The 121,896-nt window shown below is 52.8% G+C and overlaps 5 protein-coding genes across 11 annotated transcripts; all 5 read left to right on the top strand.

Annotated features, from left to right (window-relative positions):
* Positions 1 to 13,905: 13,905 nt before the first annotated feature.
* On the top strand, positions 13,906 to 31,984 carry PDGFB (platelet derived growth factor subunit B). Of its 2 annotated transcripts, none has more exons than XM_068400946.1 (7): positions 13,906 to 14,855; positions 21,517 to 21,613; positions 25,258 to 25,341; positions 25,839 to 26,044; positions 27,775 to 27,916; positions 28,325 to 28,494; positions 29,734 to 31,984. In XM_068400946.1, the coding sequence occupies exons 1-6, from the start codon at positions 14,766 to 14,768 to the stop codon at positions 28,459 to 28,461; spliced, it is 756 nt and encodes a 251-aa protein (XP_068257047.1). In that variant the 5' UTR covers positions 13,906 to 14,765; the 3' UTR covers positions 28,462 to 28,494; positions 29,734 to 31,984. The 2 variants fall into 2 exon arrangements, with proteins under 2 accessions (XP_068257047.1, XP_068257048.1); XM_068400947.1 differs by having other exon boundaries at positions 28,325 to 28,490.
* A 24,202-nt stretch (positions 31,985 to 56,186) lies between these two features.
* Positions 56,187 to 77,010, top strand: CBX7 (chromobox 7). Of its 5 annotated transcripts, none has more exons than XR_011048213.1 (7): positions 56,189 to 56,428; positions 57,820 to 57,863; positions 61,887 to 61,952; positions 62,477 to 62,543; positions 63,155 to 63,494; positions 65,543 to 66,273; positions 76,924 to 77,010. XR_011048213.1 is itself a non-coding variant. In XM_068401198.1 (6 exons), the coding sequence occupies exons 1-6, from the start codon at positions 56,360 to 56,362 to the stop codon at positions 74,887 to 74,889; spliced, it is 636 nt and encodes a 211-aa protein (XP_068257299.1). In that variant the 5' UTR covers positions 56,187 to 56,359; the 3' UTR covers positions 74,890 to 74,932. The 5 variants fall into 5 exon arrangements, 3 of the variants coding, with proteins under 3 accessions (XP_068257299.1, XP_068257298.1, XP_068257296.1); XR_011048214.1 differs by lacking the exon at positions 76,924 to 77,010 and adding an exon at positions 74,840 to 74,879; XM_068401198.1 differs by lacking the exons at positions 65,543 to 66,273; positions 76,924 to 77,010 and adding an exon at positions 74,840 to 74,932 and having other exon boundaries at positions 56,187 to 56,428.
* A 648-nt stretch (positions 77,011 to 77,658) lies between these two features.
* CBX6 (chromobox 6) lies at positions 77,659 to 87,583 on the top strand. Its single transcript, XM_068401476.1, has 5 exons — positions 77,659 to 77,737; positions 77,914 to 77,957; positions 78,128 to 78,193; positions 78,384 to 78,450; positions 86,609 to 87,583. Exons 1-5 carry the CDS (start codon positions 77,669 to 77,671, stop codon positions 87,581 to 87,583), a joined length of 1,221 nt encoding a protein of 406 aa, XP_068257577.1. The 5' UTR covers positions 77,659 to 77,668.
* A 12,124-nt stretch (positions 87,584 to 99,707) lies between these two features.
* NPTXR (neuronal pentraxin receptor) lies at positions 99,708 to 109,047 on the top strand. Its single transcript, XM_068401477.1, has 5 exons — positions 99,708 to 100,316; positions 107,314 to 107,536; positions 107,650 to 107,894; positions 108,222 to 108,401; positions 108,823 to 109,047. The coding sequence occupies exons 1-5, from the start codon at positions 99,735 to 99,737 to the stop codon at positions 109,045 to 109,047; spliced, it is 1,455 nt and encodes a 484-aa protein (XP_068257578.1). The 5' UTR covers positions 99,708 to 99,734.
* A 7,683-nt stretch (positions 109,048 to 116,730) lies between these two features.
* Positions 116,731 to 121,655, top strand: DNAL4 (dynein axonemal light chain 4). Of its 2 annotated transcripts, none has more exons than XM_068401946.1 (4): positions 116,731 to 116,762; positions 118,165 to 118,388; positions 119,186 to 119,269; positions 120,477 to 121,655. In XM_068401946.1, exons 2-4 carry the CDS (start codon positions 118,317 to 118,319, stop codon positions 120,639 to 120,641), a joined length of 321 nt encoding a protein of 106 aa, XP_068258047.1. In that variant the 5' UTR covers positions 116,731 to 116,762; positions 118,165 to 118,316; the 3' UTR covers positions 120,642 to 121,655. The 2 variants fall into 2 exon arrangements, with proteins under 2 accessions (XP_068258047.1, XP_068258046.1); XM_068401945.1 differs by having other exon boundaries at positions 116,732 to 116,762; positions 118,168 to 118,388.
* Positions 121,656 to 121,896: the final 241 nt, after the last annotated feature.

A 121,896-nucleotide genomic window follows, 5' to 3' on the forward strand; every position in this document is an offset into this window, starting at 1 on the left:
CCTCCCTCCAAGCAGGAGGCAACCCAGACCTCCTCCAACATCCTTGCCCCTTCCATCCCCTCGGTCCCCTCTGCCCTCTGCCCCTGCTTCCCTTCCCCGTGCTCAGTTGTTCCAGCAGCAGCCTGTCTGCGTGCCTGGCTTGGGTGACCTTTCCCGGGGACAATGGCTGCTATTGAATGCGGGCAGGCATGGCTGGCGATGACACGGAGCTGCAGACGCAACTGTCCCATTGCTGCAAAGAGGGTCCTGCCCAGCACAGCTGGGAGCGGGGGAGGCTGGCCTGGGAAAAAGGCTTCAGCCACCAGCCTGCCTTTCATTGCGCTCGGTGGCTCATGCGTCACACGGATGGCTCCGTGGTTAGACACGCTTCTTAGCCGATTTAGTCCCACTGCGAGGTGCCAGAGCCTCAGCACTGAAATTTAAAGTCCATAACATGACTTCAGGAGCTCACAGTGGTGGTAAATAACTTCCCATGTGCCCACACACCATAATGGCCTTGCTAGGGAAAAAATAATCTCAAATAGTTTCGGAGAGAGGGTGACTTTGACTCACTGAGCCCTTTGTGGCCCTACCGGCAATGCTAAAAAAGCTGCTAAAAAGCAGCAACTTACCACCACCGTGACAGGGTAGTCGTCTTTTAGTGGGCACTTACCACACAGAGTCTTGTGGACACGGAACAAGAAGGCAGGGACCAATTTATCGACTAAACCCCACTACTGGCCCTCTCCACAGGGCTTGGGATGACTGCTTTCTCCACATCTGCCATGGGCTAACAATTCCTCCCTGTCTCACCAGGGAAAATAAATGAGTCAGTGCACACACGGAAATCGCAAGATGGAAATTGATATCTGAATACTGTGATGATGATGAATATTACTATTGTTGCTATTATTGCTAGTGCCAGACAGGACTAAAGGATCTGTTCTGTATAACTCACGCTCCCTCCCCCCAGCCCCTTCCAGCTTGCCCGCGATCTTACAGAAACATCAGTCCAAGTTTGGCATTTCTACCCAGCACCACCTCTAAGCAAAATCATGGGTCTTTATGATTCAGAGCCCATTGCTGCATCCCTGCTCCAAGCTAGAGCAGGACCAGAGAACACCTCGCTGCCACCAGCTCCTGACAAGCCCAGTCCCTCTGCAGAGGGAGGCCAGCATCACTCCAGTGATGCGATGCAATAAAGGTATAAATGAGGGGGAAACCTGTTACTTCAGCATGACAGCTTGAACATAAAAGCAGAGGGAAAGACTCATCTAGCCACACCACGAGCTAAGCTGCAACCCCTCAATCCAGAAGAAGAGCCAGGAAAATAAATACACAGTATTAATATACCAAAGTCTTTAGATTGGTAATTTCCATTAGGGCTAAAGGCAAAAATATGTCTCTGGAAACATGTAGAGTCAGGCAGGAACCTCAGGGCCAACCCTGAATGAGGAAAGGCACCACATTAGAAAAATACACTGATGAGTCCAGTATCAGCAGGTTTTAAAAGGTGCTCACCACCCCTGGCTGAGCTGGCAATTGGAGTGGCCCTGCACTAGCTCTGTTTCTGGGTAGAAAAGCTCCCAAGGAAAGGGAGCAACCTCTTTCCCAGTCCAGTGATTTCTTCCAAGCCACACAGACAGGACACCCTCCAGACCTCCAGCAAACCAGCCTGTCTGGGGCCAGCAAACACTGTGCCAGGCAATGCCTGAAAGCTCTGGCTCCTTTACCAGCCACTGCCCCCTTATCTGCTGGTGCCCTGGGGGGTTTCTGTGGGCTGGGTAAGAGAAATCCCAGTTACACAATCCCACCTCTCCCAGCCCCTCTTCCTACCACCCTCGGTGAGGGTGGGAGTGTGCACGTGAGCATCCCCGCGCACACATGTGTGGGGTTTAAAGGTCTGTATCAACCAGCCCTCTCCCTGCAGCCACTCCAGCCTGAGTTCCCACACATGTCCTTGGGAATGTGCCTCCTGCAGAGTGGGTAACAGATACCCGGAATTTGCTTTGCCTGCTGAGACGGTTTCCCTGAAGGGGGCGGGGAAAGGGGGGTTAATTCAGGGTTTCATTAACCTAACAGTTGATTGCAACAGAAACTTGTCCTATATAGGAAATGTGTCAGGAAATGGGCTGAGGAGGAGGGGGAGAAGACAGTGGGTTACAGCAACCCTGCTGCTTCTTCCAGCCTCGCTCCCCTCAGCCAAGGCCCAGGAGAACGGAGTGGCTCGTGTGGGTTTGGCTCCCACCTCCAGGCTCGTCAAACTCCATGCGGGCAAGGAAAAGGCAAAGAGAGAGAGCAGAGGTGGAAGGAGGAACGGGAGAAGGAAGGAAGGAGCTATTGTCACTGAAGAGGGCTTTGTGTGACCTACGAGCATTGCTGAGATTCCCGTGGTCCCAGCAGCCCTGCAGAGGCTCCTTCTGGGAACGAGCAGGGGGGAACAAGTTGACAGGAGGGACCGCACCATTCCTGGAGCTGTGTTTTCTTGAGATAAGTCTGACCTATTTGCAGTCACTCCAGAGCAGCGGCAGGAGCCGGCCTTTACGTCTGACTTGACCTTCTATTGTGGCTCAGACACTGGAGGAGATTAAGGCAGTAATCAAACAATCCCAGACTTTGAGGTGTATCTGGCGTGGGGCCGGGCCATGTGGGGAAGCCCAGATTCACCAACAACTGCCAGGTCCAAAACAGCCAGTCTGGCATCTCCTGTCTCGGAGTTATGCCAAACAGATTGACTTGGGAGGCTGGGGAATCTGGAGGTGTCTAACTCACATCATATGCATCCAGTGACCATTGATCCAAAAAACTCATAGGACACCTCTCAAAGCAAGAGCCAACCACCTAGACTGAGGGCGTGGAGTGAAGCCCAAGTCGCTGTGGCACGCAGGCGTGCCAGAAGCATCCAGCATGCTATTATTTTCTGCTTAGTTAAGACAAGTCCAGATCCAGGCCATAAATAATTGCAGGGGGAGGAGAATGAGAAGAAGAATGGCAGAAAGATTGCAGTGCTCTGAGACACAGCAAAGAAACCAGAATCCATGTTTCAAGTATCCCTGGTTGGCTGTTTCAGTGGAAAGGACAAGGTCTTGTTGCGCTTTGGAGCACGTGCCCCTTCTCAAACAGGGGAGTGGTGGTTGTCCAGGACGTGCGTGCAATGTGCTTGCAAATATCTTTTGCAAGTGTGCAAAAGTGTGCTCCTTCATCACTTCTGGACATTAGGGACCAGGGCTGTCAGCCCAGCACCTTTCCTCAAAAAAGAGGGCAGGAGAACAAAAGTAATGCCTTCAGGGAATCTCTTCAGGGGGAACATGAAGAAAGCAAAATGTTTTGCATGTTTTAATCACATTTTCATCAGAGGTGTGAACAGGAGACTGTATCCCCTTGCCGTGTCTCAGGCTGATGAACGCATGCACAGTGTTAGACAATCCTAATCCCACAGTGTGCGTGAGTGGTGCGGGCAGCCCCTTCCGGGCAGTGCAAGGCTGCAGGGAGCTCCAGGGCCCCATTCACCCTGTGTGAGGTCAGGGGAGTTGTCCTGGAGGGGCACATGGCCAGTGCATGGAGTAGGGCTAGTCTTTGGGTATAGAAGATAAAGACCTGCAGGTTGGTCTTGACTTCAAGCCCAGCAAGAGCTTGAGAGGGAAGATATTTTTGAAAAAAAACAAAGGGTTTTTTTTTAACAACAAAAAAGCATCCTTGGGTCCCAGCTGGGTCCGAGGGCCTGCAACATGTGAGGGTATATCTGTACCACACTCCCTTCCTTTATCTGGATTTTTCCATTCTCTGAGGTATCTCAACCCTCACTCTGCCCAAGATAATGGAGAGGCAGCTGAAATGGCATTTTAAACTCTTGGCTCCCTCTACCAACAATTGGACAAAGCAAAGAGGCAGGATGGGAGAAACTGGCTTTCTGGAAACTTCTGTTTGATGGAGAGGGGTCACACCCCCTTCAACAGAGATTGGAGTCTGGGGTCATTTTACATCTGCCTTTAATGAAGAATGGTGGGAAGGGAAATTTAGCTCCGATGAGCTAATTAAATACATATATAATTTCCACTCTCTTAGCAAGGGAAAAAGAAAAGCCTTGGAGCAGCTGCTAGGTCATTGTTTGTGAATTTAAAAATAAAAGTTTCTTGGCATCAATTTCAGAGATGGAGGCAGTATCTTGTGCTGTCATTCCAGAGGGAAAGGGAGAGCGAGCGAAAGAAGGATGAGGCCAGGCAAGGATAGTTCAGCTTGACTACGTGTTGCTCAGGTGTGTCTTGGCTTTCGACCTCTTTTCCCTCTGGCTGGTTTAGGTAATCAACATCCTGCCCGGATGGTGAGCCTCACCAGGGACAGATTTATGGGCCCCACGCCCTGAAGAGCTGGGAATGTCCTGCCATGGGGATGGCTAATGCTTGGCAGCACCCTGAGCGCATCGGTGGGGCTTAATGGCCCAAACCAGGCTCACTTGGGACCACCACCCTTCTGCCCAGGAGCACCATTTAAGCTCAGGTCCAGGTACCTGCTTCTGGCCTGAGCTATGTTGTAGGTGCCTGGCCTTGTCCCCAGCTGTCCTGGTTTCCCGACTGGTTGTCCCAGATGGACTCCAGACCTTAGATGGTGGTAGCTTTGTCTCCAGGATGCACCTTGGACCTATGCTGCAGTCTTGTCTCCAGCCTTGTCTCCTGCTGCTCCTGACTGGACCTTGCCTCATTTAGGGCTGTGACTGTCCCCGTTGTCTCCCTGGTGATGCTGATCACCTGTGGGACTGCGTTAGGGTTGTGTTTGGCCCTGGGCCAGTTCCCTGTGTGGGGCAGCCCTAGTCCTGCTGCTTGCTGGCCGTGAGCTGAGGTCTCCTCAGTCCTGAGCTGCGCATGATGGAGCCTGGTTCTCGGGCTGTGCAGGACCTGGCCCCATGCCTCCTCCTCGGGTACAGGCCATAGACCTTGCACGCCACTGCTTCCCCAGCAACCCTAGGGCACTACTGCACCCTTTTTCTGTCCCTGCAGCTCCTCAGCACTGGCTCTCCCATGCCACCTACCACTACCTGGCTTCTCCACAGTGGGGGCTTGACATCCCTTCCATGTCTGCCTGCCTCTGGGACCCCTTTTTCATCTCTGTGTCTCTGAAGCAGATTTTTGTCCCTAGCCTTCTTCCAAGTTTGATCCCAACCTGGCTGCATGTCCTCTGTCCCCACACTGTGACCCTGCCCTGTTTCCGTGCCACTATCCTGACCCAGCTCTATGTCCCTGCCCCAACTGTGTGTCACCCAACCAACAGCAGCCAGGGCATTTCACAGGGAGCCGTCCATCGAGCCCAAACCTCCACAAGGTGTGAGAACATACTCTGATGATTGTCAGGACCCTGAGTGCATTACTGGGCCTTATCTGTCCTGCCCAGCCTCACCTCAGACTTGCACCCAGACATCCTCATGGCCCAGGAGCTCCATTTAACCCCAGCTATGCTGTAGGTGTACCCATGCCTGGTCCTGTCTCTTGCTGTCCTGGCTTACTGGCTGGTTTTCCTGGGTGTACTCTAGACCCACTCTGTAGGTCGCTTCATCTCCAGTCCCTGTCTCTGTTCAGGTACTGAAGGACTGTACCCAAATCAGGGGGGTCACCACCTGGGCTGGGGTCACTCCTGGCTCCCAGCTTGTCCTCTCCTGTAGAGTAGCCTTGTTCTTGCTGCTCCCTCATGCTGGTGACAAGCCAGACCATGGTAGGAGGCCTCATCTCCAGTGGCCTTGATGCTGATTTTTCCCTTCCCACCCTGCTGCATCCATTAGCCTGATGCTTTCTGGCAGCGGCTGCATGTGGAATGGGAGACCTGAACTTTTCCATTCCCCAGCCTTGAGCGCTGCCAATCCCTCTGAGCTGGGAACGGGCGTTAAACTCACTCTCCACCAACAAATGGCTCCTGGCTCTCCCTTTTGCTTCTTGAGCCCCACGTGCCGTTCACTCTGGTTGAGAGGGAAGGAAGGGAGGCATTCCCATCTGCCCCAGCAGGTCCAGCCTCACTCAGTTTTGCTGCCTGCTCACACAATGCCGGCCAGGGCTACAGCAGCTCTCCCCCTCCCTGTGAGCACCTAGTGCTGTTCCTTCCCCTGTCCTGTCCCACCGACAGCTCTGGCACGCTTGGTGTGCTGTCCTTGGCGCGCACGAGCATCATTCCAAAGAGCCTGCCCCCAAACGCTTGGCAAAAGGGAAATTAATAATAATACTTTAAAAAAAAGACTCAGAATCCTCCCCTCCACTCCCCACCAGATTACACAGCCAGGGAAAGAGAGCGAAGCGTGGGAGAGCCTGGCTGGCCTCAAAGCCCTGCTCCACCTGCTCGCTGACTCAGCCACCAAGCCAGGGAGGGTCGAAGGAGGCTCTCAGGAGACACTGTTCAAAGCCAAAGGAGGGCAGGTGGAGTTTTCCTTGCTTTTGAGGCAGTCCCCCAGCCCATCTGCCTGGATCCCTCTATCAGAAAAGACCTCTGCACCTCCAGACACCCTGCAGACATGCTGGCAAGCTTGAGTTAGCTCCTGGTGTCCATCCTCGTGCAGAAAACACTGCTGGCCGACGCTCCCCTTTCCACTGGCGTTGAGCGGAGTGGTCAATACTCACAGTCTAGGCTTTTTTCCTCTCCAGGAGTAAGACAGAAAGGCTTCCCACATGAGCACTTAAGACGAGTCTGCTCGTCAAGAGGTGTTGGCTGCCTCCTCACTGTGGTTATGGGAAGGCCTTTTTGTTTAAAGAGGAAAACAAATGAATAGATTCCCCTGACACCCAGCCTTATCAGGCGCAAACCCAAGGGAGTCCCTTGTTTAAACATCAGGAGTACATTGCTGGATAACACCCCTTCTCTCCCTCCCCTCTTGGCTTTTTTTCGGTTGGGTCGGGCTTTTTTCTACCTCTGTTTGCTCTTTCTAAGCTGCTTGCTTCTTGCCAGACCTGCTCGGGGAAAGTGGGAGGATGGTGAAGTTCCTACAAGCCTGGGCTTCTGGGCTGGAGCGGCACAGGGGCAGCACTGCTCCAAGGACTTGCTGTGGCAGAGCTGGATGTGAGGATGCCACAAGCAGGTGGAAACGTGTGGACAGAGCGTTTGGGGCACGTCAAGGCCAGGAAACAAGGAGACTGAAGTGGGAGAGAAAGTTTCCTCTCTCTTGACCTTACGTTTCCCTCTCCTCTCCTCTCTGCACATCTAAGCCGGTGAGGCAAAAAACGGTGTGCTCTCCTCCTCCCTGCCCTACAAAAATAGAGACTAGAGTCAAACTTGGAATTCCCCTCTGTCTCATCACTGGGGAGACAGGGTCTTGGTGGTGATCTCACCCCATCAGAAACCTTTCTGTGAACAAGGCTAGCGAGCAATGAAGAGGGAGGCTGGGGAGGAGGAGGGGAGTCATGGCAGGAAACCAAGAATACATCAGACACTCTAAATTTAGATCTTTTTATTCAGCTCGGACAATATTCCTTGATTTCTCATTGTTCAGGAGAGGGCAGAGGGCAGGGGATCTATTGAAAGGCTTTGTCCTGAGAGATGCCACTTTGTCTGGGTATACGAGGGTGGAGGAGTTGCAGATTGGGTCGGTCCAGCGTGGGCGAGGGGTGCGTGTCCCACTGCTCCAAATGGCCTTGGGACGGGGCAGTGGGCAAGCGTCTCTGAGCAGCCCTAGTACCTGTGAGGCAGAGCTCAGGGCTCCCCTCCACCCCACTGCCATCCGTGGTCAAGGCGGTGGTAAGGACAGGCACGAGGGCCCCTCAGCGAGCACCTGCTTTGGGGCAGGTCCCCATGCCAGCGGGGCGTCAGACACAGGGCGTGTAGGATAAATACACACCCGCTCTATACGTCTCGCTGCCTTTCCGGCATCGCAGCTCAAAGTCTATTTTTAAACACCCTCCTTTATTACACAGGCCAGCAGATAGCGACGGCCCGCCTCCCGCCATGCCAGGGGTGCTGCTCTCCCGTGCACCCCGGGAGAGGTGCAGGGTGGGCTACAGGCACGAACCCCCTCCTGTCCCCCATCGCAGGCTCAGGCCACGGCGGTGCCCGGCTGCCTTCGTGCCATTGCAAAGCAGGGTGCTGGCTACGCCGGCACAAGGGTGCCGCGGGGTGTTTCATCCTGCTGTATCAACGGGATGCCAGTTTTGCTCGGGGCCCGCAGCTCACGGGAGGTAAAAGAGATGAGGGTTGGGCGCAGCGTCACCAAATCCGCCTGCCGCTGGTGTCAGCGTGACCGAATTGGCGCAGGCGGGAGGACCAGCTCTCGTGGGTGGTGCGCACGGGGCTTTCCACCTCGGCCGATGCCCTGACCCTGGCGAGTGGGATTTAGAGTGGGGTTTTGCTCTGTGACGTGAGCGGTGGTAGCAGGTGGGCGGGGGGGAGGGAGAGCCGCTTGCTTTTGGTTTTCGACCCTCATCTTCATTTCACATCATGAGTCATGTTACGTTCTGAGCTGAGTAACTGCTGGGGCTATTTTTACTCCAGCTCCGCGAGCTTCCTTCTCGCTGCTGCCACCGCCACCGCCGCTCGCTGCGGACCCAGGGGCAAAGGATGGGGAGACGGTGAGTGGCAGAGGCTGAGGGCAAGGGGAAGCGGTGTTTGGGGTGATGTCAGTGGAAAGGGGGACCGCTGCCCACCTAAAACAAAAATAGTGTATGCCTCTTGAAAAACAACAGATGACCTGCGATGTGTGGTGTATTCACACACACGTATAGGTACATATTTATTATAGTGGGAGAGGGGAAAGGGGGGGAGGGAGAGAAATTCCTTTCGAGTGCTTTTCACCAGTCTGGAAAAATAAAGAAGGAAAGCAGAACATTTTTTCCTTTCATCAAAACAGGAAAGAGAGGGGGAATGGGGTGGGGAGCAGATCCATAGACATAATGGATGGTTGCCAGAGTAAGGAAATTGTTCCCTTCTACCCTAAACTTGGGGGTTGGGGGGGGGACAGGAATATATGTCAGTGTGAGCAGGGAAGGCTGCATCCCCTCCTCCCCACCTGGTGCAGGAACGTGTATGCACACGGTAAAGCGCTGGGAAATCAGTCCCCCCAGCTTTGCCTTCTCTCTTTGAATCCTGCTCGAGCTGCACATCCACAGAGATGTGAAATGCCTTTGCCTTCTCCTTCTCCCCAAAGTGCGGGGCAGCAAACCACGGCCGGCTCGAGCCCTCTCCCTCTCTGCTGTTGTCAGGGGCCGTGCTCTGCCCTCTGCATGCGTCTGTGCGCTCGTTCCCCTTCCCCATCCTCCCCTCTCTGCCAGGTTTCTGCCAAGGAACGGGTGAGATGATGGAGGTGGTGAGGGGCAGGGGGAATCCCTCCGCCTGGGAGAGACAGGCAGAGGGAGGGCTCCCAGAGGAAGCCTGGCAGGTCCTATCGAACGTGTGCTTGCCAGGTGACTCCTTCCCTTTCCCCTGGAGCCAGTTGCCCTTCAGGGCTTTACTCATCCTTGGAAAGCATTTTCCCTGCCAACGCCAGGAGCACAAAGGGAAATTATGCAAGCCCTGGGCACCCCGAGGCTCTGCCTTTCTCCAGCACCAGATATAAACACCAGGCTCGCCGCCTGTCTCTGTCTCCTTCCTTCGGTCTCTCTTCTCCTTTCCTCCTTTCTTCCTCCGTTAGACCTAACTCAGTTGTTAGGAAGTCAGGGCAGCTCCCATGGCAGCAGCCTCTGGGGCAAATGGTGTAAACAGCGGCGTTAAGCTTCGTATGATGACTGTCCTGATCACTTGGATAGGGATAAACCTCATACAACTGGGTGACGTGGCGTAAAACTGATATGCCCACAGAACGGGCCTCCTGGTGTAAACTAGGCATAAAACTTACTCTAGGTGCTTAATTTCAGTGTCACGGCTGCTCCCCTCCATTGACGGCTGCGGTAGCCCCGCAGAGTAGGCGTAGGGATTGCTCATCGTTCTCCTGAACTTAGGGACCGGAGCGGGTGCAACACCTAAGTTAGATACCTTGAGTGGGCGGGCTGACTACATGTTGGCTGTCAACACCTCCTAATTTCTTTCCATTGATTGTTTTTCAAAATAGGACGCATCATGGAGAGGCTGAGACATCTCAGCTGTTCAGACTGAGTCTTGCTTTCCATTGTAAGCCCTGTTTTTCTTCCTGCTGTTTCACAATTCTCTCTCCCCTCTAAAAAAAAGTTAAAAAAATAAAAAAGAAGGTATCACCCCGCACATCGTGCCTCTGTGGATGGTGGCCAGTAGACCATTTTTTCCACCGACATGAGATGAGGGGAGAGCAGCCTTGCAGCAAGGAACTGTCTATTGTCCTCGGACACGTGTTGCCCTCCTCCCTAGTGATAAGAAAATAATCGAGGAGATGAGTTCAGCTGTTTGCAGGTTAGAAAGCTGTAGTGGTGGGGAAAGTGTTTTAGTAAGAAACCCTGCTACAGGCTCTTATGAAATCTCTGGTTTTGTTGCGGTTTGTCTGCGGGGCCATTGCCAGCTATCACAGTTGCGACCTGACCTTGTCAAGCCACGATGCTCTAACAGGACATTTTTATGGTTCAGCTACTTCATGTGTCCTCAAAAATATCTTCTCACCATATGTAATGGTGGTTTCAAACTCTTGTTCTGTGACATCTGGGACACCGATAGACCCACAGGCCTCCACACCCACCCCACAGGCCAAGTGAGGGGAAGATAGAGTCTCCTCTATTAGATTTTAGGGGTTCTGGGGTTGTTTAGCCCAGAGAAAAGGAGGCTGAGGGGATACCTTATCCTTCTCTACAACTACCTGAAAGGAGGTTGTAGTGATGCAGGTGCTTGTCTCTTCTCCCAGGTAACAAGTGATAGGACGAGAGGAAACGACCTCAAGTTGTGCAAGGGGAGGTTTAGACTGGATATCAGGAAAAATTTCTTCACTGAAAGGGTTGTCAAGCATTGGAACAGGCTGCCCAGAGAAGTGGTGGCGTCACCATCCCTGGAGGTATTTAAAAAATGAGTAGATGTGGTGCTTAGGGACATGGTTTAGTGGTGGACTTGGCAGTGCTGCGTTAACGGTTGGACTTGATGACCTTAAAGGTCTTTTCCAACCAAAACGATTTTATGATTCCATGATTCTATAAATTACAAGCTGATTTCACAAAAGCAAGAGAATCAAAGGAGCACCTGCCTGGCTCGGGGCACAGCAGTTTTAAGTGCATGCGCCCCTATTGAACTCAATGCCAATGAGACTGGCACAGCCTGCGTCTAAAGACCTCACTAGAGAAAAATCCGTCCCTGTCTTAAAAGCAGAAAGAGTAAGGAAAAGTGACTGAAGCCTGAGCGGCTTGAATATCATTTTGCTCTATTTCCAGGCAGGGTCATAGGTAGATGATTAGTCAAATTCCAAACATCCTCTTCCTTGCTGTCTGGAGGTTCAACGGGGATTAGCTTTTTGTTTCTGATGTTGAGCTTCTAAAAACTGCCCAACACCATCCACATGAAAATAAATAACTCTATTCCTCTCCCAGTTTGCATGTAATGTAGCCGGATATTTAAAAAAAACCCACACCATACATACCCCCCCCAAAACCAGGCCTTGCAGCAGCTCTTGTTGCTACTGAGCAAGAAATTTGCAGCAGTTCCTGCTAGATTTCTGCTGAGTCCTTCTCCTCTCCGGCGGTGATATCTCTCTCCCTGCTGGGGAGTTTAATCAACCCTCCTACACGCAGGCTGTTCTGTCCTGGCCAGGCAGCCACTACGGCGTGGGGGACCCCAACACAGCTTGAACAAGGTGGCACATAGGTGGTGGAGCCACACCAGGTTATTCAAGGGCAGAGATCTTCAAAGAGCACATCCACCTCCATTTACCCTTTATGAACTTTAAACTTGTAATGGGGTCGTGGACATTTGGGACCTAGCTGCCCTCAGCTCCCTCTGCACAGGCAGAAGGACCTCGAGAAGCTGGTTTGGCCATCCCAAATTCTCGGCTTTCCCCCCGCTGACTGCCAAGGAGCCCAGGGCTACGGCATTCCTTCAGCCGGTGCCATCTGGAGCGAGGTGAGGTGGACCCAGGCCCTTTTAAAACCTTTTTTTGGAGCCTCTTACAGACTTCAGAAGGAGTTTCAGAGCCCAGGTATACGTTAGGGTAGTAGCTCCACCCTGCTGGGGGGTTGGAGCCGAATTGTCATCACGTGAAATGTCTGGTACACTGCTGGCGGGCCAGGACGGAGAATGAGGGGAATTCTAAGAGCGTCGTGAGGAATTTGGGATGGGACAGGTCTAGAATGGCTGGAGCATCTAAGGTAAAGGCCTGTTAAGGTCTCTGGCAGTGGAAATGAGCAAAGGTATGCATTGTATTTCCACTTCCTCCCACTTGAGCTCCAAAATTGGGACCAAGACACTTCAGACTTGGTTTGAGGGACTCCCAGGACACTCCTTATCTTTGCACTCATGTACCTCAAATGGCCCAAGCTTTGGAGATGGCATGGCTCTGACGAACTCCCCACCTGTGGGGAAATCTGCTCCCTCTTCTTCTGGGTCAGTGTGGAGTGTCAGTAATCCCTTGACACTCAAGAGCATCTTGACATGCTGCCCTACTGTAGGACCTTTCATTTTGTGTTTGAGTTACCTGTCTCTGTCATGGGAGGAGCAGAGAAGCTATGCTATTTTAACAAACCTATGGAGGACCCCCAGCCCTCTTTGTGTCCCTGTGCTTCCTGACCAGCATCCACACCCGTGAAACCAAAGTCAGGTTCAGGGGTGTAGCTAGTCAAGCTGGGAGGTGTTGTCAGATACCTACAACAGAAGAGCATTTGGTAGGCTGCCAGCTGCTCAGTTCTTGCAGCTGCTCCTTGAACCCAGACACTTTGGATGGTGCATACATGAGTGCTGGTGTGAGACCATGTGTTTTTAAGAGCGGGTTGGCTGCATGAGACTCGCAGGCACCTAGATAGTCTAAGGGAGCATGTGTGATGCTGTGAGATGAGGCCACTGGTATGCCAGTGGGTGTATGTATGTGAGAAAGGAAGGGAGAGGGGGAGAGTGAAGGAGAACACATGGATGCCCAGGGATGTGAGAATGAGACAGAATTTGCACGTAGCTGTGCCTGTGAGCGGCTCGAATAGAAGCGTGTGCGTAGCATAGAAAAAGCAGGGAAGATGCTTGGGATTCAGAGGAAACGCCTGCCGAGTGGCTGCGGTGCATGACGGTGCAGGAATGTATCAGTGGATACGAGCCTGCACAAAGATGGTGCAGAAACCCCTCCTGGTCATGCCTGAAGTGTGCTTTGCAAGTGTGCAACTCCGCACCGGGAGATCACTCGTACGTACATGAGAGGGCGTGCGTACGGGTGTTTTTTCAGTAGGATATGACTCTTTCTTGAACTCACCTGTTAGCAGCTTTTCCTTCCCCATCCCTCTCCCCCCCCAGCAAATATCTGCTTGCTTAATTTCACTTCAGATGTTTATTACATCGTGGAGATAATCATGCAGCAAAATACCTCCCGGTGCCACGAGCAACACCAGATTGTCTTGTAGCAACGTTTATATTTCTCTGGCGCTTTTTTTTTTTTTGTTGCACACAAAGACATGTAAGATATTAAAGATGTCTCTCCCCCTGGAGATAGTGGTGTAGGGAAGAAGGCGAGTGGAGCTTAGAGGAATAGGCTCCAGACTGCAACAGCGAGAGCCCGGGGCCAAAAAAAAAACCAAACTACCGTGCCGGGAACTCCTTTCTTCTTATCTCTTGCTGAGGAGGAAGGAATTTCTGTCCCCGTTCCTCACGCGATATTAAAGCCACATTATACGGGTTATTACAGCATTAGTCATTTTTAATTAATTTATCATTTGAATTAACACACTTTTTATTTTGTCAGCAATGGACTGCTACTCCCTCCCTAGATTTTTCGCCTTGATACCCAGCCAAGAGGAGGATGGCAAGTTATGCTCCACCCATCTCCTCTCCTTTATAAAAGGAGCAGCCCCGGGTGCCAGTTTAGTCTCTCTTGCAGCTCGCAGACTAAAATAAAGACCCATCGGCTCGCTCGCCTCCCCTTCAATTTTACCTTTTCCGCTTTTATTTTTTTTTCTTTCTTGTTGCAACAGAGCAGGGGAGGCAGCAGCGGCTCTGCTCTGAGGCTTGTCAAGGCTCAGCGCACGCACACGCAACCCAGGGCAAAAGCATTTGCTCTCACCTGTCTCCAAACCCAAAACAAACCTCACATCCAAGCAAACCGCCAGCACTGTGAAAGAGAAGGCGCCCAAGCCAGAATCTAATGTAAGGGGAAGACATTCAATGTACCGTAGCAACTCGTCGCTAAAAAGCAAGCAGGAGTGAAGAAGAAAAGGAGCATTTTAAAAAAAAATGACACCTTAAGGAAGAAGATTTTATTTTTGGATTTCGTACCAAACTTTGGAAAAGTTTTTTTGTTTCTAATTCTTATTTTGTGCATCTTTTTCTAAGAATATTGAGCTGTTGTTACCTGCACGTAGAACCTTTTACATGTATATATTTTAAAAGGACGACAACCAAGAGGAAAAAACAGCATGTGGACCACCTAGCAAAAGGCAACACCAAAGCATCCCTTGCAGAGAGGGGGGACACAGACCCTGGATGCGTACCATTTCAAGGGACTGCATCTTTTTCCCACTGGCCTTATGAGATAGCACAGAGGTAGGCGGGTCACCGAGCATTACTTCTGTCTCCCCTCACCACCACCACCACCACCTCTTCTTCTTCCAAGGGCTCCTGCCACCACCCCACCAGCAGCCCTGCCCGGAGGGGCAATGGGAACCCGCGGCGCCCTCGATGCCTGAGGCCGGGCGGCCGCGGGGCTCTTCTGTGCGGGAAGCGCTTCCCTCCCCCGGGGCTCGCCGTCCATGTGCCCGCAGCCGGCGGGGCCTGAAGTCGGCATGAATTTCGGCGTGGTCTTCGCGTTCATCCTCTCCCTGCCCCTGGCCCGCCTGGAGGTGAGTTTCCGTCGCCGGCAGCGGGAGGTGCTGCCGAGCCGCGAGCCCAGGCGGCGGCGGGGGGGGACCGGCGGCGGCGCCTCTCGCCCCGCAGGTGCGGCGGGGTGAAGCCCGGGGGAGGCGCGGTGGGAAGCGGAGCTGCACGGCGGGGGCGAGGAGCCCGGGGCGGGCGACGGCTTTGCGGACCCCTTCTGAGGGAAGGGCTCGGCAGGGGCGCGGGCGCGCTGATGGCCCCCGGCCCTCACGGGGGAGCTACCGCTGGGGCCGGTTTCCCGGCTCGCAGCGGGGGCTGCTCTCCCCGCTCAGGAGGGGCTGCCCCCCCCTTCCCGCTCAGGACGGGCCCCTCCGGGAACGCTTCGTGTGGGAATAAACCCACCCCCGTGTATGGCCCGGGCTGGAGGGGAGACGGGGAGACCGGGCTGAAGCGGTGCCTGGTTAACGCGGGCGCCGGGGGTGCTGCTGGGGAGCGCCGGGGAGCCCCGCAACCTCCTGCCCCGCCGGCAGCTTGGCCCAGCGCTGTCAGCCTGTGGCGCGGTGCCAGCCGGCGGCTCCGCCGAGCCTCTCCTCGCCCCCTCCGGTTATTTTGGCATCGCGGCGTGTGCGAGGCAGGGACCGTGGGTTCCCCGCTCTCCACCTCCGGAATAACGCAGGGCGTGAAACCCAACGGGGCATCGCCAAGGGGCCGGTGGAGAAAGGGCGGGGGGCTTTGAAAGGGGTGAGGAAGGGGACAGCGTGGCCGGGGACGCCTACACCGGGGTGGCACGGTTGTTGGGTGAGGTGTGTGTCCAGCTGGGGCCGTGGGAAGAGGCAGGAGGTGAGTGTCTGCTGCGCTTGCACGGTCGTGCCGGCATCTTGTCCTGCAGCCCTGCACGCTCTGCTCAGGAGGCAGCCAGGCACAGGGCGGGGGGCGGGTGGTGGATTTGGCTGGTGATCGTACACCCCAACCCTCTTTGGCTTACCTATGTGGAAATCAAAGCTTCACCCTGTGCCATGGTCGAGGAAGAGGAGCCCCAGCACCCCAAATCCTTCAACTTGTGCTGCCACCTTTTATCGTCTGATCGCATGCAGACTGAGGGGATCAGAAAGCCCCTGACATTTACACACAGCGCTCGGTGCCCGCTTCAGCTCTACCCAAGGTGGCAAAACTGTGGGTTGGTTCTGCAGCTTGGGGGTTGTCAGGGCAGGAAATATCCTTCCACCAAAACTTTCCTCCCTTCGCATAATTTCTTTTCCTTCCTCATTTTCGGGCAGCCCCTCTTGTGGGCGGCAGGGAAGGGGTTGCGTGTGAAGCATCACATCACCTCCGTGTGGGCCCGTTTTGCCCTTGCCCAAGCCGCAAAGGGAAGCAGTTAGAGCTGTGGGCTGCCCAGTGGTTATGTTTGTTTTGGGCAGAGGATAGTATTTCCTCTGTGTGTGGCTCAGATCTCTTTCTGTCATGCAATATGAAACATCAGCTATGGTTGGTGCTGGGGAAGGGTGAAGATGGAAGTGTCTGATCCCAGGGGGTTGTTATTCTGCGCTGTGATCACATTAAAAGACTGCACAGCTCTATGACAGCCTAGTAGGGTTAGGCTTTGGGAATTTTGCCTCTAGGTTTCTTGGGAGGAATCGGGATATTTGTCATTTTATGACCAAAGAACCATGAAGATTTCTGCTTGGGTAGATGCTTCTGCCTGCAGCCAATCGCCACATCTACTTTGAGGGCAGTGTGTTGCACCTCTGCACCAAGCACATACAACGCGACTCCTACCCGGCTGCTGAACCATAGTCATCCTCTGAATGGGGCTTGCACCTCCTCCCCAGCCCTGCCAGAGAAAGTGCATGGGGAACAGTAGCTCCCCCTGATCAGCAGAGGCCTGAGCCAGGAGATGGAGCCTCATGAGTCCCTCTCCTTCTTCGATCACACCCATCTGGAGCTGGAGGGCCCTGGAGCGGGAGGGAGTACGAGCCTCAGCGGGAAGGTATTTGCCAGTTGGGAAGCGAGGATGCTAAACCAATTTGCATTTGCCCCGCGGGCTATAATAGTTGCTTTGCAACATTTGCAGAGATGGGCTGAACCCGTCGTGGTTGCGCTGGGGTGAAGCCCCACTGGCAGGGCTTTCTGGAATTCCCGAGGAATGGGGTGCGGCTGGGTGCTTGCTTATAACCTGGGCCCAGCTCCGTGTCGCGTCTTCCTGGTGCACGGCTCCGGGGCTCTTCCCGAGTCTTCCTAGCATGAGGCTGTGACAAGGACAAAGCGGTGGAAGGCCGGGATGGGTGACATGTCTGGGGTGAGCTCGTGGAAGGAGCCAGGAGAGTCGTCCCTGCCTCCGTCTCACCGTCAGCTGATGCGCAGCAGCAGAAGAGAATGACAGTGGTTCCTGTGCTGTTTCCATCGCTGCTGGTACACAACCGTCCCCGGGGGGTGGAAATGCCTCCAGCCCTTGCAGGGGAAGTGTGAGGGGAGCATGGAGGAGCAGGGTGGGGCAGTGGAGTCCCCCTTGAAATGGAAAAAGAATGGGTAGGTCTGGCTATATTTTAGGAACCTGGGGTAGATCAAATGTTAAGTTTGATCCTTTTAAGGGAGGAAAACGTAAGCCGCTGTCCCACATGGAAGGGGCTCGTGCAAGGAGGGTTGTGCCTGCTGCGGGGAGAGGCACTCATGATCCTCCGGCAGCTGGATGTCGGGGTCCCCCTGTAGCTGGGAGTGGTGCTGGAAGGGTGTAAGCCCCGTGCCAGGGGAGCAAGAGCCTCTGGGATTCAGCGGACCGGTGCACCTGGTCTTGCTCTCTGCCAGGGAATGCGGTGGAGTGTCCCCTTGGGGTCCCCATATCAGCTTCAGAGGGAATTAAAAAATGCTGTTTGTTTGTTATTTTTTTTTTCCTGGGTGATCACTGGAGACCCTGCTGCCAAGATCCCCTGCCACAGTCAGTGTGGGGGTGCTCAGGAAAGTCCTCCTCTCCTGGGCAGAGGAGCAGGTAGCTGGGTGCTTCCCTGCCCTGGGCTGGTGGTGCTGCTACCCTTCTGTCCTTCCCTGTGCAGTCACACGTGGGTGTGTAGACACACCACACAAAAAAAGAGAGCTGGAGGAGTCCTCACCTTGGGAGTGTCCTTGGCTGGTTTCTTTGAGCCCTGAGGGTCTGCCTTCCCTGCCAGTTGCACAATCCTTGCTCCCTCCTCCTCTGCATCTGCTGTGCTACCAAGTGAGGCACACCTTCAGGCAAGGCTCTGAAACCCTTGCCTGTGAGTAGCCGCAGGGAGGACTGGAGCACAGCCCTGCATATTCCCTGTGCCACCTCGGTGGCAGCAGCTGATCGCGGTGGGTCATTTCAGCATCCCTCATGCTCAAATCATACATTGGTGGGAAGCTCCAGGGGCGATGGATGGTGAGGTTAAGGATGAGGCTGAGTTTGGGAGAACGTGTGTGTGGGGACGGGGGAATGTCCCGTTGGCAGGGCATTGCTGCACGTGTATCGGTTTGCAGTGGCCAAACAGCCCTGCTGACGTCTGGGAGGAGGAAGGCAAAGCTGATGTGCCGAGAGGCCCTGGTGTCTCCGCCACAGTGCAGAGCGACGGCTGGGCAGGCAGGACCCCTGCCCGGGTGCTCTGCTGCCTTGTGTCAGGTGTGCCACGGCTGTCACCCCCCAAGTGCCAGCAGCCAAGAGAAGGGGAGGGAACATCCCTGCCAGGGCACTGGCAGAGCACAGGGTGCCCCTGCGGTTCAGGGGAGAGCCAGGCACTGGGGGCAGAGGGAGGAAGGGAGGGAGGGAAGAACAAACTTACTTTCTTCTAGGAATTCAGGGCCTCGCAGGAATACAAGGCCAGGCCTTGGGGCACTTGACAGCCAGCCAGGAGTCCATTGAGACAAAAGTCTTCTTTGATCTGCCGCACAGTTAAAAAAGGAGATTGTTAACCTGTGTTAGACAAATAACTCCACAGGAGCCACTAAGCAGGAAAAGCACCACCTGCTTGGGCTGGTCTGTTGGGGATCCCACTTCTTCCAATGCTTCTCTGCCTTCTGACCCCATGGAATCAGGTGGAGGTGGCTGATGGACCTCTGCTTCCCTGTGTCCCATCCCCACCAAGTGCCCCAAGCCCAGGTGTGCACAGTCCCCCAGTCTCAGAGCCTCCCAGGTACAGGGCTGGGATGGAGGGCCAGAGGCGTGGCTGTTCCCAATCACAGACCCCAAAGGGAGCAAGGCCAAGCCATGCAGCTCAGGTCTGCGTAGCTGCTCTTAGGCCAGCCTTGGACACGGTTCTGCAGCACTAGAGGAAAGTAAGCAGCTTCACAGGCTTGCAGTTGTCACTGGCAGAGCTGCCTCACAAACCCCAAGGAGGAGGACAAGATTATGAGCCGTGTGGGCTGGTGACACACCGTAGCCGTGCTGATAGTATCTGCAACAAGAAAAAATTGGCACCTGAAACTGCTGCTGTGAGCAGGGAGCGGAGCTTATTCCTACAGGCAGTCCCCAGCAATCCAGCTCCTGAGGGCCTGCATTTGCAATCCCTGGTTCGTGTCTGTTCCCCCTGCTCAGTTAGCAAGGTGACATCTCCCAGCTCACCTCCAAAGTCACCCAGTCTCGTAGCACCTGCCCACGCTCTCTCCCAGCGAGTGCCGGAGTTTAAAATAAAGTTCCATTTCCTACACGTGTTAAATGTCAGGAAGCACCAGGGGCATCCATGTGCAGCAGCGTTCGTACACAAGTGCACCCGGCTGACAGGTGCAAACATTAAAAAGCCTGCAAAAAACCCCAGCGCTGGGCTCTGGCTGCAAGTACTGGGAACTGCAGATAATCCCTTTTCCAGAAAACGCCGTGTGTGGTGCAAGGCAGGGGAGTGCTGCAGAGCCTCTCTGGTGCTGGGCTGTTGATCCCACTCTTCCTCACACGGCAGGAGTTGTCAGAAGGCATCTTCATTTCGCAGCTATTCAGTGATCCCTGAATTATACAAGTCTCTCTCTCGCTGCGCATTCATCACTGATGCTGCTTCCCTCTCCCTCGGAGACCGAGGGAGTAATGCCTGGGGATGTAAAATCTGCTTTTCACTGCAGGCGGACAGCCAGATCTGTGGTGAGATGTGACAGCGACAGGGACGGAGCGGGGCAGAGAGGCTCGATCTGACTCGAGCTCTCTGATGGATCTGGCTGCAGATGTGTAAGACACTAGCGTTGTCTGCTCTGCAGCTATCCCAGGAGGTTTCTGCCCCGTGACTTGGGCTGCAGCAGACTTCAAGCCACCGCATCCTAGTTTAAGTTATAGTATTAAAGGGTGGGCTAGCAGGGCTGAAGAGGGAGGACTCCTATTGCCACGTTAGGAGAGGCGAAGGGCAGGTGGCCAAGGGACAGGCACGTGTAGGAGGGTGCCAGTCTCAAGCAGCCATGCAAAAGTGGCCACAGGTTTGGGCTAAAGCCCTCAAGGTTTAAAAGCCCAAGTTTAACCACCTGCCGGGCGGTTTTCCTCCACCCCAAGTGGAAGGGAAATGTTCTGCACTGAAGGCAGGCGGGGAGGGAATAGCTGTACTCTAGAAGGACCACACAGGTGCCACCAACTGCCCGTAAAAACCCACATGAAAATCCCTGCGTTTCACAAGCACACGAGCCAAGTTCTCCTCTCAGTTACTGGGGCATGTGTAGGGCTGTGGCTCAGATGGCATCCCGAGCCTGGCTGAAAGAGCAGCTTTTCCGCATGAGTAGCCCTGAATGAAGAGAGCTAGGAGCTAAGCAAACACTTTGCCCAGTACTTTCCTTCGTCTCTTTTTCTAGCCTTTCGGAAGTGTGTTTTAATCAGTGCTTGCTTTCCCACACCACTCCTTTGTAGTCTCGTTAAGTGCTGTCACTGGGGCCCATTCAAGCCTGCTGCCAGAGTAAAATTCCCAAGAGATTGATGGCGTCGCACCTGCCCACACAAACCCTGAATTTGGCCCATCGTCGGACGTCTATAAACCTGCTTACTTAAGGCTTTTTGGCACTGGCGTGCAATGACATCCACACTCCCATGTGTTTCTTCATCCGAATCAGCCTCCTCATCCCACTGCCTTGAACAGCCTTTCATGTCCTCCCTGCAGCGTTTGTGGTTTCACCACGGGCTCATGCCGGAGCAGCCTCAGCTGCGAAGGTCAATCTTCCTCTCCAACCCCCACCTTTTTTTTTTTTTTTAAAAAAAAGAGTATGCAAATGATGTATATTATTGGGCCGCTGTGGTTTGGAAACACACGCGCGCGCGCACGCACATCCACACGATATCTGACAAAGCCCGCGAGGGAGTTTCATAACAGAGGGAAATATTGGGAAGTTTTTTATCTGATAGCATAAGGGAAGTCTGTTAAAACGCCTTTACTGCAGGCAGCAGGAATGAGAGGCCACCTGGAGAAGTCATACAGCACCGGAGGAAGAAGCCTTGCTGGCTCCTTGCATAGCGTTCGGGGCTCTGCTGCGCCGCCTGGGCATTTTTTGGCTTTTTCAGTCTCCCGACCACTTTGTGAGAGGCAGCGAGCAGGGCTCTCTCGCTTTTGCTCAGGTTTCAGGCTCATGCCTTCATGAGGGCATGTCTTTGCGTTTTGCTGATTCTGTCGTGCCTCCTCCATGCTCCTTCGATTCCCCCCACTCCCCGTGACGCAGTCAGTATTTGCAGATCACCTCTCTAATGCTTGTTTCTCCCCTTCTTTTCTTTTTGTCATCTGGCAGGGGGACCCCATACCTGAAGACATTTATGAGATTTTGGGTGGCAGCTCAGTGCGCTCCATCAGCGACCTCCAGCGTGCCCTGCGGATAGACTCCGTAGGTAAATCTCTTCACCGAACACTCCTCTATTTTTTCTTAACTCTTTGCCGGGGAGGGAGGGGATATTCTGTTTTCCTGCAGGCACACTATCAACAGATCTCACTAGAGAAAAGTCCTATGAGGAGCAGCCGAGGGAACTGGGGTTGTTTGGTTTGGAGAAAAGTAGGCTGAAGGGAGACCTTATCGTTCTCTACAACTACCTGAAAGGAGGTTGTAGCGAGGCAGCTGTTGGTCTCTTCTCCCCAGTAACAAGTGATAGGACGAGAGGAAAACGGCCTCAAGTTGTGCAAGGGGAGGTTTAGACTGGATATCAGGAAAAATTTCTTCACCAAAAGGGTTGTCAAGCATTAGAACAGGCTGCCCAGGGAAGTGGTGGAGTCACCATCCCTGGAGGTATTTAAAAAACGAGTAGATGTGGTGCTTAGGGACATGGTTTAGTGGTGGACTTGGCAGTGCTGGGTTAATGGTTGGACTTGATGATCTTAAAGGTCCTTTCCAACCAAAACGATTCTATGATTCCATGATTCTATAAATATAGGAACCATTCAGGAGCCAAGCCCTGGCTATTTACACACCTAGCCCCCCTGAAACCTGTGGGAGTTAGGCAACTAGATGCCTTTTTAGATCTCCTCCTAACTGCCTGGTCTACTGGGGGACACTGGCTTCCAAAAATAATAGGAGATGGGCAAGGTAAGTGCAAGGAACTGAGGTCAGCACTTTTCACCCTGGAAGATGCACACGCAGGGCTTGAATTGGCCAAGGATCAGTTTAGGAGGTGGAGAAATGGGAGGTGGAAATAGGGTGATAGGGGAGGAAAGGGCTGAGTGGGTTCTCAGGTTTAGCATCCACAAACGGCCACCAGCTCCCAGAGGCTCTTAGGATGAGAGCAGCAGGGCACGTGTCCGTGGGTGAGATACGGGGCAGGGGCTAAGTCAGGGTAGCGTCGCTTCACCTCCTGCCCGCAGATAAGAGCTCCGGGGGCTGTAGGGCTTCGGGGTCACTTGGCCAGGGCTGAGCGTGGCAAGCGGCAGGAGCGGCGAAGCGTGGAGGGGTCGGCACGTGTGGGAATTGGAGCACGCGCCACGGCGGCGGGGCTGGCCCAGGAATTTATTTATAAACGGTCTCTTCAGAGCAAATTCCTTTCTATTCTAACCCTGCTCCCGCCCGTCGTCCCCCGACCCCCCCAGCTCGCCTTCTCTCTCGTGTTTTGTCTGTTTGGAGCTTTGTAATCCTTGCCGAGACACTATCTATGGGGGAACAGAATTTCCTGCTTTTGTTTCCTATGCCAGTCCAACAACTGGCGCAGTCTCAAAAGCATTCCCGCTGCCTTTCAAAATGGCCCTGGAGGGGCAGGGGGAGGAAAAGCAAGGGGGAGGGCACCAGCTGCGTTCAGCTATTGTTTGCCTTAGAAAGAGGCGATGAGGCTCCCCACCACTGCCAGGGCCGCTCCCTGCCCTCACCAGTTCCCTCCTCCTCGTCCACGAGCCACACAATGGGGCAACTTCCAAAATTAGCTGTGCTGGATTGTCCCAGGCTGGTCCCCCCACCCCAGCCATCTTCAGTGCTGACCCAGGGTGTAGAAGGACAACCTGGGGGAGGGACTTGGTTTTCAATAGGAGATTTGTTTCGAGTCAACAGTTGTTGCTATTTTATTTTCCCTCTCTCTTCTCTCATCAACTCAACCTCTGCGCAAAAGGCAGCCCCCACCCTCGTTTGATGAAATGCCAGGCGATGCAGGATGGAGGGGTGGGGAAGGAGAGGCTGAGAAGATGCGTGCAGTCTGTCATGTCCCGGTGTCTAAGGAACAGATACATCTCTATCGCAGTTACTAACCGCCCTCACAGTTAAGAAATAAAATGGGCTTCTCTTGTTGGCTTGTAAAGCCCAGGGGTATGGGAGAAAGGGTGCAGAGCTTTGAGTCACTGGTTTCACTTCAGGTCCCGGATGGGAAAAGCTGGTCAGGGAAACAGAAAAGGGTGCTGTGAAGCTGTCTCTTTACTGTTCCCTGTGGCTCTCATCTGCTCCCAGGTAGTGACTGAGGGGCATCACCATTCACTTGCCCTGTGTGGAATTAGTGTGTCAGCAAATAAGTGTATTAGCAAAATAATCCCAAAGTGGCTGGAGCTATTCCCTGGGCTGTCCATGCACCATGTACATGTCACTGTTGCTGCTCTCCACTGACTGCATAGAGAGCCAGGATTAGGCAGCTCCAGGAGGCAGATGAGCTGAGATACTGCTCTCCTGACCTTAGACACTACTGTAGAGCCAACAACAGAGGTGTGTAGAGCGGGGTCACCTCCCTTAACTGTGGCTGCCTGCAAAGCAGGCATGCCCATCTAAGTCAGTCATCCAGACACCCTCTGTAAACCCTAGAGAGCTACATGTCCTTCTAGAGTGTGATCCACCAGATCTCATTTTGGGTGTGCGCCTCAGGGTGAGGTGTCCTAGAACTGATCACACCTCTGCAGCTACTTTAAAGGGTGTCTCTCTGTCCACCTCATGCGTAGATGTTGACTGCTCAGGCACATGATTCCTGCCTTGTGAATGCAGCGTCTGTGCACCCATCCCAAATCCTTCAGCAATTGCTTCGGAGCTGAGCAGAGAGCAAAGTCCCTCCTCTCCCTTATAAGAGGGCTGCGCTAGGGCAGGGCTGAGGAAGAGGAATGGGACATGATAGGTATGGGAAGTCTGCTCCACTGCACATCTGATAAACAGAGATCTTCCACTGGCCCCAAATTCCCTTTAAGAAAATTGCTCCCTTGATGCTGACGTCCATTCAGCTTCCTTCAGCTGCTAAAGCAGGTCAGAGAAGGAAAGAGCTGTGGCTGGGTGGGAGCTATCTCTGAGTGCAGCCATTGTCCGGAGCTCAGGAGGGGCTGCGTGTTGGAGTGCTCCATGGGGATTATGGGCATTTCTCTATTCAGCGCTTCCTATGGGAAAAAGCAGTGGGGTGGGAGGGAACTGCTCAGGGCTGGCCTGAATGCTCAGTCTTCCTCTCCCATTGCTGATTGAACTACCTCCAGATCCTGCAGCTTACCTTAGAGCAGTATAGGGGAAAAGAAATTTTAACTTTATTTTTCTGTTCTCTGTCATAAAACTGACTCTAACCTAGAGTGGCTGCAGTGGTTTAGGAGAGAGAAAGCAAGCACCCCACCTCCCACCCGTCATCCCCTTCACCTGCCCTCTCACCCCCCAACTCTCCCAGTCCCAAGCCATCCCAGCAAGGCACCTCAGTGTTATATACCAAGCTTTCTGCTGGTCCCATCTGGTCTTTGACCCTCCTTGCTGTATCCTGGTCTCAGCCAGCTGATCTGAATCCCCTGCTACTCCTTTCTGACACCAGAAAGCCCTGCCGTAGGCCTTGTCATTCTTGAGCTGGAGTTTTCCTCTCCCAGACCTGACTGGGACCCCTCTTTCACGATAGGCTTGTTGCTTTAAGCTGCCTAGTCTGAGCCAAGAGCAAACCTAGAGTGTCCATGTCCCAGTACAGCTGTGACCTTGCTGATGGATTTACACCTAGCGTGACATACTGGGGCCGTGGCTTATCCCAGGTCTCTGCACTTCGCCTGATGAGCAGAGCACAAGTGCCTGCTGTCTTCTTCTGCCTCTACCCACTGCTATTAGGTCATGTCTTTCCCTTTGCAGAGGAGGATAGCTCGAGCCTGAACCTGAATGCAACTCAGCCCGGTCAAAACCCTGTGGCCCTGTCTCGAGAGCGACGAAGCCTAGGTGAGTCGGGGGTCTTGCACCTTGTGATTGTTGGGGCACTCACCTGAGAAACTGTGGCTGGGTGCAGATGCATGTCTGAGACACATGTGTGGGGGGAGAGGTTATAGTGCACATGGATGTGTAGATGGATGAGAAGGAGGGTCTGGGCCTCATGTAGGAGCTGGGTGTTACGCTCCAGGAGGGCAGGAGAGGGAGTCTGAAGCTCTGCAAGCTGCTCTGCTTTAAATCCCCTTGGTGCTCATGTACTCTACAGAAGTGTCACCTCCTGCCTAGGAATGCTGCTGCAGTGAGAAGCATCATTTTACTGAGGGCTCCTCCACAGGGTGCAGCTCTGTCCAGGGAGGGAGGTGGAGGAGTGGGAGAAGGAGAAAGAATGTGTGTGTGTGTGTGAGAGAGAGCTGTGTGGGGTCTTTCTTTTCCAGCAGAGGTGGCTGCAGTGGGTTGGTAACAGCTGCAAAGCCCGTTTCATCCCACCTTTTTCTCTTGGCCCTCCATAGATGCTCTGGCAGCAGCAGAGCCAGCTGTCCTCGCGGAGTGCAAGACGCGGGAGGTGGTCTTTGAAATCTCACGCAACATGGTAGACAGCACCAACGCCAACTTTGTGGTGTGGCCGCCCTGCGTGGAGGTGCAGCGCTGCTCCGGGTGTTGCAACAACCGCAATGTGCAGTGTCGTCCCACGCAGATTCGCGTCCGGCACGTCCAGGTAAGGGAGACGCCTCCCGTTGCTCCCTCCTCCCACAGCCCACCTCCATCCCTACCCACCCAAAAACCAAAACCACAGCGGGTCTCAGGTGCAAGGCTCACACAGCTGTCTCTCCCCTCGCACCCCCTCTGCAGTCACGTCTTCTGCATTAGCCACACAGGGCTGCAGCTGCTGGCGCGGAGTGACGTCCATGCCAGCTACTCGGAGGGCCGGTGCTGTCCAGCAGCTGGGGACTGTCACCATAGCAGAGCTACAGGGCACCGTCCCCAGCTGCAGCTCCGCGCCGCAGCTATTTCTGTGGCTGTAGACAGCCTTTGCTGTGTTAGGGCGGGAGGAACAGGACGCTTTCATCGCGGAAACTGTTTTTGATGCAAAAAGAGGAGAGCTTGCAGTGTCAGTGCTCTATCCCCTCACTGCTGCTGCAGCTTCTTCCCAAGACATGCACTGGAGCAGCTTCTCCTCTTTCTCAGCCCCACAGTTACCTCCTGACCCACTCTGGCAGCAAGCAAACACCTGACAGCTAACGTCTTGCTCTGATCCTGCTCTCCTCACAGCTACCAGTGATCTCCTCTCAGCTTCCTCCCGGACAGCTTGTTTAAAAATAATATACGTCCCGTACTAATCCTCTGCCTGAGCCATAAGAGACACCCCCAGGCAGGCGGCAGAGGTTGGCTGGGAGAGGTTGTATTCACACAGCCCTTTTCATCAGGAAATTCCTTTCTCAGAAAAGCCAGGCTGAATGAGGGAAAAAATGGGGGGGAGCGAGAGTTGTTTTTGTGGAAAAAACAAGTGAGAGGTCAAAAGCCAGCCTGAAAAAGTGACCTGGAAATGGTTTCTTTGAGGACAGAGGTCTCTCTATTGTTTGGCTGGAAGTGTTTGTCTAGCGAGCAGTGTGTGGTCTGAAGCGTGTGGAGTGGGCTTTCAAGGAAAGATAAACAGCCTGGCTGCTTCGGTGCTGGCTGAGAGATGCTGCTGGGGGCAGTGGGTTTAGAGGAATTCAATCCCAGACGTGTGGCAGAGCAAGTATTTATAGCTTGCGGAGCACTTCAGGGACTGTGGTGTTGTTAGATAAGCTGAGTGGGGTCAGGCCCAGCGGCTCCTGGAGTGGGAGGACCCCCTAGAAAGCTCGTGCCCTGTCGTGGGATGTGGAACAGTGAGTCTTCCCTCTGAGTCAGCACTGGTGGAGAGTCCGAGGGAATTTCCAGAGCACCGCCTTTCCCGTGAAACACAGAGCTGTGGGCTTCAGCCCTGCGAGTTATTAAAGAGCTTGAGACAAATTCAGACAGGCCTCAGCAGAGCTGGTGAAGCTGTGTTTGCTTGTACTGGGCCTGAGTTTTTCTCCTTTTGCCCTTCCTGTAGGATCCTGTGGGAATTACTTCTGGTTGCCCCCCGGTCTTCAGCATCACCTCTGTCAGAAACAGGCTAGCGTGCTCTGCACGTCCCATGTTTCTGTCTGCGATCAGCCAGTCACCCTACTTAAGCAGCAGCAATGGTTAGGAATGGGGGAAACAACCAGTCACATCCAAACTTGCCTGGTCTAGGTCTGCTCTTCTGATGTGTGCAGAATTAGCTCCCATGCACACCACCCCTGAATTTGAACCGTGCTCTATAAACTGCCTTCTGACCCTTTAGGAAGAAAGCCGGTACTGAAGCTCACTGACGCTGGTTATTTTTACAGAGTGGGAGCTGCAGCTGCATTCATCTTTTGCTTCCCTCCCTCTTCCCAATAGGTGAACAAGATTGAATTTGTCCAGAGGAAGCCAAAATTCAAAAAAGTTGTTGTGCCTTTGGAGGACCACGTGCAGTGTCGGTGTGAAGCGGTGTCCCGTCAGCCACCCAGGAACAGCCGGCCAGGGCCACGTGAACAGAGACGTAAGGATCTTGGCATTAGTAGAGTGGAGGGAGGCATGAGAAGAGAGGCTGGGGAGAGAGGAAAGAGCCCTCCGCTGGTTTCAATCTGCTTAGCTCCAGGGAATCCCATGGGCCTTCGCTGTTTTACACCAGCTGAGGCACCTTTCCCAGGTTGTCTGACTGCCAGCAAGGGGCTGAAACTGAGTGAAATGAAGGAGGGGAAGGTGAGAGGTGCGAGGAAGGGCATCGTGGGAAAAGGGAGAGGGCAGAGATGGTGGAGAACGGAGGGCAAGGGATAGAAGAACAGGAGAAGGAGGCCTTGTGGCCCTCCTGTTGCAGAGCTCTTTTTTGACAATGTGTGGAGAAAGATATTTCAATGTGACCCGGCTGCCCCTCGCTGTACAGACACTCTCCCCTCTGTTTTGGCAGGCTTGTCACCGTCGTTCACCACAGCTGCTGTCTCACAGAGGCAGCGAGTACGCCGGCCGCCGGCGCAGAAGAGGAAACATAAGAAGTACAAGCATGTCAACGATAAGAAAGTGCTGAAAGAAATCCTCATAGCATAGAAGTGCTGGCAGGGGAGAGAGAGCGCAAGGCAGGTAACAGCAAGCTGCTTTTCCAGGTGGGAGAAATGCTCTCCCAGGACACGGTTCTGCCCGAGCGCCTCGGACGCTTCCCACAGCACCAGCCACTCCTTCAGTGTGGGGCTACTTGAGGGCCTGGGTGTGATAAAACCGGGGCTGAAGGAGGGGGAAGGACTAGGCTGGGACCCAACGCATGCATCCTATTTATGGCTTTATGGCTCTTTGCAGAGGTGGAAGGATCATGCTGCAACCATACATGTTCTTGGGCCCTGCCCTCCCCTTTCTCTGCCTCCCTTACAGGCAGAGAGTGAGCCTGTCTTCTCTCTGCACCTAAATCCCCTCGGGGTCCATGTAATTCATCTCTTCTGTGGAGCAACTCTTGTTCTCCTTTCTCTATTGATTCTCCGTTGAAAGCAGAGAATTAATGTTGCTCTGGGGATCCCTTTTCCTTTTATTTCATTAGTTGAGTTGGCAGAATGACTGAAAAGCAAAGCAGCAGCACTTTTGGTTCATCGCTGTGCTAGTGGGAAGCCTGTGTGCATAAGAAAGGACATACCAGGGGAAAGGAGAACTGGAATCTCTGGCAAGAGATCTGGACTTTGTCAGTCCAGGGTCAGATTCTTCTTTCCCTGACTTGTGTAAACAGGAGCAATTCCTTTGTCATCAGAAGAATTTCACTGGTACAAGGGAAAGGAGAATAAGCTCTGGTTCCCTGGGAGAGAGGGAAAGGTGCAGAAAATAAAGAGTAGCCAGGGCACGGACCTGGGGGGCTGAATTTAGAGAGAGGCAGCACAGCCTAACAGGGAAAGCCCTGGCCCGTGACTCAGCAGTTCCAGCTCTGCCACAGCCCCTTGAATGAGCCTGGACCACTCACTTCACATTCGCTTCCCCTCGCCTTGGAGACGGGATGACGGGCTTCTACTGCATGGCATTTCAGGAGCTGGGGACGAGGGGCACCAGCCAGTGTCTTGAGATTGGTATTCCCACGCTTAGCACTACGATAGCTCTGATTATCCCAGGACCCTTCAGGCCAGCCCAAGGTTCCCAGGGTACAAATGATGCAAACCCATGTAAATCTCAGCTCTGGCTCAAGCTGTGCAGGGGAAAAAATAGAGAAAGTCAAAAGCCCTCCTGGGCTTCTGATCTGGCACTTTGACACAAACATTTGCAGAGGAGAAACTGGGAGAAGAGGGGAGTCGCAGAGGCAGAGGGCTACATATGCTAATGCCGTGTCTGTTTTTGTTTCACTTCCAGGTTTATTTAATATATTTTCTGTATTGCCCCTATGGGGTCCTTGGAGTGATAACTTTTCCTCTTTGTTCGTCTGCCTCGACGTCTGATTCAGACGGCAATTGGTGCTTCCCTTTCCATCAGTGGACCTTCTCCCACCAAAGCCTCTCCCTTCTTTCATTTATTAGCATAATTTTAAAGTTTTACACACACAAAAAAGGACAAACATGACCTATATATATATATATATATGAGAAAAGAACAAAGTGCAAATAAAACCATGAACCCTGGCAGCCACAACATGCTATGAGGACAGGACAATGCCTTCCCAGCTCCAGAGGACAGGATGGAAAATGTGAAAAGGAAAGTGGGTCCAATTTCTTCCAAGGGGAGGACAAAACCAAACAGGCAGAGGGCGGAAGAGGAATATTCTCCCTTCCCCTCGTGTTTCTGGTAAGGCTGGGGGGCCCAGCTGAGATCAACACTTGCACTGGACCTACATGTTGAAAACAGGCATATCTCAGATTGCGAGCGGCGACCCACGATGGAAAAATGCACTAAGGACTTTTATCGCGCTACCTGGACAGATATATATTTTTAATGTGCATGTGTATATTTTATTTTAAAAAAGAAAAACCAAAACCACTAAGATATACAACATCTCGGGGAACAAAACAAAAAAAACAAAACAAAACAAAACAAAGAAGCCAAATGCATTCCCTCCCCTCCCTTTCCCCTCCTGCTCCTGGTGCTGACTGGAAGGTGTTTGGATCGTGGGGAAGGAGCAGACAGCGGCAGAATCATCTCCACGCCCCCGGCCCCTGCCAAGGGGAGCCGTCTTTGCACATGCTGGTGGAGAATTCAACTTTCCAGGCTCGAACTCAGATTATTTTTTAAATTCGCTCTGTATGTGTGCGCGTGTATATCTGTGTGTATATATATATATACACGTGTGCGTGTGTGTGTGTATGTGTATTTATACATACATATATAAATATATATATATATGTTCTTAAATAGATTTCATTCCCCAGTGGCAGGAAGCTCAGAGACACATGTATACATCAGCTTCGTTGGGCTGGCAGAAAAGCACAGTTACTGCAACGTGCCTGAGAGGTCTGGGACGGGACAGGACAGTCAGAGACATCATCTGATCTCTCTCTGTCTTGTTGCCCTTTTCTCTCACTCTCCACCAACCCTCCAGCACAACTTCCTTGCAAGAGGTGAAGTGGCACCATAACAAGACCAACAACAGACAAACTTAGAAGCATGACTTAATCTCATCGAGCTGTCCTTGCCTGCTCTGTGATCCTGAAAGCAGAATCATGTCATTCCCCCGAGGCTTTTAACCCCTTCTCGGTGTCCTGCACACCATGCCTTCACTGATCTCTCCCTGCCCATGTCCCCGCATCTCCCATCTTTTTTCCTCACGTTTTCTCTCTCTCAAATTCCTTCTGGATTTTGCCTGTTAGATGTTCCAAGCCCACCTAGCTTGGAAGTTGGTCCAAGATGTGGGCAGCTCTGTGTAGGTGTAGAGAGAGAAACGAGGATGGTCTTTGCAGTTGGCAGCAGCTGTCTGAGACAGAAACGAGCCCTTCTAAGTGAGGAGGACTCGGAGAACAACTGGAGGGTCAGTTATATAGTCCCTCCCAGGCCACTGCTCTGGAGGAGGGAGGAGAGGACTCTGTGGGCAGGGGCTACTTCTGCACACCCAATATTCAGTCACCATTAGCAGAAATGTTACACATGATGGGAATTTCCAGCGTCACCTCGGAGTCCCAGTCTTCGATTGTGTCGTGCTGGGCGCTGCAGAGTTACACATGAAGAAAATGCCTGCTCAGAGCTAGCGTGGGGATTGCCTCCCCTTCTCCTCCTGCCTCCTGCCCTTTCTCCCCTCATGCACACACACACACCTCTGTTGTGGGGCAAAGCCCCGGAGGGAGCTGGGGGAAGGAGACAAAGCTGCAACCTGGGAGCTGTTACAAGTTGTGAAGGGACCCAGCCCTCGCCTCCTGTAAGCCCAGAGCACTTCTCGTACCACTGCAGAGGCAGCACATTGCTCCCTCTCTCCGACCCCAAGTCCTCAAGTCTTAAGACACTTTGTTTTCCTGTTCTAAAATCTGTTTCCTTTGGTTTGCAAAGATGGTGAGGTTTTATTTTATTTTAATTTTTTTTGCCTTTTTTTTTTAAATGTAAGATTAATTTATACTCAGTACTGTATTTAAAGTTGTAAAAAAAAAAAAAAGGAAACAATGAAACCAAACCTCTCAAACAACATTTTCTCTTTCTTTTGTGAACTGAATGAAATGCAGAGGCCAAACCAGCTCACCGCTGGGCAGAGAGGGATTACCAGGGCCTCCAGTTTCGTTTTCAGGACACTTATTCTGAGATTGCAGAGAGAAGCGACCCAAGCTGGGAAAGTCCTGGGAGCCCACGCACAGCCCTGCCCGTGGCCGGCGGTGCTGTGCTCCTCCTTCCCGCCTGCCACCCAGCACTTGGGCTGGTTTGAAATGACTCAGGCGCTGAGGATTTCATCTCGAAGAGGTCGCCTTCTCCTGAGCCACTCTGTTCAGACACCTGGCCAGAATTTCCCTGTGCTTTCATCTGATCTCCAGATTCCTCTGCTTTGAAGGGCTCGGGACAGTCGGCACTGTTTACGCTCCCCAGAGCTGTACAGTCGGCCTCTTCCCTCCTTAGTCACATCGTTTAGACACTGGCGGTCCTTCCCTCGGTCGGAAAGGCCGTTGCGCTTCCCTTTCCTCTCAGCAAGGGAGGTATCGCGTATATGGCACTCAGGCACAAGGCTGCAGGGACCGAAGGCAGATACTGCCCTGTGCCTCTGTTTTGGGGTCCCTCCGGCACATGCACAGCACCATCAGTCCATGGCTCAGCTCTGAGGAGTGTAGACCCAAGTGGGGTCTACAGTGAACCCGGGGAGCTCGGTGTCTGGGTGTGCTCCAGGGCTCCAGGCTGCCCTCAAAGGACGAGCCTGGCACTCCCAGTGTACTTCGCTCCAGCGTGGTTCATTTTGGGGTGAGGACACGTTTTTCCTGATCCTCCAAAGTAGTGGGGAGCTCTATCTGCCCCCGAGGATGGAAAACACGGGCAAAACAATAATCACATCCCTGCTCTGATTTCCTTAGGATAATCCAGAGAGAAGAAAGATTTTTGGCGTGAGACTTCTTTGGACTTGAGGGCCTGCCAGCAGGGAATTTGAGCAGCGAGGGGTGCAAAGAGGGGTACGAGGCAGAGGAGATGTGGGTGCACCAGCCTGGACCAGTGGTGGAAGGAAGGGGTTTGCATCCCAGGGGACCAGCACGCCGCCTGGCCACGGCGTGCAACCCTATCCACGAGCGTGTGTCCCTGCTTCTTACAGCCCGATATGAATAGGTGCTGAAAGAAGCCGCGGGCCAGGGCACCTGGAGCTAACACCTCTGCAGCGCCTGCCTTCCGCTCCTGGCAGCCGCTCGGGTGCTCGCTTGAGCGCCGCTTGCTTGGACGCCGCTTGCTCGCAGCGCCTTGGTGCGCGCTCGGCACAGGTCAGCATGGGGCACGGGGAGGCCAGCGCCTGCACCGCTTCTCAAGGCTGGAGCAGGTGGTTTGCATCCACCCCGCAAAGCCAAGCTCGGGAAAAGAAATCCCAAAATAAGCCCCGGGAGGGCTGCAGCACACTGCTGGAAAGCATCTCCTCTGCGCGGGGGTGCCAGCTTGGTTCACCCAGTGCTACAGGTGATCTCGGAGGAGCCGGGGAGCCTTGGCAACTCTCCCTGGTTTAATTGCTCAACTGCTGCTTTACCTAAAGGCCCAGCCTTGGGATATGTCATTCAACGGGAGGTTCAGCTTTTGTTGGAGGAAATGCATCCAGCCTTCAAGGCGCCGGAGAGGCTTCAGTGATGGGTCCTCCTGCGAGAACACGGTTCCCGAAAGCGGCAGACACACAGGAGAGCGAGCTCAATGGGATATTCAGGTGTAAAAAGCAAAACCTCCATGTCTTAAAGACAGGCTTTGGGCTTTTTAGCATTGAGGGTTTGCAGTGCTAAAGCCATTGCATGGCCAAATGAAACGAAAAATCAGTTTGCAAGAGTTTTCTCACTGGACCCAGGAAAACCCTTGAGCGTTTAGTTATTTTATTGATGCTCAGGAAAGTGAATGGCTTAAGCTCGCCCCCACGCCTGGCCGTGGCTCAAAGGAAGAGCCTTCCTCAGCCCAGCCATGTGGCACGAAGCCCACACAGGCATTCCCCTCCCCGCGCTCGGCTTGCACCTCCCTGGCATAAGACGTGCCCCCCACGATGGCCGCCCTGTCCCACTGCCGACCTGCCCACGCTCAGGATGTGGCTGGGAGAGGGCTTGGTGGGAGCTGTTGCCATCTCGTGGGATCCCAGGGTGGGACGGGGATGTGGCAGAGGGTGGCCCCCCTCACTGTCCATGCGTGAGTGCCTGGTGGGCCTTGGGGGCGGAGAAGCTGTCTGTGCCAAGGGTAAGGCAGGGTACAGAGAGAGAGGAAAATATGAAGAATTAAAAGCTATTGAAATATAGAAGAATTAAAAGCTATTTAGGGAAAAACCCAACACAAGTCCCTTGCCTGAGCGTGCAGCTGTTCCCCACTCGCCTTCACACAGCCCGTGACCAAACAGTGCCGCCCCCCCCGAGCCGTGATCTGTCCCTTGCCCGTGACCAAGTGAACTTGTTGCAGGCTTGGGAATTTCCCAGCTTAAAAGATGCTGTGAGGAAGCCAGGCAGCCTCAGCTGGTTTTGGTTTTCATCACAGGGTTAAAGGAACCACAGAGACCCCCAAAAAATGAGCAGGAAGAGGGTGGGAAGTGGAGGGAACCCCAAACACCGGAGTCTCCCTGCAAGTGCTGCAGGCACTGGGTTAATGGGAGACTCCCAGTCACAGTGGTGGGTCCGTGGAGCTCTCAGCAGGGGAGCCAGGAGGACAAAGAGATCAAAATATAAAATTATGGCAGGGCTCACCTACCCATCTTCCTCCCTGAGCCAGGCGGATACCAAACGGGACTCTCCGGCATGATGGGCTTGCCTTGGTTCACACCAAGGGCTATGGCGAAGCCAGGAGGAAAGCAGTCTCAAGGGAAACAACCCCATTGTAATCACTAACTCAATAAAAGAAGCTGTTTGCAAGCGATTAAGCAGCAACCCGAACACGGCGGGGAGCCGGGCAGCAGGGAGGTTTGTGGCTTGACAGTCAATGCGCGTTTCAAAATGTTTGCTGTGATTTTTTTTTTTTGCACATGCTGCAAAAGCAAAGGATGGATGGTGTGGAGATGCCAGGCAAGCAGCTCTGATGCAGGTCTTGCCCCAGCAGCTTTGGAAACTCCCGAGTTCCCAAATGCCCTGACCTTCTGCCCCGGCCACCACTGGCCGATGCAGTCAGTGAAGGCAAGCTCTGCCTCCCAAACCCAGGCCTTGCTCGGGTGTTTTCTGCATGAAGAGAAACTATTTTTCAGTACAAATCTTGGCACAGAACTCAGGGAGAGCAGAGGAGAAGATGGCAACTACTGCGGGTCCCTGCAGTGCAGAGCCGGCTGCAAGCAATGACATCAGAGGCAAAACCAAGTGAGGTCATCGCAGGAAAAGCATTGATTAATGGACCAAGGTGTGCTCCGAGAGAGAAGCCCTTATTCAGACATGCATGTCTAGTCACAGCCCAGGGCACCCAGGAGACACAGCTGGCCAGAGGGCTCTGGATGCCCCATAGGCGACCTTCTCCCCTGGTGATGTCGGACATCAGCCCATGAGGGTCTGGCACACGGACGGCCCAATATACACACATGGGGTCACACATGAACCACACCACACACCCACACGAGCGCTTTGGCTGCCTAAATTAGGCAGGTGGCTGCAAGGAGGCACTCTGCAGCGGGCAATGGCCAGGCTGGATGCTCTCCCTCTCCTCCGGCGGGCAGGGGCCGGGGTCCCCCAGAGCAGGCAGGGCTGCACAGGGGCAGCGGAGCTCAGCGAGGCATGTGCAGCTGGGTGCAGAGGAGGTCCTGGGGACGGACACCTCCATGGAGGGGATTTCACCGCTCCCCAGGCCTCGGCTGGGGTTGCTGACAGGCTCCATGGACGTCAGCAGGTTGCAGGTCCAGCTGACATTTGGACATGCGGGGGTGTTACCTGCTCCCAGCAAGCAGGGCAGCGAGGTTGGCTGTGACCCAGCACACGCTGGCTTGATGTCTGTGAGGAAAAGCCCTGGGAGGTGCCTGCATTTCTGCAAGGTGCCTGCGATGTCCCAAGCCCTGGGCTGGCTGCACACGCCTGGGTAAAGCAGGACAGAGAACAGCCACCCCCATCCTGTCCTGGTGTGGCCCTGGGAGGGCATCTTTTGGGGCACGGGGTGGGCATGAAAAGGGGTCTGTGCCTTTAAAGCCTGCAGAGGTGTTGTTTAGCTGGAAAAAGTGTTTCACCATGATGATGGAAATTGTTTGTATTTCACTAATTGACCGAGGAGAGAGAAAAGAGAGAGAGAGAGGGAGAGAGAAGAGACCTTCCTTCCTTCTGACAGGTTCAGGAATTTTTTCCGCTAATCAAGAAGAAAAACAAAATGCTTGTGGTGGGAGGGGGAGGGGAGGAAAAGCGGGGTCTCCCTGGTGTCCCATAAACCCGGTGGCCATGGACAAAACACCTCAATAGCAGCATGGCCTTGCCCTGGAAAGTTTGAGGCAGCGCTGGCCGGTGGAGTGATGGGGGAGCACACCTCTCGCTTGCAGGGGACATCCCAGGCTGGGTGAGGGGCAGCTCCCTCCCAGAAGGATGCACGAATCCAGATGGGGCTCTTGGTCCATGAAGGGCAGGACCGGCACCCACTGCAGCGAGGTGGACGGCCAGTGGTGCAGGTTTCTCCCCTGGGAGGGATGAGGATGCTCTACTCATCAGAGCATCCCACCAGCTTTGTCAGCCAGTTGTAAAAGGGCTGAACTGGGTGCTCTTTGCATTCAGGTTTGGCAAGGATGAGGGTCTCCTGGCTCAGCTGAGGCTGGTGTGAACAGCCTGGTAATCGAATAAAGCGTTTTCCCAGCACAGCCACCTTCAAATGCGTTAAATGAAACAGAAAGGAGCAGCTGAACAGGATTTGCCGTTTTTTCCCCATGATACATATTTTCCCTTTTCCATGGATAGTCCCACTGGGTACACTGCGACCTATTGTTGTACTTATTTATTTACTCAGGTTTTGTAGATGGTTTCAAAGCTCGTGGCCAGGAAGGAGCAACCAGATACTGCTACCATGCGGGACAGAAAACCTGCCCCCGTTTCCCACTCTGAACACAGACGTGGAGCCAGGTGCAGCCCCCAAACCCGGAGCTGAACCCCATTCCTTTCCCTCCCTGCTCTAACCCAGCCCGCAGAGAGAAAGCGGGATATTTGATTGCAAGTTCATCCTATGTGTTTTTTTTCCCAAACAAGAGGTTAACTAGTTGGAGTGGTTTGGGTTAAGGAGCTGCTTCTCCTTTTGGAGAGAGGGCTGGGTCGGCTGGGTGGGTGTAGGAGAAGCCCTGGGAGCTTGGAGGCTTCCCATTGCCACGGGGAGGAAGAGCAGGGGCTGATAGACCACTGGTCCCCGAGGAAGGCCAGCTAGCAATAGGGGATCTTTGCCAGCTGGAAAACATGAACATTTATGAACTTGGATTAAAAAAAAAAAAACCTCTAAGGAATCTGGGTGCATGTGAACACCCATCCAGGAAGCGGAGGCCCTCGGACAGCAAACGGCAGGAGCTGGCACGGTGCTGCCGTGCCCACCACGGTGCTTCACCTGTGCTGTGGGTGCAGCTGGGGAAGGACGTAATTGTTGCTGGCAGCATCCCCGGCATTTGGGGTGCCCGTGGCCACAAAGCCCAAGCGTCACAAGCCTGACAGGCAGCCACCTTACACTGCCCAGCCTGGGGTCCCATTCTCAAGTCACAACAGTTGAGCACGGCAGAGAAAGCCGTTTTAGTCAGATAAGGCACAAACGCCAGAGTCTGGAGGAGACCTCAGACAGCTGGGTTTTTTGGAAGCAGAAACATGTATGTGTAGATGGCTACCTGCACAACCAGAAGCACCCAGCTTGATCTACCTCATCCAAGAAAGCCACTTCACTGCAAGCTCCCCCACCTATGTTCAATGGGCTGGTGGGTCTCCTGGAGACCAGGACATGACAATTTCCTTGCCAGGCCTCCCGCTGAGCCATGGGTAAGGCAGGTGGCCCCAAACCTCAAGTGTGATGAGGCCTTATTGAATGGGAGTTGAGTGAAACAAGAGCCTGGTGAGACCTAGATGCCTACGCTCCACTGGAGCTGGTACCAGCTGGGACTTGCTGCGGGCTAAGGCAGGGGTGGAAGCGGTCACTGCAGTGCTTGAATTTGGGAGAGCAACAAACTCTGCTGCTCCCCAGGGCTGGTAGGACCTGGGTCGCTGGGGTATGTGTCACTGGATGGGAGAGGTCACAGTGTCAGGTTTTGGCAGTATCAATCAGAGGTGCTCTGGGTATGGGCATCTGTATCTCAGGTCTCCATCACTTGTACGGGGTGGCAATTGTTCCCATCCACAGGTTAGAAAATGGACCTGAAAAGTTTGTGAGGAGCTGCAAGAACCAGCTACTGAGAGACAGAGTGAACTTGTAAGGAGTAGGAGGGTGAAGCTAAGCCCAAGAAAGGCAGGAGTTGCTTTTTGGGAGCTTTTTCTTTCACTCCTTTCCACCCCTCACCCAAAGACCCCTCCTGTTTGCCAGGAAACTTGGTCGGGGCAAGCATTTTGCCACCTGGCTTATGCACGCACCAGTCAAGGAAACAATTCTGCAATTGAAAGAGGAAATCTCGATCATGGCTATTTCCAACCTCTATTGTTTGTTACTCAACTCATGCATTACACAGACCAGCAAGCAAAGCAGCAGGATTTCAACACTATGCATGTGCTTTCAGACATTTAATTTTAGCATTGCAAGAAGGATTTGTGGTATCAAGAAAGCACAGTTCTAAGGAAAGAGGAAACCTGTGATTCTGACACTTGATTTTGACCATAAAAGGAAGAAGATCATTTGGGTGACCTAACCACTTTAGTCATTTGGGCTGTAATCCTCCGGGAGTCCAATGAATCCCTGCTGGGGTTTTCCCATTCCCAAGGAGCTGGGTTGCTTGAGAGCCCAGGGCAGGGCTGAAGTCCTTGAGCAACTGGAGCTTTGTGCCTCGGATTAAGAAGTTCCTGATGTTTGGACCTTTGCTCTGGGCAGCACGGGACTCACACGTGCCCCTTCCCAAGCAATCTCAGGCTGGGATGGGCTTTGCTGGCAAGTGTCAGACCTCCTACAGCTCCTGGGTCATTACATGTGTTTATAAGGCGCTTGTCAACATGTGGTCCAAAATCTTCCCACCTTTCCCCAATACCAGGACTCTCCTCAGCTGCACACATAAAAGGCTGTTTGAAAAGAAGTTGTATCTAAGGAATTTAGGAATAAATGGAGCTCCACATGGAGCTCCTGCACAGCACTGGGGGCTGAGATCAAAGTGCAGAAGCCCCCTTTGCCTTGTCCTGCACTGAGCGCTCTTCTGCAGCGTGGCTTAGTCCCCTTCCAGTAGGGGGTAAAAAGGCCCTCTGTGCTGGGAAGAAAATTGGGACCGATGCAGGGCAGCTCTTCCCTGCAGAGACAGGCCCTGAGACAGCGAGGACCTGCCTCCATGCTGAGCGAAGGCAGCTTATCTGGTGTTGACTGCAGTCCCACAGGTACCCTGGCCCTGTGTGGAGGGGGAGTCCCCCACCAGAAATACGCCAAAGAAATACACAAATCTACCAAAATCGCAGTGGCTTAGTGGTAAGTAAGTCCCCTCCAAACAGACCAAACAAACCCCAAACCTCACCAGCTCCTCACCCCACCACTGCCAGGGCAAAGGCACCAGGTGCTGGGATGCAGCTGAGATCCCTGATGCACACCCAGTCGCGGGCTGAACCCACACCCAGCGTGCCCCAATTTTGTCCCCGATGGCTGCAGGGAGGGCTATTGCCAGGACTCCCTCGAGAGCCTCCTGCAAGCCTGCCCAGGCCTCGGGGGCATGGCTGCGCTGGCCGCTTCCTAAAATGCAGAAGCACCCTTGGGGTGGTTTTTTTTTGAAATCTTGCAGATATAACATGCTTTCATTTCCTCAAAAAATGGGGTTCTGCATGTGACCAGAGGCACCGTCCTCTTTCCTCCCAGTCCCTTCCCCTTCCACCAACACATGTGTGTGCATCTGGTGATTGGAGCCAAATAGTCTCCTTCTTCTTCTTTCTAGCGGTCGGTGGGGCCACGACGTGTCCCTGTTTCATTGAGAAAGTTACCCAAGCCCGGCAGGCTGTGAAAGGGGAAAGCGGGCAGCTGGGGAAGGCAGAGCAGGGGTGTGTTTTAAAGAAAGAAAGAAATCTTTCTTTTCCCAAGTACCTGGTTGTGCAAGACCCTGAGGATCTTGATTTGACCGTGAGACAAAACCATCGTGACGTAGCGGTGGTTGAGGATCAGTGTTGGCCCTGTTTGGTTTGTTGTGTCAATGAAAATAAAGGTGAAAAAAAAAGGAAATTAAAAAGCTCTCCTTTCTGCAGCTCTTGAAATAGCTGGACTGGTGATCCTGGTTTACCTCCACAAGGGTGGAGGGGCTGGGAGTGGGTCCAGGCAGCTGGCTGAGGGGCACCCCCAAGTGCTGCACTTTAGGGGTGAAGCAGGTCTGTGGGTGCTTTCCTGCACCCCGAGAGCTGAAGCAGTGCTGATGGAAGGAGGGTGCCCCGTGGGCTCCTCCATCACCGTGCTGGTTCCTGACAGCAGCTTGGGAGCGGGGGGAATGCCGAGCATCCTTCACTTGTCTGGACCCGGTGAGGAGCCCAGTCTGGCTGATGGGTTGGGGATCATGGAAAAGGAAGGGGCAGAAGAAACATGCTTATTGAGAGCAAAATTCAACTGTGCAGACCAGGCTAACTTCTACTCCTCTATATCCCTGTTCTCCCCATGCACAATACCCCAGCGGAGAAGAGAGTGAGGCTTTCTCATCCAGTGAAACGCCAGGCTGTGAAATCTGGGCATGAAGTCCTTGCAGTATGTCTTTGCTGGTTGGCCAGGGTGGCCAAGGGCAGGACAAGGGGACTCGGCGAGGTCCCGCAGACTTTCACCCTGCAGCAGGTGCCCCTGACCCCCCGGTGTGGGTTCACACCGACGTGCCCTTCTGCAGGGCTGGAGCGCGGGGCCATGCTGGGAAAAGCGCTCCCGGGACATTTCTGGGAAGGTCAAACCAAGGGACAGGTGCCGGAAAAAGGGCCAAGACCGCCAGGGAAAGAGACGACACCGAGGGGGCCAGGCTGCTTCCATCTGGGGACCTGGTGGCTGCAGAGGAGTGGCCCAGGCTGACCCCTTTCCCCAACGCCACAGCCAGGCTCGCCGGGGAGGCAGCGATGGAGGTGAAGCATGGGTGCGCAGGTGGCCAGAGTGGCCACCCGTGGGTGCCCTGTCCCCCCCGCTAGGCTGTTTTGCAGACTCCAGCCAAGGCAGGAACGCCAGGAATGTGAAATCCCAACGCGCTGCCCTGTCGTCCCCCGGCCGCCCCCTGCTTCTTCGGCCCGTCGCAAGAACAGGATATTCGCCTGAGCGACGTACACTTACACACGTCTTGTTATCAGGAAAAAACACTCAGTCAGCGTCTGGAATGGGCTCTGATTAACCATGTGGCCACCGGGGCTTCCTCGTGGGGCTGTGGGGAAAGCGCACGCTTGCGATGGGGCACGGGCAAGCGGGCAGCAGTGGGTTGGAGCTCCCGGAGCCACTGGCATGGCGAGGGCTGGAGGCAAGCATGGAGTGCCAGCACAGCCCTGCCATCACCATCACCCAGTGGTCCCTCGCCCTCTGCCCTCCCTCCTGGCAGAGCTGCAGGGTGGTGGGGTGAGCCTCTACAGAGGGGAGCACCCAGCCCCATGGCGGGGGTTCACCCCCCCTTCGCCGCGGTGAAGCCGGGACCCGTGGGCCGAGGGGTGCCTCCAGCCCCTTCTCCCTGCGTCAGCTGCCCTGAGTCATGTCAACACATCCCCGCGTCCAGCACGGGCTCTGTAAAGACGTCCTGTCTCAGGTAAACAGGATCTCGCTGTGCTGCGTGACCTTGTTTACCTCCCCGAAAGAATTTGGCTGGAATTTTTTTTTATTATTTTTTTTTCTTCCTAAGGGCTGGTGAGTCACCCGGCAGAAATGCACACTGCCTCTCCACACTGACTCACCCCGATGCCTGCGCTCCCGCCTCTCCCTCCTGCCCCCCCGGCTCTGGGGCAGGCGAGAAGCCCCCCGCTCGCCCAATGATGCAACCCACATGCCGGTGCCAGTGGCCATGGCCGTGGCGTCTCTGTCACAGGAAGCACGGCCAAGCGCTCGGGCAGCCCCTGTGCCAAAACACAGGAAGAGCACCGAGAAATTACCCCGTGCATTGTCAACTCCAAAAACACCAAAGAAAAAAAAAACAAAGCAAAAAACAACCAAAAAAAAATTGGCCTCACTAGAACAATTGCCCAGAAGAAAAGAAAAGAGAAAAAAAAAAAAAAAGAGGCCAATGGACCTGGCTTGGTGCCAGGACCCTTGTTTTCCTTTCCCAACACAATGCACGTTAAATAATACTTCCTTCTCGCAAGCAGGCCCTCCTGGGCCAGTTTTTGTTTTTCTCCTCCGCTTCATGGGGGTTGGTCAGCACGGATGGCTCCCGTCATGGCAGCGTCGGCGCTTCGGGGCTGCTGCTCGTCCCCGCTGCCGCGGATCACCTGTTCCCACCACCGCAGAGGAACGAGGGTCCTGCAGTTAGGCTGCCTGCCCCCCCTGGCCTTCCTGCAGGGCGTGGGGGGCTCTTCAGCTCTTCTCCCGACCTCTCCCACCCACCAGCGTGATCCAGGCTTAGCCGCTTTGCAGGATAATATCTCTTCAAGGTAAGCTGTGTAGCCATACCCAAGCTATGAAGCCACCCATATAGGCTAATCACGACGGTCATATCATATACATCAATTTATTGCCAGATTAAATAAAACAGAATAACAAAACAATATACATCACAGGTGGTTTGAAAGGTTTCACGACATTTTTGGCCAGGCTTCCAGGCTGGGATGAGGGGAACCCCCATTACTTGCACCTTGTCTCTCCAGTTCCCATTCGGCTCACACTCAGCTTTCTTTTCTTCAGGATTTCTCTTCCCAGTGACAGTGTCACTGGCACCCAACCGACTGTATTTAAATGTCCGTGTTGTGGAATAATCCGAGTAAAACTGTTTTTGTTTATTCTAACTTCTTTCCTAAGAAATTTAGCATCTGAGTCACCACGCCTCTAGTTTGTTGAGAGTGTCAATCAACAGCCTTAAAGGGGCTGATCAAATCCATATCTCTTTGTCTGAGGATTATTGGGATTTCTGATTATATAGCAGGTGGAAGAAAGAAAGGAGTTGCCCTTTTTTAAAGCAAAATGGGGTCTTTGTACACAAAATGGCATTACTTCACCTGTATACCCGTCTCCCCAGATTTCTACTTCCTTACACGAGGACACAGGCTGCTGGGCAAGATGAACCCAGCAGTTCTTGGGTGCTCACGGACATGGCACATCTCTGTTGCCGACAAGGCTCAGCGCTCAGTCAATAGCATGCACAACTGGCCAGCCTTGTCCTGGCTCCAGAAAAGAGGGGCAGGCTCTGCCGTGGAGAAGCAGATGGCAGGTGTAAGTAGGCATTTGACGTACGTGTCCACTGACGCCCTAAGTTGAGCAAACTCATTTGTTTCAAGGAATGACTTTGTGCACTGACATTCCTGAGGCAATCCAGAAAAGCCAGATCCAAGGTCCCACCTACCTGCGTTGTCTGGATTCAAACGTCAGGTCAGGCCCCTGGGTGGTGCATTTGTGTTCTGGGTAATAATAAATGCCTTGCGAAGGTGGCATCTTCTTGGCACAGTTTTGGTCTGTTCTTTTTCCACCCAGAAGCTAAACCTGTCCCTTGCTACAAGGTGTACATGGTCAGTCACATCAGCAGTCAAGGTAACCTCTTGGTCAGTGAAAGCTGGTTTCTGAGCAAAAGTTAGCCATGTCAAAGAGGTTTTGGAGATGGATTAGTGGGAGGTCACTAGGAAGGAAACTGGGGCAGACCTGGGAAGTAGCATGCAGCCCCGCAGAAGGCTGCGTGTTTGTCCTTCCCCTGTGCTTGCTGTGCCCTCCATGCATACTCAAACACATCCATGTGTGGTGATAACTCTGGTCACTCCCCGCGGCAGAAAGCTCACCTTCTTGGCCAACAGTGGGGTTCACCTCACAGCAGACATCTAAACGTTGGCTCTGAGGTCTCAACCAGCTGTCTCAGCTCCCTTGATAGTCAACAGAACGAGACGGGCACGTCCAGAAAGCAACCCAATTCCCTGGCTTAATTTTTTTAAGGTTGGGATGAATCACACTGTGGCAGTGCTCAACGCTATCCTTTGTCTAGAGAAGGAGACAAGGGCTGCTAATGTTTGCTTCATTTTCAGTCAGCTCAATTTTAGGTACATAATTTTTAGCTGGCAAACACCAAGCACAGTGAATCCCACCTCAGGAGAACAATGTGCCGGTGTATGACAAGCAGCAGCAAGTCCAGGAACACAGCTCCTGTCTTGATTTATTTAACAACTACAGTTAGTGCTAAAATTTGATCATGGGAACCACTGCCTCAGCAAAATCCAACTTGCTCAACATGCAGAGCACACCTCGTCCTCCAACAGCACTGTCAAATAATATGTCCCTTGGGGACCTTGAAACACATAGGAAAGAGTTGCTGGGGCTAGCGACTTGCTTCTGAGCGTGGGGTTTTCCCTGGATCTGACACGGCACTTGTTTTTATCAGCCACCAAACCTTTGGCAATTCACCAGCTCCTGATAACACAAGGAAAAACCTGGAACAGCCAAACCCAAACATTTAGCCCAAATTACTGTGTATATGTGTCCTCACGGCTGGTGGGAGCAAACAGGTTGACCATATTTGCCTCTATGTCCAGGTCAGACCCTGTGAAGAGGTCTCAGTGATGGAGAGCAGCACTGCTGGCAGATCTTCCTCCCGCTGGTGAGAACTTGGTGGAAACTTTTATCCAGCAAAATGTTTGTTGCTTGGCCTCCTCTGCTAAGGGAGCAGGTGCTGGAGGTTGTTTGGCTAGCTGATTAAACAAATCCCAGTGTTCCCTGCCAGACCAGGTGAAGCCAAGCTTTTTCAGCTGCCTCGTCCCTACGAGCTCATCCAGCAGCATTCAGCAGCTCAGTTAGTGCTGAATATCCAGCTTTGAGGCACAGAGTGTCGTTCTGGCCATAGCCCTAATGACGGCCATGAGTTCAGCTTTGAAATGGCTCTTGGAAATGCTGCAAAACTAGGATAAAGAAAGGGAAGTATTCACGCCAGGATAGTCCAGGTTGTCTCCATATTGCTGTGAATATGCTCTTCAAACCATTTTTAATGGTCTTCAGGAGGCCTATGTAGATAAGTGGTGGGCTTGGCTGATCATGGGACACCTCATGTGTGAGTCTGTTGAAAGCCGTATCAGTCATGCCAACTCACCACACTGAAGTATTTTCAAGGAGACTATCAGAACGATTGCTTCCCATAGCAACCTGTCACAGGGAATGTGTGCTATTTTGACTGGGAAAGTCCATCTCTAGCTCTATTTTCTCCCCCACTTGCACCCTGTTTATGGCTGTTCTGCTAAGTACAGTGGCAAAGTCCAGCAAGATTCCATTTTGGTTATGGAGGCTGGTACACATCTGGGATGTGTGATGAAAACCCTCCAAGCTGGTCTGTATCATGGAAGGTGGGAAGCAATGGTGGTGACCTCAGCCATGGCTGAGCGATGAAAAGTCATGTGGACATTTTTAAAAGGAAACGTAAGACACTACCCCATTTATTTGATATCTCCCAGCTCTCTCCACTCAAGTGTAGAGTCACAGAGTCATAGAATGGTTTGGGTTGGAAGGGACCTTAAAGATCATCCAGTTCCACCCTCCCTGCCATGGGCAGGGACACCTTTCACTAGACCAGGTTGCTCAGAGCCCCAAACAACTTGGCCTTGAACACTTCCAGGGAGGGGGCAGCCACAACTGCTCTGGGCAACCTGTTTCAGTGCCTCACCACCCTCACAGTAAAGACTTTCTTCCTAATATCTAATCTAAATCTACCCTCTTTCAGTTTAAAACCGTTACCCCTCATCCGATCACTACATGCCCTTGTAAAAAGTCCCTCTCCCGCTTTCCTGTAGGCCCCCTTCAGGTACTGGAAGGCTGCTATAAAGTCTCCCCAGAGCCTTCTCTTCTCCAGGCTGAACAGCCCCAACTCTCTCAGCCTGTCTTCATAAGAGAGGTGCTCCAGCCATCTGATCATCTTCGTGGCCCTCCTCTGGACTTGCTCCAACAGTTCCCTGTCCTCATGTTGGGGGCCCCACAGCTGGATGCAGTACTCCAGATGAGGTCTCACAAGAGCAGAGTAGAGGGGCAGAATCACCTCCCTAGACCTGCTGGCCACGCTTCTTTTGATGCAGCCCAGGATACAGTCGGCTTTCTGGGCTGCAAGTGCACACTGCCAGATCATGTTGAGCTTCTCGTCAACCATCACCCCCAAGTCCTTCTCCTCAGGGCTACTCTCAATCCATTCTCCACCCAGCCTGTATTTGTGCTTGGGATTGCACCAACCCACATGCAGGACCTTGCACTTGGCCTTGTTGAACTTCATGCATTCGCACGGATCCACTTCTCCAGACTGTCAAGGTCCCTCTGGATGGCATCCCTTCCCTCCAGAATGTTGACCACACTACACAGCTTGGTCTCATCGGCAAACTTGCTGAGGGTGCACTCAATACCACTGTCCATGTCACTGACAAAGGTGTTAAACAGCACCGGTCCCAATACCGACCACTGAGGAGTGCCACTTATCACTGGGCTCCACTTAGACACTTGCTCTTTGAGTGTGACCATCCATCCAATTCCTTAACCACTGAGTGGTCCATCCATCAAGTCCATGAGTCTCCAATTTAGAGACGAGGATGTCATGCAGGATATTGTCAAATGCTTTGTACAAGTCAAAGCATTTGACTTGTGCAGAAGGTGTAAGCCTCATGCAGATGATGCCAACCCTACATTGAATGAAAGATCGCTAGTTCAATGATTCACCAAGGTATGGCCCATTGCTGCTCTCACCTTCTGTGAACAGAGATGTTACTAGAGATACATTTTTACATTCCTCATGCAATATGTGGCCTTACTTAGCGTTTCCATTACCATTTATTTTGTACATCCCCCTTTAACAAACTACCCACTCCCAAAACCACTGGCTGTAGGCATGCAGAGCTGCAGCAGGCTGCTTTGGGATGAGGCACATGGATAGTGACAGGTTTACGGTGACACCTATAACATTGATTTTCTATTTTTTCTCATGCTTAAATTATTTACATGTTTATCCTACAAAATAGTTCTGTTGATCGGCAACTTTCTTTGCATGAACTTCTAGGTGTTACAATGACTAGTGACTTTACAGAGTCCTACATCTTTTAGGGGAGCTCAATTACCCACTCGACCAAATTATACCAAGAACTATCCTTCTGTCGGGTTTTGTAAGTAGACAGTGCTGTATCCGTCTATCAGGCTGAATGAACAGATTTCCTCAGCGACAAATCTAACTACGCTGCAATTTCAGGCTCTTCCTGAGAAAACTTTCTGAAATGCAGTCTAAGGCTGTACAATTTCAGATGGGAAGCATAACTGCCTACTGAGAAAAATGAGAACATACACTCCATTTTAAGCCCATTACAGAAAGGAATTGCTTAGAGAGTCACGCGGAGGCAAAGCTAATATCCTCTAGATAGTAACTGCTGCATCTAGTACAGCTCAGCAATGTGCAGAAATAGAAGCAGACAGAAATCTACCCAGACAAAAGACAAGATTTTTTTTCTGATGTCATTCGGGCGCCCAGACGTGGCTCCTGAGCTGCGAACATCCCCTTGGCCTGACCGTGTCCTGCCGCTCCCTCCTCACCCTGATTCTCCCAGACACCTGCAGTTTTCTTTGAAGCAGGGACATGGCGAGCGTTTCCCAGAGACATGTCAGGACGCAGAGGGAAAAGCAGAGAGTTGGATTCTATCTGTCAACTCGCGATGAAATACAGTGACACCCTCCCCCCAGCCCCAAAAGAAAGCTTAATTTTTTCTAGTTAAAAAGAGTCTTTGGCTCAGTCCCTAGACCAGCTGCTTCCTACATAAATAAGAGGCATGCACGGTGTACAGAAAAGAATATTTGACATTCCTAATCAATTAGATAAGGGGAAAAAACAGCCCATTTTCCTGTTCAAAATAAAATTATCGTGGTTACTTCAGATTTCAAGGGCATTTATCTTTCAGCTTCAGACAGAGGGGCACTGAGTCGGCTGCAGGTTACTGACTCAGGGCAGGAGAATGACTAAGCTGCCAGCTGGGATGGAGGAGCCCAGGCCCGGCTCTACCGGGGCGCTGGGATGGGAATAGCCGTGGCAGCTGCCAGCCAAGTCAGGTGTGCCTTGGTAGAGCTGGGCTTTTGGGAGGACTGAGCCAGGCCGGGAATCACTGGCAGCGCTGGGGGAGGGAGTTAAAAGGGAAGCACTCCCCCATCTTGCCTGTTCGATCCCTGGCTTTGAAAACATATATAAACATTTACCCAAGGAAATGCCAAGGAAATCAAGGTGAGGAAGAAGGTGGCTGGGAGGACTGTAGGAGAACACAGTCGCCTTCCCTACCCCAGTTCAGCTCAGGACATTTCAGTGGAAGAGGCATAACCTGAAATGTGTTGGGTATCTTCTACTCAAAAGCACAGGAGGCTCCAGACCCCAGGGCAGGTGCCGGGCATTGCTGCCAGCCCCGCAGCAGAGGCAGGAGGCACGGGCACAGTGGCACCGTGTCCTCTCCTTGAAGAACACATGTCTCTGGATCACCAGCAGCCTTTAAGGCCCCTCCATGGGCCGTTGGAGAAAGGACAAGATATTTGAGAGGACCAGCTCTGCCGTCTCCTGGTTCAGGGGAAAGCAGCAGCCCCACAGCGCTGCCCTTCGCACTGCCTCGGTGCAGCCAGGGTGGGTGGGTGGACTGCAGCTCCTTTGCACAGGTTTTACCCCAAACAGCTCCAGCCCCCCTGTGCAGTTCCTGGAGACTTCAGGCCCCGGGCGGCTGTATCAGAAGTCTTGATTGCTGCTGCTTTGCTTTTGCAATACCACTTCTGTGTTCTTCCAGGATTTGTCAGGACAGTGTGTTTCCCCAGGAAAAAAAAATACACAAATAGGCCAATGAAGCATCTGAGGCTACAAACCCCTGCTCAGACCCTGAGAAGCCCTCTGGAGACTGCGCTCGCCCGTGAATCCTGGGCCTGTAGTGCCACCTAATGAACAAGCGCCATTCGGAGTCCACACGCATGCTCTTGCGTGCAGGGACATCAGGCACAGGGTTCCTTAGGGCACTTCATTCCTCTCTAACTCCTTTCATCCCTCTCCCAGTGCTTCAAAAATTACTTATTCGATCCTCAGAACCCAGCCGTTAGGCAGCAGATAACACTGATCCTGTTCTGCAGACAAGTCACAGCGCAGCTTCTTGCCAAGCACAAATACACAGGACAAGTCAACAGTAGTTGGGTAACAAATTAGAGTAACTCCTTTCTCTGCATCACTTCTGGAAACACTGCTTCTGAGGGACAGGGCAGAGAGGTGACATGGTACAGTGTTGCAACTTGCACCTTCCTCCTGGGACTCACTGGCTTGTTTCCCGTGCACCAACAGGACTCTCCTGAGTGACAAGCCATAAACTCCCATTTTTTAGGGGCAGAAGTTGGGCTCCATTTGACTGGTGAGGACAGTGGTCAGTCATGAGGACCAGGAATGGCTCTAAACGGCCCAAAGGACATTCCCTCAGGAAGAAACCAGCTGGTACTTGGTTTTTACATAGGAGATGATCAAAGAGGAGGAGAAGGAATGCTCCACACAAAGTGCAAGCTTTTTGCCAGTCACATCTGCTTTCTCAGACCCAGAGGGCAAGACACTGAGGTTCCTCCCAGGACTGCATTCAGGTTTCTGGCCTCTGCTGATACAAGGAGGGCAACCAAAGGGCAAACCATCACCCGGGACTGGGAGCTGCCTAGAGGCAGCAGGCAGAAAACATGTGAGAGCTTAGTCTCTCCCTGGAGCTTAGGAGTTAGGGCTGTGCATTCTTCCTCCTCCATTTACCTTCTCTGTCATGACCTCAGGTCAGGCACCCACCAGAGCAGAGGCCTCTTGTAAAGGTGCTGTCGCAGAGTGCGGCACGTGTAAATGGTAGCTGTGTGGTCAGAGCCCTCTCCTGGAAAGTGGGAGGTCTGAGCTAAGTGTCCTCCTCAGCCGGGAGGGACTGTAGTGCACTCTTTCCACCAGCGCAGTCTGCTCTACCCATCATGGCATGGCATGGCAGGGCATGGTTTAATATGGTACATCTGTAATGTGGATGAAGAGCACCTCCTAGCTTCTGCACCCCAAAGGCATAACCCAGACGTGTCCTGCCGTGAAGGTTGGGTGCCTGCTTCAGGCACCAAAGCAGGAGCTCTGAACACAAATGCCAACCATGTCACAGACCGCACAGAAGTTGAGCCCTCGGCTAAGTGTGAAACAGACTCTGGCCCCATACCTGTTTTTTAACTCTTTCAAAATTTTCAGAGTGCTTCAGGCATGAAGAAAGTGAGCACTGCAACTCTGGCCCCTTCACAGTGGAAGGAACAGGGGACACGCACTGTTTCACATGCAAATAGTCCTCTGTGAAAAGAAACATTTTTAGGGCTGGATGCTCTACAGGCAGGAGGTGCCATGAGAAGATCATACATGAGAGTGGGAGTCTTTGGAAGTTTTAAGCGATGACAGCTGAGGAAGTTTCTATGGAGCATGTGGGAGCCAAGGCTTTCCAAAGACATCTCATACAGCCACAGATGGGCAGGCTTTCACTAAAACAACAAAACTCAAATTAATTGAAACAACAAAACTCAATTTCATTGAAACCACAAAAATATTTTTAAAGAAAATAAACCACAAAAAATTTATTTTCCCTTGCCCACCCACACTTCAAGTCTAGGCTTCAGAGCACCGAAAATCCTACGACAACTTCCCGGAGAGGAATTTATCTGAATTGCGTACTTTGTGTACCAAGCCAGCACGCTTCACTCTTGCTGTGTGTCATGGTTTTGCGGGGCTAGAATTTATAGAATCAAGTTTCTGTTACATTTTACTTCAGTTTGTGGCCAGTTGTGGTATGGTGATCAAGGCCATTAGCAGTGAAAACCAGGGCAGCTGACCTAGGCTGGCCCACAGGTGTATTCTGTAACATTAACGTCATGTTCACTATAAATGAGAAAGCTGCTGGGGAGGGGTGGGGTTCTTTGCTCTGATCTTTTCTGTTATTCTTATCTTGTTGTGATCCCTGGAGGAACTTGCCACTGCTCTATGGGCTGAGTATAACTTTGTGTCTTTTGTATTGATATTGATTTTCTTATTTTATTAAATATGTTTAAATTTCAACCCATGGGTCTCCCTCCTTTTCCTAATTCCCTTTCTCAGCTGGGGAGGGGTCTTGGGTGATAGAACAACTGGTTGTTGTTTAGTCCTGGGTGTGGGCTAAGCGAAGACACTGTGACACAGAAGTACTCAGCAGCTGAAGTGGCTCAGAGAGAAGGAAGGCTGTTTGCTAACTAAGTGTTTACCTTGGAAAGGGGAGATGGGCGTTTCAGCACCTTCACTAGTACCCTTTTAGGTATTTTGTGTGAGTCGGGCACTGGATAACATGTACTTGCTCTCAGGGATGAGGATCAGGACACAGATCTCCTCTTGCCCAGGAAAATAACCATGAAGTTGAGATGTGTCACACAGCTACCTGCTCCCTGGCCCAGTGAACTCTGAATTTGTCTTGCACAAAGCGAGACAACTTCAGTGGGTGAATGGGTGCTCCCCTTGTTCCTCGGCTAGATACTATTCTGGTGTTTGGGGCAGTCTCCCAGAAGATGGGATTTCACAGCCCTGAAGACAGAAGAGGGACTGGACCTTGATCGCCAGCACTGCTGGGTGTGTGCTTTAACTGTTAAGCTATTGTTTAACAGGTAAGAAAACAAGTCCTCTTCCAGCGACATTTTCAAAGAAAATGTTAGCTGCTGCTTTCCATGCTGATCTTCTTCTGGGAAGACTGGGAAAAAACATGTACCTGGTGGTTCCCAGTCGTACCTGGGTGTGAGCCAAGGTGCAGAGGAAAACTGAGCTGCCCACCAAGTTGAGGTGACACTAAAGGACAAGTGCCAGCTCTGCGGTGTTTAGAGGATCACAGTCTGGGATTCAGTGCTTGCTATCCCATAAGCACTGAATGGTACTCTAGGTGCACCTGAAGTATGGCTGCAATGAAAGAGAAATACTGGGTGCTCTGATCTAAATGAGGATGAAAGGCTGAGGTAGACAACTGTCCTGTATGCCTTGTTAAGGGGTGGAGAAACCCCACGCTGGGCAAAAAGGGGCTAAGGGTGGAAGTGAAATGACATTGAACCCACAGGAGGTATTTTTCTTCATGGCAGACCCCAACCAGAGCTCTCAGAGGGACCTAAGCTTGGGCCAGATGACTTGACTTCTACACTATAGGACTAGCTCCTTCGGCCAAGGCAAGGGGACTTCTGTGTCTGTTTTCCTTGTGTGTGTTGTGTAAGCCCTGGAGGCAGAGCACTGCTTTGTGTTGGGGCTGTGGCTGGCTGGTGATCCCTCCACTGTTGGGAAATCCCTGTGCTGGGAGCAGAGCAGAACCAGGTGAGGAACGCACAGCAAAAGGGTGGCTTTAAATTATGTTGTTAGCAGGCTGCTGTCACGAGGGCTTCGGGTAAACTGAGAAGTTGCCAATGGGCAGCAGGGGACAGCTGCATTCTTTCTGTGGGTTTTAAGAAACTAACATTAAAAGTACTAATTGATGTGGGCATACCAACAGGGTGTTTTTTTCTGGTGCCCTTGGTCTTAACAGCACTGATACCCCGTGCATCCTGCCTGTGCCTTGCCATGCTTCCAGCCAGCTCAGGGGTCTGAGTGGGCTGCCCTCCTGGGCCAGGGCAGCACTGACCCTGCCCATTCGCTGTCCTTTATTTCTGTGATGTGTTATAAGGCTGCCTGCCAAAACCGTGATCTGTGTATAAAATGGACCGGCGCTTGCAGAGCAGCGTGATGAGTGCCATCTACTGATAATCACACATACGGCACCGCAGAGAGAGAGGGAGGCCGGTTCACCCATCGAGTCAGCGATACATCGCAAATGGCATCGGCAGTACGGTTCTTCATGGCTGCTGGCTCTCGTGATGTTAGGGAGCCGTGGCAGCACCGTGCTCGCAGGCTGCCAAGGCTTGCTGTTATTGCAAGGGTGTTTCTTGAGGCTTCATCAAGCAGCATTTCTTCAGGGATGTGCTGGGTTGTTTTGAAGCTGTGCTGATCTTTGCTGCAGTCTTCTGGGGAAAAAAAAAAAAACAACAAAACAACCCAAACATCTTTGGCAGGATTAGGGTTTGGAGAATATAAATGACCATTAACAACTTCTTAGTGTTAATGTAAGTGCTTGTATCAACTGGAAACTGAATCACTTAATCAGACTAGCAGCAATTAAAATGGTAATTTTTCTGTACTACATTCTGCTTGCAATTATTACTCAAGTAAAACTCTTTGAAGTTAATTGGAATTTTGATTAAAGGCTCCTGGATCTCAGTCTCTGAATTTGTAGTAAAGAAGGTTCAATATTTGCTTTGGTTTTCTGCACATTGAGTTCACTGCTATATATTAGTGCGACCGTACAATTAGTCGTAACAAGAACAACTCCAATAAAGATTGCTGTGATCTAGTTCTTGATATACTTTAGAGAAGGTCTTTTATCACAGAATGGCTTTTAAAGTACTGCTAAAACAATCTGTAAGATCTGAAAAATGCAATTGCTTAAATTGTTTGTCTTAATTATTTCTAGTCTCTATAAATGACTTAGTAACATTCATTTAACAGTAATTCAGAACTTGGGAGGGGGAGGGAGAAAGGGAGATGTTCTTGCTCTTAACCTTTAGGGTTCAATTTTTGGTTGTCGGTGAAAAAAAAAACAACAAACAAACAAACAAAAAAAAAAACCAAAAAACCACCAAAACAAAAAAAAAACCCTACTTGAATTACATTATAACCATTAGTAGAATGAAAAGTAACTGTGGTGTAACAGCTTTATAAAGTAACATTTTTGTCCAAAATGTTGCAAAAAAACTCTAAACAAACCCTCTGCAAAAAAAAAAAACCCTGTCCAGACCATCCTGAGACCCTTAGTAGTGTTTTCTGGAAAGTAAAATGAGCCACAAGCAGCAGCTTCTGGCACTGAAGGCACTCGAAGAGCCAGAGGAGCACTGTCGTTGTAGCAACCCTGACTCACACGGGTTTCACTGCAGCCAGTACAACTGCATGTGAGAATAAAGCCCCCGTGAAGGAACGAGGGCTTGCACGGAAAAATCCCCCAGCAAACAGGGAAACCATGTTTTTGTTATGTCGTGGGATTTTGCCTGGAACTTTGCTGCATGCTGATGTCATCTTGTGGACAGATTTCATCACTCATTCTCCAAGGCAAAGGAGCGCCATTTTCCGAAAGCTGCGACATAACCGATGAAAATACTGCCTAAACTTCACTTGGGTCAGGTGTGAGGAATGGTAAAAGCAGAAAGAAAGATGGAAATAATCGTGCAGAAATTATACTGACGATATCGAGCATGTGAGTTCTTGTATAACTATCTATAAGAACGTTATAGCTTGCAATCAAAACGCAGGTTGATTTGTTTTTTATTCATTAACAAACTTTCTTTAATTCTGAAAAAAAATCCTTGACCTTAAAAAGACACATATTAAATAACAAGTCCTAAGTATCCTATACTAAGAATTGCAACAGTTTATTAAGAATGGATTTCTCTGCAAGTTTGTTGTGACTGTGGGATTTTTTTTTCTTTTATCCTAAAGTGGTCATTGGAGCACAGTTTCTTCCATTTTCCAGTTCAGCACCACAGTAATTGGATTCAAATGCAAGGAAAGGGATTAAAAACCGGTCACTGCAATTCAGAGAAATGTTCTGATCTTCTTTTGTCTCTAGTTTTTCTGAAGTTCTTAATTTTGAGATACAAGGTATGTTTTATCTCAAATATTTTTCTGTTTCCTCTAAAACAGAAAAGTGTAACATAAAAGATTAAAAAGGAGACTGATGCTTTTTATTATTATTATTATTATTTTTCAATACAGTATCAAAAGCTTGAATAGTCAACAGCTATGCTGTTACAGAGCCAAAACTGCGCTATGAACTGCTAGATCTATTTAATGGTTAGCCCAATGACATATCACAATTCCCAACAGTGAACTTTGAGTTCTTAAATGGCTGTGGCAAGAATAAGCACCCTGCCAGTTACTGCATCCACACGTATGGATCGGGTATGTTGTGTGAAAATTAACACTTTGGAAATAAATGATTAATATATATATTAACTTGCTCTCACTGTAGACTTCCTTTTGTACAATATTTGCCATTTGCACAGCAAGGTTCATCCCGTCTCAGATTTTGCATACAAACAGCATCCAGTGACGTGCAGTCACAGTGGAGGAGCAATTGAGCACAGTCGTGGGAGGAAAGGTAACTACACATATAGAAATAAGTCCCTGCTCCGGTGAAAAAATGTCCTAGGAGACTTAAAAAAAAAAAATCTGTTTAGTGTAGCGGTCGGGAAGCAAAAGCACATTCCTGCCTACCAGATCGGTGTGCAAAGAAGCCTGGACACCTCAGTGCCTGCTCACCATGTTCCTGTTTTCTCCTGCCTTACCCAAGCAAGCCTTGGCCACCTTGAAGAGGCGGCCTTCGGTCCTGCCTGTTCCAAGGCGTCAGATAGCTCTGTGCGTGCTATGCCCGTGTAAACCGCGCAGCGCTTCATGAGGGGCACTTGAAGCGGGTGCCTGGACAGACGGGCCACACCGGGTTTCTTCCGCGCCGGTCCGTGCCGCCTGCCTCAACGCTGCGTCACCTGGCGGTTTGCCCCCCACCGCCGACGACACGCGATCGCTGAGGGCCGTTCCTGGGAAAAACACCGGTACATCCTACCGCTCCGCAGGGTCTAGAGACCGCGCCGGCGGCGGAAAGAGGCTCGTCACGGCGCTGCCCCCACAAGCGCCGGGGTGCTGGAAACCGACGGCACTTTCCGTGAGGAAAGCGGGGTGCCGGCGAGGCGGCGGGGAGGCCGGCGGCCGGCCGCAGGGTGAGGCGGGGCGAAGCGGGGGCTGAGGCGGGGAGGTGGGAGCGGCCCCTCGGGCCGTTCCCGCCCAAGCGGCGCCGCGCGCCCCGCCCCCCGCCCCCCGCCCCCCGCCTCCCCCCCGCCGCTTCGCGCGCGCGCCGGGGAAAACGTTGCGCAGGTTCTAAAGCGGGGCGGGGGGAGGGGAGGGGGCGCGGCCGCGCGCGAGGGGGCGTGTGAGGGGGAGCGGCGGATAACGGCCGCCAGCGGGCAACGGCAGCCGCCGGGCCAGCCTCGCCGCCGCCGCGGGAGGCAGCCCCCTCCGCCCGCCCTCCGCCTTGCGACAGCCCGCTCCCCCGGTCGCGGGGCCGCCAGTGGCCGGCGCCAGCGCCGCTGTCCCGCCCGCTGCATGGAGCTGTCGGCCATCGGCGAGCAGGTGTTCGCGGTGGAGAGCATCCGCAAGAAGCGCGTGCGGAAGGTGGGCTGCGGCGGGGCGGGCCCCACCGGGAGAGGGGGGGGGAGCACCGGGACACCCCCCTCCCCCCGCCCCGCCCGCCTCGCACAAGAGCGCGGCGCGCGGGGGGCGTGGTGGGCGCGCGCGTGGCCGCCCTGCCTTACCACCCCCGCCCCCCGCCGCGCGCGGAGTAACGGGCAGCCCTGCGCTGGCGGCACGGAGCACCGGCACCTGCCTGGGGCCTGCAGGGCCGGCGGGCGAGGAACACGCGTGTTGGCGGGAGTCGCTCGTGGGGTGGGGGAGCGTCATTGCTGGGGGAAGTTTCAGTTTCTGCAAAGTCGGTGCCGGTGTCAGCAAACCGGACGCCCCGGACGAAGAGAGTCTGGAAGGGTCTGGCGGCCAGCGCAGTGACTCAGTTTCCCCAGCTGGGAAAACGCTCTCGGTCCCCATAGCGTGTTAGGAGCATTAACCTGTAAGCACGCGGCGTGTGGAGATCCTCCGGTGGAAGGTTCCTCGTAGGGCGGTGTTTGCAAACATCGGGAAGGTGCTGAGCCCCCCGCCGTGAGGAAAATGAACCCGGGTCTCTGGCCCCAGTCCCGGAGCGCGTTGCTCGCCGGGCTGTTCTGTAAAGGTGTCCGCAGCTGCGGTAGTGGCACTTTGAGGGGTGGCCATCCTGCACGCGCGAAGGCTTCTGCCGTGCTTTGGGAAGTGCTTAACAACTCCCTCGGTGTAATGCTGAAGATTTTAATAGTTGTGCACATTCCTTAGGAGCCCTTGAACGTGATTTCCAATCACTGCACTTTTTTTTTTTCTTTATTTCCTTTTTTAAAATCTTGTACTTAGGGTGAACAAATAAATGGATAAGTCTGAACTTCAGCTGTGAGCTGTTTTTGCTTGGGTCGAAAGGTTGAGAGACTGTGATGGAAGAAACAGTGTTTGAGTAAAGCGTGTAGCAACTGGAAGGGAACATGCCAAAGTGATGCTTCATAGGTTCTGAAATATTGTATTTCTTCTCTCTGCTTGAAAAAATTTCCTCTGACACTTGCTCCTGGCATACATCTCCCTCTCACGTTGATGCGTGCTGACTTCTTGTAGGATTGCCTGTAAATGGAGGAGTGGTTGCAGTCTTGCTCTCTGTCTGGCTTTTGGGGTTCTGCCTGCTAGGCTTCTGTAAATGTATGATCCTAAACTAATGGTAGTTAAAGCATGCTTAAATACCCCTGCGTGCTGTTTTTCTGTGGAAAAAGGTATAGCAAGTGTAGTTGAATAAGGAAGTGGCTTTGTTTTGAAAATATAGTAATGGGAAATGAGCTTTTCAGTCACAGTTTAGTCCTGTTGATTGGTTGCATCTCTTACTGTAGCCCATATTTGGTTGCAGAGTTCACCTGTTTTCTTCTTCCTTTTTCTGCCCTTAGGGTAAAGTAGAATACCTGGTGAAGTGGAAAGGATGGCCCCCGAAGTAAGTTGTGTTTTACTTGTCTTGTAGTCTTTTTCTTTAGTATTCGGTAATAGCTTACACTGTATCTCTGCAACTGGGCGTCTCATTCTTAATGGGTAACCTTTTGTGCCTTGTTCCAACAACAATGAACAAAAACAAAGAGCCACAAACCAAAACCAAATCTATTCCGGAACTGGCAGCTGAGGGATACAAACGTGTGCCAATCTATTCTGACTGGGTTTTGCCACCACTGAAATATTCCATTGAGATGCTTTCTAGATACAAATGTTTTTAAAGTTATTATGAGCTCAACAGGGAATCCTGATTCTTCTGAACTTGGAATGGCTCCTGCTTTTTTGAGTCAGCACCGAGGACCCCACTGTATTTTTAGGGCTATATGCAGTCTTTTAAAATGGAAAACAAGTGGATGGTCTTGTCTTGTTGTCCTACTGCTTCCCCTCTGCAACTCACAAATGGAAAGGGGCAATGTTTCAGATTTATTGATTGTAACCAAAGGCAGGTGATCTTTGTCCCTTGAAAATTACTGCTATTCTTTTGTTTCCTTGTCCGAAACCTTCTGTTATTTTGAATGCATTTTCTGCTTTTGCTTTACTTGCTATGTTGCAAAAAAAAACATAACATTTTTGCAGCATTGCTGTGCGCGTGTGCACTGTACAGATACTTATTCAAAATGCAGCTGTCTCTGAAGACGAGTGATTGCTCTGTGCCTAAACAGTCTGTAAAATGCTTTGAGATTAAAAGGATTAGTTAACTGGAGAATATTACTGTGTTAGCTAGCAGTCTAGCAGAACATCCTCCTGGCCAACCCATATGGAGCTCTGTCTTTGCTTTCCTGTTTGTAACTGTTTGTGTACATACACAATGTGCATGGGTACAACTACAGTACACGTGCAGTGGCACTGCATGTTGCTAAGCAAAGGGGGCTGCTTTTACTGGTTCATCCTTGCAGTTGGAAAGTGGGACCCGCTAGGACGGTCCTGACAGATTGTACCTGGTGTCCAAGAAGTTGGAATGTGTTCCTGCGTGCCTAATCCTCGTGCCTAATCCTCGTGCTTATAGGGCATGCGTGAATATAAGCAGCTTCCCCCCTCTCTGTTGGTGGTGGGAGAGGGTGGCTTTGTTCTTGGCTATAAGTTCTTCTGTCAAAGTGTCACCTTGTGCACTTGTTAAGCACCAGTTGCCATATAATGTGGGTCAGTTCTTCGACTGCTTCAGCCTTCTAAGTAGCCAAGCCTAATTTAATTGCTGGTAGAGGTTAGGAAATGTATTTTTAGTCTGTGAGGCACCATCCCCTTTTGGCCAGAATACTGATGTTTATCCCATTCTCCTTTCAACAAACACATTGAGGTCTTTCTCTTGTAAAGTCACTTGCCAGAAGGTGGGCTAAGACATGGCATAATGTTTCCTTGGGCAGAGCAGCCCTTATTCATACTGCTGCCTTTCCTTGCCCTGCACCTTGAAACTCTCTTTTGAGAATTAAAAGCACGGCCTTCTGCCCAGGGAGCAAGGGGATGTCAGGGTTCTCTTCTTTTAATGCTGTGACATGTCTAAACATCTTCCTTCTTCCCCCAAACTCCAAATCTGAAGAGCACTGATTTCTCCGCCCCCCCTCCATTTTAACTGTTCACTCAGTGGTTTGAGTTGCTTAAAACCAAGATGCTTGGAGCATTGAAGTCACTTTCATCCTGCTGGCAGTCTCTGTGCCTTGTTTCTAAACATACACATGCCTGTGGTGGCATGCAGCACCACAAGCTGTTTGCTTCCAACATATTCTATTGCCGCATCCCATGCCGCATACTATTTCTCTTCATTCCTCTCCCCAACCTTGTCGCATTGCTCTCTGTATCCCTGTACCAGTTATCCCATCATTCCCATTGGAGGCTTCATGGAAGGGAATAAGGATAGGTCAGTAGTCTGATGCTTTCCCATGTAATTGATATTTCACTTTTTTTTTTTTATTTTTAATAAAAAATTCTTGTTAATGCCCTGCACCTCAGATTTCTGGATTGCACTGCTGGAGTCAGGCAATGGAGGAGTTACAAGCTGATTCTAGCTACCAGCTTGTTTACAACTCGTGTTGGAGTTAAGAGGGGAGGGGGAAGAGGAGGAGTAGAGGGAGGGGGAAGGAAGATCATATGATCTATATTTTCCAGAGTGCCTTCTCTCTGCAGTTGTGCTGCAGCCTGGGCTGCGTGTACCCATATATATAGCCCTGTGTGTGTGTGCAAGCGCGCGCACGCGTAGCAAACTGAACCATGTTTTTTTATATGCAGTGTTTTGCCACTGCAGCGAAGCCAGAAACTGAGCTGCAGAGAAAAAGGCAACACCCACCAGATTTTTTTAAAGCAAATCCCCTTTCTTCTTCTGCCCATGAAAAGCAATCAGATGTCTTTTTTCCCTCTTGTGTTATTATTTTCTTAAATTTGTAGAATGAGTGCCAGAATCCCTGCAGCTGGGAGGAAACCTTCCTCTGTTCAAACAGCATCTTGGCTTTGACAGCTCACAGTCAGGTTGCTGCAGGAGGCTTCAGCAAAGGAGGGAGGGAGGGATCAGCTGGTTATGAAGACATGTCTGTTCTTAACTCTCTGATGCACAGTGCACCTTGGGATATCTGAATTTCATATTTTTGTTTCTCCTTTTTGTAAAAGAATTATACTTTCATTTCTAGAACCATTTTCCAGGAATGCTCCTACATTTCAGTACCTTTCTTCTATCTAATGGAGAGATGAAAGGGAAAAGCATTCCCAAACCACTTCCCCTGTGTACATATATGCGTGTATCACGTGCCCTCATGTACAGTCTGTGCTTCATCCAGAAATGTAAACATCCTAAAATGCTTTCCCCCTGTTTAAAGGCACTGATAAAAATGCACCCTTGCCCACCTGCATGTGGCTTCTCTCTGGCCTTCCTCCCTAGGGACTGGGAGGGGCTCTGCCTCCAGGCCCCTGACCTCACATTCTGGGAAAATTAATGTTCAGAGTCATTTGGGGTTTCAGACTTGCTTTCTTGCCTTTGAGTTTGTATGGTAGAGACACGCTACCCACCTTTTCTGGGCAAACATGACCACTTAGAAGCAAACATGCTACAAGGACCACCTTGTGATCCTTTCAGCTTCTATGATGGGAGTTTTTGGCTGCTTCTCCCTGGTATTAAGTGTAGCTGTGCCCCATGGGAACCATTTTTGGTGTGGCCTGCTGGGTGGGCTCAGTCCTTTCCTGAGCATCTGACTCCTGTCACAGCTGTCTGGCAATCAAGGAGGGAGATGGGGCAGTGAGTGACACTGTTCACAGACTACTTTCAGAGCATCAGGCTTATTTTGAGTAGTTTTGGTAGCCCTGACCACAATGCAGATGGGTTCCTCCTGCGCGGGTGCAGAAATACTGATGACCTCTGACAGATAGAAATAACCTGCAGGGGGAGTTGAGCAAGAGGAGGAATAGTTGGAAAGTTGCCATCAACTTGCCTCAGGGCCCAGGTCTAAACATGTTTAGTTGAATGGCATCAGTGGAGAAAAATTAAACTCTTCTTAAATGAATACTTTCAGCTCCAGTGATTAGAGGTAATTAATAATGCAGGTGAGAAAGCGTACTTACTCTTTAAGCACTCTAAATTAAGAGAGACCTATTTTTCAGAAAGCTCTATTGGATCACGTCTCATTGTTCCGTGGGGTTTGTTGGATTTGAGGGAGTGCTGCAGACGAGACCTGTTTAGGCATTGACTTAAAATCAGTGTACAACCGTCTGCACAGGCTTTGCAAACAGCGCGGAGGGGGCCCTGGGGAGGAAAGCCTTCCCTGTTCTCCTGCAAAGAGCTGCTTGACGCTTGGCCCTGCCTGTTTTGGGAAGGGGAGGTGGTGTCTGCGGGAAGTTGGGGAGGGAATGGCTGGGATTCCTCAGAGCTCTCGCAATGTTGTGGCAGGCCCCACTGACCCTTGTGAAGACAGTATCCGGGGCTGCAGCACACTGGTAGCAAGCCTGCAGAGAGAATGTTTCATTAAAGTATTGTTTACTTTATATTCCTCAGATACAGCACATGGGAGCCAGAGGATCATATCTTGGACCCTCGCCTGGTAGTGGCTTACGAAGAAAAGTAAGGGCGCGTGTTCTTTTTCTCCCTGGACACAGGAAAAGGAAATAGTGTCTTTATTTCATAGTGTGCATGAGGTGCCCCTGTTGTTCCTACTTCAATCGGAGATGAGATGTATAGCAATGAATCCTGCTTGATCTCTGTACCTTGGTGTTGGCTGAGGCGGACAAGACAGGGTTAAAGCATCTCTGATTGGCACTGTTCTGGAAATAAGGCGAAGAACAAGCAGCATTGAGCCAAAGAGCAATCAGTCTCAGGTTTTAATCAGGTCTAGGGCTGGACTGGAGTGATGTGAGGTGATAAGTTCCTCTAACCCATCCTTGATCAGCTGAGTCAGAGAAATTCCCTTATTGCAAGGCTTTCACTCCTCCAAGAAGCAATTCTGGGATGTCTTCCAAGTCCACACTGGTCACCATTGGGTTTTAATGAAGGAAATGAGGGAGCTGTCCTGAGAAAGGTAGAAGTCCCGACTAGGCTTTGTGCTGTGGTATTTAGGACTCGGTTTGATTTGTGTTCCTCTTTCACAGGGAAGAGAGAGACCGTGCATCAGGGTACAGGAAAAGAGGCCCCAAACCAAAGCGCCTCCTACTGCAGGTAGCGTCTTGCTCTTCTGTGTATTTCTAACTCATTAGCTGCTGTGCTGCTCCTCTGCTCGCAGGGAGGTGGAAACTATCCGTTTGCTGTTGCATGGACAAAATTGGAGGTAACAAGCTAACACAACAACATGAAATCAGTGGGTAGGCAGATAGTTTTAACCTGTTAGCTGAAAAGCCAGATAACTTGTCTTTAAAAAAGCAAAACAAAACAAAAAACCAAACCGACAACAGTTCTTGCTCTCTGAACTAGGATTTTATAAACTTTGGGCTTGGGTGGTTGCAGGTTACCTGGTTTGCATGCTCTTTTAATTTCATGTTGGGCTTGAACTTTCCATCATGTTAAATGTAGCCATTGGTTGGAAGTGGAGTTCCAGCATGCTTTGACTGTTGCCAAGCAAAGCAGCCAATCCTAGGAAGCACATATGAGGAAAAGCTTAGATGGCAGTTGAAGAGGTGAGAGAAACAGTGTGGTAAAAGCAGCACAACTTATCCTAGCTCACCTAGATGTTCAAGGACTGAACAAAGAATAGTTTCCTGGCTCCCAGGTGGAAGCCCTGACTGTATTATCAGATTTTTGCCCTGACCCGTGCTGCATTGATGTCTTGGCAGCGGCTGTATGGCATGGACTTGAGGAGTGCCCATAAGGGAAAGGAGAAGCTCTGTTTCTCTCTTGCACGGAGGTTTGGAGGAGGAGACAGTAGCCTGCCAGGGGCCAAGCCAGGGCAGGCAGAGTTCTCAGAGAAGACTGGGGGAGCAGTCCTGCCATTCTCTCTCCGGAAGCAACGCAAAAACCAGAAGTACCTGCGACTGTCAAGGAAGAAGTTCCCTCGCATGGCGAGCCTGGAGAGCCGAAACTGCAGGCGTGAGTTCTTCCTGAATGATACAGTGGGCCTGGAGGCCAGGCAGGGCCCTGAGGACTGGGAGGCCATGCAGCACACCAGCAAAGAAGGTAAGGCCAGACACTCCTTGGCTGTGAAGTTCTGGGGCGTGCGAAGGATGCTCTGCATGCTTCCTCCTTGCTTGCCTCATCCTGGGATTGTGGTTTAGGTCAGGTCCTCAGAGCAGCTCTTGCTCACGTTGTGGCCCTTTTTTCTGCAAGTTCCTTTCTTGTTTGGATGAATAGCACATGTTAATCTGCTTTTTTGGTGCTGTTGCCTCTCTGTAGTCTCATATCAGTGACGCCCCTCCCAGTGTTAGAAAACATGCAGAAGATACTGCAAGTTACTCCCCTCTTCTAGTTTCCTCCCAGCAGAGGTGACGGGCAGATGTGACAGTGATCAACCTGCATGTGTTCAGCCTGCTGCTCTGCTAAAAGGAGCTTGGCTGGCAGTGGACAAGCTTGGACACCAGCACTCCATAGTGCTGCTCTGAGGAGCATACAGGAATGCCCCTAGGAACCCACAGTGCGTTCCTCTGCCCCCTCCTTCCCTTTCCTCCCCACACCCCACGTTCTCTCTAAAGTCTCTTGCTATAGAGATATGTGAGAGGGGGATAACAGAGATGAAGTGAGGATGGTAATTCCTGCTTGATCCCACTGAGTGCGCAGCTTGAGTGTAGGCACGGGAGATGTCCAAGCACATTTGGTATTTTGAGGAGGGATACCGGCATCTTGTGCAGGAGGGCTGTGGGATGTGCGTGTTGCTCTGAGTTACCAGGGAAACTCTATCCCTGCGTTATTAGAGCTTCTGAAGGCGTAGGTTTCCTGAGGAGTGGAAAACTGGGGCTTATGCTGCTTGTAGTAGCTAAGGGAATCCTGTAACTCCTTGCTAGGAGTAGCTGTTAGCCAGGCTGGATTAGGTAGGATTTTGGGGAGAGGGTTGTGTTCTGGGAATCAGCGCTATTCCCTCCTTTCTGAGAGGGACTTGAACAGTGCCCAGAATCCAGGGAGGCAGCAATGGGGGTAGCACCGAGGAACCAAGTGTTGCATCCTGGAAATGGGCAAATGTGTGGGGCTGTTCCCCCCTAGAAGTGCTGGGCTCTAAAGCACTTGGGGATCAGAAGAGTGAATGGCAGTACAGAAATGTGAAACTGTTTTTGTTCTTCCCTTGACACATGGCCTGCGTGGACTCCCAGTTATTTTTAGGGGGGATTGGACTCTTTCTGAGGTGAAAGTAGGCACCCCAGGTATTTGAGACGGAGGCCAGGAAATGCACTCTTAAGAGGCCCTTGTTCCTTGCCCAAGTTGGGACAACAAGGTATATAGCACAGGTATAGTGACAGGGAGAGGGTATGTTTTCCTTCCTCTCTCTGTATATTTTTGTGGGTGTCTCTGGTGATTCGGGGGAAGTGAGACTTTGGGTGGCAGAGGGACTGATAATTATTCTTACAGTGAGAAAGTGCAGGGATGCTTGTGTTTCTTGTATGGAGCAATCAGGGAGCAAAGGAAGGATATGAGAAAGGGAGAGCAGCTCTCCACGAAGCAGCATTGCTGGATTGTTGAGAGAATCACACCCCGGCTGTGTTGCAGGTACAGTACAAGGAAGGCCCTTCATTTTGGATCCTTTTGATTCCAGTAGGATTATCTGAATAGCATGTGTAAGGGTTTGTGATTTTTTTTTAAGCAGGGTAGGACATTTACAAGCAGGTGAGTTCATGCCTGGGTGTGTGTGCTTTGATGACACAGAGCCAGATTAGGGGCTGAGATGGGGTGAGAGGTGTCAGGGAATTGTGGATGGTTAGATGAGCTGGGTGGTGTTACAGGGACTTTTGACCTCTGTGTGGGCTGCTCCAATGCTGGTGTGTGTCTGGACACCTTTGCTACTCTTTCATTTTCCCATTATATCCGGCAGTGATCCTCCATTTTCCCTTAGTCTCTGAGGGGAGGGCTTACCCACGTTCTTTCTGGCTTAGTATGTGCAGACTCTGTACAGGCTGATTTCACTCACTGTTTGTTGGAAAGGAGGCTCCTTTTCCATCCTTCCCTCTCTTCTTCCTCCTTCCTTCTCCCTCACCCTCTCTCTCTCACTAATATGCTCTTATCTGCCTCTCCTTCTGCAGCAGATGTGGATGGCAGTCTCCCTTGGATTCCCACTGTGCCCCCCAGCGAAGTGACAGTGACAGACATCACAGCAAACTCCATTACCGTCACTTTCAGAGAAGCACAAGTGGCTGAGGGCTTCTTTCGAGACCGGAGTGTGCAGTTCTAAATCTCCATTTTCAATGCTCCCCAAAACCAGTGCTTTTAGGGTGGGGCTAGGGAAGGGTTATTTTATCCCTTAAGAAAAAAAAAATCCAAAATGTCTCCTCTTAAAATGTTTACAGAGACCTTCTTTTTTTTTTTTTTTTCTCTTCTCCTTTTTCCCCTTTCAGATACGCAAAAAAAGGGTAGTGTAGGGGGTGTGTGTTTGTAGTTGCTTTGTCCATCTGAAAAACTGACAGCCTTTTCCCTGGCAAAGACTCCCCTCCTAGATGTGAAAGCAGCAAGCTGAACAATTCGCCTTTTATCCTGTTAAGTGGCGGCAGCTGCATTTGTGGGGAGAGGGCAAGTGGAGGTGGAAAGAGAGCTGGATCTCTAGCCTGCTGTCTTGCTCTGCAATTGATATCCCCTGGATAAAGATACTTCTCTGTGCATTGCTCTTCCCACCTTCCTCCTCCCTCTCTTCCTGCAGCAGCGAGAGGCGATGGATCCTACCTGTGTAGATAACTCCGGCCTGTTAAGACTTTCTCTCCAGTGCTGTTTTCCCTGTGGCCTGCTGTCAGGACTTCAGAACCGTATTTGCCTGTCTGTGGTAAGTCAGTCTTTGCAGCACGGGTCCATATAGACAGCAGAGGTTTCTCCCTTTGATTGTTGATCATGTGGAAAGAGTGAAATGCATCTCTGAAATCTAGATTGGCGACATAAATTCAATGTACCCTCATTAGAAGCTCAGAAACCCAGTGCAGTCGAGACATACCATTCTGTATATGCTAAACAGGACTTCCAGGCTCGTCTCTGCTGTGTGAGGAATGCGTTATGGCAAGTGGAGTGTTCTTACCCTTTGCCAAATTCAGTATTAATAACAAATGCTGCCCTGAATCTGTGGTAATAAGTTGGTTGAAAACTGACTCCCCTCCCCTGGGAGGAGGGGCTAATAGGACAACCGAAGCATTGCCTGGCACTGCAAAGATATCCAAGATACTGGCGCAGGCCCAGGACACAGGAATTGGACAGAACTGAGCTAGAAATGGACCTTGATTAGCAGCAAATTCCGTTCTTGGATTCCATTGAGAGATCCAAGGTAAACAACATGTGGGGAAGGCACGTATTAGATTTGAGGTGGGGGAAAAAATTCTTAATTCTTAGCAATGAGAATTCTTGGATTGTACTGCCTGAGTAATATTTTTCCATGACTCCAGTCTCCTCACAGTATCTGTGATCCTGTACTGCTTTACTGGTGGGAACTTCCCCTTGGAAGGCTTAAAAATCTTTGCCAAGGAAAGCAGTCTGCATTTCAACAGACCCTGCCTGATCTTGCACTTAAAAATGCCTTGTGCTGGACTGCCTGTGACACTGAGGTTTTTGAAGAATTGCTGTATTTTGAGTTGGTAGTTTAGCATAGCATCTGTTCTTGCACATGCATGTCCTCTTCCATTTTTTAAAAGCAAATTTTATTTAAATAACTTAAAATTTTAAATATAGACCTTTTTCTATGGAAAGCAAGAAAAGTAAGCTAGAGTCTAAGGTGGGAACTGCAGGACAGAGTGCTGCAGGGTAACATTGGCTACTGTCATGATTACTGTCCTTAAATCCTTTGTTTCCTCTCCTCACCCCACCTGAAGCATCTCTTATTTGCTATGTTTATTCTAAATGGAGCTTATGAACCTTCTGATGTAAAGACACCTGTGGAAATCCTCCGTGTGTTCTTTTGAAGGGGCTTCTGGTCCTCCAAACATCTACTTTTTGCAAAGTGCTTGGACTGACCCTATGATTTTTATTAAAAGCAGGTTTTACCTCAGATAGGATATGGCAGCTCAGTGTAGACTTAGGATTTCCCCTTCCATCTCAGAGTTGTTTGAGCAGGCCTGTCTTCCGCTGTGTCACAGCAGTTTCAGGACCACTGGGAAGATCTGGAATTTCTAGACTAACCTTTTGTCTCCCAGAGAAGTGACATGGGATTATTATTATGGAGAAATCTGAGAGGGTGAGAAGTGGAAGCTGGGGGGGAGGATTATGTAGTGGGAGGAAGAGTGAGTGGGAAAGAAGCTTGCAATAGCTAGCAAGGGCAAATTGATGAGGTAAGCGTGCAGGCTCAGGATGTTTGTTGAATGTGGGTGTCCAGAGCGAGGCTTCTGTATCAGGAGTTGCACCCTCTTTTGCAGGATGCGGGGTCAATGTTGTCATCATCGCCCCCACACACACCTCCTCTTCCTGACACCTGCCAATGTGCTGAATACCTGCATCTCTCTTGTTGTGACTGGTGGACATACCACATGGCTGAGTCCACTCTTGAGGGCTATAGCGGGTCAGGTAGTTATGACTGCAGAAGCATAATATTTTAGCTTATTTTTAAAAAAGTCTTCAGCTCATCCTGCTAAATCTTCATGGCATTTATAGGATCTGGCTCCTTTATTCTAATGCAGCTACTGCTGCCTTTGTCCTGTCTTCATCTCAGTGTACAAATACACCAAAAAAGCTTCCTATTTACTAAGGTTCCTGGCTTTGGCTGACATCAGAAGCAATACCAATCCTGTGGCAGGAAAGAGCTTGTCTTAATAAACTGGATTTCCATCCTCTGCTTTTCTGTCCACTCACCAGCTGAGACTTCTCAATGTTTTGTTTTGGCATTTCTCTTTAAACACCTTTTCTTCCTCATGCAGTGGAGTTTTCAAAGACCTGTGGTGGTCTTTCAGAGAGGATCCACCCACAGCTTCGTATCTTAATCATTTTTTGGATCAGGCTAGCTTGTGTTCTGCTGGTGACTAATCATCACAGAATCACAGAATGTTAGGGATTGGAAGGGACCTTGAAAGATCATCTAGTCCAATCCCCCCGCTGGAGCAGGATTGCCTAGACCATATCACAGAGGAACGCGTCCAGGCGGGTTTTGAATGTCTCCAGAGAAGGAGACTCCACAACCTCTCTGGGCAGCCTGTTCCAGTGTTCGGTCACCCTCACCGTAAAGAGAGTGCATCATCTCGCTATACACGAAGTGTTGAACAAAGTACCTGGCTACCATGCTGCTTTGCATACAGGTCCATGAGGAGTTAACCCTTATCAGGTTAAGACACAACAAGTTGCATATGCATGGGTTTGGTTTGTGTGTGTGAGGAGGACTTTGTGGTAGGAAACTAAACAGTTACTGTGTTGGGGTGGACTTTTTTTTTTGACATTCATGAATTCTTGCTTATCTTAAAGATCTTTTTGAGATTTTTCTCTTGGTCATCTTAAAATGTGGCTCTGTTCCATATTGTCTGGTAGCATATCTTTGTAAACTTCCTTGGTAGAGTTGGTCTTCAGGGACTTTAAAATTAGCTTTATTCCACTTCTGCAGGTGTAGAGATGTATGGGGTTTTACTTGTGATGGCAAGAGAGGTTGTCTGGGTTTACTTGTCTCTTCTCCCCAATGTTGTCCATCTGCCAGTTCGACCCAAAATCTGAAAATTGAATTGGGACCTCTTGGGCTAAGATACCATGAAAATCAGATGCTGTGCTCGGAGCTTCGTTAAGCATTCCATTCGATTAGAAGAGCCAGAATAGCATCTAGCTGAAGCTGAATTTAATAATTCTATTTGAAGCATAAGCCGAGAATAGAAATGGGCTAACTCTCCCGTACCTCGTTTGGCTCCATGGCTGTAAACAAGGAAAACAAACTTCAGCCAGTGGAAATTACTGAACTGTACACAAGAAACAAACTTCTCAAAGAAGAACTGTTCTAATAGTCATTCTTAGAACTGTTTCCATGTGAGAATTTACCAGCCGCATTTGGGGGACAGAGCTTTTTATTTCATAGATCTTCTCACAGTGAACTCACTGTATATATAACAGAACTGAGGGGCTCCATGAGACTGGAAAACCTTTATTGTCAACACTGTGTTTAAAAAAAAATACGGAAAGGACTGCCTGTGTTCCTGGATGGTTATAAACTACGTGTTATTGCTCTGATATATAAGTGATGCCTTGGAACAGCAAGTTTTAACATGTTAATAGTGGCATTAAGTAGCCTTGTAGCTCCTGCATGCTCCTTATTGTCTTGCATTTGCTTGGGGGCCCTTCTGCTTGTGAAGTCAGACCAAGGTGGATTTTTTTTTTTCTTTTTCAAGCAAAGCCAGGATATTATTGTGAGAACACCCAAAAGCAGTTCCATTTGCCAAAATAAGCCCAGATTTGTTTGTGAATTGATCCTTGCTTATGTCAGAGCCTCAGAAAGAAACTTACTGAGAAATGAATGGGGTTTTTTTGTTGTTAGTGTTGTGAAACTGTCCAGAATTGTTCTTCTGGTGTTTTGTGACTGAATATATAACATTGTTTGCTCACCTCACAGGGGGCCCTTGGCCCCAGTCCTGTTTCCTGTTGTACGCCAGCTAGTGCTGTTTGATGGTTTCACTGGAATAGAGAAGGGAGGCCTTGCACAGGTCAAAAAACAGGCAGGGTAGCTCAAGCAAGACCCTTGGTGGTAGCCACAACAGAGGCTGGGGTGCGGAAGACAGCCGCGAGGGCTGTCAGCCACATCCATGTGTTTGAGCAAAGCTAAATCTACCACCACCGCTCCACCCCTTCCTCTCCTCTCAAGCTTTAAGTTTGTGCTTTCTGAAGTAGCGAAAGCGCAAAACCCTCCTTTTCTAAAGCTAATCGGTACCTACCCATCCTCTGTTCCTCCCTTGCTTACCTGCAGCCTAGGAAGAAGAGGGCAGTGGGCCTTTCTAGGAAAACAGTAGAGGCAGCTGCTTGTCAGGGAAGGGAGGGAAGGAGTCGCCTCAGAGTTGCTCTCGCTAGGCGGTTGAGGACAGGCCTTTGGGTGAGCTGGTAGTTGAGAGAGAAGGCGTTAGAAGAGCAAAGAATGCGTAGTGAAATTGATCCCTTGCATCAGCGGGTGGATGCCCCTCGGAGTTCTGAGCGGGCCCTGTCAGTGCTGCGTTTATGTATCTGTCTTCTACCATTTGGGAAAGCAAGGGAGATGTGTACGTTAGCAGCTTGCATAGGGTAACTTCTACATGGTAATGTATAGCATGGGCACATACAGGTAAAGGGAACGTGTCTCTTTCGCTGTGCTTGTCTTCGAAACAGTTGTCCCCAAGGGCATGGTAAACTTGTTTTGAGACAGTCGCTTATGATCAAGAGACCATGTTGTCCTCTGCCTGCTGAACCTACTGGCCTCACAGAGAAAGCGTGAACTTTCTGGGTGTTGAACCACGTGGATTCCATCCAAGCAGCTGGTTAAGATGGGAAGGCCTACAAAACAGCCCCAGGACAATGGGAAGGAGAGAGAAGCAATCACTTAGAATTTAATTCAGGCCCTTCAGATTCTTTCTTGTAACAAGCACTCCTGGAGTGATGACCCCTTTTTCTCTTCCAGCTCTCTTTCCCTCGCACCCTTAATTTCTTAAAGTACAGTGGCTTAGCAGGGAGCAGGTGGGAGATGATCCCTAACTGGGAGTTGTAGAGAGGAGCAGAGCTCAGTGGGAGCACGTAATGGCTGATAGCGGGGAGATGGATTGCTACCAAGAGGGGATGGGGTAGCAGCTTTGCTGCTGGGATTGTTTCTGTCTTCTACAAAGGTGCTAGGGGTTCTTGTTTGAAACACAGGGTGGGTGATGTCTGAGTGCCAGTCGGATGCGGAAAGGGAGAGCTCATAAGACTGTTCAGAACCTCTATCACAGCTTATCTTGTTACTGGGGTAGCAGAGTTTTGACTGGGAGGGAGATTTTGGAGGAGGAGGAGGTGGAAAGCCTTTTTTATTATTATTTTTTAACCAGAAAACGTAGTGTCAGCACAAAGAAGCTTTTTGCAAATCTGTCAAAATGTTAAGCGGCTTTTTTTTGCTTTTAAATCTGAAGTATGTTTTGAAGCACTTTGGAAATGCAAAGCACTAGGAGGGCTAAGTACTCCTTATCGTCTGTCAAAAAGTGGCATCTGAAAAGCAAAAGATACACCTAGTTCAGGCCACGGGCTGCTCCTTATCATTTTTCCAGAGCTGCCACCCAGCCCTTTGCCTCCCTCCCATGGCGGCAGGGGGGAGTGTGCTTCACCATGCCAAGGAAAGGAGGGCTCCCTGAGGGAGGAGAGGAGACCTGTGGAGTCCCTGGCTTGTCTTCAGGCTGGAGGTTGGCTTCCTCCCTCCCCACCTCCTTTGTCTGAGGAAGGGGAAAAATGAAGTTGAGTTTCAGTTTGAGTGGTCCTAGTCTGGAACTATGACCACTTCTTCCAGCTCTGGAGACATCTTTATAGAGTTTCCTGTCTGAAAAATTGCACCTTATTAGCTTAGTTGAGGAACAGGGAGATAGCTGTCCTTCTGCAGGGAGTGGGGAGAGGAAGGGAGGGTGAGCCAGGGGCTGTCTTCAGTAGCTGCTGGATTTTTCCAGAGGCCGTTTCCTCACCTCATCTCCAACAGAACAGCAACGAAAGAACTAAAATCGTTTAGATGAAGCTTTTGTTCTGCGTATCTCGAGAACCTTTTGAGCAGGCTGAGATGAGAGAATCCTTTTTCCTCACCTAGCCAGCTCTGCAGCTGGGGGAACCCCAGTTCTCTTGCTGGGTTTTCAGCACCAACCTTTTCCCTCAGCGGACGCACATCGTTTGGACTCTTTTGCCCACTGACTCATCTAATTTGGTTTGCTTCCCTTCTGCTGGGGGGGGGGGAAGATGGGGTCAGTTAGAGGGGAGGGTCCCCGATTATTTTTGTTCTTGTCTCTTCAGTTGTTGCTGTTGTTCCTGTCAGCACGCTAGAGTATCTGAGTCTTTGCACACAGAAAGCTTCCTTTTGCACAGAATGAGCTTCTAGCTTTTGTACAGACTAATTGAATGTATTTGGGGAGGGAGGGGGGAAACAAGGAGTAAACCAATTCCAAACAAACCAATCGGAGTGTAATAAGGCCTTTTCTGAGCGAGTATGTGCTGTAAAAGGAGATCGTAATAGCAAAGGGAGGGCAGGCTCAAGTATAATTTGACACAAAGTGTGGTTTTATTTTTGTACTGATATGGATAAGAGACTGTATAGCATCTATTTATTTAGATGATTTATGTGGTAAATGTTGCAAACAAAATTATTAAAATATTAAATATGAGAACTGACATTTACCTAATGGTCTGTTTGTGTGGTCATTTACCTCCCCTTGCTTTAATTCTACAGCTGTATTATTTTCTGCCAGTCACTTCTGTTGGGATAAACATGCAGTGTGGCTGGAAAAAGCATGGACAATGTGCGTGTGTGTGCGTGAGAAAGATCAGTGAGGAAGGATCGATGAAGAATGGAGCCTGCAAAAGGCTGTTTCTGACATTACTCATTACTTTGATTCGAGGGGGTTTCGTTTTTATTAATTTTTAACCCACTGGGTAAGTTAGAGCTGTACAGAGGTGACCTGTGATGGTTGGTCTTTGATGGATTAGAATTTGAAGAGAACACTGATGGCAGGGTGACTGCTGCTCTTTTGTTTAGGGAGTTCTTGAGTCCTCACACAATGCTGCACTGCCAGGACAGCTCTGCAGCACCAGCAGTAGGCGAGCGCTAGTGTGGCCCATATCCTGTGTCTCTTGTGAGAACAGAGAAAATCTGAGGCAAGGCCTGGGCTGCCAAACACGCTCCGTGCTGGTTGCCAGTGGGGAAGCCTGGTCTCCTCCAAGCCAAAGCCCCCGGTGGCTTGGCTAGCAGGGCTTTCAAGGAGCTCTGTGGGAGCACAGCAGCTCCTGGATGGAGTTTGGCCCCTGATTCATTGCAGGTAACACGGGGCTTAGCCGAGGAGCCCAAAGCTTGGGACTGCTGCTACTCCATGGAGAGAATCCCACAGTGTCATGTAGTCCACTTTGGTTTCTAACTTGCTTCCTCAAGGCAGGTGCCTCCCCATGCGCTGTGGAGGAAGGGGCTAGCTGTTAATCGAGGTGCATCAGCAGGTGAATGGGGCTGTCTGAGATGTCTTCAGTAGATGTAACATGGGGGTGAGCCCTGCATCCGAACACAGCCATGACGTCAGTCACGAAAGCATGCGGAGCAAAAGCAGAGGGGGGTGGGGTGTGTTTCCTGAGTCGGCCATGGCTCGAGGCAGTGTGGTTAGGTCTTGCCTGCATTACCAAAGCACAGTTAGTGTGCTTGCCCTGAGCCAGGGAGGCTGGATCCCAGTGATGGCATCGGAGCAGGACTCCAGCCAACCACTGAGGTCCTGGCAGCAGCTAGTGAGTCAGGTGAAGTTGTAAGAAACTGCAGTGCAGAGTTACGGGAAAGCCTACTCTGGAGATTGTTTCTTCCTACCCCTGCCAATGCTGCAGAGGCTGGCTGGCACCAGAAACAACGGCTTGTCCTTTCACATGTATGCATTGGCTGGATTAAAGGTTAATCTGGATAGTACTTTTTTTTTTTAACAATCTGTTGCTATGCCGCCCCTCTGATCCGCGCAGTGCAGCCGCCTTGCCTTGTGCAGCTCTCCTGACAGGATACCTGAGAGCAAGGGCACTTGCTGTGCTGCAGGACGTGGCCCTGGGCCCCTGCTACAGCAGGCAGCACCTGGCAGGGGAAACCGCGTGGTTTGAGCAGCTCGGTGTTCCCTGAGAAGCACAGAGTGAAACGCAGTGTGTGTGGCCCCTGCGATGGTGAGTGCTGTCAGGAAGCTGGCAGTCATCTCCTGTCTGTTCAGCGCCGCTTGTCTTCCCTGCTCTTGGTCCTTCTTTTCCCAGCATTTTGCTCGCCAAGTGACTGTTTTTGAAGCAAGGATGCAAGAAACCTGGGGACTTGTGTAATCACCCTGATCCAGTGGCAGCCTGGGTGGCTGGGCCTGCTTTGGGAACTCGTAGGCAGGCCCCAGGGATATCGTTGTACCCCAGCGGTGTAGGCACTGTGAGAACCCCACGGGCCTTTTCCTCTCTCCGCTACATCACAAAGTTAGCGGGCTGGAGGGGTGGTTGTTCTGGCCATGCTGAGCCACCCATAACTGCTGCACTAGGGAGGTACGTGGTCAGCTCTGAAGGGTCTGTCTTTGCTTGTGTCTGTTTTGGAGTCGCAGCTGGGAAATCTCACCACATTTTGACATGGATGACCGTAACGCCAAGGGGTTGCTTAAAAACCGATGCAGTGTTTGCTTGAGGGGCTGGAGTGTGTGTGCAGCTGTGCCAGCTCCCAGCCTAGGAGAGGAAATGACCGTTTCTTTACAGAAATCTGCTGCTCTTGACAGGGACCTCAGTTGTTCTAGCAGAGATAAGCGCTGCTACTCCTGCCAGGTGACGGGTCTGCAAAAAATGATCCTGGAGGCAGCTGCTGGCTTTGAGCAGGTGAGTTTCCCGTTATCAAGTGCCATTTAAAAATAAATAAAAATGGTCTTGCACTTGCTGCTCACCGCTTCCCAGTGATTCTGGTGAGAAAGGTCTCGTTGCTCCACCAAAGCTTATTGCTTCCCTGTGCTCGCTTCTCAGTGCTAGCAAGAAGTGCTACAGTGTAGCCTACGGCACCAGGGTCGTGAGGGCAGTGAGGTGCCAAAAAAATACTGTATTTTAGTGCCCATGGTGAATAATAGCTGTTCTGGGAGAGCCATCTTCCCAAGGTTTTTTGGTTTTGTTTTTTTTTTAAAAGTGTTTTACTGGAAATGTGAATGAAACAAAGGAAATACCTGACAATGCTCTGAACAGCTGGATATTCTGCTGCTATTTTGCTTTGTGAGAGTAAAAGTTATAGTGTCTAAGGTTGGACAATACCTGTAAAATGGCTGCTAGCAGTGATGTGAGCAGTTGCTGTGGCTGGAAAGAAGGTCCTGCTGACAGGTGGAAGGAGAAAATAACTGGAAAGAGCATGTGGAGCTCTCTGAAATGCTGCTGCCCCTTCTGGTCGATGGATAGGGGGTGCCTTGTGCCCCTGCCCTGAGGTGAGGTGTGCTGCTCGTGACTCGTGTGTCTGTTTGGGGACGAGACAGTCACAGCTGCTGCATGTGTGTTTGTGTAAGGACTTTTTCCCTGCTTTTTAGGGTGGATGATACTGATGGTTGGAAGTTCAATTATTTAACGCTCAGCCACAAGTGTAAAAGCAGTTGTTTAAACAAAGTGAACAGTAATAAATACGCCAATTTAAATGTGGATGGTGTTAATGAACACTTAATGTGCAAAGCTAAAAGCAGTTAAAAAAAGTGAAAAGCAAAATGCAACAGGTGCGATCGACTTGTTCTTTTGAAGTCACTTTCAAGCGTATAAAGAATTTAAATTAAAAAAAGTGTTGTCTAGGGAAATATGGCAGTCCAGAAGGACTTGTCCCATTCTAGGTGAGTCTTGAGTGATCTATCTGGGGTTTTGTTCTTGGTTGGCCTGTGGTGGTAAATACCCAAGAAAGGGCCTCTTGCAACCCATTCTTGAAGTGAGTGGTATGACCTAAATGCAGGCTTATCGGTGGTGAAGTAGACCACGGTTCAGTCCCTGACCACAGAAACACCTTGTTCTCTGAATTATTTGCATCTCCTGAACCAGGGTCCGTGTGACTGTCCATTTGCCTTCTCTTCTCTGTCAGCATTCAGCAACCTCTCCATCCGCTCTGCTTCGAATGAGGGCAAGGCAGTGGGGAACACGTCCTCTCTTGAGTCACTCTTCCTCTGGTCAGAGAGCTTGAGGTGGCTGCAACATTTCAGCTGCTAGGGTGAAAAAGAACAAAATGCTGTGACAGATCGTGCCTGAGTCGCAGGCAGTGACAAAATGGCTAGTTCTCTGACCTGTCCGCCTTGATTTTGGGAAATCATCCCTGATGGTACTGATAAATACAGCTGTTTCCAGAATATCCTCCTCCTGGGTGGAACTTCTGAGCCAGAGGTGGAAAGGGGAGGTGACTGCAAATGGAGAAAGGGCCACAGGGGCTCTGAGTCCTCCCTGCCAGGCTGGGTGAAAAGCGGGTAGCTGGTGGGGCCGTGGTGGGTTGAGAAAGCAGCGAAAACGAGTTAGCCATTGCCTATGGCCTTCATTACAGCTCCCCCTTCTTCCAGAGGGTATCGTTCTGAAATGTGGCCCCTCCTCACCCTAAAAAATAGGCTGTTCTGCTGTGTGCCAGGTGGTTACCTCCAGCTAAAGGAGGACCGTGAGCTTCACATGAAGACAGCTGCAGGGCCGTGAACGTCCATTTTGAATCACAGGGAATGATTTGTGACTGAGGTTTTTTTTCTTCTTTCTGTCTTTTCAGCACCTGCTAGAGTGTAAAGCACACTGCAGATTAAATCGGATTTTGCAGTAACGCTCAGGGCAGGGGATTCCTCTAAGTGACTTAACATTTTTCTATTTTTTTTCAAAGGTTTATGTAGCATGCTTGGCCCATTTACCTTGCAGTACCTTATACTGGCGCAAAAATGAGAGCACATACAAACACCAGCCAAAAGGAAAAAAATAAAAAAAAAAAAGGATTTAAGCGCCTTTATGGTTAGTTTTTGCCACGGTAGGTACTTCAAGACTGCCTGCTTCCCCACGTACCCCCCGGTGCCGCCCCGCTGGTTAGAGGTGGGTGACGGCGCATCTGCCCGTGCAGGAGGAGCAGAGGCGGCTGCGCGGGCCCCGCTGCCGCCATTGTTTTAAGTAAAAAAAAGGACCAGTTCGGGCGGGAAGGGGGCTGAGAGGGCGGAGGCGGCGCAGCAGCGCGGCCGCCATGCCGAGGGTCTGCCCCGGCCGGGCTTCCCGTCCCGCTCCCCCGGGAACCGCCCGCCCTTGGCCTCGAACGCCGGTCCCCGGGGGCAGGGGCCGCGGGACCCCCCTCACAGCGGGACCGGGGGGGACAGCGGACCCCCGCCCTCACACTCCCCCCGCCGCGCGGCCGCTTTAACGGCCGGCGCCTGCGCGCGCCCCCCTCCCCTTAGCAACCGCCCCCCCCACGGAGGAGGTGGTGCGGGGGGGGGAGGGTCACGCGCGGCCGCGGCGGGAGGGGGCGCGCGGGCGTGCGCGAGCCGGCGGCGGCACGAGGAGGGCGGGGCCGGGGGGCCAGGGGGCGGGGCGGCGCGGGCGGGCGGGATTATTATGGGCTGTGGGCGCCGCCGCCGAGGAGCAAGATGGAGCTGTCTGCAGTGGGGGAGCGCGTCTTCGCCGCCGAGTCCATCATCAAGCGGCGCATCCGAAAGGTGAGGTGCCGCCCGCAGCGGGGCTGGCGAAGCGGGGGCGGGGGGGACACGGCCGCCGGACTCCCCCTGCTCCCTGCCGCCGGGCCCCGGCCGCGCCGCTCGCCGGCCCGCCGGGCGCCCGCCTCACCCCCCCCCCCCCCCCACTCCATCCTCCTCTTCTCCCCCGTGTGTTGCAGGGGCGCATCGAGTACCTGGTGAAATGGAAGGGCTGGGCCATCAAGTGAGTGCATCCCGCCGGGGGCGGGGGGCCGCCGCCCGCGCTGCCCTGCGGGGGCCATCCTCGGGGTTCCGGGCGTGGGGAGGGGACGAGGGACGGGACGGGATGGGGTGGGCGGGGGGGGTTTGGGCGCTAACCCCTGCGCTTGTGTGTCCCCCCGCGCTGCCCGGCAGGTACAGCACCTGGGAACCCGAGGAGAACATCCTGGACTCCCGCCTCATCGCTGCCTTCGAGCAGAAGTGAGTGCTTGTCCCCCGCCCCGGGCTGGGGGGGCTGCAGCAGGTTTGGCTCTGGGTGGGCGAGCGGGAAAAGGCATCCAGGCTCCCTTGTTCTTTTCTTTCTTTTTTTTTTTTTTTTGTTAAACTTGTATGCTTCTGTTTCTCCCTTTGGGAAAAGTTTTAACTTCTTGACAAATTTGACTCCCTAAAGGGAACGAGAGCGTGAGCTGTATGGGCCCAAGAAGAGAGGACCTAAGCCTAAAACTTTTCTCCTGAAGGTAACTCTTGTTTAAATTACTTAGGCCTTGCCAAATGTCGCTCAAACCTCACCGGTGCGTGCCCTTGGAAGGACTGGACTTTCCAGTGATTTGTGCCTGCTACTGGGCTCTGGGAACATGGGGACAACCCGGGGGGAGAGTGGGTGGGGGGGCAGGGAGGCAGAAGCGTGTGTGCGTGCGACGGGTGCCCCAGCAGGACGGTCGGTACGCACGGATGTGCACGGTGAGGCTGCAGTCTCTTTTCCAGTACCCTCTCGCTCCTTACGGCATTCTGCTGTTGCGGCAGTGGAGAGCTAACCTGCCCCGCTCCCTCTTCCTTCAGCAGCCTATTCTGTCCAGCCCCTGCCCTGCAACTTAGCAGCACGCTGAGCAATTGGGCAGCTGTGGCGAGAGTCCTGCTGCCACTTGTGCTCCTCCGATCATGTTTCAGGATGTAGGTGCTCCACGGGAGTTTCATGAAGGGTTTATGTTTTGATCTGTGAAATGCAGGCTTATTTCGCTTTTTTGGGGGGGGGAAGAGGGGTGTTTCACTGCTGCTTAGAATAGCGGCTGACGTTTCCAGTTCCCCTCTGATAGACCCAGTATTTCTGCAAGGAAGGTACTGTCGTAGCATCTCTGTTTGCTTGCAGTGAAGAACGAGGAAGGTAGTCCCTAGTGCAGCCATCCCCCATTTTTTTTACTTTCTTTTTTTAATTAAGAAATCTGGTAGCTGCATGACCGCTGTGGGAGCTCTGTGGATTTATTAGTCTATGGACAAAACTCCCTACTTTGCTCCCCTCTTCCCGCCCGCCCCCCCCGTCCCCATCTAGCTAGCTCAATCTCAGACTCAGATGAATGTAGAAACACAACACACCTTTGCACAACTAAGACAGATGAATGAGTTCACAGCTTCCCTGGTTTTGATCTGGTATAAAGCCCTGGAACAGCCAGGGTGGACCCTGTGGTAAGGCATCGCTATCACTAAGTCATCCTATGGATTTGGGCAAGTCATTTAGCTTTTGTGCGTGTTTCCCCATCTGTGAAACAGGTTAATACTTTCCTTTGCCTGACAGCGGTAGGAGCTTTACTCAAGTCAGCGCAGCACTTTAACTGTATGAGCACCAGAAAGAGCAGTGAGGGGTAGGGTGTCACCTCCCCTCTGCTTTAAGAGGACGTAAGGAAGCACACGGAAGAAATGTGGGAACAGGCGTATTCTGATGCTCCGAGTAAAACCCAGGGGACTCTGGTAATCCTCAGAAGGTCCTGCTGGTGGAACTGTCCTCCTCCCTCCGGCGTTGCCTGTTTTTCTGCTAGCAGTTTTCTGTATCTGCAGACTGAGAACTACAAACATAACCGATATGTACCACCTCTTACTCTTTATTCAGGGAAACTAGACTAGTTGGTTTTTCTCTTTCTGGCAGTCATGCATTAAATTAAACCCTTGTGTTTAGGTTTCCAACAATGCAGAGGAATGCTTAAAGGGAAACCACCAGCTTAAAATAGTCCTCTGCTTGAATTAGAAAACACTGGTATTTGTAACACCTGGCATTGTTCAGAGTGGTAGAGAAGTGTTTGTGCTGTGCTTTTAACATTACTGTGTGTAATCAGTTTCTTTTTCATTCTGAATGCGATACGGCAAAATCCACTGCCAATTTTTCACTCATTTAAAAAAGCAAAACCACCCCCCAATCTTGAAAATAAAACCCACTCATTCCCTCTCTTCTCCCCTTGCCCTTTAAAACCCCCCTAAACTTGGAACCTGAATTATTCAACAGCATCCTTTGAATCACGTCCCTGACACGTTTCTGTGGCACATCTTCCTTCTGCCAGCTTCTCAAACGCTACTGAAAACCCGTAGGTTTGCAGAGCTGGCTTGGTACTTTGTAGAAGATGGATCGCGACGGGGAGCGAGATGAGCTCTCCCGAAGGCTGGTGCTGTGTTGTGGGAGAGGCTGGCAGAGCAGAACACTGCCGCTTGGTTTGCAGCTCTGGTAAATGGAGCTGGTGAAGCTGTTAGCGCTCTGACTTGCCGTTTTCCTGTGACTTCGGACCCTACCCTAAAAATAAGACCCCAGGCCAAGCAGGAAGAAGTAACCCTATCTCAGCTAGCCCTATCTGAACTCATTTGGGCTCTGTTCAGGCAAACCACTAGCAACCCAACTGCGGCTAGAAACGTGACCGAGACCAGCATGATGGTTTGTGTCGTATCCATTTCTTGGTCAATTCTTCTGACCTGCCAAAGACGCAGGCTTGACCTCTGCTAGCCCTGCAGCACTGGTGCCGCTGCGAGAGGAGTGGGATTTGGTTCTGCCTCGTGCATCGCTAACGATATTTTCGGTTCTTTCAGCTGCAGAATCCCTTGCCAGTGGGAATTTCAGAAGCAGGGGAAGAAATTTGATTCTTGCATCCCAGAGGGAGTCTTTTTGGAGTTGGCAGTTAGAACAATATTCTTTTTGATCTGTTAACTGAACAGATTAGGCCTGGATGCAATGATGTTTAAGCAGGAGTCTGGCCTAGGACTGCTTTGGTAGACTAGTCTGCCCGTGATTTGGTGGCTTGCTAGGATTTTTCATGTATATCAGTGCTTAAACTCAGGCTTCTGGCGACACACTGAAATAAGTCACCCCGATATGCCACTCAGTCCCCTGGCTTGTGTGGGTGTTTTAGTTTGCAGTTGGGGCTAGGTTTACCCTGGGATTAGTTCTCAAAAGCTGCAGATAGGCACCCAGGGGGATTTGCAGAAAGCATTCCAGCAGGTTAGTGGCCCACACCTTTGGAAGAGCTTTGAAAAGATGCATCTTTGGCCACCTGCTGCCTTTGTAAGCCAGGCTCCTGTTGCTGAGAGCTGTCTAACACTTGCCCTTTCCATCAGACTGCAAAGGGAAATTACAGTCCAGGCTTTGTAATACCGCTGTCAAGATGGCCGGTGTTGAAAGGGACCCCTGCAAACTTCAACTGCAAAGTTTTGGGCAGGAAATGGGTCTTTATCCTCTGCATACTAGGGGCAAACTTTCCCACAGCTGAGATCAAGCTTGGCGGGAGGTTGTAATTCTTGGGAGGCTGCTGGTATGCTGCAAGCTTTGTGCTGAGTGTATGGGAAGGGAAGTCCTTGGACTGAAATGGGCAGCACCGTAAGGCTCATACCCTGCTACTTAGGTGTCTGGCAGAAGTCGTCCTTGAGGAGAGGCCCTTCAGCTGGAGGTCAGAATAGAAGCTGGTGCGAGGTTAGAAAGAGACATAGCTCATGCTATAGTGATCTTCCTCTTTTCCCCTGCTCGGTTTGCTCTTTTTACTTTGCTTTTCCCTCGGCACTCTGCTGAGAGGAATGCAAAACTCGCCAACTGATCTAATAAAGTCTTAGCAAGTGCTGTTAAGAGACAGAGCCTGATCTGCAAGCTCAGTGGGTGGCAAGCAAAGACCCCTAGTCAGGGTGGCTGTAAATACTAAGGTGAAAGGACTGGAGAAGGTTAATGGGGAGGAAGAAGTAAGGGATAGCCTTCGTGAGAGAGGGGGAGAAGAAGGGGCCGAGCAGCATGGTGTTCTGTCGCTTCGCCCTTCCTTGAACTCTAAAGTTGGAGTTGGGTTTCTTTTGATCTCCTCCCTGTTCGTAAATTATCCCCGAGTGGTTTGAAAATAGACCGTTCCCCTTTGTAGCATTTTGTTCCTCATCCAGTAGGGAAACTTTAGTTTATGGCAGTGTTGCTTGGGAGAACTGCACTATGAACTGGCTTGCTATTGCCTTGTCACTTGGAAGACTGCAGAAGAAAGAGGGCGATAAAAAGGCAGAATGGCAGCCAAAAAGGGGAAAGAAGAGCTCTTGCGAGTGCTGTTTGGAGCAAGGACTGTGGGAATGCAGGTGGAGAATAAAAGACAAAGCAGAACCAGTAATTTATGAGAGAGTGGTGCTACTATGGTACAGCAGTGCTACTGGAAATGACTTGATTTTGAAATAATTAACTAGAAATCCATTGCCTTACAAGGTCTTTTTTTTCTTTTTTTTTTTTTTTTTCCTTCCAAATTGCAGAGGTGTTGATACAAATCAGGTAAGAGAGGCTTTTCTAAGCACGTGTCCATGTACGTGCTTGTGTGCCTCAGTGCGTTAAGGGAATGAATGAACAAATATGCTTGCTGGGCCTCAAGGGACATTTATTCAGAAATAGTAGGGAACAGGAGAGATATACTAGTTCCCAAGGGCAGTGAGGGAGAGCTGTACAAGCTAAATAAAGGTGATACATATCCCGAAAGGGAAGGGGGGGAAGGGAAGCAATCCTAGCAATTGCCTTGCTGTCGTGACAGAGCACTGCAGCAAGCCTCCAGAAGCTGCATCCTGATGTAGGCTGAGCTGTAAGCAGAGAGTGAATTACTTCGTACGCATGCTGAGTAACCTCTTCAGCAGTGAGCAAATCCTGCAGGTGAAAACAGCAAAACCCAGAGAGGTAGTTTCTATTCAGAAAATTTCTGAGTTAAGTAGCAAACTGTGGTGACACAGCTGAAAGGATTAAACAGGTTTATTTTTCAAGGACCTCATGCTCATACGGCTTGTGAGTGTGATTGAGTAATGGATCCGTAGCAGGGAGAAGTGTGTTTCCAACAGATAGAACTGAATGCTGAGTCTTCTCCAAACCAGAAGTTGCAAGTTACTTAATGTAAAGTTGGAAGCAGGGGAAGGAGAGCCCAGAAAATGTGTGGCCCTCTGCAGGGAAGAGACTTGAGTTCGTATAGTTGATGCCTGAATAAACCTGATCCTGTGGTAGGAATACTGAGCTTCGCAAGTGAGAGGGCTCTGGGGACTGGTCTTAGATAAAGCATCTGATACGATTTTTCTTGAAACTTTACCTGGAAAAACAAGCTAAGGGTAAGCTGAATATTTGCATATTGCTCTTTGGAACTTGTGTTGAAGCTAGTCACTGGGGACAGCAGCGTAGTACCTGGGGGGGGGCTGTTGGGTCCCAGCTTACCCTCTCCCTTAATAATCTGACCAAAGAGGTTGGTGGTGCATGTAGTCTACCTGGAGACTACTGAAACTGGAATTTAATAAATGCAGAGAGCTGCAATGTGAGTTAGAAACAGCTTCAGCCTTGAGGAGGTGCCCCAGAAGTAACTGGAAATGCAGACACATAACAAGTAAAGGAGACCTAGTGGTTCTAGCACACTGGAAAAGTCCTAGCCATGGACCAGGGCTCTGTGCTAGCCGCTGTGTAAGCACAAAACCAGGACAGGTCTCTTTGTAAAAACAGGACAGGAGCTGATTAATGTGCACAGGCTGAGAAAGTAAAATCAGCAGGACTATGGAAGTGGCCAGGTAGTGGCTGTCCCAGCATTATTGCTTGTCATTTAACATGGTTGATGGGAAGCTCCGCTGAGGAATTTTGGGATGTATAAGGCAACTGTGGGTGTTTGTGACTCCTTCCCCCAGACTGGGGGAAGACGTGGGGGGACGCCTGATTTCTCACATGCGTGCTAGAAGGCAGCGCTGTGGGCAGGCAGCAATTCAGCTCGACTCTGAGCAGAGGGGGCAGAACTCCTCACTCTAAGGCATGATTACAGGGTGGGGAATTAATCTAGAAGACACGTGGTGTTGGCAGCAGGAGAGGCCCTGAAGGATGCTTGTGTCTGTCTCCTGAAGCTGTGGATCAGGGATTTTTACCGGCACATCTGTCTGTACCCTCTGCCTGGCTTCCCTGTCCTGTGTTTTGGAACGGGATGTTGTGTTGCACTTTGCTCTCCGCTGAGCAGTGGTAAATTGGCTAGGAGCCCAAAGCACAAGAGCAGCAATGCTGGAAGGGCTGGCTGTGATAGGGAAGCAGCGGGGGACAAGGAAGAATAAAGTTGTTAATCCAGACTGTGCTGGTACGTAATGTCAGAAAGCAGACTGTAGCTTGTCCTTGTGTCTGCTGTCTGCTTCAGAGAGACCTGCGAAGAGAGGGAGCAAGCACAGTCCTAGATGTGCATCTGTCTGTGCCTGTGACCTCCTGACAGGATCTGTGGGGTCTCCCAAGTTGTGGATCATTGGGATGGGAGTGGGAGAGTTGATACATGGTACAGGGAGTTTGTCTGATGCTGCTGCTGTGCTGCAGCCTGTGGGATGCTTGGGACAGCAACTGTGTCTAACTATTAATTTTCTGAACAGTTTGGGGCATGGAGTAATGTGTGAGGCTGAGCAAAGCGAAACTAGCTGGACACTGGGATGCTTCATGCTACAGCAGGACGTGTTGGGGTTTGTCTGTGCTGGGGACACTTTCCTCTAGCTAGGCAAAACAGCCTTGTACGGCCCAGGGTTAACATGGAGAGTGTCTGTGTCTGCCTTGGAGAGTGTCTGTGCCTGTCTCGGCATTCGTGTTACTCATCCCTGTTTCTTTGTCAGCCGGCTAATACAAAGTCTAGAGTCCCTGGTTCAGATGACCCTTCAGTCTGCATTTTCACATACAGCCGGGGAAGGAAGCCTCATCTTTGCAGTCCTTTTGAAGCCAGGATACAAGTAGTACTGCAGGGCACGATCCAGCATTAGCCAGGGAAGAACAAAATGTCTTCACGTCTTTGTCCTCTGCTCGTTCAGGATCTTTGGCAGTTCCCATGGGGATCTCGGTGGGAGAAGAGGGGCACTGGGTGACAGCAGAGTTCTGGGGGTGTAGGGCCAGGGCTTTGAGCTTATTGTGAAAGAGCCGGCCTGGGCCCCTCGCTTAGATCTGTTAGATCCCTGCCTTTACACGCACATTTTTTTTCCCCAGGCGTTTCTCTGGTAGGAGGCAGAGCCTGCAGGGTGACAAAGGAGATGGTGTTGGAGTGTTTAAGCTCTTAGCTGGCAAGAAGCCATCCCGATCTTGGCGTGTGCTAGGGGGCAATGAGATGGAAAAGTTGGGGAGGAAAAGCAGCTGTCTTCTGCTAGCACTGCAGTTCTTGCTGTGCCCACGAGGTGGGGGAAGCTGCTCAGGAGATGGACAATGGGAGGGGGGCTCGCCTGTCCCCTCCAGCCCTGGGTGACTTCTGCCTGTGACCACTGCTGAGAAGGAGTAAGGAAGGGGGTTGGTTTGGGCAAGGAGCGGGGTGCAGGTGGGAGGCTGAGCTCAACAAGCAACTGTGCTCTGACAAGGCGTGATGTAAGCATATGCTCTGGGTTTCTGTGCCCACGGGGTCTTCAGGTCATATGGCCTCAGCTTACCGACGAAACTGATGTTCATGCTGCCAGAAAATGTTCCTGTCTCTGGTGGATGAACCAGGGCAGGCTTTGGCACTGTCTCCAAGCACCAGAAGAGCTTAAAAACTCTTGTACCCCTGCCCTGGCTCTTATGGAGGGCTGGCACTCGGCAATTGAACCAGTGCTGTTCCTGCTCAGTTTCATTGGTGAGTCTCAAACAAGTGTGGTATTCAAAAGGGCAAGGCATTCTCTTCTTTGGAGGTATAGTTAAACTTGACTTGAATTCTAGCTGGCCTAGTCTCTGGCTTTAAACGTTGGTCCTTGCTCCCACAGAAGAGGAAGGATAAAAAACTTGCTTGTGGTCTCTAAATAAAATTAAGCTTCAGATCTCTGCATTTCTTGTGTTCTGCTAAGACAACTATGTCAGACCACCCTCACCCACCTCCATCTGTGTTCCTCAAGACCCCCTTCTACCATGCTTTCCAGAGCAGATGAGACTGGTTGTGGGAGGGGAGGAACAAACTGGATGCATTACTCTTACTCTCCCCCTTGTCTCTCATGCTTGTTTTGTAGAGGACCTGATACAGTCCCTTGTGTCGGGGCTGGTACGTAATTTTTGATGCTAACTCAACACTAACAGCCCCAGTGCCTAGGAGGATGCTTGGTTGTTTGGCTGATAGTGGAGGCTTGTGCATGTTGGCTGATGGTGACTGAGGCGGGGGCCTTAGAAACCATTAAATGTAACCCTGAAACATGACTGGAGGGTGGCAGTTTCCTCCTGGGGAAAGCATGTGTCAACAGGGGCACAGCCTAGGGGGTAATGAGCTGCCCAGAAAGGATACAGGCAGTGCCCCGTGCCTGTATGGCGGCGGTGCCATAGCTGTTGGTAGTCCATAGGTGTGTACGTGTGCTTGTCATTAACGTGGGCATGAATGTGACACGGTGTTGCTGTAAGCACTTGTCCTGAGGTAAGCAATGCCAGATTTGAGATTTGGCTGCATGTAGGCTGACTCTGTTTGTTTTTCTCTCTCCCCACCACCGCAGGCTCGGGCCCAAGCGGAGGCCCTCCACATTGGGGATGTACACTTTTCTGTCAAGCCTGGTTCCAGCACCTCCTCTCCCAAGCTCCACTCCAGTGCGGCAGTGCACCGGCTCAAGAAAGACATCCGACGATGCCACCGCATGTCCCGGCGTCCCCTGCCCCGTCCAGACCCCCAGAATGGCGGGAGCGTGGGTGGTGGGGCTGGCATCCGTCCTCCTGTCTCGCCCTTCTCGGAGACCGTCCGCATCATCAACCGTAAGGTGAAACCCCGCGAGCCCAAGCGCAGCCGCATCATCCTCAACCTCAAAGTCATTGACAAAGGTGGGAAGCCAGCCAACGGGGCTGGGGGCCTGGCTCGGCCCAAGATCCCGTCCCGAAACCGTGTCATTGGCAAGAGCAAAAAGTTCAGCGAGAGTGTCCTCCGCACTCAGATTCGCCACATGAAGTTCGGCGCCTTTTCTCTCTACAATAAGCCGTCCGCTGCGCCTGCCCCCTCTCTGGAGGGCAAAGGGGAGGCCGAAGGCTCCCAGGCAGCCTCCTGTGGGCTCATTATGGGCTCCACGCCCTATGATGCCCCCAGCTCCAGCTCCTCTGGCTGCCCCTCGCCCGCCCCCCACTCCTCCTCTGACCCAGATGATTCCCCTCCGAAGCTGCTCCCCGAGACCCTCAGCCCAGCCATCCCCGACTGGCACGAGTCGGAGGTCCTTGACCTCTCGATCCCACCCGAGTCGGCCGCCACCAGCAAGCGTTCTCCGTCGGGAGGGTGCGGGGGGGGGCAGACGCCCTCCTTGTCCCTTTCCTCTTCTGACCCAGAGCAGGAGGCTGGCGACTGGCGTCCTGAGATGTCCCCTTGCTCTAATGTGGTGGTCACGGATGTCACCAGCAACCTCCTCACCGTCACCATCAAGGAGTTCTGCAACGCGGAGGATTTTGAGAAGGTGGCGGCAGGCGGCGGCAGCGGAGGAGGCAGCAAGTGAGCAGCCAGGTCCCCCTGCTCCAGAGGCATGGAGGGGGGAACTCTACCTGCGAGAAGTTGTGGTGCGAATGGCTGTCCTTAGTTCTCTCCTTCTCCCCTTGGCTGTCCCTCTGCCCTCACTGCCACCCTTCCTCCTCCTTTCCCCCTGCCTGCTCCCTCTTGCCTGCAGGCTGGAGTGTCAGTGAGCGGGAGCAGGGGCACCCACCATCCTTGGGTGTCGCTGCTGGGAGGAGGCAGGGAGGGTTGTGGTGGGGCTGGGATGTGGTTGTGTGTCCTTGAATGTGGTGGTGTCCAACGGGCGGTGGAGCCTTTGGGGATGAGGGATTGGGTGAGTGTGGTCTGTGTGCCTGTGGGGGTGGCGGGGAAGGTGCTCTTCCCGCTCCTTCCCCTTCCATCTGTGACAAAAACTGAAGAGGAGCTCCAGACCCTTGAGGGGAGGAAGTAAGAGGATTGGAGCCCTCGCCCACTCCCCCCAAGCCTTCTCCCACAACGTGCATGCAGTCTCTTCCATTCCTATGTTTCCCCCTTGCCATGACTCTAATCCTGCCGTCCTTCCCGTTCTTGGTCTGTGGCCTGGATCTGCTGCCATCTGTGCCGTCCTCGTGGCAGTGCCTGATCCAGATGGCCCCAGAGCAAAGGGGAGAGGGGCAGGTGAAGCGTCGTGCCTGGAAGGTGCTTGAGACAAAGCTGGGGTGGTGGGGGATGCCCCATGCAGCAAACACCCCGTATTGGCTTCCCCTTTCCTTTGGCTATTGGTGCTACCTTGGCAGTTGTATGGGTGATTTCAGGTGGCCTGGTCCCTCCTCTTCTCCTACATCTTCCAACTTGCTCAGCTTTGCAGGGGGAAGGGAGGAAAAGGGGAGCCTGTTTCTGGCCCAGATCTTCCTCCTGATGTTCATCACTTGCACTTGCTTGGAGGAGAGGGCATGAAATGCCCTTCCCCGGCCTTTCTGTGGTGGAAGAGGGAGTGGGCTGTACATCCATCCTTCAGTTTGGGGGAAGATACGCTGGCAGCGTGATGCTGCCCCAGCCGGGTCAGGCTGGTCTCCCACCTTACGTGTAAGCTTCCCCTGACCCTTTTTGCTTCCCCTGCTCCCTCGGAAGGAGGGAGGGAGGGATGGATGGATGCTAAGGTGGGTCATTTGTTCTTCCTGCTTCCTTTCGTCTCTCCTGCTCTCCCTTGCCTGTGGTGGATAGGCCTGGAAGAGAGGGTTCCTCTCTGTCTTTTCAGCATCTGAAACAGCCCTTACAACTGTCAACCAAAGGTGCTAATAAGAAATAACTGTCTCTCTCACGTCATATTCATGTCTGCTGGATCTTTTCCCCCAGAGCTCCTGCGAGCTGATGTAGAAATTCCTTCTCTTCGCCCCTAGCAAGCAGGAGTGAGCAAGACCACAGCTTGCTGTTCTTTACCCACAGCTCCCTCTTTCCCTGACCACCCTTGTTCACATCCAGAATAAGCTCTCTCTTTCACCTGCCTTTTCTGGCTTGCTCCATTTCTGTGTGGGTCCTAAGCTTCACGGTGAGATGCCGTTCCTTTGCTCTCCCTTCTGCCCCTACTCGCACAGGGCTCAGCCTGTAGGGGCAAGGAAAAGTGGTGCTGATCCATCGGTGGAGAGAGCCTCGCCCTCTCGGCCCCGTCCCATGTATTTGGGATGGGGCAGAGGGGCATCACTTCTACGTATGTGCTGCAGAGGTGAAAGGGGTGGAAAAAAATTCCCCATGCTGGAGCTCACCTACTTACACACCTGCCCTGGGCGGGTGAACACGAGTGGAATTGTCCCCTCTGGTGCTTCCACATGAGGATGCTCGGGCGCTTCCGGCTCCGAGGAGTGCTCTCGTGTGGAGTAGTGAATTTGTGGTTGCACTGGTCTGAGGGTAGAAGGGAGGCAGTTTGTGGGAGAGAGGTAATATTTATCTGCCCAAGGGGCGTCATCAGGGCGGTAGAGGGATAGACCAGCTTCTGACCTTAATTAGGGCTTCTGTGCCCAGAGCTCGTCTCTTCCCCGCCTCCAGCGGCTGGGTTGGTGTAATGAAATCTTTGCTGCCCTCCCCGCAAGCCTCGCCTCGCAGCGAGTGGAATTCAAAGCTGTGGGGCACAGTGAATTCACACCAGCAGCAGCTCGGCGTCCGTGCAGACCGTCCGAGGGGGGGTTCCAGGTGCTGTTAGCACCACCCTTCATGCACCTCTTCCTTTTTCTTTCCTTGGTTAAAGAGCTTAGTGGCCTCTTTGGGGATGCGGTTGCATTCAGAGCTGAAGCGAGGGGCAGGGAGGAAGAGACTTCCCCGATCCATTCACCAAGCTAAGGCTTCCTATAACTTGTTGGACTTATGTGCGTGTCTGTATTTTACCTGCCTGTATTTTTCGTGTCTTTTATTTTTTTTTTTTTTTGCATCTTTCCTGTGCCTGGCACACCCAGGGATCCCTTATTTTAGCATAGCCTGTCCATTCAACTGCAGCTTCAAAGATGAGCAGTTTGTAGGCATAGGGAAAAGCTTTTCTTAGGGAAATAGCAAGGAGATTCTTCTCTTTCTTTTCCCCCTTCTCAACAAGAACTATTCTGCGGCTGCGAGATAAGAGGAGCTGCTTTGTGGGGTGGATGCAAACTGGCCAGTCACTTTAGGTTGTTAAGTTACTGTTTGGCGTGTATGTGGTGATGTGTTTTGTTTCGTGGTATTGAGGTTCTGAAAAAAAAACAAACAAACATTGAAGCGTTTAAGTGGGAGATAAAAGGGAACTTTAATAGGAAACTCGTGATGTGTTTTGGCCAAGATGTGTGTTCGCTTGGCAGAATTCTTTTCCCCAGTGTCTCTTGTATGGTGTTCTTTGGGGGCAGGGGGCAGGAATTGTTTAATTGAAGGGGTTTTGCCTTTCTCCAGAGTGACAAGCAAGGGGACTGTCTGTGAAGAGCAAAACAGTGGGTCATTGTAGGGATACTCCATGAGGACCTTCCTGTGGTGAGGAGATGAGGGGACTTGTTGCGTCAGAGGAACTCGTGCAGTAGATCCTCTCTTTGTGGAGGAAGAAAGGAGTATGATCCGGCTTGCAGACACAGCTCAACTGCTTGTGTGACAAATCTCTCCCTGGGTGGGTCGCCAGGTGGGAACCAAACCCTGAACCTCTGGATCCAAAACGAGGATCCCGTGCTGTTTTGAGTTAGAGGTTTGCTAACTTGAACGCAGCAGCAGCCTCAAGTTCCCTCAGGTGGACGGGCCACTTGAGGCTGACTAACCTACCTTTGTATTCACGTGGGTTACACTCCTCCTTCTGAATTTTTGTCCTTGCTCCTTAATGGAGATGGGAAAGAAGATCCATCCGTGCCCTTTAAAAAGGGCATGGGATTGAGGGAGGAGTTTGTTTGAAAGTATCCCCTTCCCTTCCCCGTAACCCCTAGGAAAAAAAAAAACAGGGAAATATTCTCTCTGTCTGTGCCATGTTTGTTCTCTTGTCGTCGTGTTTTTAGAGGAGATTTTATGATGGAGTGGAAAAAGTGAAATGATTAGTTTTGCATAAAAAAAGAAAAGTTTAAAAAAAATTTCTACAGGGAGAGAGCGAGAGAGAGTTTAAAAATGACTAATAAATGCAGTGATTGCACAAACTGTAGTGGTATTAGATGGTCCTTAGAGAAAAAGAGTATTTTGTAGTATCGAAGCATGTGTGTCTGGGATGGTGTTTGGCTTGCTTGAACAGAGAGAAAGGCATTCTGGGACTAAGCAGCGATCTCTGAGCTGAAAAGGCAAGTTGCATGTTGGAGGAACCCTGTCTACAAACCCTTCCCGTCCTTGCCTCCCAAGTGTTGGAGTGAGTTCCCTTCCCTCCCATACCTCTCCTGTGAGCTAAGGTGGAGTCTCCAAGTGGTTTTCCGGCCGAGTGGCCCTCAGAAATGGCCGGTCGCGTTCTGCCAGAACGTGGATCGGGCCACCAACATGGAAACAGTTGACTTACTTTGCATGCACAGCAAGCTGCTAAGATTTGGCGTTGGCATGTACCTTTCCTGCCAAGTCGCTGTCTCTTCTCTTTTCCTTCCCCTATATCCAAGCAGGATTAAACACGGTGGGCTTATCTCCTGGGAAGCAGATACGCCTCCCCTCCTTAGGGTCTCTTAGCTTCTTCCAGCATCAGGTGGGGAGTGGCATTTTTCCATATAGGATTCACCACATCAGGACAGAGAACAGAGTCCCATCTGTATGTAGTCTGGCATCCCATCTCTGTGACAGTGGCCAGATCTTCAGAGGCAGATGAGAGAGCTGCCTTTGTGCTCTGAAGGTGTTTCCAAGTGAGGTGTACCCTCTTCTTGAGGCCAGCAAATGCTGGAGGTTTTGGGGTGGAGAGGGGAGAGGAACACCCTGACGGGACTGTGCTTGAGTAGGGCTGCCGCCTTCTGCTCTGGCTTCCTGCGGGGTGGCAGGGAAGAGTTGCCCGAATGTTTCTTCAAAGCGAGTAGGCAGGTCTTGTGTGCTGGCTTCCCCATCCAAGATGTCTCTGCTGGGCGTTCATCTGGTGTGTGGGAGTGACTGCAGGGAAGAGGGAAGCCACCAGATGTTGGTGTCTGAACAAAAGGTGGCAGGGAGGGGACGCTGGGACAGCTTTTCTTGTCTGGACTTCTCTGGTGCCCGTGGCTTTGCAGTAGCAGGTGCCAGATGTCTTGATGCCTCCTGTAGCCTGGGCTGCTCTTGAGAACGTCTTCTCCTCTCTCTGCCCGTTGAGCTCTATCAGTGCTTCCCACGGCCTTCACCTTGGAGCGGCAGCCTCCTGTCCCGTGCTCTCTTTTCTCCTCGCTGAGCAGAGCGGGACTGGGGAGGTGTGAAGCTAATGAGATGCAAGCTCCTTTTGAGATGGAAAACAGAAATAGAACATGGCGAGCAGGCCCAGCTGTGGTGAGCCACTACTTAATTCCTGTTTTCAAAAGAAAAAGGGAGCATTTCTCTGCGTCTCCCCTTACTGAAGTTCCCAGGGAGATTTTATAAATAAACAAAACAAAAAAACCCAATCCTGCTCTTTACCAGGTAGGAGCTGTCTCTGAGCTGAGTCTTCCTAGGGATTTCACTCCCTTTCCCAGCCCCTCTTTGTAGAGGAGGTTTCGGCAGCTCCCAGCGTTTGGAGATGATCACCTTCCTGGGGAACCTCCTGACAGAAAGAGGTTGCCGTGCTGAAGGATGGTGTCCAGAGTCCCCCACGCTTCTGCCCGCCCCAGGTCGTGGCATTAGTGGGGCTGCTCAGGAGCAGGTCCTTCTTCCCAGGGAGGTTTAACAAACCTGGAGTGCGTGTCTGGCTAAGTGCTTATTTTCCCCCTCGCCTCCTTCCCGACCTTCTGACAAGACCTTTTCCTCCTTGCCTGGCGCATCCTTTTACTCCAATGTTGCTTGCTTTTGCTGCATTTTTCAATCGCCCAATAATCGTGCAAGAGCTGGGATCTTATTTACTTTTTTATATATAAATATATAAATATAAAAGAAACCTTCCCCCCTCCCCTCTTTTCCCCCCATCTCACCCACCACCCTGTGCGCAGCCTTCCTGATCTCCCCTCTGAAGGTGGTGTGCTGTAGAGGGTTGATTTAGGGCCGGGGATTCGGTGCCTCCTGGGTTCTGTTCCTTCTTGGTTTGCTGTGGCCTTTCTGCCAGCTGTGTCACTGCCCTATGCCTCTGTCTCCCTCGTGTGAAGGGGACGGTGGGTAGAGGGGACCATCCTGCTGAGGGTGCTGGCAGCCCGACTCCCACGGCGTTTGCACAGAGCCGGAGGAGTGCCGAGTGTTGCTGCAGAAATCCCCCTCTCCCTCTCCGTGCTTCCTTCCCTGGGTAGCTCTGGCAATTATCTTCGTTTCATCGATGCTTTGGAGTTGAGCAAATAAGTGGCTTTATTTTCTTTTCTTACTTATATGTTTTAGGTCCCTCCGCAGAGCGCGGTGCATATGGTTTCTTTTTGGGGGTTTAGATGGGAGGAGATGTTGAACTCGATCTCCGTCCTCACCTTTGCCTTTCCGTCCTCTACTTTTCTCCTCTTTCGATGTCGCCCTGTGTCAGACTGACTTGTCTAGTGGGGTTTGTGCCCTTGTCTGTGCAGAGTCAACAGCCTTGGCACCAGCAGCTTCGTATACGTTCTGCAAGGTGCATCTGAGGTGCCCTGTGTCCCACATGCCTCGCCTATAAGGATATTGCAGGGCCCCAAGTTGTTCTTTCTCCCTTTCTTTAAATTTCTCCTTCCAGGAATGAAGGGCGGTGTAGTCGGTTTGCCCTTCCCGTGTTGGTGGGCTGCCTCTGGCAGCTCTTCTGTTCCCTCCAGCTTCTACGTGGTGGGAAATGAAATGTCTCTAGGACCATCCAAAAGCGCAGTCCTTGGGCTGAGGGTCCCTCCACCTTGGTTGAGCGCTGTGCTTTGAGCCCTCTCCCTCCAGGCACCCACCCGAGAGTGCCGGTTGAGACGGCGCTGGGGATGGAGGAGCGGGGATGCCCTTTGCACTCCTGGGCCGAGCGGAGCAGGGAAGCACAGGCACCAAGCACGGTGCTGCAGCGTAGGGAAGAAGTGAGGTGACAGGAGAGCAGCGAGATGCAGTCAGGGTGATGCCAGCTTCAGCAGCAGCTCAGAAAAATATATCTGGCAGGTGGGAAGGGGCATGGTTGGGACAAGCAGCTGAAGCATTAATTCCCATTGCAGGGCCCCGGTTCTTGACTCGGTTTCCTTGTTCAGCTGAGCGTTTAGGGCTCGCACTAAACCGCAGGAGCGTGGCTGGGTGAGTCAAAGCACTTCATGGGGCTTCGGGGCCTCGTAGGACTGGTGGGGCCCTTACATGCTCCCGAGCAGCCCCCCGCCACGCCCTGCTCTCCGGGGGTGCTGAGGGTTTCCTCCTGGGCAGCGCGGCAGGTAGGTGCTCTTCCACATGTAGGTCGCTCTTTAGCTCTCCTGGAGGGAGCCTGCTGCTTCCAGACCCCCCGGCTGCAAAGGGGGACGTAGTCTTAGGTCAAGTTCTCGGACAGAACAAAAAAAAAATTCATTGTGGTGACTTTTTTTTTAGAAAAAAGTTGTCGTGCCCGTGCCTCCCCCAAGCTAATCGACTTGGTATGCTGTCCTCTCCTCTTCTCCTCTCCCCTGCCATTAAGCCTTGTATGCTCCTTAAGAATAGAGGACTCTCTATTTTGGGATATTCCCCCCCCCCCCCCCCCCCCCGTTTGTTTTCTTTTTGGATAGAAAGCTGTCTGGTGGTGGTGGTGGTGGTGGAGGACAGGGGCCTGCCTCATCTGTTCCTTCCTTTCACCTTCCCCAGTGCCAAGCTTAGGCTCAAATCCTGCAGATTTCCTGCAAATACTGAACTTCGAGCAGGCGAGTTACCCCACTGAGCTCTGTGGTACTTGGGTGCTTCAGATTCTGCCTGTGCTTGACTTTTGGCAGCATCAGAGCCTTACCCTTTCTCTTAGAGAAGGTCAGACCTAACTCCTAGAGTGCTGATGGTTCTGGTGCAACCCATCTGTCTCTTTTATTTCCCCTCACTTGGCATACAGAGTGAAGGTGGTAATTTTTTTTTTTTTTAATTTAAAATAAACCTAAATATGTATCTTGTAATTTTTTTTATTTTGAAAAAATACATTTAAGGATTGTGCACGGATGAATTGTATATCTATATATATTTTTTTTTTGTCTTGCAATTTTCATTTTAAATATAGTGTTTGTTCAGTTTTGTTTTGTGTTTTTTTTTTTAATCCAGTTCCCAGCTGGCTAAACTCTGTCTAGAGCGGATGGGTGGGAGGCGTAGCCACTGGAAGGGTGATTGAATCACCCCTTTCCTTGGCGCTTCCCACAAGAAAATGGTTTGCTCCAGGTTTGGGGGTGGGGGTTGTGCTAATTACTCTTGTATTCTTGTACATTTTGTTCTTTCTGCTGCTCTTGAATATTGTATCAATGCCAGAAATGGGGAGTTAAAAATTTAAAAAGAAAAAAAAAATTAACCCCAATAAATTGTTACATTCCAAAACCTGTTGTCTTCTCTTCCTTTGGTGGGCTGTGACCTGCTCTGGGTGTAAGCGACCCGCGGAGCTGGTAGCAGGGACACTGAAACACCTGCCCTAAGCCAGCACCAATCAGCTCTGCAGTCACATGCCAACACGCTCGGTACCTTCTCACGCACCGTGGGTCAGTTCTGGTTTGGATCTTTAAACCAGGCACTTTCTGGACACAGAGAAGCTCTGACAAAGGAGACTTCTGTAATGCTGAGGGAAGAGGGGGGGCACTTTGGGAAGGCCAAACTGTGCAAAGTGGAACTTGAACATGCTCCTCCAAAGTCCTTTGGAGAACCTCCCATGGGTATCCTGCCTCCTTTTCTTCTACAAATGAAATTAGAGCCAAGTGCAACCTGGCACTTGGTGGCTGAAAGATGCTTTAGGCTTTTCCCAACTTCAAAGTGCGTGCCTAAGTGCACTTTGTGACATGCTAATCTAAGAAACGGAGTAATAAATACTCTTAATGTGTGTAATCAAAGCCCCAAATTCACTCCATTAGTCTCTCATCCATAGAAACATATTAAAAAAAGGTTACAGCAAAATTTCAGGTGGGGAAATTCTATTGGGTGTGAGATGCGATGGGGAAGCGGATGGGATTTGGGTGAAGAGGTTTTCTTCGGGCGGGTGGGGAGAAGAGCAGGAAGAAATAATTCTGGGTGCTGGGAAAGGGCAGAGTCTGGGCACAGGTGTGGGGTGTCACCATCCAGCTGGCTCCCACCAAACCACCCTCATGGCTGCTCTTCTGCATGGGGATCTGGGTCTTGCTTGGATGGGGAGAGATTGGGCTCAGCTGGGGGTTCCTGGGGGAAGAGTTGCTGCTTCGTTAGCCAGGGCTGCAGGTGCCTTGAGATGCCTCTCCAGTGTCCGGGGCTCGGAAAGCGCCAGGAGAGCCCTCTCCAGCGCTTGGCTTGGTTGGCTAGGAGCAGGGAACGCTGCCCACTGAAGCTGAGCACAGCCAAGGTATTGTGGTATTCACGTCATGCCGTCAGGCTCCCCTTGCCTCCGCTGCGTGCCAGAACACCCGCGAGGCTGGGACTCTCCCTCGCCCCTGTGCCCTGGTTTTTCTCAGAGGCAAGTGGGCTTTTGGCTGGACCTGAGTACAGCAAATGAAGCCACCTCTGATCCACACTTTCTGGAGCTGTAGGAAGGCTGGGGAGGCAGATGCCAGCCTTGACCGGCCACATCCAACAAGGTCCTCAACAAGTGTGCTGGCACAGGCAGACCCTGCAACCAGGGCAAGGTGATACATGCCGCATCTGCGGGGCCATGAGACCTGGAAACGAAAGAAGCCAGGATTTCCACGCTACGTGGAGTCTGCAGATCCCCCAGTGAGATGGACTGAAGGCTCCTAGTCTAAGGAGAAGGTGGAGCTGGGTCCATGGGGCGGCAGCTGTGAAGGAGCCCTTTTGCCTCATTAGGGTGGCCCTGGGTGTGCCCCTGAGCTGGGCAATAGCCCTGGGGTGGGGGATCCTCCACCCCAGAGACCTCGGGTTACCCTCCCTGGGAGAAGGCTCTCCCCTTTCCTCATCCCCAGCACCTTGCTGGCCTGCATCATGAATGGGCCAGGGTTAACCCCTGGCCAGCAAGGGGCTGCCTTGCTCCCGCAGGGAGGGTTGGATGTGGGGCAGCATGTCCACCTGGCTCAGAGCAGGGGCTGTCCTTCCCCTCATGCCAGCAGCCCATCCCAAATGTCCCTCTTGCCCTGGGGGCTGCAGCAGGGCAGCCCCTTGGCCCACCGTGACCTGCCCACAGCCACCCCTTGGGGACAGCTGCCAGCCCGAGACACTGTTTGGGCGTTAATTAGATAGAAGAAAATCCCTTAATCGCTCCCTCCCCATCCTGCTGGGCTGAATCCGTGAACTCTTGTTAAAACCATCTTCTGTCACCAAACTGGTTCAAAACCGGGCTCCCCAAAGCCCCCCCATCGCCTCCCCCCACCCCATCACCTGCAGGAGGGCAGGGTTTTGGCATCACTGCGGCCGAGCCGAGCCGGCTGCCCACCGAGCATCTTTGAATCATCATTCACAGGACAGGGAGGCTGCTCTGGCTACTCACCCGTCTGAGTCACCACCCCCTCCGAAAACCTATTTTTGCCGCCTCTTTGTCTCCAGGAAGAAGTTGTGGTCCCTGCTGAGGGAGGGGGAGAGGTCAGGACCTGGGGAGCAGTGGGACCGGCCCTGCTGCAGCACCCAACTCTTCCACGTACCGGCATGGGTGAGTGGGTCGGGGCTGGTGTGGAGGGGCTCACCCACCCCACTCACTGCCACAGCAGCGTCAGCTGGAGGAATAAACCTCACCACCGCGATCCTGCAGCCCTTGGCAATAAAATCCACGTGGCTGGGCCAGGGCAAAGTCCCCAGCACAGCATCGCTGCCCGCAGCCTGGGACCCAAAAAGCCTTGCAGAGGCATATGACGCCTTTTTTGCAGGGCGTGCAGGTAAAGGATGCTTATCCCACCCTGATCTTCACACCACAGGGTGGGCTGGTCCAGCACCCACATGGGTTTGTTTCAAATCTGCTCCTGCCTGGCCGCTGACAGGGGTGGGCAGGCTGCAGGCAGGGGGGTACAATCCCCTGCCACCGCTAGGAAGGGGCAGGTCGAAGGCCAGTGGCCTCCCTTCATGCCGCGGGGCACAGGTTTCCATTTTCTTTGCATCTTGCACCAGCACCCGCTTGCCCCAGTGCTTTGAGCTCTCATCTGTCCGGCATGCCCGCTGGCCTCGTCGCTGGGGCAAGATGCCTGTCGCTGGGCTTTCTCCACGTCCACCTTCTTGCCCCACTCCATGCCCACCTCCTCATGGTTCCCTTCATCTCTCCGTCTTCCTTAAACCGCCCCATCCCACTTCCTTCCCACAGCCTCCCGGCACCGAGAGCCAGGTGGGTCTCTTGCTGGCTCCAGGGTGATGATTTTGGGGGGCTGGGGTGCAATGTGCTCTGCAGGGAGAGAGGGTGGCCGTGCCCCGCCGGCAGGATCCCGCTCCCAGGAAGCTGAATTTGAGGAGCCTTTGTAGCTCTGGCTCCCTCGCTACCTACTCAAACATGCCTGGGGCAGAGAAGATGTAATCTTTACTGGTGTTTCATATTCAGCACCGGAGCTGTTTTAAACACACATGCTGCTGCTTTCCTGCCGGCTGGGAAGGATTTCCTGCTGTTACCGAGCAGAGCTTAAAATTGATTTTTCCTCCGCTGCTCCCCTTGCCTCAGCTGGGCTGCGTAGTGGAGGCCCCGGCATGCCTGGGGAGGGGAGAGGGCACAGCACGGCCTGTGTCGGATGGGCGAGCATGGTGTCAGAGCAAGGAGAAAACGGGTGTCTGAAGTATCTTCTTTACAAGCGGTTTAGGATCAAGCGATGGTAGGGGAAGATTAAATGTAGGTATTTATTTCCCAAATGGATGGCGTGGGAGTGCGGGGCAGAGGGTGAGGCATCCCACGGCTGCTTTCTGCAAGTAGTGCCTGGGGTGGGAGAGCAGGACAGCCGCCCTCCCGGGGCAGGCATTTCCCAAGAGCTGGAAGGTTGCTGGTTTCATTTTTAGGAGAAAGGCAGAGAGGGAAAGGCCCACCAGCAGCCCCAAAGACCCTCCGGGGGACACCCGACTGCGAGGTGTTGATGCTCAGGGTAATGACAGGCCCTTTACTTCCAGCCTAAGCATCTCGCAGGGGAAAATCCTCTCTTGGGGTGCCCCGGAGGAGCAGCCCCTTGCTGGAGGTTCCCGCTGGGCTGATTTCAGGGTGCCCGAGCCGAACCTGCCCCCCCGTCCCCACCCGCTCCTCCCCGTCCCCGGCGCCCCTTGCCCGCTCACCTCCCGCCACCCGGACCCCTCGCACTTGCAGCCCGGGGAGGGATGCTCGGGGCGGGGGGTGTCCCTAAGAGGGGCAGGGCCGGGCGGGGCCGCACGGCCGGGGGGGGGCGGTGCGGTGCGGTGCGGGCGGCACCGCCCGGCAGATATAAGCTCGGCGGGGCCCTGGCGCCGGTGCTGCTGCCGGTACCATCGTTGCCCGCCGGATCCCTCCGGGCTGTCCCCCCACCCCTCCCTCCCTCTATCTATCTGTCTATCTATCCATCCATCCATCCCCTCCCGCTTTGTTTTCTCGCCGTCCGCGGGCTCGGGCCCCCCACGCCGCTGCCACCCTGAAGTTTCTGGCCGTGCTGCTGGCAGCGGGCATGCTGGCTTTCCTGGGGGCCATCATCTGCATCATTGCCAGCGTCCACCCGGCCGGCACCGCCGCTCCCGCCGCCGCCCCCGCCGCCGACAATGACTCGGCCGCCGCCGCCCTCCTGCCCGCCGCCGACAAGGGGCTGGGGGCCCTGCACGGCCCCGCCGAGGCTCTGGCCAGCGCCGGGCCGCGTCTGCCGGGGGGCCCGCAGTCGCCACCGCTCTTCAGCCGCTTCGTCTGCACGCCGCTGAGCGCCGAGTGCCCGGCCACCGGCCCCGGTACCGGCCCCGGCCCCGAGGAGCTGCTGGCGCTGCGGAGCGCGGCGGCCCAGCTGCGCCGCACGGCGCTGGAGCAGAAGGAGCGGATCCGCATGGACCAGGAGACCATCCGGGAGCTCACCGGCAAGCTCAGCCGCTGCGAGGGCGGCCTGCGAACCGCCCCCGCCGCCGCCGCCGCTGCCCCCGCCGCTGCCGGGCTCCGCGCTGCCCCGCGCCCCGGTACCATGGGCCACCCCCCCGCCGAGCCGCCCGCCGTGCGGGAGCTGGAGGAGGCCGTCCGCGCCCTCCAGGACCGCATCGACCGGATAGAGGTGCGAGAGATGCTCCCTGGGGGTCTGGGGGGGATGCTCCCGGGGGAAGATGCTCCCCGGTGTCTGGGGGGTATGCTCCGCACACACTGTTCCCCAGCCTGCTACCACCCGCACCCCAAACCAGCTCGTCCCCCTTGCAAGGCTTCAGGACGGTTGTCTTTGCCCCGCTCTTCCCCGAGGGCTCTGCCCCCCTCTCTTCCCTCTGCAGCACGGTGGTCCCAAGGGGACAGGGCCGCCCTGCTTTCCCCCTCCCAGCTTGCACCCACATGGGGCACCTCGCTTGCCCCGTAGCACCCACTGAGGCCTCTGCTGGGGCGAGTTTGTCAGCTCAGGGACAGATCCTGCCCTTTAGCAGAAGGGTAAACCCTGTCTGATCCCGTTGTTGCCATTATGAACAGGACATCTCACAAAGTAAAACGCGGTGCCACCTGCCGCAAGCGTAGCACCCCTTCCCCGTGTGGTTCATAGGAGCTGTAGAGAAGGGGGCAGCCGGAGCCGCTTGCTGTGCCCATCACTGCAGCATCAGGCTGTTGGCACTCGGGACATGGACCCTTAGCCCCCACTCTGTAGCATTCGTGCAGCATGTGCCCGGTGGACTGAGCCCTGGCCCGGCCACAAGCCAGCAGCACCAAAGGCTCTGTGGTGACACCTGGGATGGGGCTCATCATAGGGTGTGTCCATTTATTTGGGCTGATGTGGGCTTAGCAGTCACACTGACCTTGGCAGAATTTGCAGGATACGGTCGGGGCAATAGTTTGGCCACATGCAAGGTGCTGGAGGGGAATTGTCTGGTTTCCCTGGGGGTTTGCTGCAGATGCCCCATCTTTTCTGGGGGTTGTGTTGTCCCCTGAGGTCTGACGGGAGCCAGAGCCACCCACAAGGAGCCTTCTGCAAGTCCCCAACCTCATCTTCCCGTTTGGTTCCCTGTTGCCCTCTCTGCTCCTCCACAGAGCACGGAGCTGGGAGGGGGGTCAGGCAGCACCCCATGATGTCCCTCTCCCCAGCTTTGCCCCTCTGTCCCCCTCACTGCAGCCATGTGGGCACAGTAGCAGCAGGCGGAAAATTCAGAGCCACTAAGGTCACAGGCTGAGAAATGAGACCGGGAGAGAGGGTTATTGTAACGGATGGAGATATGGACAGGGATAGAAAGACAAAGAAAGGCAAGTAAACACATGCACACATGAAGGAAAAGAGCTGGAGACTGGAGGAAGCACCTGTGAGCTGCCAGGGTAACGCACACGCACGCACAAAAACACGCATAGAGGCATGTGTGGGGAGAGGGGGACTTGCAGGCGGGCTGAGCAGGATGCCCGGAGCCTGATGCAGCCAAAGGGTGCCACCCTGAAAACCCCCTGCAGCCCCAAACAGCTTCCCACAAGTGGGATCACACAACTGGGCTAAGAAATGTATGTGCAGATGTGCTCACCCAGAAATAAAGGGGGGAAAAAAGATCCCCTGCACACACACATCTGTGTGTGCACGAGGACCAGGAAATGCACGGTGGGACAGTGCCCGGCACATCAGTTTGAACCTCGGGGAGCATCAGGCCTTTAGCTGCTCTCTGGCCACGCTCTCCCCATTCTCCAAGGCGCAGCATCACTCGTGAGCTGCCCTGGCCCCTCTCCTGGGGTTTCTAGCGATGGCGGGAGGTTTGGGGTGGAGGAGGGTGAAGCTCACAAGGGCTGGAGCAGGTTCTCACGTGTGCCTGGGGAGCATGAAGCGATGCTGGGTCAAAGCGCTCTCTCTCTCTCTCTGATGAGGAAGACAAGTGTCGTGTCGCCAGAAATATTCCATTCCATGCTGCCGGGAACCCAAGGGTACCGTGCAGGGGGAACACAGCACCCCGCAGCACACGGAGAGCCCTGCCGGCTCAGGAAATAGGGCAGCGTGTCGCAGGTGGGCTGGGCTTTCGCTGCCCTGGCTCCAGCCTGCTATAACGTGCTGCCTGGGCCAGCCCGGTGACAGCCACAGCCCGGCCAGCCGAGCCCTGAGGTTGCACCTTGGCCATGAGGCGAGGGCTGCCTGTGTTTCCCCCCCTCCCAGCTTGCCTTTGCTCCCCTCTGTATGAACAGACACCCCAAAACTTGACGACAAGGTGCTTGCATCTCTCCATTCCATGCAGCTCCATCAGTCAGCCCTGGGAACCTTCCTGGGGTACCCAATGGCATGGGGGGCACCCCCAGCCCCAGCAGCTCTCCTAAAGGGTGGCAGTGATGACCCCAAAAGGTGGCCTGGATGGGGACAATCCCGGGGTGGCCGCCAGCATGCCAGAGGCTCTGCGAAACCCGGTGGGAGGGAGGGGAGGAGAGGAAACGCTGGCGAAGCCCTCGGTGGCTTAGTCTCGGGAGAGGGATGGCACAAAACGCTGTGGGCGCCCGGGCCAGTTGCGTCCCAGGGCACCTCCCGGCAGGCAGTGGGTTTGCTGGCAAGGATTAGTGCCAGAGGCTCCAGAGCCGGGGTTGCGGGGAGGGGGCTGGTGTAAGATCGCTGACCTCATCTGGGCGCTCGTAGCCCCAGCTATAAGGCATGACAAGACTTATTGATGCGCTGAAAAACCAATTAAGTCATTTGATTCTTTTAATTTTGGCTGCACAGCAGCAGGGTTTCACGGAGGGATGCAGGGAGGGCCCCCACGGGCTCGCTCTTTGCCCTCCACCATTTTGGCAGGGATGGGCAAGCATGAGCATGGTGTTCGCGTGGGGACATCTTCCATCGCCTCCTCCTAACCCCCCCAAGGAATCACTCGTGCTCTCCTTGTGCACAGCAGCCTGGCTGGGCTTTTTCCTCCCATTTTTGAGGAAATTTCCTCAATTGAGAAAAATTCCCCCCCGCCCCTCCACATGTGCTCACATCTGTACACTCGGGCGCATCTTGGCACGCAGAGCCGGGGGGCCCAGATGCTCCTTTTCCACGCTTTTAATTACTGCTGCAAATGGAAACAGAGTGGTTTCAGAGCAGGGAGGGAATCTCCTTGACCCCCTGGACTGTGCTGGGGTGCAGATGCCCTCCTCATCCCCTTTGTCCATCAGAGGGGAGTTGACTGGGACGGGGGGACAGCCCGATGGGCCCTACAGGGGACCCGGCCTCCTGTTTGCTTCTCAGCTGGTGTGTGGCTGTGCTGTTGCGGCCGGTGACCCAGCTGCTGGCAGGAAACCTGTGGGTAAGGGCATGGAAACGGAGTGAGCCGGCTGCCTCCCTCCCACCTCCGTCTCCAGCAGAGTGGAGATGGAGAGCCCTAAATCATGAAAGTCTCGGGCCCTGAGTGAGGTTTCGGGGGGACGGGAATCGGCAGCAAGCTCTCCTCTTGCGAGGAGGAGGGAAAGGCCAATGCATCCCACCCCTGGCAGTCCCTCCTAGAGTTTAATGACCCTCAAGCTCCTGCCTGGGTCTGAAAGGGTCTGAAAAGGTGTCAGGGTCCGAAAAACCCTGATACAGTGGGTGTGTGATCCTGCAGCAGTGAGCATTCCACGGCGGCAGCCACGGAGAAGCTGTGGGCAGGCTGGGAGGATTCGTGGGTCTGGGGAAGGGAGAGGGGCTGGTGTGTGCACGCACCCAGCTCAGCATCGTGATCCCTGGGATGTGCCGGGGGCATCATCCCGCAAGCATTGTCCTGTGGTCCTGCCCGCCCCATCCCAGCAGCTAAGGTGGGCACTCGCATGCTGGCGGCCAAGGGGGAGCGGCAGGGCACAGATTTGCCAGTGCATTAGTGAATGAGGCTCTGATCTCGTTACATAAATCAAATTGAATTTGCAAACCGAGGGCTACAGCCCGAGCGAGCACCCGCCGATGTGGGTGTCCTGGCCCCCCGCCTTCTTCTCCCCACCCCCCCGCCAGCCGCTGACATTTAACGTGATTAATGTTACCTGGCATCTTTCAATCTTTTTTGCCGGCTCCGGTGGCCAAAAAGCGTCGAGCGAGCCTCCCCCGCACCCGCTGCCCACTCCCCTGCTGCCTGCGCCGCAGCAGATGGGAAGTCGGGTGCCTGCCAAACAGCCGGGGAGAAGGCGCTTCCCCCCCTCTCCCCTCCCCAAAGGTCACCAGTAGGTAACAGCTGCACAGCTAGCACTAATAATTTTGCAAATAATTTGATTTGGGAGAAAGACGCTCAAGCGACAGCTCGGAGATGCGCAGGATGGTTAGGGGATGCAGCCCAGCTCGGCACTGGGGGGATCACCTGGCCCAGTGCCAGGACATGTCCTGGCTGTGAGGGGTGGGGTGGGGAGGTCCAGTCTCCTGTCTGGCCGTGGTCTGGCTTCAGGGATGGGGATGGTGCCTGCTGGGATGCTCCTGGGATGATGGGGTGGCCCCCAAACTCTGCTGGATGAGGGTACTGTCTGCATCCCTTGACACGAGGACCACGGGGCTGGCAGTGGTTCAGCTGGTCATGCGGGTCCAGCTGCCAGTGCCCCGGCTGCTGGGCTGGAGGGGCCCAGGAGAGCTGGAGAGAGGGATGGAGGGGGAAAAACTCAGGCAAGTGGAAGGAATTGAGCAAAAGGGGAGAGACAGCATGTGTGTGTGTGGAGGGGAGCATCAGGAGGAGACGCTCCAAAGCCAGAGAGTTGAAAAAGCCATGGGGAGAAAAGTTACAGAGGGAAGAAAATAGCAGCAGGGAGAAAAGCAGGAGGAAGGGGGAGGAAAAAAAAGCACTCAGTCACTACTGAATAACGTAGGGCAGGCTATCAGGGGCTAGCGAGAGCGACAAAAGCTCCCCAGCCTTTTCTTTTTTCGTCATTAACAGATGGAGCCGTGCATGAAAGCAGGGACGTAGGCTCCAAACCCGCAGCTCGAGCAATCAAAGCGTGCGGCAGACAGGAGCGTGCCAGCCCCCGCCACAGCCAGGCAGCCTGAAGGGATGAGAAAAGCTCTCGGAGCCCACGGGATGCGGACAAAGAGGCGAAGGTGACCCGCCATCCCACCTGTGCTGCCCCCCGCCAACACCGCCAGCTCCGCTTGGATACGAGCGCGGGCAGCCCCATATGGGAATCATCCCTGCAGGGAGGATAGGGATTAACCTTTCCACTCGCCTTTGCTTCCCACCCGCCATCCCCGCCCAGGGGCTGCCCAGGGAAGTGGTGGAGTCACCATCTCTGGAGGTATTTAGAAGACGAGTAGATGTGGTGCTTAGGGCCATAGTTTAGTGGTGGACTTGGCAGTGCTGGGTTAACGGCTGGACTCGATGACCTTAAAGGTCCTTTCCAACCAAAACGATTCCATGATTCTATGATCCCTCTCCAGCTTCTCAGCTGGCTGCACCAGTGGACACCCAAGACCCCCCTTCCTCCCCCGCAAAAAAAGGGTTAAACCCCCCCTCCTCGTCCTCTAATCCCTCCCTGTTTTACAGAGACCAAAGGTAGGATGCCCCGTGCCAGGCACTTTTCCTGTCCCAGAGAGGTTTTGCTCTCTACGAGAGCATCCCCAGTGCTGCCGGAGCAAGCCGGCAGCAAGAGCTGGCATTCAGTCAGGGCTGGCAGATGTCCCCTGCACAACCTCTCTTTTCTTGCTGGGTTTTGGTTCTCCATGTTGTTTTTCTTCACAAAAGCTGTGAGTTTGTCCCGGAAGACCCCGCTGGAGGCTTTTCCAGACCCCAGGGCATCGCAGCCACCTTCTTATTTGCAGCCTGAATGTGTTCCTGCCTGGTGCAGGGCCGTTTGTGCTCATGTCAACATCATCTTCTCACTCTCCTTCTCCCTGCTACCTTCTCCCTGCTGTTCCCATGCCTCAATGTTGCATCCTGCCTGGCCAAACCCGGCTTTCCTCTGGCCTTCCCCTCCCCTGTGTTGTTCATGATGGATAGCAAAGATTGCGGGTGACATTGGTGGGCGTGCCCTTCTTCATCTTTGTGTGCATGATCATCAGGTTCTGTCCATCCTGGAAAAGCAGGACATAGGGAATAAGAAAAATCTGGAAGCCACAACCATAGATGATCATGGTGACCTCCTCCAGGCCTCTGAGGCCCGCAGGGACCCGTCCAGACATCACCTCATGTCCCATCAGCCCAAGCCGTGTGAATGTCCAGGGATGAAGCAGCCATGCAGACCCCTCTCAGTGCTGGAACGGCCTGGTGGCCTCTTCAGGAAGGTCTGGCTGCATGGAGAAGGTGGTTATCATCTTTCCAAGCCCATGGCAGAGAGCCTAATGCCCCAAGGACGTGTTGAAGGGAGAGGGCTGCTATTTACGGAGAAACCCCAGGAACGTGGCAAAGGGCCACCTTCTCCATTCCAGCCCAGTTTTCTTCCAGCTGGGATGGGGTCTCCCAGCAAGGTGGGATCTGGGGTCTTTGTAAGGTGCAGTAGCGGCTGGGAGCATCCTTGCCAGGCGCCGGGTTTTGGATCAGCCAAGGGAAGAATTTTGGTCTGGGTTTTAACCCTCGTGGGACAAGATGTGCTCAATATCCTCAAGTGATAGGTCATGTCTTGACGACTGGAGGACCTACCGCTGGCCCCACTTCTCTGTGGCATCCTGATGGCCCAGGAGAGACTGGCTTATGCTTACAGAGAGCTACCTGCCTGACCTGGCACATGTGCACGCACCCCCGCACGCCAGCTGAGCTGGGCTAAGAGGATTACAGCCCCGTTATGTGATGTTAACATGCTGGCCGTGGTGAAGCAGTCTCACACACGGTGGGGAAGGGGAGCTCCGAGCTCCTTTCTGTGTTGTCCCCTCCTTGTGGGAGGCTGCCTGTGGAAGCAGAGCCAAGGGTGACCTGAGCACCTGTGTGTCCCATCCTTGCTCTGTCTTTGAAGTGGCAGAAAGTCATTAAGAGCGGCTGAGTTTCGTTTCACAATAATGAACTCAATGGGGGCTCTGAGAGGGGACGTACGAAGTCAGCTGGGGCTCTTGGAGAAGACCCCGCTGTGGATGTGGGGTTGTGGTCCCAGCACTCCCCAGGGTGGTGTGAGCTGGGCATGTCCTTATTTAACCTCTTACAGTGACACCAAGCTGAATTTTCTCTTTTCTCCCTCCTTTCTTCCCCCATCGCTGCTGCCGCTGAGTGCAGCAGGAGCTGCCAGCCCGCACCAACGGCTCAGCGCCCACCGCCCCGGCGCTCGCCCGCGACGCCCTCCACACCAAGATGGAGCAGCTGGAGGAGCAGCTCCTCTCCAAGATCTTGACCCTGCAGAAGGAGCGCCAGGCCGCCAGCACCAACCGCAGCCAGCAGCAGCAGCACATCGACAAGGAGCTGAACTCCCTCCAGAACCGGCTGACAGAGCTGGAGCACGGTGAGTCCCGCCCGACAGGGATGAAGGTGGTGCAGGGGGGTCCTGGGACAAGCCACCCTCATCCCAACGATGGATGCTGACCCTCCTCTCTCCTCCTCATCCTTGGCATGCAGGACCACCAGGCTACAGCCCTCCCAATGCCTTCAAGGTGACCATCCCAGTGCAGAACAACTACATGTACGCCCGCATGAAGAAGAGCCTGCCGGAGCTCTACGCCTTCACCATCTGCATGTGGCTGAAGTCCAAGGCCCTGGCAGGGCTTGGCACCCCTTTCTCCTACTCTGTCCCAAGCCAAGCTAATGAGATTGTGCTGCTGGAGTGGGGCACCAACCCCCTGGAGCTGCTCATCAATGACAAGGTCAGTCCAGCCGCAGCGGGGACAGGAGTGAAGCCCCTGCCCTCATCTCCCCCGCTTCAGCTCCCCTGGGAAATGATGCTCCTGGGGGTACTGGTGTGGGGGAGCTGGGAGGAAGGGAGCCAGGGTAGATGGGGAAGGCAGAAGGATGAGGAGGATGGGGAAGATGGCTCGCCGGGGTGGGTTTTGAGAGGCAGAAGCAGCTCATCCAGATAACTGTAGAATTTGGGGTGCCATAGGGGTGCACCACTTGCTCTGCAAGGGGCTGGGGGGACACCAGCGTCCTCCAGCAGTCCCACTGAGCGCTGGGCTCTTGCTCTTCGCATGAAGGTTGCCCAGCTGCCGCTGAGCCTGAAGGACAAGGCCTGGCACCACGTCTGCGTGGCATGGACCACCCGAGACGGCAAGTGGTCAGCGTACCAGGACGGCGAGCAGCGGGGCGCAGGCGAGAACCTGGCCTCCTGGCACGCCATCAAGCCCCAGGGCGTCCTCATCCTGGGCCAGGAGCAGGTACGTGCGGGCCTGCTGCCAAGGGCTGCCAGTTCGCATGGCTCTGGCAAGAAACCGGCCAGGGGGGCAGCCCCCAAAATGGGGTGAGGGCAGGGGGCGGTGTGGGCAGGAGGGCTCAGCACGCCGTGTTGGCAGCTTGGGTGAGGGGCTTTCCTGCCTGTTCATCCAACCTCCCAGTGGGCCACGTGCGCTCATCGTCTTCTCCTCTTCCCTCTCCCCATCCCTCTGTCCCCGATTTGCTCCCTGCCTCGTCTTCTTGCATCTCCTCCATACATCCATCCCCTCCCCTCCTTGCCATCGGGCATCTCGCTTTGCTTCTCCCCAAACTTCTCCCTCTCCCCCTTGCCCTGTTTGCCCACTGGATGCGTGTTCCTTCTCCTATCCCCATCCCTGTCCCATCATCTCTCCCGCTCATTCCCAGGACATGCTGGGCGGCCGCTTCGATGCCACGCAGGCCTTCGTGGGGGAGCTGGCACAGTTTGGCGTGTGGGACCACATGCTGGCACCGGCGGAGATCCTGGGCTTGGCCAACTGCACCTCCCACCTCCAAGGCAACGTGATCCAGTGGGATGACCAGGCGGTGGAGGTTTTTGGGGGCGCCAGCAAGGCCCCCTTCGCCGCCTGCGAGGAAGGGAGGAAGGCGTGAGCAGCCCCTCACCCCCTCCCCAGCGTGAAGGAGCCGGCAGCAGCCCCAAAGCAGGGAGTCCCTTTCTCCCCTCCCAGACCACCGAGCCTTGCTGCTGTGCCGGGGCGATGCTCAAGCTCCCTGCGCCAGGGTCCCGGGAGGGAGCAGGTGGGCCCGGCAGCCTCCCTCTTGCCCCCGCGCCAGTGGCACGGCTTGTCCGCCCTCCTGGCACATCTGCCCTCAGGTCTCGCTTTGCCCTGCTTCTGTTTCAGGAGGACCTTGCCGTACCCGCAGGCATCTCTGGTATGGCAAGGGTCCCTGCCTTGTCGGCCCCAACGGGGAGTGGGAAGGAGACTTCCATCTGTCCCAGGTGTGGTCCGGCCTCAGTGGGATGCCAGCGTGCGGGCATCCCCTGAGCACATCCCCTTTCCTTATTTATTTCTCGTGCCCTGCTTATCTGATTTTGTGAGCCTGTACCCCGAACAAGCTCCAAGGCTCGGCCAGGAGCATCTTCCCCTCCAGCCCCATCCCCTCTTCTCCTGCTGCCCTGGTTTTCAAGCACGGCCCTGGGGAGGCCAAGGGAGGATGGAGGAGGGTCGGCGAGGTGGTGCTCCCGCCCTGCACCCCTTCCCCTGCCTCCGCTGCCTGTTCAGGCAGGGCTGCCTGAGGGGAGCCAGGCTTTCGAGGCAGAGGGAAGCAGAGCAGGACCCCCCCCAGCTGGGGGGTCAGTCAGGCACTGAGGGAATGGGGGGAAAGAGGGCAAAGCCTCTCCCCTAGCCCTGGCCGAGAGGGAGGGAGCGCAGCACTGCCACCAGAGGGAACGAAAGCAAGAAGAAAAATGAGAGTGAGGACGGTGGTGGCTGAAGGAGCTCTGGCATCCATCCCCCGGCCTTTTGAGCACTGAATGGGGTTGCTGCCTTCACCTCTGCCTGGGTTCCCTGCTCTGAGCTGCTCCCAGTGAGGGATGGGGCTGCTGCTGGCCTTGGAACTAGGGGGGTGATGGGGTGGGCTGGTATTTTCCCCATGGAGTGCCTGAGAATATGTTGTTTCCAGGCCGTGTGGTCACCGATGTCTTGATATGTGAGTGTGTGTGTGCGTGTATGTGTGTCTGGGGGCGGGTGGGAGGGTTATTTCAGGGGTCTCGTGGTTGCTCAATGCAGTGTCCAGCTTCCAGTGCTCCCCCTACCCCAAGTCCCACTGTGCGCTTTCGGCGATGGCTGCCCCCCAGCCCCGGGGAGGTGAAGCGGGCAGAGGGGACAGCCCTGCCGCCATCATAGCCCCCCGCAGGGTCCCCACCAGCGGTGGGGTGGCTCAGACAGCCGGGGGATACATGGCGGGGATGGGGTGCAGCCCTTGTGCCAAGTGGGAAACACTGTGACCTTCGTGCACCCCACCGAGCTGCCCCCTCTTCCTTGCTCGCTCGCGCGCTTTCTCTAATGCACGTTCGTGAACGGGGCCCCTGACGTGCGCCCGTGTTGGGACATTTCTTTTGTAAAGCTGATCGTGAACAATAAACGTGACATTTTCTGTTTGAGCCTCCCGCAGAGCGCGAGGTTGCTGCGGGGATGGAGGGGACCAGCCGACCCAAGCTGAGGTGTCCTTCCCCGGGATGCTCAGGGTGGCATCCCTGGAGGGAGATGGCCGGCCCGCAGCTGTGTAGCTGGCATTACAAATACCATCGCAAGCGTCTGGGTATTGTTGCCCCAGGCTGGAGGCGTGTGTCAGTTTGGGCTCCTCTCATCTACCCTGTTGTGGAGCAGCATGGGGTACAGCATGCTGGGGGGGTTGCGGGAAGCACCTCTCCGGGGAGGAGGAACCCCCCCACCCCGATAACAGGGAAGCAGAAACCAGCAGGAAATCACGGCCCCCAGGTCAGACCGTGATGGTGAGGAGCTCACGTGGGGTATAAATCTAATTAAGTACTGGTAATGAGTTCCTGACCTGGCTAGGCACGAGCTGGTTCACCCTCAGCACAACTCTTAGAGCCGCCTATTCTAGAGCAGCCTGTGGCCAGGTCTACGTGATGCTTTGCCCCTCAGTGGGTCCTGTCCCTCCTAGGAAAGGCACAACCTCACTGATATTTGGGGAAAACAGAGCATTAAGCCAGAGGGCCCAGTTTTCCCCAGCGCCCTGCCATTGCTGGCGTGCTGGTGGGGTCTCCTCACCGAGCCAGAACCATCCCCATGGCTCTTGCTGGAGGGTATAAAACATGCCATAAAACAAACTCAGGGGCTCTCACCTTCAGCACATCTCCTCAAAGTTGAGGGTTTTTTTTGAAGGAAAAAGAATAACTCTGAGTACCTACTTCAGCTGGAGCATACGCTCAAGGCTTTGCTGAGCTGGAGGCTCACCACCACATCACTAATAGGAGGGGGTTCAACAGGTGACCTCTGCTTGTGCGCCCAAATAGCAGCAGCATAATTAGGAAGGATGGCACCTTTTGGAGGAGGAAATGTCCAAAACCATTCCTGGGGTCCCAAACTTAGGAGAACGTGAAATAAGGGGGGGACTGGTCCAGAAGACCCTCCTATTAAAACTGCAGGAGCCCTGACAGAGGACTTTTGGGGCTGCCAGCCAAGGCAGAAGACATGCAGGAGGATGAACAAGGATGGAAACATCCTGGCTGCTGGTGTAGGCTAGTGGCATAAAACCTGTTCCTCCAGAGCCCGGAAACCCATGCCCACACCAAAATCTGTGTGAACCCCACTCAGAAAAGCAGAAACGAAGGGACACCAGGAGATGCTCGGGCAGGGACTTCAGCGCTGCCCTCCACCTCCCCCTCAGACAATGCTGGCGTGATCCCAACCCCAGCTGTGTCCCCGGGACGCGTGGATCTGTCACTACTGGGACAGGAGAAAGGGGGAGCCCAGCGGCACAGCTTCTGCAGGGCAACCTCCTCTATCCCCCGGAAGGTCACAGCCAGTTGGGCAGACTGGGGAGGACACGCAGGATATCAATTTATCCACACATTTTAAAAGCTTACGGCAAATGCCTCTGTATCAGGCTTTTCAGGAACCGAAGGCATTACGGAGAGATTAGAAACTGGTTGGGAGACAGAAAATCATGAGTAGGAATAAATATTTGATTTCCATCCTGCCCCAGCTCTCTGCGGGAAGCGGTGGCTGCTTCTCATCCATCTGGGGAGGAGGAGAGCAAGAAGGGTCCATTTATTTTTGGTAAGCCGAGCCTTGCAAGAGCAGCAAACCTGCGACAGGGCTTAAAAGGTGGAGGAGACAACAAATCAATGGCGTTGCTGGCTGGAAGGAGCAATTACAATGACTTACACATATTGCTTGCTTCTAAATTAACCAGGAGCACTCAGGAGAAGACCCGCAGCTCTCTAAGGGCAGCTGGTTGGAAAACAACGCATCGCGCACAGAAGAGATGAGGAACAACGAAGTCACCCTTGGGGAGGGTTAAAGAAGGAAAATTTTAATGACTGCACGGAGAAAGTTTTGCGGCTGGGGTGGATGTGCTCAGCTGGGATGCTGTGTTGTGTCCAGATAACTAAGATTGGGGAGTGGGGAAGAAGGAAATAGCTGAAGGCAGCCCTAGAGGTGGGCAGAGCAGAGGCAGGGGCACCATCGGGCTATGGTGGTTCAGTGGGCACAAGAGGAGACGGTGGGGAGACAGAGGGATGCGATGGATACCGCCTGCGCACTCTCCTCAATCCCCCGACCAAGGGGCTGTTAACACGCTTCGAGGGGAGGAAAGGGACTGCCATTTCCCTTCCTAATCTGCAGGACTCACTGTGGCAGGGCTTCCCACTGGCCGAGGGCTTAGCTGGACTCAAACACCGCCCACCAAAAAGGGCTTCATCCTGCAGTGAACAAGAAGACCAGGTCAAACGTGGCAACGGGAAACCTTCACAGCTATTAATTATCAGGTTTGAGAAGAAAATGCTGCAATTCCTGAACCCTTCCAGCTCCTGCCCGGCTTTCCGGAGGGCACTGCCAGCGGTGCAGGCTCTGCCTCCCTGGGCACGCAGGCAGCGCTGGGACCCCCACCTCAAGGTGGGCTTTGGAGAGCTCCTGTGCACCCCAATGCCCACAGCACCAGCTTTGGGCTCGCAGGTCATAGCTCCCTGCAGCGTGTCAACCTCCCTGTCCCCTCAAACCAGGTCAGGCCAGCCTGCACTTCGACCCCAGGAGGTGACGCTTCTGAAGCCCCCATTACCCGCGCAGCCCTAGCAATGGGGGGCTGCCTTAATTGCCTCCCCGCACCTCTCTGTCCTGCCAGGAGCCTCTTCTGCTCCCTCCCGGAGCCAGGAAGGCTCATTAAGGCTCATGCAGCGCTCGCACGGGGAACACACCGTGCTTCCAGAGCATCTGGCGCAGGAACGGCTGCTAGTGCTGCAGCAGCAGACATTACTAGAGGCAGCAGCCATTACTAGAGGTAGTAGCTAAGAGCACGCATGGGGCAATGCCTTGCCCAGCAGACCAAGGGATCTGGCTGTCCCAAAGCAGGTTGCTCTCTCCTCCAGAGAGCAGAGGGCTCAGCTGCTTTGAGCTGCCACCCATTCCTGCACACCAGCGTCACCTTCCCTGAGCTCAACGCAACGTGGTGGGTCTGATCCCAGTGAAATTTGGCTTCAGCATCCCCTCTGGGCATCCTGAGCACTCCTCCTGCCTCCGGAGAGCTGCGACCATCTTACCCACCCCAGGGCAACTGCAGGGTGGACCTCGGCATGCCCCGAATCCCCAGCCCAGGTCCTTTGGTACTGCCCGAGGGTGTGCAGAGCAGCACCCATGCCCTGGGCTGCAGCTGACAGGCAGGACAGCCATCTCTTGCCCCCTGCTTTATTGCAGAGAGGAGACAGGGCACAGCAGGGCCTGTGCCCACAGGGATGATGGGGTGGTCCCAAAACCTGGCCAGAAGCAGCCAAGAAAAGAGAGAGTCTGTGGGTGCCCTCCTCCTGATGAAGAGTCAGCCTGCCATCTGGTCACCTGTCAGCAACGGAGGTGGCTAAAAGAAAGCACGGGGCAGTATATATATTGTATATACATATATTTTGCCGTTGGTGGTTACATTTGTTGCTCAGCTAAGGAGTACAACACAGTCTAATGTCGTGTGGCAAATGGCACTTGTTTTGAAGCATTTCACCACGGCTGCCAAAGGCAAAGGGGCTGAAAGAGCTTCCACTTGTGATTAGTGGTAAGAAAGGACTAGTCAGGGCACAGCTACAATTACAGCTCCTTACAGATCCAGAGGGGCAAACCAGACCCTTGCTCTGGACTCGCCTTCACCTACAGATGGGCACCCGGTCGCTCGGTATGGAAACTAAAGACCAGCCGTGTATCTGCCTTTTGCACTAGCAGCTAAGGGACCAGTACGTGTTACCTGTGGTGGCCCAACAAGGCTTTGACTGGCTTGTGGTGTTGTAGGGAAACAGCCCATGGAAATCCTGAGCTTGAGGGTCTAGAACCGAACTGCCCGCATTTTGCTAAGCCAGAGCAGATGGAGACAGGCCAGCGGGGCTGCAAAGTGGAGGTTAACCCTAACCCTCTCCTCCCTCAGGAGGCACCTCCACTTTGCAGCCCCGCTGTATCACCCACCACAATCACGAAAAACACGGCGTTCCTACCTTTGGACCCGCTGCAGTTTGGGGTTTGGCCGTTTTTTTCCTTAGCTTTTCACCTAGGAGCCACTGATGAATAATCCTTAAAACCAGTCCCAGCACTTCCTGAGGGAAAACACTCCCTGGGGACACATTGATCAAAACCAAAGCACATTTAATTGAACCCAGAATCGCATGTGCACTCCCCCGCCAACAGAGGCACACGCACACACCAGCTCACGCCGACTTGCTGCTTCATAGCAAAAGTGGGTGAACTACATGGGGATTAAAGCATTAGAAAAACCACAGCAAGAACACGATGCTTGAAAGCGCTGTGTCCCTGGGGAGATTAGAGTAGCTGCCTGGAGATAAAGTAATGATGATGGAAAGATTCTTCTTCCTCGCAGAGGTTCTATCCCTAATTATCTATCTCCCTTGCAAAAAAAAAAAAGAAAAAAAAAAAGATGTTCTCCCAGCTTTTATCTGTCTCTTGACAATTTTAGCTCTGCGCCTGCCTTGTTACAAGAGGCTGATGCTTGCGGAAAGGAGGAAGGAGAAGGAATCAGTGCAGGAGCAGTAGGAGAACGAGGGGGACAGGAGGCAGCACTTCATTTCTGTCACCTAGAGCAAATGGAAGGCAAAGGGAAAGACAAACGATCACTGCAGCATTGTCTTTCTGAGCCTAGAGATGGCTTCGCTGCCTCCACCACTGCTTTGTCAGGCAAATGCCAGCCAGGAGGTCTGGTTCACTGTTACACCAGTGAAAGAGGCAGCAAGATGTCCTCCCTACAGCTATAGATTATGGTGAGGGAAAAGGACTTCTTCACAAGCTGGCAGGGGCAGGAGAGCGCCCAGCTTGTTCCTCCCCCACTCTTTTCCTTCTCAGACAGCTAGAAAGCAATTCTTTCAGCAGCCAGCCAGCAACGAGGACATTTCAAACATATGCCACAGAAGGTCTGGCCCATGAGCCACCCTGCAAGACAAGGATGGGCCCTGATGGAAACCCAGGCACCACACTCAGCAGCTGAGGCTTTGCACAGAGAAGCCTTTCCCTTCGGTATTACGCTGGAGCTTGCTGCTTCTCCACCTGTATTAATTTCAGACAAATACAATCATAGACTCCCAGGAAACTGTTTAAACCCTGGTTTAGAAGCAATCAGTGGTTGGATAGCAGGGTACAAAGACAACACAGGTTTCCTAGAGAGCTGAGAGACAAGGAAAACCTCAAAGCAAACAGACATTACAAATGTAAAGGCCGTGGAGGGTGGGAGGGAGACAATGAGCTCAGTGGGGATGGGGGTTAGTGTTACAGGAGCTGCTTGCAAACTCATGACCCATCTTCAGCCTCACAGAATTTTTTCCTTCTTTCTAGTTGCATCAACATGCAAACAATAGCAGTTGCCTCTCCCATACAATGAAAACACATAAAACCCCTTAACTTCCCCAAACTGCTCCTATATTTATCCTTGCTGTTTAAAACAAATGGTAGAACTAGGCCCCAAAAGGATTTTAAGTCGGAAAAATATTCAGTCTCCAGGTACAAGGCTCAGAGCCCATCCCTGCAGCCTGCCCGGCCGAAACCCACCCCGACACCCTCAGACGGGCAGGCCGGGAGCCTCCGGGAAGCCCCTTGTCCAAGCCCAGGCCAGGGGAGACACGGCTCCTCCTCGCTGCCGGGAGACGGCCTTCCCTCCCGGCAGCTCCTGACCCAGCCCCGCGGGGAAGCGCACCAGGCCGGGCCTGGCACCCGCAGGGCGCAGCTGCGGCTCCTACAGCCACGCAAGACCGGGGTCGCGGGCCTTTCCCGCTCGCCACGCCGAGGGGTGATTAACGAGCCCCCCCCCACGCCGCGCTGGCGCCCGCTCCCCGGCCTCAGCCACTTTCCCCCGCTCCTGTCAGCGGCACCGGGCCCGGGCAACTGCCGCCCCCTCGGGGGCACCGGGCCGGGCTGGGGACGGCGCAGGACCAGCGACCCCGCGGCCACCCCGCCACCGCCGCTGCCCCAAGCCCCCCCGCAGTAGCTGGCAAGGCGCGCTGCCAATCAGAGGAGCCGGGGGGCGCGCTCACAGCCAATGGACGGCGAGGTAGGTGGGACTTCCTGCGCCGGTTGCTACGACAAGCAGGGCTCTTCCTTAGCAACCGGCGCTGGGGCGGTGGCGCGGCCGTGGCGGCGGCGGAGGTGAGGCCGCGCCCGGAGCCCCCTCGTCCCCTTCCCCCTCCCGCGTCTGGGGCCGCGTGCCGAGCCCTTCTCTCATCCCGTTCCCCTCCCGCGGGGCTGAGGGCGGCGGGCCGGTGTGCGGGGACCGCTTCGGGTGTGCGGGGACCGCTTCGGGTGTGCGGCCTGCCCGGACCATGTGCCGCCATCGCCCCGCACCCCTTGGTCGTGCCGCGCCGGAGGCGGAGGGAGCTCCTCCGTGCCGTGGCTCCTTCCCTCTCCCTCTGCCCCGGTGCCCGGTAGCTGCGATCTCGGCTGCTCCACCTCCCGCTGCCGGGGCTGTGGTGCGCCTCTCCGGGCTCACGGCTGCGGGTTGCCCCCACACCGCCTCCCTGCCCTGGCTTTTAACCGTCTCGGCTGCCTGTCGGCGGCTCCTCTCCGGGGAAACCGCTGCCGGCCCGTGGGGCAGCTCCCGGCGGCTTGCCTCGGTCTGTGGCCCCGGGCAAGTCTCAGGGAGAAGTTGGGCATTGAAGTGGGTTTGCCCCGCTGCGGGAGGCTGGTGCCAGCGAGGCGGCAGCTCTGCCCTGTGGAGATTGTGGTGGGGGCGACTACAGATCCCATGGTCCCTCGAGTGAGAGCCGTGTTAGACTCGGTGCTTTAGCCAGCAACTCTACACGCTTGGCGTAAAAGCTTGGTCTGCGTGGAGTTGCCTGACACTGTGTTCATTTTGTTTTCCCTTTAATACGTGGTCACCCTCGGTTCCTCTGGGTAGGAGAGGAAGGTGCTTTGTTCTGGATGAGAGAACCAGAGAGAAGGCCACGGTGCAATGTTCTGAATCTGCCAGACAGTGCTGTGCCTCTGTGTTGCCCGAGAAGAGGCTGATTGGTAATTAGGCCCAGAGACATAGTCCAACGTCTTCCCATATGGTCCTCCCCAGATGACGAATGCTTGGGGATGTGAGGAGCAAGTGTGCAAACCAGACCAAGATGTTCCCGTTAAACGTTTCCACCCAGATATGTACACTGATCCTGTTCCTAAAATACTCTTACCCTTCGCTTGTCATGTGCAGTTTGAAACCCTCATGGATAATAGCGTCCCAGGAAAATCCTTCTGGAATTAATCAATAGGCATAACGGCTGATGTATTGTTCTCTCCTCCCTTGTCGGAAGATGTGCCCTTCCCTCAAGCTCGATTGGTGCTTCTGGGAAGTGCTGTGCTCTTGAAGCCTCATTTATGGAAAATGATACGGTTTTTAAAATTTGTTTGCATTAATGGTCTGTAAGATAACACTCTTAAGTGTGTGGCGTGTGAAGATGGTACTGAGAAACAGTAAGTAACCGAAATGGGACAATATTCTCGTAATAGTTTTATTGGCCTTCCATTTTAATTCAAAGCTTGCTTTCTCTTTCCTGTGTTGTTGTTCAAGCAGCGTCCTCTGGGCCAAGAAGTTTCCCCTCGCGCTGAAGCTGCTCTACCTGCGTTCACAGAGCCGTGTTCCTCTCAGCTGTCTGCGCCGCAGCACCTTGCTGAGCTTCAGGCAGCCCCTCCACCCCTTCCCGGGGTCACTGTGGAAGGACCATGGCAGACACCGGGGAGGGGAAAAAGGAGGAGGCTGATTATAAAACCTTTCACACCTTTCCACTGATTAGGGTAAGAAGAGTGATGGGTTATGCATTTATCAGTGTTACAGAGCTGAAATTCTACTTTAATTCTTACCAACCTTCCAAACTAGAATTTCTCCTACTGAGTAGCTGCTGTGAGAACGTATGTACTGATGGTCTCACGGAGGGATCCTGGTCATCACCACTGCTTTCTCCCTGTTCTTGACCTCTGTCAGGGAAATTTATTAGCACCGTTGTTCCTCCCCTTCCCCTGCCCCCGTCAGCCAGGGGAAGCCTGGGGCAAAGTAATGCTTTGTTTCCTAGAGGAGCTGGAGTAAAAGATCTTGCTAGCCAGACAGACAGCAGAAGAGTAAGAAGTATAATTTAGACTTCTTTGTTATGCTTCTAGCAATAATTAAGGTCTGTCGTTGCAGCAGTGTGGAGCAGATGATTTCCCTTCATCTTATAACAGAAAAACTGACAAATGTATTTATCTCCTTTAAGCTGTGCTTACTTAGTGCTAGTCTTAATGTTAGGTAGAGGAGAATTCTGCATTGGCTGGGGCAAAGGAACGAATGGATCACTTGTAATGCAATATGCCATTTTTGTATTTACTGTTCTCTGAAACAGTGGAAATGCTCAGTGTACTGAACAGCCCGTGATGCTGGTGATGCTTCCCACCTTGAAGCAAGCATTAAAAGTCACATGGACTAGCTGCCTTTTGCCCACGCCCAGCAGTCTAGGCCCCCACTATAGCCTGTGCAGAAGTAAGGGCTACTTACTGTTGTCTTGTGTCTAGCTCTTATATTTAGTTCTTAGTTCCTCTTGTTTGTTTGCTCTTTCCAGCACACAGACATGCCAGAGGAGATGCGTGTAGAGGCCGTGGAGCTGTGTGTCACGGCGTGTGAGAAATACACCACCAACAACGAGGTACTAGCCAAATCCCAAAATGGCCAGCCTTCAGTTGCCATGGCTAAGGGAACGTACAGGATCAGGGCTGAGGGTGGGGGGCAGAGTGGAGTCAGATCCTGACATCCTATTACTCTCTTTCTGCACTGAGCAAGGGTAGAAGAAGGCAAAGAGCTTGGCTGGCTCTCAGATTCGGTTCCCTTTGTCAGCGAGACCCGTAACAGCACTTTGCTTTCCTGCAGAAAGCAGAGATTAGTAGTGATGCCACTTCCCAAACCTTAACCTCCTTCCTGGTCCTGCCTTGCCTGTGACGTGCTTCCACTCTGTCCATAAAATGCCCTGTGTCCTGAGGGCTTGGTTCAGAACTGTGTGGAGATGGACCCTTCCCATCTGTTCTTCAGTGTTGAGCAAGGCCGTCCCCACCAGAGCAGGGATGAGACTCTTGTTTTGGGGTTGAGCACATGAAAGTCTTTGAACCTTTAGGTACCATCTGTTAAGTCTTCCCTCTCGGCTTTCAGCCTCTTGAATGAACTTACTGAGACCGTATAAATGGGGGGAGATGCAGAAGTTATGGTCTTTGGAAAGGTTGCCCCTAACTTTGAGAGCCAAAGATAAAGGAGAACACACCTTGTTGCTTGGGCAGGGCACAGGCTGCTTGTTGCTGGAGCAGTTTTGTGTAGGAGCAAGGTAAAGATGCAAAGCCAGAGATTCCTTCTGTCCCATCCTGCGTGAGAGACCGCATGTCACAGCAAAATCTTCCTCCTTTTTTAGATCAAGCAGGGTATGATCTGGGAGAAGCAAGCTTTTTAAAAGTCAGCCTAGTTTCAGTGTTTTAGTAATTAGCTGGAGGAAAAAAAAAATGGACTCCTGTAAAAATAGCCGCAGCTTAGTGACCTGAATCTCCTCTCATGCTCACTGCACCCAGCATAACTCCATCAACACCTAAACCAGAACTCTTGCTTCAGTCTGTGTGAATGAGAGAAGTGATTGCTAGATGCGGTTCTTTAATTTCTCTTAGCTGCTGTGTTGGAGGCTGCTGAAAACAGAGGCCTGTTTTACCCTTGGGGGTAGCTCTGGGGAGCCCCCAGGTCCTGCAGTGCAGCTGCTATACCTATTGCCCATAGCTTGAGTAGTCTGTTAAAGGGAGAAGAGGACTAGGGGGGTGTTTGCATAAAAACTCACTGCTTCCTCTGTCTCACCCTATGCTCTCCTTCTTAACGTTCTCCAGAGCGCTGCCAAGATGATCAAAGAGATGATGGACAAGAAATTTGGGTCCTCCTGGCATGTGGTGATCGGGGAAGGTTTTGGCTTTGAGATCACTCATGAGGTGAAGAATCTGCTGTACATGTTCTTTGGTGGCAGCCTTGCTGTGTGTGTCTGGAAGTGCTCCTGACATCTGGTCAGATCCCAGACTTGCTGCATACACGAGATTTCTTCCTTCTCGTGACAGGTTTTGTACAATCTGGAGGTGGAGCTTTATTTTTAATAGTTAAACGTCAAGATTTTTTTTTTCATACTGACGTAACAGTTCCGTGGGGTACATATATTTGGTGCGTGTGTGCATATAAACTTGTTAAGCTGTCCTGTCCTTGCTCGTGGGATTTCTCATCTGTCTGTGGCTCTTTCCTTGGTGCCTGAGCCAAAGCAGGAAGGAGGTGCGGAACAGGTAAACTCATGACACGCTGCAGAGCCATGCAGCAGTGCTGGGAGGGGGAAGCGAAAGAGAAAAGGTGCTATTTAGCCCTGTGGGGTTTTTTTATCTCCCACTTGTTCCACATCATGTCCTCTCTGCCTTCCCCACTACAGTGTGGTATGGCTCTGACCAGCACCTGTCTCTCCTCTCTCTGAATGCCAAGAATACCTTCTTCCCCCCTTTTAAGATGTCCATACAGAACTGGCGATGCCAAGAGTCTCCCTTCGGGCTGCCCACGGAGGTGTTAGCCACAGGGAACCGGGACTCAGCTAGCCCTTCCCTGCTTGTTTTGGGAGGGTACAACAGCTGAGCTGTTTGGGTGGAGGAGGTTGCTATGCAAACTGCCCCCTCCTTTCTCACCCACCGCACGCAGAGACAGCATGAAAACATGGGCGGCTGACGACGCCTGGGGAGTGGGTGAGAACTCTTCATAAGGCTTGAATGCCTCCCTGTCAGTTCTTGGGGGCGTTGCGAGTGCTGTGTACTTTCAGCATCTTGTTTGGAGGCTGGTAGAGGAAGGAGGCTCCATGTGAGATATCACTTGGTCATCAGAAACCTGACGTCTTTTTGGACTTGCATTCTTTTAGCCTGTTTCATTTTTTAAAGCTGTCAATGCTGGAGGATGGAATGAATGTAACTGTATGTCACGTATACAGCTTATTTATATAAATCTGGGGAACTGTGTTTTTACAATTAAAAAATTAGTAAAATGTCCTTTTCTCTGTGTGTTCTAAAATGAAAATCACAAAGTGGAGGATGAGAAGGAAAAGTAGTTCAGGAAACATGGAAGTAAGTAAGCAATGGTGTAGCTCAGGCCGAGGACAGTGACAAGTGTCCATCCTGCCTGTTTCCTGGGTGACTCGTAGGTACCAGAGATGCGCTCTCATCCTCCCTGTTCGAGTCCTTTTGCCAGGGCAAGCCACGGTGCTGAGGAAGGTTGCCAGGTCCGCAGTGC

The sequence above is a fragment of the Nyctibius grandis genome, chromosome 5 (assembly GCF_013368605.1).
Source record: "Nyctibius grandis isolate bNycGra1 chromosome 5, bNycGra1.pri, whole genome shotgun sequence".
Taxonomy (NCBI): domain Eukaryota; kingdom Metazoa; phylum Chordata; class Aves; order Nyctibiiformes; family Nyctibiidae; genus Nyctibius; species Nyctibius grandis.

Coding starts and splice junctions, on each gene's coding strand:
- DNAL4 (XM_068401946.1), top strand. CDS start 118,317: ATGGCAGACACCGGGGAGGGGAAAAAGGAGGAGGCTGATTATAAAACC. Junction 118,389..119,185: donor ACACCTTTCCACTGATTAGG/GTAAGAAGAGTG, acceptor TGCTCTTTCCAG/CACACAGACATGCCAGAGGA. Junction 119,270..120,476: donor AATACACCACCAACAACGAG/GTACTAGCCAAA, acceptor AACGTTCTCCAG/AGCGCTGCCAAGATGATCAA.
- NPTXR (XM_068401477.1), top strand. CDS start 99,735: ATGCTGGCTTTCCTGGGGGCCATCATCTGCATCATTGCCAGCGTCCAC. Junction 107,537..107,649: donor GCTGACAGAGCTGGAGCACG/GTGAGTCCCGCC, acceptor CTTGGCATGCAG/GACCACCAGGCTACAGCCCT. Junction 108,402..108,822: donor TCATCCTGGGCCAGGAGCAG/GTACGTGCGGGC, acceptor GCTCATTCCCAG/GACATGCTGGGCGGCCGCTT.
- CBX7 (XM_068401195.1), top strand. CDS start 56,360: ATGGAGCTGTCGGCCATCGGCGAGCAGGTGTTCGCGGTGGAGAGCATC. Junction 56,429..57,819: donor GCAAGAAGCGCGTGCGGAAG/GTGGGCTGCGGC, acceptor TTCTGCCCTTAG/GGTAAAGTAGAATACCTGGT. Junction 63,495..65,542: donor GCAGCACACCAGCAAAGAAG/GTAAGGCCAGAC, acceptor CTCCTTCTGCAG/CAGATGTGGATGGCAGTCTC.
- PDGFB (XM_068400946.1), top strand. CDS start 14,766: ATGTGCCCGCAGCCGGCGGGGCCTGAAGTCGGCATGAATTTCGGCGTG. Junction 21,614..25,257: donor CCTGCGGATAGACTCCGTAG/GTAAATCTCTTC, acceptor TTCCCTTTGCAG/AGGAGGATAGCTCGAGCCTG. Junction 26,045..27,774: donor TTCGCGTCCGGCACGTCCAG/GTAAGGGAGACG, acceptor TCTTCCCAATAG/GTGAACAAGATTGAATTTGT.
- CBX6 (XM_068401476.1), top strand. CDS start 77,669: ATGGAGCTGTCTGCAGTGGGGGAGCGCGTCTTCGCCGCCGAGTCCATC. Junction 77,738..77,913: donor TCAAGCGGCGCATCCGAAAG/GTGAGGTGCCGC, acceptor CGTGTGTTGCAG/GGGCGCATCGAGTACCTGGT. Junction 78,451..86,608: donor CTAAAACTTTTCTCCTGAAG/GTAACTCTTGTT, acceptor CCACCACCGCAG/GCTCGGGCCCAAGCGGAGGC.